This window comes from Osmerus eperlanus, chromosome 2 (assembly GCF_963692335.1).
Source record: "Osmerus eperlanus chromosome 2, fOsmEpe2.1, whole genome shotgun sequence".
Lineage (NCBI taxonomy): Eukaryota > Metazoa > Chordata > Actinopteri > Osmeriformes > Osmeridae > Osmerus > Osmerus eperlanus.
The window spans coordinates 15,214,245-15,325,942 of NC_085019.1; the positions used below are offsets into that span (position 1 = coordinate 15,214,245).

At 42.3% G+C, this 111,698-nt stretch overlaps 3 protein-coding genes across 5 annotated transcripts; 1 reads left to right on the forward strand and 2 right to left on the reverse strand.

Annotated features, from left to right (window-relative positions):
• Positions 1-42,618: 42,618 nt before the first annotated feature.
• mettl22 (methyltransferase 22, Kin17 lysine) lies at positions 42,619-89,499 on the forward strand. 2 transcript variants are annotated; one of them, XM_062453731.1, is made up of 12 exons: positions 42,619-42,692; positions 58,165-58,310; positions 59,184-59,418; positions 61,297-61,427; positions 61,650-61,690; positions 63,847-63,991; positions 80,239-80,310; positions 80,580-80,633; positions 80,816-80,896; positions 81,111-81,213; positions 81,615-81,783; positions 85,702-89,499. In XM_062453731.1, exons 2-12 carry the CDS (start codon positions 58,205-58,207, stop codon positions 85,816-85,818), a joined length of 1,254 nt encoding a protein of 417 aa, XP_062309715.1. In that variant the 5' UTR covers positions 42,619-42,692; positions 58,165-58,204; the 3' UTR covers positions 85,819-89,499. The 2 variants fall into 2 exon arrangements, with proteins under 2 accessions (XP_062309715.1, XP_062309707.1); XM_062453723.1 differs by lacking the exon at positions 42,619-42,692 and adding an exon at positions 42,758-42,780.
• Positions 48,099-51,955, reverse strand: LOC134037962 (zinc finger protein 862-like). Of its 2 annotated transcripts, XR_009932619.1 has the most exons (5): positions 51,762-51,955; positions 50,508-51,141; positions 49,667-50,031; positions 48,772-49,572; positions 48,099-48,529 (listed from the first exon to the last, which is right to left on the reverse strand). XR_009932619.1 is itself a non-coding variant. In XM_062483542.1 (4 exons), exons 2-4 carry the CDS (start codon positions 50,719-50,721, stop codon positions 49,435-49,437), a joined length of 717 nt encoding a protein of 238 aa, XP_062339526.1. In that variant the 5' UTR covers positions 50,722-51,141; positions 51,762-51,955; the 3' UTR covers positions 48,555-49,434. The 2 variants fall into 2 exon arrangements, 1 of the variants encoding a protein (XP_062339526.1); XM_062483542.1 differs by lacking the exon at positions 48,099-48,529 and having other exon boundaries at positions 48,555-49,572.
• Positions 89,500-109,233: 19,734 nt separating the features above from the next.
• LOC134013580 (4-aminobutyrate aminotransferase, mitochondrial-like) lies at positions 109,234-111,154 on the reverse strand. The gene is made up of 3 exons (XM_062453085.1): positions 110,957-111,154; positions 110,762-110,873; positions 109,234-110,492 (listed from the first exon to the last, which is right to left on the reverse strand). Exons 1-3 carry the CDS (start codon positions 111,077-111,079, stop codon positions 110,371-110,373), a joined length of 357 nt encoding a protein of 118 aa, XP_062309069.1. The 5' UTR covers positions 111,080-111,154; the 3' UTR covers positions 109,234-110,370.
• Positions 111,155-111,698: the final 544 nt, after the last annotated feature.

Sequence of the window (111,698 nt, forward strand, 5' to 3'; positions counted from 1 at the left end):
TACTTTTAAATTCAGTCTCGTCACATTACGTGACTGTTCTGTGCCACTGCTAGCCCAGCCTACAAACGACTGGTTGAGTGACCGGTGGCGTAACATGTATTCTACTGTAATCTTGCACTAGTAAAATCTTGCACTTACATAAATGTTGTGTAAAAGTGGTATTTTGATCGATATTGTGAGTACATGAACCCAAATCTGCACGCTTGGCCATGACTACAACAGTGACCTTAGAGAACTACAACTCTGTATTAACTTGTCTAACACGCCCCCGAGCGTGGTGTACTGTGGGAAGGCAAGCGATGCAGAGCGTTAAAAAACGCTGCAGTGTGAACGCACTGTAACAGTGCGTTCACACTGCAGCGGAGCGGGCGGCGCGTGGCGTCGGCTTCCAATTCATTTTCAATGAAACCAGGCGTTGACGCTCGCGTAGGGCATTGTGGGAAGGCGAGCGGAGCGGAGCGTTGCAAGTTGGATTTTCTCAACTTTATGTAAATGAGGAGCGTGAAAACGCTAGCGTTGGCCAATCGGATTGTTTTCTTGTTTCTTGTAACGTAGCAACCTTTGGTCATGATAAACATTTCTAGGTTTCACAATTTCAAGATGGAGGAGAAACTTTTCGTATGTGTCTGCACACCCAGTTCTGTTCAGAACAAAGTTACTAATGTGACGAGCCTATTTATAGCCTACTTTTAAATTCAGTCTTGTCACATTACGTGACTGTTCTGTGCCACTGCTAGCCCAGCCTACAAACGACTGGTTGAGTGACCGGTGGCGTAACATGTATTCTACTGTAATCTTGCACTAGTAAAATCTTGCACTTACATAAATGTTGTGTAAAAGTGGTATTTTGATCGATATTGTGAGTACATGAACCCAAATCTGCACGCTTGGCCATGACTACAACAGTGACCTTAGAGAACTACAACTCTGTATTAACTTGTCTAACACGCCCCCGAGCGTGGTGTACTGTGGGAAGGCAAGCGATGCAGAGCGTTAAAAAACGCTGCAGTGTGAACGCACTGTAACAGTGCGTTCACACTGCAGCGGAGCGGGCGGCGCGCGGCGTCGGCTTCCAATTCATTTTCAATGAAACCAGGCGTTGACGCTCGCGTAGGGCATTGTGGGAAGGCGAGTGGAGCGGAGCGGAGCGTTGCAAGTTGGATTTTCTCAACTTTATGTAAATGAGGAGCGTGAAAACGCTAGCGTTGGCCAATCGGATTGGTTTCTTGTTTCTTGTAATGTAGCAACTGTTCGTCATGGTAAACATTTCTAGGTTTGACAATTTCAAGATGGAGGAGAAACTTTTCGTATGTGTCTGCACACCCAGTTCTGTTCAGAACAAAGTTACTAATGTGACGAGCCTGAATTTAAAGATTACATTAAACTAATAATGCATGGTGCATGGTTGCCGATGTCGTCATTGTTCCTAGTGTGTTTTTATAGCCTACTTTTAAATGTAGTCGTCACATTCGCCCCCGAGCGTGGTGTACTGTGGGAAGGCAAGCGATGCAGAGCGTTAAAAAACGCAGCGGAGCGGGCGGCGCGCGGCGTCGGCTTCCAATACATGAACCCAAATCTGCACGCTTGGCCATGACTATGCAGAGCGTTAAAAAACGCTGCGTTCACACTGCAGCGTTTTTTAACGCTCTGCATCGCTTGCCTTCCCACAATACACCACGCTCGGGTGCGTGTTAGACAAGTTAATACAGAGTTGTAGTTCTCTAAGGTCACTGTTGTAGTCATGGCCAAGCGTGCAGTGGCACAGAACAGTCACGTAATGTGACGAGACTGAATTTAAAAGTAGGCTATAAAAACACACTAGGAACAATGACGACATCGGCAACCATGCATTATTAGTTTAATGTAATCTTTAAATTCAGGCTTGTCACATTAGTAACTTTGTTCTGAACAGAACTGGGTGTGCAGACACATACGAAAAGTTTCTCCATCTTGAAATTGTGAAACCTAGAAATGTTTATCATGACCAACGGTTGCTACGTTACAAGAAACAAGAAACCAATCTGATTGGCCAACGCTAGCGTTTTCACGTTCCTCATTTACATAAAGTTGAGAAAATCCAACTTGCAACGCTCCACGCTCCACGCAACTCAATGCTTTGAGTTGTCAGCACCTGCCTGGTCGTCGGTCAGCCAACGCTGGACCTGGTCGCGAGTCTCCCGGTCCTGTCCTACATCTATAAAGTTGAATAATGGATTTTGGTGTTTTAAAAACCCATCGACACTGTATGACTATGTTTAGCCTGTGTTCTGCTCCTCTCTCCCACCAACCGTCTCTGGAGGAGGGGATCCCTCTCTGAATTGCTCCTCCCAAGGTTTCTTCCATTTTTTTTTCTCCTGTTGAGTTTTTTGGGAGTTTTTCCTTGTCTTCCTTGAGGGTTTAGGTTGGTTGAGGGGCAGTTCTATGGGCATATGTGAAGCCCTCTGTGACATGCTTGCGTGTAAAAAGGGCTATACAAATACATTTGATTTGATTTGATCCACTCCGCTCCGCTCGCCTTCCCACAATGCCCTACGCGAGCGTCAACGCCTGGTTTCATTGAAAATAAATTGGAAGCCGACGCCGCGCGCCGCCCGCTCCGCTGCAGCTCTGCACCGCTCGCCTTCCCACAGTACACCACGCTCGGGGGCATTTTAGAAAAGTTAATACAGAGTTGTAGTTCTCTAAGGTCACTGTTGTAGTCATGACCAAGCGTGCAGACTTGGGTTTATGTACTCACAATATCGATCAAAATACCACTTTTACACAACATTTTTGTAAAAATACAGAATTTTTACAAGTGCAAGATTACAGTAGAATACATGTTACGCCACCGGTCACTCAACCAGTCGTTTGTAGGCTGGGCTAGCAAGCTAGCAGTGGCACACAACAGTCACGTAATGTGACCAGACTGAATTTAAAAGTATAAAAACACACCAGGGACACTGACAATGTCGGCAACCCTGCACCATGCATTATTAGTTTAATGTAATCTTTAAATTCAGGCTCGTCACATTAAGTAACTTTGTTCTGAACAGAACTGGGTGTGCAGACACATACGATAAGTTTCTCCTCCATCTTTAAATTGTAAAACCTAGAAATGTTTACCATGACCAACAGTTGCTACGTTACAAGAAACAAAAATACAATCTGATAGGCCAACGCTGGCGTTTTTCCATTTTAAATGTACATTTAGTCATTTAGCAGACGCTAAATCCAGAGCGACTTACAGTAAGTACAGGGACATTCCCCCCGAGGCAAGTAGGGTGAAGTGCCTTGCCCAAGGACACAACGTCATTTTCAAGTTGAGAAAATCCAACTTGCAACGCTCCGCTCCGTTCGCCTTCCCACTAATGCCCTACGCGCGCGTCAATGCCTGGTTTCATTGAAAATGAATTGGAAGCCGACGCCCCGTGCCACCCGCTCCGCTGCAGTGTGAACGCACCGTAAAAGTGCCACAATGAATAAAATAAATTCACCATTACATTATTACTTAAATGTGTCATTAATTAATTAAAATAGGAATTAAATACACAAATCTGTTCTTAACCTTTTCATGTTCCTGTTAAATTTGCCTGAAAACGCCTAAACAGCATACCCAAAGTAAATTGGAAGCTGTTCTTGAACCATTTGGAGTACATGCATGTAAATGATCTCTTTTGAAAGCTGACACTCTGAAGTTATGTCCCCTGTTGTCAGGACCCCTGTCAGTCCTTCTAGTGTTGAGTAATAGAAGCTTGAACACAAGGAAAGTGAAAATTTCTATTTCCGCCTAGATTTTGTTTTGAAAACAGAGGCCTGAAGAGGCCTAGAGGTGGTAGGTATTATCTGGAAGACTAAATTGGACCACAGGTTGAAGCCTTACCCAATTCAAATCAAAAGTCAAACATAATACCACAATATATTCATATTTGACACATGTTTTTATAAGAGTACATCCAGGAATTTTCTAAAAGGGTCTTTTGGAGACTCCAAAATGACCCTTTGTAACCAAGGTCAAGGTCAAATAAAAAGGTATTATTTTTCATAATTGTTATCTCTGGCCCATCTCTGGTACTTAGAAATATCATATATAATAGCTAAATCCCTAATTAGTAATACTGAAACACAAAAACTGAAGCATGAACACATTGGAGTGCTTTATCTGATTCCAAGGATTGGCGCACAAAGAACACTGATTCTGTCAACCATATTGCGCAATCGACTGTTATTTTGAAGGCTCCACAGACGCATACAAATGAGGTATTGGCATTTTCAGCTAGCTGTCAGCTACAAGGCTAACGAGCTAATTTCAGAGCCAGTCGAAGCCAGTTCGAGAAATTTGTTTAGAACGAGTGTGGGGGGGGGGGGCGGGGGGGGGCAGGACGCACAGACCTAGTTGGCTTTAGAGGGCTGTCAACGGGGCATGGAAGCTCCTATTGGGTCGAACAAGGTGTCAATCAAAAGGGGAGGGTTCAACGGACATTTTGAGACCTTCATTTTGTAAATACTCCGTTGATAAATCGGAGAAAATAACACTTTTATGTGAACAAGTTGTTTCTTCCGTCGGCTAACTTGCATAATGAAACAAAGGATAATGGCTATTCATGAACGTAAAACATTGTATTTGGACGAATTACTTTACATGGTTAGATACTTTGAACCCTTGGGACTTACGCAGATCAAGTTTTGATGGCATGATTTGCACACCTGGACCTATTTGAACAACTTAGGGTGAGTACAACTTTTTTCTTTGGCATTGTTGAAGGAATGTTCACCGGAAAAAGACGTTGACTTTGCTTGCTATTGCGACTTGATCTTGAATTGGTTTATTTCAATGGAAGCACAAGAATCGTAGCTTTCCAACGATGTATAACATGTGTAGCGTCTAAAAAATATATTTTTTAGAATTTAGTGCGTCGTAACTGAGGAAGGGGGAGGCAGCATTTTTGTCTCGCGGGCGAAACAGGAGCGTAAACAGGTTAAATGTGTCATGAATTCATTAAAATACCAATTCATTTGATGTAAAACACAATTATTTCACTATTTAAGTATTTCATGGTCCATTTACAAACGCTAAACAGCGCCCCCAGTCGATTGCATTTACATTTCACAACTTGTTGCATTTACATTTCACATTTACATTTCACAACGTGTCGTGTATGGAGGACTAAAAGTGCCACAATGAATTAAATAAATACACCATTAAATAAATAAATACACCATTAAATAATTACTTAAATGTGTCATCAATTAATTAAAATAGACATTAAATACATAAATGTGTTCTTAAATGTGTCATGAATTAATTAAAATACCAATTCATTTAATGTAAAATACATATATAATTATTTCATGCTACATTTCATGCTACATTTCATGCTACATTTCATGCTACATTTCATGCTACATTTCATGCTACATTTCACAACGAGTTGTGTTGCAGTGCTTCATTAATTGTGTTATCTGTCAAACTCGCCCATCAAAGTCAGTGGGTGGGGCTAGCGCGAACCTAGTCTGATCCATTCTCATTAGTCACGTCGCGGCCATATTGAAAACGAAAACGAGGCTTGGTCGAGCGGAAGTGATTCTCTACTATACGAAGAGTAATGATGGACGGAAAATGGACCACAAATCTTCTGCTCTTGCCCCCTATAACTGCAGCATTAATCGATAAATGGGCGGACGAGAAACACCGGATCCCCCAACTTGTCCAGACCAAAGGGTACAGCAACTGGATCGAGGGATATGTCCATGATGTTGAAGGTAAGTTAATCACTGTCTTACGTTAGCTAACGTTAGCTAACATTAGCTATTAAATAAATTGAAGAACATTTTGACCAACTCTGCTATTTATGTGTTTAGCTAGTTCATATACGTTAAGGTTAAACAGTTTTTTGCAACTCACCGTCAGCATCATGGTAATTTACTTTGCTTGCTTGCAATTGGCAGCTAAGTTATATTGTCAGAATTGCTAGCACGATAAGTCAAAAATGTGTACAATGACAGGTGATTCATAGCATCTTTTCTTCTCTAACCGGGATGATCTTGTGAATAACAATGCTTTTGCAGTCAGAAAGAGAGAGAGCGACAGGGCAAGTGTGAGAGCGAGGGCATTTCCCTCTATGAGAAAGAATGAGCCCCCCTTATGGTCCAGGTAGCTAAGTTAGATGTTAAGGCAAAATAGTTCCTCACGTTCAGAGGCTGTTCAAAGGTTGCTCACGTTCTGAGCTTTTAGAGTACTCTGGCACACACATTCCATGGTATGTATGGTGCATTTCATAATATTATGATCAATTATCATACTCACAGAACAGTATAGATAATCAGATTAAACACAAGGATTGTCACTTAACATTTATTTTTGTCATTTACACCTTTCAGGTGGACCTTTCACTGGAGTCCCTTTATTGAAAAGGCAGAATGCAACTGCAAAGCAGGCCAAGGACATTGTGCACATGTTATTGGGTTGCTCTACACTGTAGCACACTATATAAAATTAGGCTGCAAGTCTGTCCCTCCTGTGGAGAGCAAGACATCTTTACCACAAACCTGGCACATCCCCCGACGCTCAATGGGGTTAAGTCCAAAACCCATTACTGAGGTACAAATAAATTAAATAAAACCCCAGCAAAATGACTTTCCCCCTGCCAAACAGATGTGAAGTGAAGGAATAGTCAGTAATCTGTACTGTCCAGTGCCACTCCCACTCCCTTGTAAGGATTTTGCACAGAGGCTGAAGTCAAATCTTAATGACATAGGTAGTACATGTCAGTTGGCCACACTAATGAACTTGCCCTCATATCAGCCACAGTATGTGCCCTCACCGTATGGTGATGTTCCTCTGGGCTCCATCCTGAGTTATCAGACTCGCCCTGCAATTATCCAGTCTGATGACTACCCCCCCTTCCCTGTGCTCCCACAGCCAAGAGACTATGCCACTGTTCTTGGTGAAGAGGAGATGGACTACTACAGTGGTATATGTATGACTCAGACTGACTCTGAACTCCTGGAGAACGAGACAAGAGGCCAAAGCATGAACAAGGTCTGGCATCGCGTGCGGTCTCAGCGCATTACCTCGTCTAATTTTAAAAGGGTGTGCTCAAGACGAGCTGACTTTGACAGTCTGCAGAGCTCACGAGGGATAAAAAAACAGTGCATACCAAAGCTATGCGGAGGGGAATTGAAATGGAACCAGTGGCTGCAGCAAAGTACACTGCATTAACAGGAACCGTTGTTCTACCATGTGGTTTTGTGGTAAACCCGAACGCTCCCCACTTAGGAGCATCCCCAGACGGAAGAGTGATTGACCAATCCGAAGATTCTCCCTACGGCCTCTTAGAAATTAAGTTCTAAATATCTTTGCAATAAATGTATTTCATCATTCATAAGTCCAGGTATTCCTCAGTTTACATGTTTTTGATTGTTACTTCAAGTTCAGAACAATGGTCCTTGAAGATTTGTAAGGCTGGCACACACAGACCACAGTTGGTTGACAGACCCCATAACTGTCATGTGTAATGTTCTATCAAAAATGTGATATTCTTTTATTCTTCTTATGGCCCGTTCGACATTAATTCTAAGGCGGGCGATTTCCTGTGTCTGCCGCACCTCCTCCTCACTGAACTGTGCATTTGCACCCAGAAAGGGTGGAATAACTAAACTAGCATTGATGTCAGACAAAAGGTCTCCAATAAGGAACCCCTTATCTGCCATCACCTGATCCCCTTCCTCGAGCAAAGAGAGAATGCCTGACTTCCTGGTAATTTCCTTATCTGATATCGATCCTGTATATAGGTCACTAGCAAATGTAATTAAACCTGACGGACTTATACCAATTAGGGACTTTAAGGTTGTAGTTCCTTTATAATGGGAGTAAATTTCTGAATTCAGTACTTTTGAGCTTGGTTTTTGTACATGTATCTCTGTGCAATCTAAAATAACTCTGGTTTTTGGGAATGTACTTTTGAAGCATTGAGGCATAAGATAATTTACAGACTCTCTTGAAGGCCAAATAAGGAGCGATCCCAACATGAAGTAGAGGAAGTTTGTCCAGGTGATACATATTCTGCTGACGGTTGATTGTGATACGTTAAAGCGATTAGCGAGGTCCTGCTGTAGACAGCCCAGTCTCACACGGCAAAGATAAAGAAAAAATTGGTCAATTAAAGCTAGGCTTTGCACATTAAATCCCTGTCTAATGTGCTCACCGGCTTGCTTTACCTTCTGTGCTTGACTCCATCTCACCATGTGCTCAGCTGTAGGTTGTAAAGCTGTAAACACAGCTTTGAGTGTACTATAGTCTCTGAATCCTGTGTAGAACTGGATTTGTTTGTCATCACACTGAAAGCGTTTGAGGAGGAACTGGTTGCTACGAAGTGTCGATATTTCTTCTTCCTGGCGAGCGATGGTCTTGCAGGCCTCTTGAAGCTGCTCCTCCAAGGACAGGTGCTCTAGTGTGACAGTGCAACAAAATTACCATAGATAAGGCTCACCTTGATGTGCAGGCAATGTCCTCTTGCGGGTCTTGTCCCACTGAGTGACTGCAGATACGATCAAATATAACGTTATTTATGTATAAGGAACAAATGAAAGTGATAGCAGAAAATGTATGTAGATTAGATTTAACCAATTAGCTCATATAGGCTTTGGGTGTTTTTACCCTAACCCAGTGCATCCTCTCCACCTGTGGCAGTGGCAACATGACTGAAAAACAAACTGTCACATTAATTCAATTCAGTAGTATTTAGTTAAATCGATGGTCACTGATCAATACTGACTGTTGGACGAAGGTTGTTAAACATTGCCAAAAATAAATACCTTGCTGTTCTAACAATCTTCCGCCTGCCAGGCTTGTTCGAGGACCATGTAAAAACTGTTGGTACAACCCCCTCCTTCAGTTTCCTGATGCCACATAGCGTCTTTGTGAAGGACTCTTCGGGGAAGTGATCGGAACACACTCTCGTGTTATTTGCGATCTGTAAAAACAATGATCATAACTAGCATCAAAACAAATCAGTAATTGATAGCTACAAATCTAGCCAGCCCGACTTGCATTTGGCTGGTGTCTTCGTGCCATGCTTGCTAGCTGGGTTGTCTGGTGTCAATAACGTTACCTAACAATATCTAATAATAGTTTCCTTTATTGTGTTAATGTATTGTGTTGACTAGTTTTGCTTGAGTAACATTATTATTAATCCCGAAAGTTGTTTATGTACACCAAACATTCACGAGCTAGTACGTTAGCTCTGGGGTTGCTATTACAGTAGCTAGCCTTTGTACATTATTGGCTTACCTTAAAATGCGGCCCAATATCTCTCCTTATTTTAACAACCCATTCTTGACGAATTGCGGAATTGACAGGGAAGCGGTGAAATGTTTTCAGTTTTCAAGATTCCTTCTTTTTGTTGGAATTGCACTTGGGGACGCAGCAGTAGGACATCACTCTTGACTGGAGTCTGGTTTGTTGTCCTCCCAAGCCTCGTTTTCGTTCAGCTCGATATCAAAATGGCGACGCATGTGACTAAGGCGAATTGCGTTGGTCTGAAGTGCCTGGATAGAGACGATGGAGGATCTTCATGAACTTTCTAGGGAGTTGGTGAGAGACGTTTTAGACTTAGCTGAGGATGTGGAGGACCTTGTTAAACTATCATTATGGATGACGCTCTTATATTACGGTAATAGCATTGTGTGTTATATTTGAGGTGTTACGTTTCTCATACCTGCGTACATGACGCGTATGACATGTATGTCGTTGAGTTCTCTTGTATGATGCACAGAGACGGTTGGACATAGCCGGTGCACAAAATAAAGAATAAATAATTATAAAACAGACGCTCCGCTCATACTTCCACGCCAAGTTAAGCCTGCGCAAGTCAGTTAATTTAACAGGTTATGGGCCCAGAGTTGAAGATAAGCAAGCGTGAATAAGTTTAACGCGACGTATAACGCGATATACTAGCTAGCAGAAGAAGCTAGAAGAAATTGGTGGGATGGCTAACCGAGCAACAGGAGTTCCAGCATCCCAGCTTTTATTCGATGGGTCTGAGGAGAAATTTGACCTTTGGGAAACGCGGTTCCTTGAATATTTACACATTCTGAAGTTAAAGGAGACTGTCTTACGAGAACCAGGTGAAGCAAGTGATGAAGACAGTCGGAAGAATGCCGACTGCTATGCCAAGCTGGTAAGACTAATAGACAATAAAAGCCTATCGCTCATCAGACACAAGGCTGCTTATGATGGCAGGAAAGCCCTGCGTATACTCAAAGAACATTATTCAGGGAAGAGCAAGCCATGGATTATAAATATGTACACATCATTAACCAAACTTCGTATGGCAGACAGTGAGATTGTTACTGACTATTTAATACGAGCAGAGAACATCATTACAGCACTAAGAGAGGCAGGAGAGACCATGAGTGATGGACTGATCGTAGCCATGACGCTAGGCGGACTACCAGACTCGTTCAAGCCGCTAGCCGTCCATGTGACACAAAATGAAGATAGCGTTACATTTTCAGACTTCAAAAGAAGACTACGAGTCTATGAGGAATCAGAGAAAATGAAAACGACAGAACCAACTACAGATAATGTGATGAAAACATACACAAGACAGGGCAGAGGCTACAGCAAGCCACTCAGTAACAGAAAAGAAGATGCCAACATTACTTGCTACAAGTGTGGAATAAAGGGACACAGGGCGAGAACGTGTTACAGAAAAGTGTGGTGCAATTACTGTAAGAACAATACGCATGCAGAGTCACTTTGTAAGAAAAAGGGGGGACAAGATGGTGTCAGAAAAGTTGCAGAGGAGCAAGGTGGCGACCAAGACCACTTTTTCAAGGCCGAATATGTCAAGAGTGATAGACCACCAGGTAACATGAAAATGAAAGGCATCATGGTGGATGCGGGGGCGACTTCCCACATTGTGAATGACATCAACAAGTTCAAGAGCTTTGACAACTCATTCCAGTCAGAGACCCACTCAGTGGAGTTAGCAGACGGACGCAAATGCAGTGGAATAGCACAACAGAGAGGAACGGCGGTGATACATTTTCTAGACAACGCAGGACGACAACACACAGCGCAGCTACGAGATACGCTCTACATGCCATCGTTCCCACATGACATCTTCTCAGTGGCAAGTGGAACAAATGGAGGAGCGACAATCACTTTCAAAAAGGGGGACAGTCGCATGGTCACCAAGGGTGGTAGCAGGTTTGACATCCATGAGGATGGAAATTTGTACTACTTACCAACTGTTGAGAAGGATGTTGATCAATGTAAAGTATGTCATGATATGCAAACGTGGCATGAAATATTGGGTCATTGTAATTATGAAGATGTGAAAAGGTTGCAAGGTGCTGTGAAGGGCATGGAGATTAAGGGAGGTGCAGTAGGGTTTGATGAGTCATGTGATGTGTGTACACAGGGAAAGTTCACCCAGACAAGAAATAGGGAGCCAGATAGGAAGGACGAAGGATAGCATAGAAGGACACAGATATGCACAGTCCTTTACAGACGACTACTCAGGCACTATGCTTGTATACTTCCTTGTATACCAAGAGTGATACAGTGCAGGCTACAGAAAGATTCTTAGCAGACATAGCTCCTCATGGAGAAGTCAAGTGCATCCGTTCAGATAACGGCACTGAGTTTACAAGTCGAGACTTCCAGACACTGTTAACAAAAAATAGGATTAGACATGAGAGGTCTGCGCCTTACTCACCCCACCAAAATGGCACTGCAGAGAGAGGGTGGAGAACACTATGATATGAGCAGATGCCTACTGATAGGAAGCGGGTTACCAGATAAGCTATGGAACTACACTGTACAGACCTCCGCTTACGTGAGAAACAGATGCTACAGCAGGCGCACAAAGAAAACGCCATACGAGCTATTCACAGGCAAGGTACCAGACATATCCAAATTGCAAAAATTCGGATTGATGTGTTTTGCCTATAAGCAAGAGAAAAGCAAATTGGACTCCAGATGTGAGCAAGGTGTTTTCATAGGCTATGATAAAAACAGCCCAGCCTCTCTAGTATACTATCCAGAAACTGAAAGGGTCCAAAAGCACAGGTTGGTTAAATTCACCACTAAAACAACCAAAGAAAGGGAGACACAAACATCTGAGTCACACACAGAATACGGGGATGTACACTCTACTGTTGACAACAGTGGAGAGAATGTTGTTGATGAGAATGTGGAAAATTTACCAGTTCAGGGTGTTCAAAGTGGTGCTAGTGAGGCCACAGAGACTGTGATCAGAAGGTACCCACCAAGAACCAAAAAGAGACCAGCTCATCTACAGGATTTTGAGACAGATGACAAACTACACACATGCATGGACTCTTGTTACAGAGCAGTGTGTGACATACCTCAAACCTACCAGGACGCCATTGCATCAAGCAAAGCAAGGCAGTGGACGAATGCTATGAGAGAGGAGATGCAATCTCTGGAGGAGAATGAGACTTTCAGCCTTACTCAGCCACCAGGCAAACAGACAGTGGGGGGCAGATGGGTTTATGCACTTAAGACAGAAATTGATGGATCTGACAAATACAAAGCGAGATTCGTAGCAAAAGGCTACAGTCAGAAACCAGGCACTGACTACGAGGAGACCTTCTCACCCACAGCTGATATGACAAGTGTGAGAGTGGTCATGCAAAAGGCTGTACAAGATAACCTAGTCCTACACCAGATGGACGTTAAAACAGCTTATTTGCATGCCCCAATTGATCGTGAGATTTATATGGAGCAACCTGAGGGTTATGAGAAAGAGTCTGAAACAGACGAAAAACTAATGTGTAAATTACAAAAATCTCTATGGTCTAAAACAGTCAGGGAGGAATTGGAATGCTATGTTGCAAACATGTTTAATTGAGAATGATTTTGTACAGAACCCAGCTGATACCTGTGTGTATACGAAAGAAAAGCACAACGAGAAAGTAATCCTAATCATATGGGTTGATGATCTGATCATAGCAGCTAGCAATGAGAATGTTCTGAAACATGTAAAGGGAATGCTCACTGAAAGGTTCAAAATGAAAGACTTGGGAAAGCTGAGATATTTCTTGGGCATAGATTTCGAACAAACAGATGGTGCAGTCAAAATGTCACAGGAGAGATATGTGAGCAAAATTCTAGATCAGGGGTCACTAATTGGCGGACCGCGGTCCGGACCCAGGCAGTTCCCTATCCGGACCTATAACCGATATATTATTATGGAATTAATTCATTTTTACGGAACGTTTCCATTTTAACCGGCACATCTTTTTGTTCCAACTAAATGTGGTTTCTATCTTACTTGTCCAATACAAAGGTCCAATCAGGAGCTTTAATAACTGTAATCACCATGACAACTCACTGAAAGTTGGCCGCAACCTCTGTGGGTCAGGTTGTTTGTGTCATTCGCAACAACGCAGGCTAATCGATTTGCTAACAGTACCTGTTTCTTCCTTAGCGAAAAACATGGCGTGCTCTAAACCCGGCGAAAAGTTGATTCCAAAAAGACCTAATTTCAGACGAGTATGCATTTGTGCTGCCGGTGGGGAACACAAAACCAATGTGTTTAATGAGACGGTTGCCCTTGTCAATAGTGGTAGCTAATGTGAAACGTCACTATCATGGCCGTGGGAACTAGGAGTGCTGTAGCACCCCCTGACAGCACGAGAATTTCCAATGACTTTAAAATTCACCACCGCGGCACAGCCCAGCCCCGCATTAGCGGACTGGCCATCGGGAGCACCGGGAGAAGAATAACAATGGAAAACCAGGCTAAGAAACGTAAGGGTGGGGCTGAAAAATTAAGAGACAAAAAGACATCACCTTCACTAGACAAGGTTTTACCAATTGAAAAACGGCTATGTTCATTTTACATAAAGCTCAAAAAACTATTTTGTGCTCAAGTAAAAGCAAAAAAAATAGTCTTGCGCGCCACGTGCGCTCGCATTAAGTATCCTAGCGTTCTCACGAACTAGCATTACATTAAACATAGAATGTGCATGTCTTATTTTTACTCCCAGTCCGTCCCTACCGCCCCGCAACATTAAGCACCCCCCCCCCCCCCCCCAGCAGCACCCCCCTGATAAAATAGCTTATGTTCCCGCGGATATGGTCACTATGACACAAAGCATGGACACTTTGAACAAAATTACCCCCAGAACTCTGAGGTAAAGGCCAGAAAAATAAACCATAATTGTTCCGGACCCTGGACTGGATACAAATTTGGTTAGTGGACCTTTTGGGTTTCTAATTGAGTACCCCTGTTCTAGATTGATTCGGAATGCAGTATTGCAAACCTAGAGAAACTCCATGTGAACCAAAACTTGAATACACAGAAGCTGCAGAAAAAATGAAAGACCCAAGAAAGTACAGGGAGGCAGTAGGAAGTTTAATTTACTTGTCCACATATACCCGACCAGACATAACTTTTGTGGTCAGTAAACACTCCCAACACTTTGCTGAACCTACAGTAGAACACTGGAACACATTAAAACAGGTGTCCAGGTACCTCAAAGGTACAACAGAACAAGGATTATGTTTCAGGAGAAATGACACAGAAAAAGTCAGGTGGCTGAGCGGTTAGGGAAGCTGGCTAGTAATCAGAAGGTTGCCAGTTCGATTCCCGACCGTGCCAAATGACGATGTGTCCTTGGGCAAGGCACTTCACCCTACTTGCCTCAGGGGGGAATGTCCCTGTACTTACTGTAAGTCGCTCTGGATAAGAGCGTCTGCTAAATGACTAAATGCAAATGTAAAAACTAGGCCTAAGAGTCTACAGTGATGCTGACTGGGCAGCAGATCCAGCGGATAGGCGTAGTACATCAGGATATTGTGTCAGTCTAAATGAGGGAAGCTCTTTGATATCCTGGAAAACAAGAAAACAACCAACAGTAGCTTTATCCACCTGTGAGGCTGAGTACATGTCCTTAGCATCAGCCATACAGGAATGCATCTACTTAGAACAGCTACTCAGGGGTGTAGACACATACCAATATGCACAAACAAAGGTGTATGAAGACAACCAAGGTGCCATAGCACTAGCCAAAAATCCAGTCAATAGACAACGGTGCAAGCACATTGACATTAAATATCATTTTATTAGGGAAAATGTGAACAATGGAAAGTTTATTTTGGAATATTGTCCTACTGAGCAAATGATTGCTGATGTCCTGACAAAGCCACCTACAAAGCTAAAGTTACAAAGATTTACAAGAAACATGTTTGGTACTTAAGAGTGCAAAGAGTATTTTGTTTCTTTAAGATAACGAGGTTATCAAATTATGTTACTTTTGTTTTCATGCAACCTAATGAGATAAGAGCGAGTGGGGGTGTTAAACTATCATTATGGATGACGCTCTTATATTACGGTAATAGCATTGTCTGTTATATTTGAGGTGTTACGTTTCTCATACCTGCGTACATGACCCGTATGACGTGTATGTCGTTGAGTTCTCTTGTATGATGCACAGAGACGGTTGGACATAGCCGGTGCACAGAATAAAGAATAAATAATTATAAAACAGACGCTCCGCTCATACTTCCACGCCACGTTATGCCTGCGCAAGTCAGATAATTTAACAGACCTGGGGTCTCATTTATAAAACTGTGCGTAGGATTCTTACTAAAAGTGTACGTACGCCCAAAAGCCTAAAATGGCGTACGCTCACAAAAATTCAGATTTATAAAACCGTGCGTACGCACACCTGTACGCAATGTTCCCTTTATAAATCACAGATTACCCACAAGTGTGCGTACGTGAATCAGCATTGTACCCCTGGGGTCTCATTTATAAAGCTGGCGTACGCACAAAACACAAAACGGGGCTGAAAATGTGCGTACGACACTTTCCACGCAAAGGTTGTGATTTATAAAAAACAAACTTTACGGGAGAATGTGCGGTCCTCCACGCAAACTCTGACCCTCCCGTAGGCCTACGCACATTTTGGAAGCAGTTGGAATTGGCGACGCAGATGACCGTACTGTAGTCAGACTACAGAAAGTGAATGTGGGAAGAACATTACTCTTAATATTTATTTATATTTTGTTTTCCTTACACACGTTTTTTTCACTCGATTTCATAATTATCATGAAGATTAAATCCAGCAGTGTTATTTGCGCTTGTACTGACTGATAATTGTTCCATAAACACCTTGTACAATCTACTCAAATTTTAAATCAGAATTCAGCGCTGTATGTCTCACCATCAGATTGTCCACTACGGGATGTAGGAGGGGGAGATGCCCGAGCCTGACAGCATGGAATACAGGATAACATCACATATCCTACCTTTAGATAACTGCAGAACACATTGTATTACTAAATACATTTCTTTAATACTGTGCATATATCATCATATGTCAAAAACTGGAAATACAGTCGTTAATATCCCGCGCAATCGCTACACTCTACGTCCTCGTTATCAGTCCAGACTTCAATAGACTACTTGTTCATAACAAAACACTTTTGTTTTCAAATTGTATCTCGATTTGCGGTATCACTGGCACAGTTGACGCCACTCGCACAGTTTTTTTTTATTGGTGATCCAACGGCCACCAAATAATGTGGTTTTCGGGCCTCCACCAATAGGTTAACAGTGTCTGAGAAGTTGTCATGCGCCATGATTCACCGTGAAGAACAAACGCATGCCAGGGTCATTAATATACTGGATTAGCATTCATGAGGTGCTTTTCATTGACCATTTATGGTAAAAAAATGGGCGTGTTTAGGGCGGGGTAAAATGCAGATTCACGTACGCACACTTGTGGGTAGTCTGTGATTTATAAAGGGAACATTGCTTACAGGTGTGCGTACGCACGGTTTTATAAATCGGATTTATTTTGGGCGTACGCCATTTTAGGCTTTTGGGCGCACGTACACTTTTAGTAAGAATCCTACACACAGTTTTATAAATGAGACCCCTGGGCCCCGTTCGTCGTAAGGGTTGAAGCTAAGTTAAAGATCCTGTAAAGTGGAATTAAAAACAAGTTTCAAGTTCACCACACCACCGAATAATGTGTTAATAACTACCCATCCAAATTCGAATGAAAAAAAACACAGACCAGTATGTTAAATTAGGCTTTGAAATTGTAAGAAAATTTGCAGTCTTCTCTGTTCGAGACTGGGGGGGCGTGTCGCCTGAAGGAGCTGAAGCTCGGCCACCTCGCTGGAAGGCGCCGCCTCTCTCAAGTAAGCTACCTATGACTCATATAATGGACGCTACGTCAAGCCGAACAAAACAGTATATAATTAGAATGTAGCCTATTTGTTCAATGAGTGAAACAGACAGATGCATATAAATGAAATATTCCCCTGAGCTGTAACACAGGAGTAAACATTTACAGTAGAGACAGCAGACAGTGAGCTCTCCAACTACTTCTAGCACATTAGCTACCATTTCACCAAAATACCATCATTCTATACCGAGTAGTAGCGGTTTGCACTAATTATAGCAGAGATACCTCTGGAAAGGTTATCTAGTATAATTATAACAAGCACACAGAACTGAGTGATGATCTGCTGGCGGCGGTGGATGGTCCAGGTGCGACCGAAGGATGAACGGCCGGGGGGGGCGATGCTCGGTACGGCTCCGCGCTGCAAGAGAAGCCGTGTGTTGGTGAACCCCGTCTGTCTGGTCCATGTTAAAACTGTCCGCCGTGAAATGGTCAGTGGCGCAGAGGCGGCCGTTGGAGTTTATCCGAAGCTTTCCATGAGCGTGGCTCTTCACAACATCTATCCACCTATTTTTCCTTTCATTATCAACAGGGAACTTAAATGGCGTTGCAGCGCAGCTGGAGTTCTTGCATCCAGGGAAGAGGCAGTTGCGGGTGGGAGACATCCTGAAGCTACCTAGCTAGCTGATGTAAGCTACAATAACAGTACAGCAGGAGGAGCCATTCAGTGATCTGACGTAGATGGGGCTAGATGGGGCAAAATGACGTAGATAGGGCATTTTTGGGCTCCGCCCATTAAAACCTGATCTGAAAACGGAAGAGAAACTGTTCTTCGGTCTAACTCCACATTTCAGTGCGACAAAGTTTTAGCGCTTTGCACATGCTTTCGGGAACTAATTTCACACATATATAATGTACTTAGAAGCAAAACATGGAATTTACTTTACAGGATCTTTAATCAATTGTCCCTTTAGCCCGTTAACATTAGCGAGATGAGTGAGAACAGCAAATATCGGTTCGTCAACGGCTGATCCGCATCCAAATCATGTGGTTAATTTCAATCAGGCTAAACTTATCAGGGAAATTGCACGTGCACGTCCTACTTCAGAAGGCAGGAAAGGTCGATCACCAAAACCGTGATTTTGTAACGGTATGATGGCGGAAAAGACGAAAGAGAGAGCGGTGATAGGCTATTCTCGCCATCCGAGCAAACTATTATAATGAGTCTCTACGAAGACAATAAGCATATTATCATGGCTAAGTCAAACACCGCCACCGCTGCCAGAGCAAGACAAGCAGCTTGGCAAAAAATTGCCAATAAGCTAAATGCGAAAGTTTTGGGGAAATGTATAGGCTCATCTTAAGTGCCTCATTACCCCAATCAATCAGATCACATTTCTTTAAATGTGTCTGCTGGTATAGGCTTAATTAAGCAATAAGGTACTCGAGGCAGTACATTATCGTCATTAAGTACGTGTTCCAGGGTGTTGTTAGTACTGTACTATAATACAGTACGATAATGTAACAAACGTTGTGTATCCATTTCAGTAGCCGAGAGAAAATAGTCCAGTACGTGTGGCTGTTGCTATGCAACGGACAAACAGCATTGTGAACTTCACATTTGTTAGCCTAGCTAGATCTCGCACCATCTCATTCATTCTCAATGCTCATTTTATAAAAGTTGCCTTTAAAATAACAACAATGGGACACTTTCAATAAAATAATATTTAATTTAAACATTAGGCCTAAACATTCTAAATCATTCAAATGTAGGCACTATATAGGCTATACTATAGTTGCGAGTTACTCGATAGAATATGGTATGGAAAGCTAATCGAACTAAAATATAGCTCCTTGGTCAACTGGGTCTCTCAAAAAGGGAGCTGCCATGTTATTTTCCGGGGGTGTGGCAAGCTTATCCAGCTACACTTACGTTAGCCTGCTCTGGAGCAGGTTAGTGCTAATTGATATGTTACTATGGTGATTTATCGAAAGTTGCTTCCACGAACCAAAAAGAGGGGCGTTTTTTATCTTAAACTACTGACACACTGGCTGCGAAGCGCCTGGACGCACCGCGCAGCGCCACGATCGGCTACAACTGAGCAAAAGCTGTTCACACCAGACGCGCATTTCTCTGCGCCGGTCACCAAGCCTTTCAGCTACTCTGAGCTTTCCTTTACGCTGACGCCTGGGACACACTGGCTGCGAAGCGCCTGGACGCGCCGCGCAGTGCCACGATCGGCTACGATCGGCTACGGCCGAGCAAAAGCTGTTCACACCAGACACGCATTTCTCCGCGCCGGTCACCAAGCCTTTCTGCTACTCTGAGCTTTCCTTTACGCTGACATGGTACATAAACATGGCATTGGCTATATCCCAGCATTGATCCTTATCTACGTTGTCCTTGTAAAATTGTTGCTGACATACAACAACTCCCTGTGCTTTTCAACTTCGAGAATTCATTTGATTTCCAAGTCGATTTTAGAAATCGACTTGGGGGTTCTCTCTCGGTAGGCTATGTCTGCGTGTGTGTTATGTGCAACGCGTGACAACTCGTTTCTCTCAAACAAACAAAACAACTACGGGCATGCTAGCTCAACGGATCAATCCGTTTATTTTCATTAGTTTTCATCAGGGTAACCACAAAGGACGTTCGTTACCAACATTGTGTAATTATAAAGTATACAACTTTACAAATGTTCACCGTAGTCTACAATTAATGGAGTAAAATCTTAATAACATGTTTTTTATTCAAATATATCAACTAATATGGTGTATTTCATCATCCTGCAGCCGATTTCGCAAGCGTCTCGCGAAAAAATTCGACCAGCTGCCGAAACGATAGCTGCAGATCGCAGGCGATCGCAGGCAATCGCGGCGCTTCGCAGCCAGTGTGGTTGGTCCCATTTGATAACATGGGCGCCGAAAGAAAAAAGGAGGCGCTTCCAGGCGCGTCGCAGCCGATCGCAGGCAGTGTGTCCCAAGCCTGAAAATTAGCTCGCTAAACCGCTTAGCGAGCTACGACGAATACCCTGATAAGAGCGTCCGCAGGCAGTGTGTCCCAAGCCTGAAAATTAGCTCGCTAAACCGCTTAGCGAGCTACGACGAATACCCTGATAAGAGCGTCTGCTAAATGACTAAATGTAATAAGGTGACACGGTAACACTGTTTTTTTTTTTTTTTTGGAGCACCGAAGACCCATTTTGACCCAGGAAAAACCCTGCTGGTTTGCCTTAAAATATGTGCAAGTATTGCTTACTGCTACTTACCGGTTTGAATTATGTTCCATCCATCCATCATCTTCCGCTTGTCCGGGGGTCGGGTCGCGGGGGCAGCAACCTAAGCAGGGAGGCCCAGACTTTCCTCTCCCCGGCCACTTCCACCAGCTCTTCCTGGGGGACCCCGAGGCGTTCCCAGGCCAGCCGAGAGACATAGTCCCTCCAGCGTGTCCTGGGTCTTCCCCGGGGCCTCTTCCCAGTGGGACGTGCCCAGAACACCTCACCAGGGAGGCGTCCAGGAGGCATCCTTATCAGATGCCCGAGCCACCTCAACTGGCCCCTCTCGACGCGGAGGAGCAGCGGTTCTACTCTGAGCCCCTCCCGGATCACCGAGCTTCTCACCCTATCTCTAAGGGAGAGCCCGGACACCCTGCGGAGAAAACTCATTTCGGCCGCTTGTATTCGCGATCTCGTTCTTTCGGTCACTACCCACAGTTCGTGACCATAGGTGAGGGTAGGAACGTAGATCGACTGGTAAATAGAGAGCTTCGCCTTTCGACTCAGCTCCTTCTTCACCACAACGGACCGATGCAGAGCCCGCATCACTGCGGACGCCGCACCGATCCGCCTGTCGATCTCGCGCTCCATCCTTCCCTCACTCGTGAACAAGACCCCGAGATACTTGAACTTCTCCGCTTGGGACAAGATCTCCTCCCCGACCCGGAGATTGCACTCCACCTTTTTCCGGTCGATAACCATGGCCTCAGATTTGGAGGTGCTGATTCCCATCCCAGCCGCTTCGCATTCGGTTGCGAACCGCTCCAGTGAGAGCTGGAGGTCACGGCCCGATGAAGCCAACAGGACCACATCATCCGCAAAAAGCAGCGACCCGATCCTGAGGTCCCCAAACCGGACCCCCTCAACGCCCTGGCTGCGCCTAGAAATTCTGTCCATATAAGTTATGAACAGAATCGGTGACAAAGGGCAGCCCTGGCGGAGTCCAACCCTCACCGGGAACAAGTTCGACTTACTACCGACAATGCGGACCAAACTCTGGCACCGGTCGTACAGGGACCGAACAGCCCCGATCAGGGAGTCCGGTACCCCGTACTCCCGGAGCACCCCCCACATGAGCCCCCGAGGGACACGGTCGAACGCCTTTTCCAAATCCACAAAACATGTGTAGATTGGTTGGGCGAACTCCCATGCACCCTCCAGAACCCTGCCGAGGGTATAGAGCTGGTCCACAGTTCCACGGCCAGGACGAAAACCACATTGCTCCTCCTGAATCCAAGGTTCGACAATCCGACGGACCCTCCTCTCCAGCACCCCTGAATAGACTTTCCCAGGGAGGCTGAGGAGTGTGATCCCCCTAAAGTTGGAGCACACCCTCCGGTCCCCCTTTTTAAAGAGGGGAACCACCACCCCGGTCTGCCAGTCCAGAGGCACTGTCCCTGATGTCCACGCGATGTTGCAGAGTCGTGCCAACCAAGACAGCCCTACAACATCCAGAGCCTTAAGGAACTCCGGGCGGACCTCATCCACCCCAGGGGCCTTGCCACCGCGGAGCTTTTCAACCACCTCGGCGACCTCAGCCCCAGACATAGAAGGGCCCCCCCCAATGTCCCCAGACTCTGCCTCCACGTCGGAACACGTGTTGGTGGGATTAAGGAGGTCTTCAAAGTATTCCTTCCACCGATCCAGGACGTCCCCCATCGAGGTCAGCAGCGCACCATCCCCACCATATACAGCGTTGACAGTGCACTGCTTCCCCCTCCTGAGTCGCCGGATGGTGGTCCAGAACCTTTTCGAAGCCGTTCGGAAGTCATTCTCCATGGCCTCGCCGAACTCCTCCCACGCCCGGGTTTTTGCCTCCGCGACCGCCAAAGCCGCATTCCGCTTGGCCTGCCGGTACACATTAGCTGCCTCTGGAGTCCTACCAGCCAACAAAGTCCGTTAGGCCTCCTTCTTCAGCTTGACGGCTTCCCTCACCTCCGGCGTCCACCACCGAGTCCGAGGGTTACCGCCGCGACATGCACCGACCGCCTTGCGTCCGCAGCTCCGGTCAGCCGCCTCAACAATGGAGGCCCGGAACATGGCCCATTCGGACTCAATGTCCCCGGCCTCCCCCGAGACATGGTCGAAGCTCTCCCGGAGGTGGGAGTTGAAGCTCCTTCTGACAGGGGATTCTGCCAGCCGTTCCCAGCAGACCCTCACATTACGTTTGGGCCTGCCAGGCCTGACCGGCGTCTTCCCCCACCATCGTAGCCAACTCACCACCAGGTGGTGATCAGTTGAAAGCTCCGCCCCTCTCCTCACCCGAGTGTCCAAGACATTCGGCCTCAGATCCGACGACACGACTACAAAGTCTATCATCGAACTGAGACCTCGGGTGTCCTGGTGCCAAGTGCACATATGGACACCCTTATGCTTGAACATGGTGTTCGTTATGGACAAGCCGTGTCTAGCACAGAAGTCCAACAACAAAACACCGCTCGGGTTCAGATTGGGGGGGCCGTTCCTCCCAATCATGCCCCTCCAGGTCTCACTGTCATTGCCCACATGAGCATTGAAGTCCCCCAGGAGGACGAGGGAATCTCCGGGAGGAGCGCTTTCCAGCACCCCTCCCAGAGACTCCAAAAAGGGTGGGTACTCTGCACTGCCATTTGGTGCATAAGCACAAACAACAGTGAGGACCCGTCCCCCCACCCGAAGGCGGAGGGAGGCTACCCTCTCGTCCACCGGGGTGAACCCCAACGTACAGGCGCCGAACCGAGGGGAAACAAGTATTCCCACCCCAGCTCGACGCCTCTCACCGAGGGCAACTCCAGAGTGGAAGAGAGTCCAGCCCCTCTCAAGGAGACTGGTTCCGGAGCCGATGCTGTGCGTCGAGGCGAGGCCGACTATATCTAGCCGGAACTTCTCTACCTCGCGCACCAGCTCCGGCTCCTTTCCCGCCAGCGAGGTGACGTTCCACGTCCCTAGAGCTAGCTTCTGCAGCCGAGGATCGGACCGCCAAGGCCCCCGCCTTCGGCCGCCGCCCGTCTCGCACTGCACCCGACCCCCATGACCCCTCCTGCGGATGGTGAGCCCACTGGAAGAGGGTCCCACGTTGTCTCTTCGGGCTGTGCCCGACCAGGCCCCATGGGAAAAGGCCCGGCCACCAGGCGCTCGCCATCGAGCCCCACCCCCGGGCCTGGCTCCAGGGGGGGGCCCCGGTGACCCGCTTCCGGGCAGGGGCAACTGAGAACCATTGTTCGTTTTCTTCATGGTAGTTTTTGAGCCACGCTTTGTCTGATCTTTCGCCTGGAACCTGTTTGCCTTGGGTGACCCTACCAGGGGCATAAAGCCCCCGACAACATAGCTTCCAGGATCATTAGGACACGCAAACCCCTCCACCGCGGTAAGGTGGTGACTCAGGGAGGGAGTGTTGAATTATGTTTTTATATTTATTTTTTATTTGCTCCCACGATCGTTTGCCATTGGCAGGGTTGCAACAAAAAGAATACAGAAACAAAAGTTTGACGTTATGGAATGCACAAGTGTAATTATGGTCACATCTTGTGCCTGGGGCAGTGATATCAATAAGTCATGTAGCTTACGCATTTATAGCGTCTGCTATTTTCTGCCAGCTTCCCCTCCTTGATTTGGCAGCAGCGACTGTGTTGCTTTTTGCCTGTATTATATTTCTGTATTCCCTATATGTTTGTATTACAATATTTCACGCAGGAGGAGCAGACAACGTTTGTAAGAGTATTGTCTGCTCCTCCTGCGTGAAATATGTGGCTCTTGTTTTGTCCATGTTTGCGATTGGACATACGGTGCAAACACCGCCCCTTTTATGTGAACGCGGTTAACCGCCTCCTGTGCGGATTGAATATTATTTCTGCAAACGAGAACAGTCTCTCAACCGGAGCTGAAGAGGGGAGGGTTGTGTTAAATCGAACAAAAAGGAGCTTGAAAAGTGGGTACTGCTGAAGCGAAAGCAGGTCTTTTCTGGTGTCCTCCACAAAACGAAGGGTCTCTAACTCAGCTTTGATCTGAAGACTGAACTCGTGAACTGTTTTTTGATTCATCGAGAAAGTACTGCCTGCCCCCTGCCTGCCTCCCAGACGGGGAGGTGACCGAGCCAGACATGGCGGCCAGCTTCTGCCCGGACCACAAGGCCCCCATGGTGCTGTTCCTGGACCGTGTGTACGGCATTGAGGACCAGAGCTTCCTGCTGCACCTGCTGGAGGTGGGCTTCCTGCCCGACCTCAGGGCCTCCGCCTCCCTGGACACGGTAGGAGGGCCTGGACTGGGCTGGTCGGGGGGGTGGTGGGTGGGTCTGGTCTGCCTTAACCCTTGTGTTATCTTCGGGTCATTCTGACCCTCAGTCGTTGTGACCCACCGTCGTATTGCGACAACTTTACCGCATACAAAAACAAAGTAAAGCAATTTTGTATTTTTGTAAGCATGCGTCAGACCCCCCACATTGCGAAGGTTAAAATAAAATTATTTTTATTTGTTTTTGTATTGGGTAAAATTGGGTAAACACAACGATGGTTCGTTATGAACCTTTGGGTCATGTGACCCGAAGGCAGCACAAGGGTTAACGTACATGACCCACGACCTCTAGTGAGACTGTGTGACCTTTGTCTTCTCTCCTGCAGGAGGCACTGAGCACCACAGAGATGGCCCTGGCCATGAACCGTTACATCGGCTCAGCCATGCTGCCCCTGCTGACTCGCTGCGCCCCGCACTTCTCTGGCTCAGAGCACTACGCCTCGCTGGTGGACTCCACCCTGCACACCGTCTACCGGCTGTCCAAAGGCCGCTCGCTCACCAAGGCCCAGCGCGACGCCATCGAGGACTGTCTGCTGGCCGAGTGCAAGTGGGCAGCCCTCACCCCCTCACCCTAATCACCCTGACACTGACCTGCCTGGGTCATGCTGGATGTGAGCTGGTGGATGAATAGGGATGGAGCCTGGCTGTGACCTGTGTTCCCAGGTACCTGAGGCCCTCCATGCTTCAGCAGCTGCTGCGGAGGCTGGTGTTTGATGTTCCTCTGCTGACCGAGTACTGTAAGATGCCTCTCAGGGTGGGGAAGCATCGCCTGTCTCTCCTGATCTCTCTCTCTCTCTTCATGCTCTCTCTCTTCATGCTCTCTCTCTCTTCATGCTCTCTCTCTCTTCATGCTCTCTCTCTCTTCATGCTCTCTCTCTCTTCATGCTCTCTCTCTCTTCATGCTCTCTCTCTCTTCATGCTCTCTCTCTCTTCATGCTCTCTCTCTTCATGCTCTCTCTCTCTTCATGCTCTCTCTCTCTTCCTGCTCTCTCTCTCTTCATGCTCTCTCTCTCTTCATGCTCTCTCTCTCTCTTCATGCTCTCTCTCTCTTCATGCTCTCTCTCTCTTCCTGCTCTCTCTCTTTTCCTGTTTTCTATCCTGTCTCTCTCTCCCTGCTTCTCTCTGCCTTGTTCTGTTTCTCTGGGCTGTTGAGCAGCCTGGCTATGTAGTCTGTGGTACAGTATAGGAGAGGTTGATTAAAGCAATGTTGACCGCTTTGCCCCAAGGGATTGTGGGAAGTGTAGTAACAGGTGACTGGCTTATGTATGCCGGTACAACACATTTTCTGATGTTTATCTCGTTTGTTGTGTGCACACCAAGGGACGAGAGAATTAATTTCGAGTATTTTAACCCATTAAGGAGTAGCGTCGCACATGTGTGATTCTGAACATTCCAACCTACTATTTTCCGATAGACAAAAACTATGTGACAAACGCTATAGTATGGCTTCAAAATGTACAATTAGGAGGCTAACAAGTAACACTAGCAGGTAGTAGCATTGCTACGATTATTATGCTAGGTTGCTAGGTAACAGAAGCTAACTAAAGCTAGCTAGCTTCCGTTTTGGAAAAATAACTCACTCTGGTGGAAGCGTCGGAAATATTTAGAACTCACGCATCTAAAGGTTAAATACAAAATTACTCCACTCTAAAGTATTTTGTTACAAATTACATTAGATTTTTTATCGGCCCTATCAAATACAAATCACAAAATACTCAAAAGTCTTGAAATGTGTATTTCAAATACAAGTAATTGAAATACTGCCCATCTCTGGGTGTATTACTGTTCCTTCTGCCGCCCATTCAATACACCCCATCATTCAGTGAGCGTGCCTGACGTATGCGCATACATCGTTCACTGCTTCACCTCCCGGAAGCTTCAGCTGTCGACGATCAAGGCAGCTGTAGCCGGGATTCAGTTTAATCTCCGATGTCTGGACCCGTCTGTGCATAGCTTGTTGGGGAACCCTTCAATTTGGCTGCTATTCAACGGCCTGTGGAAAGAGCGGCCGTAAGGCAATGACAGTCGACTCCCCATTACCAGGGCCGCGTTTGTGCAATGGGCAGGATGGGCTGCTGCCCCGGGCCCCGGCCACTAGGGGGTCCCAGCACGGGAGATAAAATAAAAATAAATAATACATATTTCTGATGCATTTACCCACCCGTAGTGAAGTCCACGTTCTCTTAGCGTCACGTGTCGTTGCCGGTATCAAAGCATGCAAGACAACAATAGCTTTGCATGAAGGTGATGTCAAACGAGTTTGACCTGCTTCGCCAAATTGACTTCAACGATTTGATTTGTGACTTTGCCTTCAAAAAAGTAGACTAGTGGACTTAAACTAGTCCCACACTGATTATCTAGCCTATGTTCTTTTCAATCGAGTTGTTTCTATATATATATGTGTTCGCTGGGCTGTGTGTGTGCACGCTAGACTGCATGTTCCAATTTATTTGACATTGTGGCTGGCTAGGGGTGCGTGTTACAATGTGTTACAATTAGTGGCGATTTCAATAAGACTGCAAGGGAAGCTCAGCGTCCCCTAAAATTTCCCAAAATTAATCGTCAAATATTTACTATTGTGTTAACATTTTAAATGCGTTAGAACATGCATGATTTAAAGTCTATGTGTCTATTCCAATATGTAATGATGGTATTCAATGACACAAATCTGTATTCTAGAAAGAGTGGTCTGCAGTCGCAGAGGTCCGATAATATCAGCTTTAATGCAGAGTACAGAGCTCTGGGGTTGTCTACGTTTCCCTACCCGCAACAGAGTTTGGGCTGGTTCACGAAGTCCTACTGGCTATCTTTCCCTGCCCCAGCATATCATATACAATGCAATTGAAAACACAAGTATCAAAAAAGGGTTGAGCTTGTTCTCTCGTGCGTCAGGGAGTTGTTCTTGCCTACGCGCGTCCCACCTGCTCGGGTGCCGTCTCCACCCAGTTTCAAGGTTGTTTCTGAAAATGAAGAGATAGAGACACAAAGAACAGCCTGCTTCCCACACTCAGTGTGAGACCCAATGTTTAAGCCTGAGCACACTTCTAAGTTCATAACTTTAATAAGCACAATGCATAACTTTAATAAGCACAATATATTCTTTAAACACGTTCATATCGAAGACAAGTTATTTCAGAATCAGCTACATATATTAGCAGGTCGACTGACTGATTTCCTTCTCATACATTCCCGTAGCGTCACAGTGCATTTCCCTGTTGAAGCTCAGCTTTATGGAAGCAAATGCATTTGCATTTTAAGAATGTGGCTGCATTATTTGACTCATAAATGAAATTAGTAATCAATCATCCTATTTGCATTTTAATTTTCTTCTTCAAGAGTGCTCAATCTTTCACTTAATTAAAATGAAAAAGAAATAGACATTTGAGATTTAATTTTCAAAACATGCCCCAGCAAATAGATACCAAAATTCAATTTGAAATGTAAAATTTGAAAATTAAAATGCATTTCATGAAATGCATTTTCATTTTAAGAATGTGGCTGCAAAATCCTGACCACAATTCAAATTCAAATGCATTTCCAGAAATGCATTTTCATTTTCAAGAACGTGGCTGCAAAATCGTGACCACAATTCAAATTCAAATGCATTTCCAGAAATGCATTTTCATTTTAAGAACGTGGCTGCAAAATCGTGACCACAATTCAAATTCAAATGCATTTCCAGAAATGCATTTTCATTTTAAGAACGTGGCTGTAAAATCGTGACCACAATTCAAATTCAAATGCATTTGCAGAAATGCAAAATGAACGAAAAAGCATTCTGAGCGGCGCAGCAGAGTGACGTCAGTAGCCGCTCTTCTTCAGCTCCCTGCTGACCGAGCTACCCATCTTGTTCGGTAGGGAGCGGTGTGCACATCTGCATTGCATTACATTGCAAATGTGCCGGGAAATTGATTGAATTGCCGGGTCTTTAGAGGACGCATCACAGACTGAGCAACTTGATGTCAAACAATGACTAAAACAGTGGCAGAGCTACTATTAATGTGTAAATCTGTGACGGCAGAGTATGCAGCCAAGCTCTCTATGACTTGTTCTACTCGGTCACGGGCATCAGACTCAGATATATTATTAGATTCTACCTGTTCAGCTAATTCTAACAGTGTTTGCACAATTTGAGGGAGCGCCATGGTCTGTGATGCGTCCTCTAAAGCAGCGGTCCCCAACCTTTTTTGCGCCACGGACCGCTTTCATGTAAGACATATTTTCACGGACCGGCAGAACGGACTGGGAGGAAAGATAGGCCCTGGACAGCTGCGCTGCTAATGCATGTACATTCTGGGTTTGATGTGATCCTAGTTAGTGACTTCCACACCTAATGCGAGCGCGCGGAGCGCGCGAGAAAAATAGTTTAGCTGATTTGAGCGAAAAATCGTTTTTTGAGTTTTATGTCAAATAAACGGCCGTTTTTTCAATTGACCCATCTTTAAGTTTCTTAGCCTGGCTTTCCATCGTCATATTGTTACTAGCTAGCTTTCGATGTGTCAGTCCCACTGTTGTGTGTGACTATAAGCTACGACAGTGACACCCGAAGTGCGTTCCTTATATCCAGTTCAGGCCTATTCCAAAATTTTGTTTGATTGCTGTCACGGCAGAAAATCCCGCTTGATGTTGGAAATGGAAGCAGGGTTTTCAGTGCTTTAGTGGCGATCTCAGGATAGCCTTTATCCAAAACACCGATAGAGTTGTTGTCTCAAACAGGCTTCATTGAGTGGTAACTATCACTTGTCATGTGTCAAGAGTAAGGGACGCGCATGATACCGTTCAATAAAGCCCACACACTTGCTAAAAAATTAGTAAACACACTGTTGCTCTGTTAAATTGCTGCACCAGTCCACACTTGACCGGTGGGGATCTCATTCTATTATGACTGTAACTGTTAGCTGCTCCTGGCATTCTCTAATCCCTGCTCTCCTCTCTCTGTCCCCCCCCACACACATCCCTTGTGGTGTGGGGGGTTTGAGTTGTCAGCACCTGCCTGGTCGTCGGTCAGCCAACGCTGGACCTGGTCGCGAGTCTCCCGGTCCTGTCCTACATCTATAAAGTTGAATAATGGATTTTGGTGTTTTAAAAACCCATCGACACTGTATGACTATGTTTAGCCTGTGTTCTGCTCCTCTCTCCCACCAACCGTCTCTGGAGGAGGGGATCCCTCTCTGAATTGCTCCTCCCAAGGTTTCTTCCATTTTTTTTCTCCTGTTGAGAGTTTTTGACGTCATAGAGTGCCTTGGACTCGTCTTGATCCAGGTAATACAACGACGCCTCATTTTCGAAAATGAGACATGTGGTTCAAAAGTAAAGTGTGTAAACACACCTTCAACTTTGACCCATTAGTGGCGCTAGAGGGTTTGAAATGGAGACATGAAACTTGGTGAAATTGATGAGGGGACAGGTCCCAAAGAGTGTGCCAAATTTCATAACTTCTGACAATACGGTTCTAGGGGCTGCCATAGACTCCCATGGCAGAAGTATAATAATAATAATTATAAGAAAAGGTAGAAACACGAGGTGGCTGCGCCGCTTCGCGGCTTGGACACCAATTATAAGAAAAGGTAGAAACACTTGAGATGGCTGCGCCGCTTCGCGGCTTGGACACCAAATATAGCTGCAAGCAGCAATGGCGGATTCCTCCTAACATTGCGAACCATTGAAAAATGTATATTCTTCACAAATTGTCACTGTATAGAAACATCCATGCTGTAGACTTACCAATGGGATACCAAATCTGAAATGCAATACCATCAAGATCCAGAAGGGCTTTTATTTCAAGCCAAGGAGTGAAGGGAGGGGGCTTGGTGAGCCTACCCATTCCAGAAAGCCTTGTATCTTTGTGTATCAGGGCGTGGCCTGTAGCGTCACTTATAGGTGATATTGGGCCATTTGTGGTGTGGTAGTTACTCTTGGCCTATACTATCAATGTTTCAGGATTTTGAGAACTTTTTACCATTGCATACAAAATCGGAAATGCAATACCATCAAGATCCACATGGGCCTTTGCTAAAGACCAAGCAATGAGTGGGGGCTTGGTCAACCCACAATTGCCTGAAATGTTGTGTATGCGTCTCGCCAAGCTTGCGCGTGTGTCAAGGGAAAGGCTGAGTGTGTGAGAATGTGGAGCGCGCGCGCTGAGGAGCAGGGGAGACATTTCATTGGAAATTTCTATAACAATTAGCCAAGCATGCATTTTTCAAATATTCACCAAAATTCAACTTTTCATTTTACAGTCAACTTTTTCTGAGATTTGTGTACTAAACATTCTCAAGTCTTCATGAACTTGTGATTGAATCAGAGTTTTTTGACTGGCGGATGTGTAAAGCATTATTTTAGCGTTAGAAATCAATTAGATTTCCTTTATTTCAATCATTTTTTAAGATTTTAATTTGCCTTCTCACATGGGAACATGATGTAGTGTCTTTCACGTGACACACCAAGTTTGGTGTTGATATTTCAAAGATTTACTGAGATTTGATCCAACTTCCTGTTTGGTTGCTTTGTTGACGGTTGTGAAATTCAAAAATCTGTTGAATAATTCAGTGAGGGTTGCTCTGAAGATGATACCTGCCAATTCTGGGGAAGATTGGACAAAAATTGTAGGAGAAGTAGCGAAAAAACGTGTCTCCTAAATCTTTATTGTACAAAAAAATCCAATATGGCGGCCGTTATAGGTTATTGAGGCTTTTTTGTTCCTCATGAGAAATAAGGCATATCTAATGAATTTCAGAATTTTGGGACAAATGGGATGCGAATGGCATCACTTTGTAAATGGACAATTGGGGCTTGGCCGTAGCGCCACCTATGGATAATGGTGCGTCATTTGTGGTGTGGTAGTTACTCCTGGCCTATACTATCAATGTTTCAGGATTTTGAGAACTTTTTACCATTGCATACAAAATCGGATATGCAATACCATCAAGATCCACATGGGCCTTTGCTAAAGACCAAGCAATGAGTGGGGGCTTGGTCAGCCCACAATTGCCTGAAATGTTGTTTATGCGTCTCGCCAAGCTTGCGCGTGTGTCAAGGGAAAGGCTGAGTGTGTGAGAATGTGGAGCACGCGCGCGATGAAGAGCAGGGGAGACATTTCATTGGAAATTTCGTTAGCAATTAGCCAAGCATGCATGTTTCAAATATTCACCACAAATCGACTTTTCATCTCACAGTCAACTTTTTTCTCAGATTTGTGTACTAAACATTCTCAAGAGTCTTCATATGAACTTGTGATTGAATCAGAGTATCAGTTTTAGACTGGCGGATTTGTAAAGTATTATTTTAGCGTAAGCGATAAATTCGATTTTCTTTATATCAACCATTTTTTGAGATATGAAGTTGCCTTTGCACATGGTAACAGGATAAGATAAGAGGATAAGAGCGTCTGCTAAATGACTAAATGTAAATCATGTAGTGTATTCCTTGTGACATACCAAGTTTGGTGTTGATATCTCAAAGATTTGCTGAGATTTGACCCAACTTCCTGTTTGGTTGCTTTGTTGCTGATTTTGATGGGCTGTACCGGCCAAACGGTTTAGAAAGTCAAAACGCCATGGGATAACTTTTGTGAGGCTTGGTCTAAAGATCATCTCTGGTAATTTTGAAGAAGATATGACAAAAATTGTAGGAGGAGTAGAGAAAAAACGTTTTTCAATTAATTCAGAATGGCGGCCGCATCAATTCGGCTTTTATCACAAGTTATCATGTGTCACACACGGGATGTCCCAAGATATCATGAGACAAAGGAATCACTTAATAAAGGCAAACAAATCAATAGTTATTGGCCAAAACACATTTTTGCTTCCTGCGGCCACGCCCAGTTATCACATGACACCAAATTGTGTAGACATCCTCAGAAGAGGGTTCGAGTCATCATACCAAGTTTGGTGTTGATATCTCAAAGATTTGCTGAGATTTGACCCAACTTCCTGTTTGGTTGCTTTTTTGCTGATTTTGATGGGCTGTGCCGGACAAACGGTTGTGAGAATCAAAATTCTTTTCGATAACTTTTGTGAGGCTTGGTCTGAAGATCATCATTGGTAATTTTAAAGAAGATCTGACAAAAATTGTAGGAGGAGTAGGCTTTCAAAGGTTTTTGATAAAACCGGAAAAGGCGGAAAATCTGTATAACCGGAAATTGACGTCATAGGGTGCGTTGAACTCGTCTTGATCCAGGGAATCCAATGGTACCTGATTTTTGAAAATCAGTCATACGGTTCAAAAGTTGCGTGTGTAAACACAAGTCCAACTTTGACCCATTGGTGGCGCTAGAGTGGTCTAATAGGATACATGAAACTTGGTGTAGGTATAGAAGGAACTGTCCTTAATGAGTGTGACAAATTTCTCAAAAAGTTATCCAAGGGTTCTAGGGGCTGCCATTGACTCCCATGGAACTAGAGAAATAATAAATATAGCTGCAGGCAGCAATGGCGGGTTCCTCCTCAGCATTGCAAACCATTACAAAATTGACATGACACAGACATGTATTTCATACATGTACACAACATTTCAATACAATTGGATCAATGGCTGATTTGAAGTCATTTTTTGAAATTCTTCACAAATTGTCACTGTAGAGAAATATCCATGCTGCCGACATTATGGGTTCTTGAGACTTCTTTGTTCCCCATTGGCAATAAGGCATGCGTACCAACTTTTAGACATTTTGGACTGACAGGGTTAAAATGCCACCCTTTTGAAAGTGACAACTTTGAAGCGTGTTCTGTCAGGCCACCTGTGCTCTGGTCAGGCCCATCATGCAGAGATCCATTCTTTAAAAGCTTTGATTACAACAATAACTTTATGAAAGTCAGAATACACTTTAGTAAAGGACGTGTGTAGTTTATGTACTACTACTGCTTGCTCTGCCCACACACTTTCCCCATCCATGCTGTTTCCCTCTTTGCCAGTGCGGGTGGTGCGGTGGCCGCATGAGGTTTAGGTGTAGTCCAAAAGTTGCCTCCCACAATCAAAACATATTAACCGCAACATTGTTTTCAAACTTTCTCAAAGATGGCTTGAAAACCACAGATATTGACTCTCTTCTTGAGTAGATCTCTTTCCAGAATCTCAGTCAATCCAGAATCAAGATTAGCCTCATAGGCAATTGGTCTGGTCTAGGGCACAGCCCACGTTCAGCTCCTTGCAAGTATAGCCTGTGATAGTAAAATGGCCGACTCTCTGTTCCCATTAAACTACACAGCATGCACACTCAAGGTGACCAACAAGATTATATTAACTAACAAACAATGGCCGGGTTTCCCAGATTCGTTAAGAAGCTCTTAACGCTAAGAGCTTCTTAGGAGCGTTCTAAGAGCGTTCTAGAGCGTTCTTAGAACGCTCTTAAGAAGCTCTTAGCGTTAAGAGCTTCTTAACGAATCTGGGAAACCCGGCCAATAACATTACAAACATCTAACTGAACGAACACAACAACTGAAATCCCTTGCGTAGCTGTTGTTTTTTTAACATGCCGCACTGCATGCTGGGTACCCAAGAGCGCTGACGCTGATTATCTAGCTGTGCTCCGACTGCGTGATATGACGAGATGCTAGTGGTGCGCTGAGGTCTCAGAGTCTCCTGCCCGAGTTCAAGTTCTGCCCGATTAGCAAGCTATTTTTACTAATGTTTTGTTATCAATTGAATGGTAATGCAAGCTAGCTAAAAACAATGTTAGTTAGCTTGGCTAAACTGGTTTTCATAGCAACAGAAATCAACAAATCAGATCAGTCGAACTTTATTCAGAAATGGGGGGATGGCGGGAACATTAAAGGTGTAGGTACAGTAAAAGTGAAATAGAACGCGTCTTTCTGCCTTGAAGCTGCGTGCGCATCAACAAGACCCCATCTATATGTAAAGATAACATCCAAGCTAACAATTTCGCCAAATCTGACTGCAGCATTGTATACCATATGTACCGTGTTATGGTTGTTTGAGTTAAACAACTTGCTAAATGAATTAAATGTCAAATCCAACTATAAATGTATAAAAGAGAGTTCCAATCAAATCTGAATTTGTTTTAAACCTAGAGGTTTAAAAGGTTACCTTTGCCTAAACTGACATGCACCAACTCAGTTTCAACAGCCATTTACACATTTAGTCTCTATTTGTTACTCTATTCTTAAGGCATGTTTAACTTAATGTCTGCACCTCTCTGTCACCAACTGTCTCTGCAGTGGGGGCTTCACAGGGTGTCTACAGGTATAAACAAGTTAAATGTAAGACCTTTTAATACCACTTCCAAATGAAATTAAAGACCAAACTTACGATGGAAATACAAATCAAAAGTGGAAATATACAGTCATCTTTCCAAGTAAACACTGATGTCTGTTCAATATGAACAGTATGGTAAAATGACAATAATCGGTTGAGTTTAAGAACATTGACTAAATGTGTGTAATGCGGAAGGATAACACAAAAATGTAATTGCTGTCCTAAATTATACTTATTATTACACTAGGGTGGAAATGGTGGAGCAGAAACTAACAATTCAATGAATCCCATGGAAACAAAGGCAAATGTGTGAGATGTACTGATGTGGAGCACAAATGCTCCAAGAAGCAGTACTTTTCTTGAGTGGTTTTTATTCAGATGAATAATCATTGGATTCAGGTCAAAAGTCTATCACTTGAACTAGTTTCATCACTTAAGACACAAAGTCAGCAGCTTGGCATACTGGCACATGGAAAGGATTAAACATTTAGACTTTCATCAAAGTAATGCTGGCTTGTCCTTTTTCATCAATGTCCTCAAAAAAGCAGGCTGCAGAGCTACTGTGTCTGTGGGGTGACTGTCTCTGGAGGGCTGGCAGGCAGGGGCAAGCAGGGCCTGCAGGCAGGCAGGCAGGCAGGCCAGCTGGATCAAGCTGTTCTGGGGTCAGGGCTGAAGAGAAGCTGTCCAGCTAGAGAGGGGTAGTCCAGCAAGGGGTCTGTGTGGATCTCACCATCCTCGAGTCTGTTGCATCCTCTGTTGAACTCTGTTGAGCAGGCCTCTGCATGACCCTCCAGACCTGTCAAAGTGAAGAAAGGGTCCATGTCAGTTGTGAAAAATGAAGCTTTTCCCATCTACACTTGATACAGACTTCAGTTTTGACTGTGAAATGCAGTGTCATTACTTGAACTTGAATCCAAATGTGTTGACGTCATGGAGACCCATGCAGTCACTCAAAACACAGGTTCGATTCCAGGCTCTGGCAAGAGTATTTACCTCTAAACTGGTCAATATATACACATCTGACAAAAGACCAGCTCGACCTTTGCTTGTAAACAGTGATTCTGACTGTAAGAGACCTTTAAATAGCCTGACTTACCGAAATTGGCAAAACTAGCCTGGCTAACGTAGGTCGCTTTCTCAGGGCATATGACGAATGAAACAGGCTCGCCTTGAAAAAGTCTCCCTGCCGCATAGGCTTATTACAAAGACTTTCACGCCAAAAATCACCATTATGAGCCGACAGGTCTGTGGGGAATTGCTTTTTCTCCTAAAGGCTGCTCTCCTCGACCTTTTTGATGAACAATTCGCCGAGATGCAAAATGACTCACTAATTAAAAACACAGAGGAAAAAAGCTAGAGCTACAGTAGCTACTTTTCGAGTTTGGTTTTCCGTCACTTCAGAATCACGATCTATAAGGTCTAAAAGTGCTAAACCTTCACCATAATTCAAGAGTAGTGTACTTTCACAAACCCAATCATTAATTCTAGCTTAAAATGTGTAAAACCAGGACTTACCGAAAGTGGCTGCCTCCAACACGGCTTTCACGGGAGACGACTTTCACGGGACACGGGAAACAACAATGGCCGCCGAAAAATAATTTGTATTCGTAACAGCGAGCTGCGATTGGAAGCGAAATGAAACAGGGGCTAAAAAACGAGGGTGGGGGCTTGGTCAGCACACATTTTCAAGAAAGCATGCGTGTGTCAAGGGGCTCTGGCCCCTTGTGTGTGAGAGAATGTGGAGCACGCGCGCACAGGAGCAAAGGGAGAGAGGATTTGGGGAAACAGCCCTAGAAATTAGCCAAGCATGCATGTTTCAAATATTCACAAAAAATCGAGTTTTCATGTTACAGTCAACTTTTTCTCAGATTTGTGTACTCAACATTCTCAAGAGTCTTCATATGAACTAGTGATTGAATCAGAGTATCAGTTTTTGGCCGGCGGATGTGTAAAGCATTATTTTAGCATTAGCAATAAATTCAATTTGCTTTATATCAATCATTTTTAGAGGTATGAAGTTGCCTTTGCACATGGTAACATGTTGTAGTGTCTTCCACGTGACATACCAAGTTTGGTGTTGATATCTCAAAGATTTGCTGAGATTTGACCAAACGTCCTGTTTGGTTGCTTTGTTGCAGATTTTGATTGGCTCTACCGGACAAACTGTTTTGAAAATCAGAAATCCCTACGATAACTTTTGTGAGGCTCAGTCTGGATATCATCTATGGCAATTTTGAAGAAAATTCGACCAAAAATGTAGGAGGAGTAGGGAAAAAACGCGTTTCTTTAATCTTTATTGTACAGACAAATTCAATATGGCGGCCGTTATAGCTTCTTGAGGCTTTTTTATTCCTCATGAGAAATAAGGCATATGTAATGAATTTCAGAATTTTGGGACTTATGGCCTGCAAATGGCATCAATTTGAAAATTGACATATTGGGGCGTGGCCTGTAGCGCCACCTATTGTCTCACATGGCCCATGTTTGGTATGGTAGTTACTAATGGTCTGCAGTTTCAACATGCCAAATTTCACAACTTTTTACGGTACTGGTCTAGGGGCTGCCATTGACTCCCATGGGTAAAACATAATAATACCACCAATAACAATAGGGTTCTCCTACCGGAGGAACCCTAATAACAATAGGGTTCTCCTACCGGAGGAACCCTAATAATACCACCAATAACAATAGGGTTCTCCTACCGGAGGAACCCTAATAATACCACCAATAACAATAGGGTTCTCCTACCGGAGGAACCCTAATAATAAAACTAACAATAACAATAGGTTTCCTCCTTACGGAGGAATCCTAATAAAACTAACAATAACAATAGGTTTCCTCCTTACGGAGGAATCCTAATAATAATAATAAAACTAACAATAACAATAGGTTTCCTCCTTACGGAGGAATCCTAATAAAACTAACAATAACAATAGGTTTCCTCCTTACGGAGGAATCCTAATAATAATAATAAAACTAACAATAACAATAGGTTTCCTCCTACCGGAGGAACCCTAATAAATATAGCTGCAGGCAGCAATGGCGGGTTCCTCCTCAGCATTGCAAACCATTACAAAATTGACATGACACAGACATGTATTTCATACATGTATACAACATTTCAAGACAATTGGATCAATGGCTGATTTGAAGTCATTTTTTGAAATTCTTTACAAATTGTCACTGTAGAGAAATATCCATGCTGCCGACATTATGGGTTCTTGAGACTTCTTTGTTCCCCGTTGGCAATAAGGCATGCGTACCAACTTTTAGACATTTTGGACTGACAGGGTTAAAATGCCACCCTTTTGAAAGTGACAACTTTGAAGCGTGTTCTGTCAGGCCACCTGTGCTCTGGTCAGGCCCATCATGCAGAGATCCATTCTTTAAAAGCTTTGATTACAACAATAACTTTATGAAAGTCAGAATACACTTTAGTAAAGGACGTGTGTAGTTTATGTAATACTACTGCTTGCTCTGCCCACACACTTTCCCCATCCATGCTGTTTCCCTCGTTCCCAGTGCAGGTGGTGCGGTGGCCGCATGAGGTTTAGGTGTAGTCCAAAAGTTGCCTCTCACAATCAAAACATATTAACCGCAACATTGTTTTCAAACTTTCTCAAAGATGGCTTGAAAACCACAGATATTGACTCTCTTCTTGAGTAGATCTCTTTCCAGAATCTCAGTCAATCCAGAATCAAGATTAGCCTCATAGGCAATTGGTCTGGTCTAGGGCACAGCCCACGTTCAGCTCCTTGCAAGTATAGCCTGTGATAGTAAAATGGCCGACTCTCTGTTCCCATTAAACAGCATGCATGCCGCACTGCATGCTGGGAACCCAAGAGCGCTGACGCTGATTATCTAGCTGTGCTCCGACTGCGTGATATGACGAGATGCTAGTGGCGCGTTAAGGTCTCAGAGTCTCCTGCCCGAGTTCAAGTTCTGCCCGATTAGCAAGCTATTTTTACTAATTGTTAGCAATTGAATGGTAATGCAAGCTAGCTAAAAACAATGTTAGTTAGCTTGGCTAAACTGGTTTTCATAGCAACAGAAATCAACAAATCAGATCAGTCGAACTTTATTCAGAAATGGGGGGATGGCGGGAACATTAAAGGTGTAGGTACAGTAAAAGTGAAATAGAACGCGTCTTTCTGCCTTGAAGCTGCGTGCGCATCAACAAGACCCCATCTATATGTAAAGATAACATCCAAGCTAACAATTTCGCCAAATCTGACTGCAGCTTTGTATACCCTATGTACCATGTTATGGTTGTTTAAGTTAAACAACTTGCTAAATGAATTAAATGTCTGTTAAATGTCAAATCCAACTATAAATGTATAAAAGAGAGAGTTCCAATCAAATCTGAATTTGTTTTAAACCTAGAGGTTTAAAAGGCTACCTTTGCCTAAACTGACATGCACCAACTCAGAGAACTGAGTTTCAACAGCCATTTACACATTTAGTCTCTATTTGTTACTCTACTCTTAAGGCATGTTTAACTTAATGTCTGCACCTCTCTGTCACCAACTGTCTCTGGAGTGGGGGCTTCACAGGGTGTCTACAGGTATAAACAAGTTAAATGTAAGACCTTTTAATACCACTTCCAAATGAAATTAAAGACCAAACTTACAATGGAAATAAAAATCAAAAGTGGAAATATACAGTAATCTTTCCAAGTAAACACTGATGTCTGTTCAATATGAACAGTATGGTAAAATGACAATAATCGTTTGAGTTTAAGAACATTGACTAAATGTGTGTAATGCGAAAGGATAACACAAAAATGTAATTGCTGTCCTAAATTATACTTATTATTACACTAGGGTGGAAATGGTGGCGCAGAAACTAACAATTCCATGAATCCCATGGAAACATAGGCAAATGTGTGAGATGTACTGATGTGGAGCACAAATGATCCAAGAAGCAGTACTTCTCTTGAGTGGTTTTTATTCAGATGAATAATCATTGGATTCAGGTCAAGTCTATCACTCGAACTGGTTTCATCACTTAAGACACTCAAAGTCAGCAGCTTGGCATACTGGGACATGGAAAGGATTAAACATTTAGACTTTCATCAAAGTAAAAAATGCTGGCTTGTCCTTTTTCATCAATGGCAGGCAGGCAGGCAGGCAGGCAGGGCAGGGCAGGGCAGGGCAGGGCAGGGCAGGGCAGGGCAGGGCAGGCCAGCTGAATGAAGCTGTCCAGCTAGAGAGGGATAGTCCAGCAAGGGGTCTGTGATGCTCTCAGCATTGGGCGGAGCCAAAATGCTGCCCCATCTACGTCATTTTGACCCGTCTACGTTAGGAGATGGGTCACAGAATCAGGTCATTTTTCAGAATAAAACGTCTTTCAGACTGATAATCAATTAAAAGGAAATAATGTTATTAATCCTTTTTTGTGAGGCCCGGTACGAAATGACCCACGGACCGGTACCAGTCCGCGGACCGGTGGGCACCGGTTGGGGAACGCTGCTCTAAAGACTCAGCAATTCAATCAATTTCCCGGCACATTTGCAATGTAATGCAGATGTGCACACCGCCCCCTACCGTACAAGATGGGTAGCTCGGTCAGCAGGGAGCTGAAGAAGAGTGGCTACTGACGTCACTCTGGTCGCGTGAAGTATTTAAACAAATATGTAAAACAATCTGTATTCTTGATCTGAGGCAAAGGATCTGTTAACAGAGAATACGGCCCATACTCTTGACCTGGGGAAAGGATCTGTTAACAGAGTGTATGGTTTTATATATACAGACCAGGGGTGAACCAAATGTATATGTTACTTTTAAGATGCATGTTTAAAGTTGGTTTCTCTCTTGAACAGAGATCTTATTGGGATTTTTATTTTTGTTTGAATTGTTTATCACTTGTATTATTGTTTTTATTGATTTTATGTAAAGCACCTTGAGCTACAATTCTTGTATGAAATGTGCTATATAAATAAAGTCTTACTTACTTACTTACTCTGCGCCGCTCAGAATGCTTTTTCGTTCATTTTGCATTTCTGCAAATGCATTTGAATTTGAATTGTGGTCACGATTTTGCAGCCACGTTCTTAAAATGAAAATGCATTTCTGGAAATGCATTTGAATTTGAATTGTGGTCACGATTTTGCAGCCACATTCTTAAAATGAAAATGCATTTCTGAAAATGCATTTGAATTTGAATTGTGGTCACAATTTTGCAGCCACGTTCTTAAAATGAAAATGCATTTCTGGAAATGCATTTTAATTTTCAAATTTTACATTTCAAATTGAATTTTGGTATCTATTTGCTGGGGCATGTTTTGAAAATTAAATCTCAAATGTCTATTTCTTTTTCATTTTAATTAAGTGAAAGATTGAGCACTCTTGAAGAAGAAAATTAAAATGCAAATAGGATGATTGATTACTAATTTCATTTATGAGTCAAATAATGCAGCCACATTCTTAAAAATGAATGCAATCCAAATGCATTTTCATTTGAATTTTGGTGACGATTTGCTTCCATATCTTGAAGGCACAAAGGTTTGAAAAACCATCAGTCAAAATTATATTTGATTTATTAACACAAAGATATTGTGGCAATGTGGACATTTACATAAATACACTTCTTTCAGCCATTTTGTATTGCATTCCTTATTCAATTTAAGAACAGTTTCTTTCCATCTGCTACTGGCCTCTTCAACAAGGCCAAGGACTCCCATTGACATTCATTCACTTATTTAACTATTATAAGTCCATCTAATGGCAATTCAGTATGCATAAGCCACTTTATCTCAGTATCCGATTGCACTATGTTGACCATTCACGCTGCTCATTCTATTCTTATTTTTATATATATTTTATTTTATATTTAAATTGTTGTATTCTTAGATTGTTTAGTTCTTAGAAATAGTTAAACTTTTGTACTTTTACTTAATTTAAGATCTGTATATGTTTAGTGTTTTGCACCTCCCTTCCACAGTAAATTCCGTGTTTGTATAACATACATGGCGAATAAACCTGATTCTGATTCTGAAATTTGACCCTATAGAAAGACATGTATTCTACAATTCCGTAACAAATTTCAAGTCGATTGGATCTATGGTTCATGAGGAGAAGGGTTTTGAAGGTTGTACCAAATTTGGACAGTACAAGAAAATTCATAAGTCTGACAATATGGGCCCTTGAGGCTTTTTTGTTCCCCATGAGAAATAAGGCAAGTCTACCAATTTACAGGCATTTTGGGCTTATGGGGCGCTGGAGAAATCACGTAGACTTTGGGGGTGTTTTATAGCGCCACCTATGGGCGTACATGGGCCATTAGCGGTCTGGGAGTAGTGAGTGACCTGTTATATCATTGGGCCAAATTTGAAAAAATCGGGTCAACCCTCCTACCGGAGGAACCCTAATAAGTACACTGCTAGTATACTTTAAGTAACATGATAATAGTATACTTTTTATACTAAGTATACTTACAAAATAAATATACTTCTTTTTGCAAGGGATGTCAATGTGACACAATGTATTTAATTCAGAAAGTCATAAGCGACTATTTTCAATTAGAATAAACAACGACGATAATTTGCCTAATGTCGTGGTTTCACTAAATGTGTAAAACATGTGAATTGTAAATGATTTTCTCGCATTAAATATTTTGCATAGTTCATATCCACCTCATACTTCCAAACCCTAGCTTTGTGAAAAATACAAAATCTAGTCATTTTGGTTCCGGGATGTTGTCCGTTTCTGTTTGTTTGCATGGCGTATTACTATGTTGCACTCAACCCCAGGACTTCGACGGACGTGGTTGGTGACATTGGAAGTACGCACATCTATTTGTTTCTTTTTCGCAGTCTCAGATTTGTTTGCATAGCGCTTATCACACCTTAATGACACGATTGTATGCCAAGGTAGTATTCCTTGTAGTTTAATTATTCCTTTGCCCGCTTAGTTGTGACAAGAACGCTAGTGCTAATATAGCTAGCTACCTGTCCACGCCCCTTCATTCATTCACTAGCCTACATCTGCCCTGATGCTAGCTTGTCTGCTTGTGAATTGGATAGCTAACAAAGGTCCATTTAGAATAAAACATAAGCAAGTGCGCTTGTGTTCAGTTTAAAGGCAGTCCCTCCAGTCTCAGAAGAGAAGCCTCGAGGTAGCTGTATTGGCGAGTTCGCGAGATACAAATTTGTGTGGGCTTTAGTGGATTTCTTGTTTCATACAACTAGTGTTGCACAACTTCTAGTAAGAATCTCGTCCATAATTTAAAATCCTTCGACTTCTGGCCTTTCGCCGATGTAGTGAAGTGAATTACGATCGGGAATCTGCACACGGTGCTTGAATGCACACAGCGTTTGAATCCACTTTGAAGTGACCGGCGGCATGTTCCACAAAGATTCAAGAAATGTTAGAACATGTTATTGTGATTGAAGGCAGAGTGTGTGTGATGTGTCAGTAGCATGAGCTTTGTATATGTATTGCATTGGGAATGAAGGATTTTTTGTGTAATTACTTTTTAGCCAGAGGCACTTTGAACCTTCTTCCTGATGGTAATAGCTCAAAGCTTTGGTGGAGGGGGTGGGAGGCATCCTGGATGAGGAAGTTGGATTTTCTTTTCACTGCCTGTATAGGGCTCAACGGTAACATTTTTTGCCACTTGCCCCACCGGGCTGGTGGGTTTGAAACTTACTGGCCCCAAGACAATTTTTACTGGCCCCCCCTCCAAAAGCTGTAATTTATAATTGTTACAACAAAACCAAAGACTTATAAGTTATGTTATTCTGTTAACATGTTTAACCATTTATTAAACACATCCTGGATATAAAAAGAACAAAAATGAAATCACATTTCTAGTGATAAAAAGGTAATAGTCAGCAAAACAATTGACTTTTAACCTCAAACAGGACGTGCTCTCTCCCCTGCTGACAGCCATCTCTGCACAACTCTTGTCTGGCTGAAACTGTGAAATCTCTGGTCCCTCATATAATATATAATAAAAATCCCTAATATATAAAAGCGTCCATAGCATTTCATCAGTATGATACTGAGTACCCAAGTCGACACCATTCTTCTGCTGCAGTTCAATAGCCCGGAGGAACGAGGCGAACGGCTGGCCCGTCTTAATTACGTGATATGCCGTTGTTATAAGTCGTGCAATAACACGATGGGCATTGGCATTTAAATTCCTGACCAGCATGGTCAACGGCCTGGAAGATGGATTGTCCACCACCCGCTTAGCTGTCACGCAAACCAGGTGCTGTCTGCTATTAGCATGGCTGGTCAGGGATTGTTTTTGAAAATTGTCGGTGCCTGTGTAAAAAGATCCACTTTTGTATGCTTTAGACGGGAACATACGACAGACGACACAGTGCATCTTAGTTACATTCAAAAAGTCGCTTCCGTTTGAGCTTGTAGCTCTCCTTTGCTGCCATCTTCACTTCAGTGTCAGTTGTTAAAAATGTTATTGAGATTAGAGAATTACAATTTGACAACCACTCGTCACTCACTACTCAACTCTTGATTGGCCAACGTTGCGCCCCACGAGCTGCAAAGTTATTTATGAATTTAGCAGATAGCAAAACATGCAGGATGTTAAGTATTACAATGCGATTCTTTTTAAAATTAATGCTTTGAAGTAGCACAATTATACTCTGGATAGAATGACCTGTCTCACTTCAAATCCTTTAAGCCTTCTGAGGACACACATGCGCTGTTGGGCCTTTTTGTAAATTGTGTCAACATTCAGGGTGAAGGTGTGACGGTGGTCAAATCAAAGTACCAAGGTACTTGAAACTATCAACCTGTTCCACTACTTGCCCTTCCAGTCTCAATGGTGTGGATAGTGGATGGGGAGTATCAAGCAGTCGGCCCCTATGGCAACACAGTTCCTTGGTCTTGGTGATGTTGAGTTCCAGTGAGCTTCTCTTGAACCAAAGTGCCATTGTGTTGACAGGAGCTTAAAGCAAATTTAAGCCTGGCATGTCAGTTACTTTCCCGTTTATTTGGTTAAAAAACTTGCATTATGGAGATGGCCCCCGATTTTTAAAATTGTATTTGTATTTTACCGTATGGCTTGGAAGCATCCTCCGTCATAAATAGAAAAGCTACCTATCTCTGGCGGAGCTGTGCGGAGGGTCGCGTCTGGGACGCTTCTAAAACGTGCCGCGGGGCGTCTGGCACGAACTGCACCATTGAATAAAGTGGCTGCGATCAGCTCCGACAGTCGCGTCCTAGCTGTAACGCGCCGCAGACATGTCCTCTGTGAGGGGGTTAACATCTAGAAAAAATTCTGCACTTGAGTTTGAGACTATTCATTAACCTTTTCATGTTCCTGTTAAATTTGCCTGAAAACGCCTAAACAGCATACCCAAAGTAAATTGGAAGCTGTTCTTGAACCATTTGGAGTACATGCATGTAAATGATCTCTTTTGAAAGCTGACACTCTGAAGTTATGTCCCCTGTTGTCAGGACCCCTGTCAGTCCTTCTAGTGTTGAGTAATAGAAGCTTGAACACAAGGAAAGTGAAAATTTCTATTTCCGCCTAGATTTTGTTTTGAAAACAGAGGCCTGAATAGGCCTAGAGGTGGTAGGTATTATCTGGAAGACTAAATTGGACCACAGGTTGAAGCCTTACCCAATTAAAATCAAAAGTCAAACATAATACCACAATATATTCATATTTGACACATGTTTTTATAAGAGTACATCCAGGAATTTTCTAAAAGGGTCTTTTGGAGACTCCAAAATGACCCTTTGTAACCAAGGTCAAGGTCAAATAAAAAGGTATTATTTTTCATAATTGTTATCTCTAATGAAAGGTGGTACTTAGAACTATCATATATAATAGCTAAATCCCTAATTAGTAATACTGAAACACAAAAACTGAAGCATGAACACATTGGAGTGCTTTATCTGATTCCAAGGATTGGCGCACAAAGAACACTGATTCTGTCAACCATATTGCGCAATCGACTGTTATTTTGAAGGCTCCACAGACGCATACAAATGAGGTATTGGCATTTTCAGCTAGCTGTCAGCTACAAGGCTAACGAGCTAATTTCAGAGCCAGTCGAAGCCAGTTCGAGAAATTTGTTTAGAACGAGTGTGGGGGGGGGGGGCGGGGGGGGGGCAGGACGCACAGACCTAGTTGGCTTTAGAGGGCTGTCAACGGGGCATGGAAGCTCCTATTGGGTCGAACAAGGTGTCAATCAAAAGGGGAGGGTTCAACGGACATTTTGAGACCTTCATTTTGTAAATACTCCGTTGATAAATCTGAGAAAATAACACTTTTATGTGAACAAGTTGTTTCTTCCGTCGGCTAACTTGCATAATGAAACAAAGGATAATGGCTATTCATGAACGTAAAACATTGTATTTGGACGAATTACTTTACATGGTTAGATACTTTGAACCCTTGGGACTTACGCAGATCAAGTTTTGATGGCATGATTTGCACACCTGGACCTATTTGAACAACTTAGGGTGAGTACAACTTTTTTCTTTGGCATTGTTGAAGGAATGTTCACCGGAAAAAGACGTTGACTTTGCTTGCTATTGCGACTTGATCTTGAATTGGTTTATTTCAATGGAAGCACAAGAATCGTAGCTTTCCAACGATGTATAACATGTGTAGCGTCTAAAAAATATATTTTTTAGAATTTAGTGCGTCGTAACTGAGGAAGGGGGAGGCAGCATTTTTGTCTCGCGGGCGAAACAGGAGCGTAAACAGGTTAATCATGTAGTAGTATTCTGCACTCATTGTAGCGGTGGCTGCTGTGCTGAAATAATTAGCCCACCCTAACAGTGCATGTTCACTACAGCGGAGCGGGCAGCGCAGGCTTCCAATTCATTTTCAATGAAGCCGGGCGTTAACGCTTGCTTAGGGCATTGTGGGAAGGCGAGCGAAGCGTTGCGTTGAAGTATCTCAACTTTATGCAGGGCTTGACATTAACTTTTTGAGGCACTTGTCCTTCGGACAAGTACATTTACGTTTCACTTGTCCATGCACAAAAGTCACTTGTCCGGGTAAAAATGTATAATTTTTTGTGGTGGGCATAGATTATTTTTTTAATCTAGATTAATCTCACTGTAATCTTGGCGTTAATCTAGATTAAAATGGCTCATTTGAAATCCGCCTAAGGCATTCAGAATATGTGTGCTACCCAAATAATGACTAAAAGTAAGTCTTTGTGAATGGCTTTCTCAAGCCAGGTGGCGCATTAGACCAGGAGCTCATCTCCTGTTTCCAAAATGCATCACAAACTGCTTGAGAAAGCTGTTCTACTATGGTAATTGGTGATGAAAATAAATTATGTTCAATAAGATGTACTTGTGTTTATTAACTGTTTATTAGATTAGTTAGCTTGGCTGATAGGGCTGTGCTGACGGGCTTGCCTCGGTTGCACTCAAACATCGTAGTTTGACGACGACTCTTCCCCTGCGCTACATCAGTGCTTGGCCCGGGCATCTTCCGCATTAGCTTAGGGATGCTTTGCGTTTAGGTGGTATTTGAGACCGGAAAAACTCCTACAGTAAACTAATTCCGCATAGCACAAGGTGCAAAAAACCTTAGTCTTGTCGAGGTTTCCATTGGGAAGCTTCTTAACCTTTTAAAGGAGTGAGTTCTAAATATTACCGACGCTTCCACCAGAGTGAGTTATTTTTCCAAAACGGAAGCTAGCTAGCTTTAGTTAGCTTCCGTTACCTAGCAACCTAGCATAATACTCGTAGCAATGCTACTACCTGCTAGTGTTACTTGTTAGCCTCCTAATTGTAAATTTTGAAGCCATTCTATAGCGTTTGTCATATAGTTTTTGTCTATCGGAAAATAGTCGGTTGGAATGTTCAGAATCACACGTGTGACGGTACTCTGTGGGGCCCGCTTTCGAACGATCACATATGTGTGACGCTACTCCTTAACGGGATAAAAATACATTTTCCCTGAAGCAAACCAGGCGGCTTCATAGCTGCATCCATGTTAGCACGTCACATTTGATGTGATAATTTCATACACAAGGCATACACACAGGTTCAAAGACTCGTTCTCGCCCCCCTACAGTGCAATTCGGCTAGGTATACATCCGCGCTAAAATATCAAGGTGAAAGTCGTCATAGCTTGCGTAGTATAGACCCAGCTCCCAACCCAACTTTGAGAATAGATTAACGGCGATATTTTTTTTATCGCCGATAAAAAATAATAACGCCGATAGCGGCCCACCACTAATAATTTTTATTATCATTTATATACATGTTTTCATTCCCTTCTCCCTTTATAGGTACATTTAAGTTGAAATAACGAGGGTGTAGAACAAAATGGGGAGAAAGAAGAAATGGGTGATGTGACAGGGAAAGACAACATAACTGGAACACTATTCGTCTTCGGGCCGACGCCTTGATTCCCAGGGGTTAAATCCTGGGCGGCGCTGCCTTTGACTGCAGGTCCACCACCTCTCCACCACCAATCCAGCATCAAAGTCTTGCAACTTTGGGCCCTCTACTGACAGAAAAATCAGCCTCTAAAGCTGTACTGAGCTGAGGCTGGTCCTCCAGTCGGATTTTATCCGTTTCATGGTTGAGAACCCTCTTTCACACACAGCTGTGCTGACTGGCAGGATCAAGTAAACTTTCAGGAGTGTCACCAAACTCCTGAACCGTTCACATCTCTCATCTGAAAAGATAAGAAAAGATAAGGTTATATTTTATCGGTCTCATTCTGATGACAGCAACCGTCCTGAATGGCACCACGTTTTCCTTGTCTCACTTATCCTGTTTTAGGATACTTTAACTGTTAACACTACTCTGCCACCAGGAGGTGTTACATATAGAAAAGGCTATCGAGAATGAACTCCTACAGTAATCATTCAGAATTTGTGTCAATTTCTTACAGTAGTACACACACACACCTGACTTCAGAATATTTAAGAATGTGTCCCTCATTGGAACAGATGTTCTCTCCTGGGCAAACACCTTGTAGTCTTGAAAGTTGGACATTACATCTTCTGTGCTTATGCCCTCCCTACACAGGAGGACACTGAAGTGACTAGTCAGTGCCCTCAGATCTTCCTGACCACTCTCCCTGAATTGCGCACTGCCGTCTGACCTATCCCATTTGGGCCAGCAAGAGGGATCAAAGGCCTTAAATGTACTGACTGGACTGCCCCTTTGAAGGTCCCTCAGCTTCTCCTCTAAGTGAAAGATGATGGCATCTGTTTGGATCAAAACATAATCATTTGAGTTACACCATTGCCACTACATTAAATTAGAGTGCCAATCTACATAATGTAACTAACACTACATTTCTTCTTGCCAATCACGGCAGCTCGTTCTGCTTCCAAGCTCGGAACAGCATGTCGAACCTGGAACTGCACTCCTCTATATTCTCCATTTGTCTTCACTGCCTCGTAGACTTTGGCCATCTGTGGACCCATTTCTGTCTTGAGTGCTGTCAGGTTCCAGTAACATGTCTCCAGGCTTTCAACCGCTTGACACACCGTGTTGTTGTCTTTCTGGAACTCTTTGCTCAAAAGTGCGAGATGATCAAGTGCGTCACACATGAAGTGTAGGAATTAAATGGTGCAGGTTCTTGAGATACCCAGTGACTTGTTTCGCTCTTCCAACAACAGCTGATGATGGTTTGGGGCTCCTTTCCATGCTTGCCATGTCCTCAAAATGGGCCAGAGGACAGAGTAACTATCGCATACAATCTACAAAAAAAGAAAATCCTGATTACATAATACCCATTTAGCATTAATCGTGAATAATATCTACTGAAAAAGATGTAGTTAATTTAGTACTGACCTTTGTTGCACGATGCACATATGGTAGCCATCGGGCACCATGGAGGTTTGACGGCTTCAGTACCTTCTCCTCCAGGGCCTCAGCAACCTGGTGAAGCTCCCCGAGAGCCTTGGGGGAGTAGTGGTACTGGTCATATAGGTTCTTCAGTGTATTCTGAAGCTGGACCATGTTGGTATTTTCATTAATTGCTTTACTCACACCCAGCTCCAGGCGATGAGCTATGCAGTGTATGGAGATGAGGTATGGGATGTCCCTCAGAAGCTGCGCTGCCAACCCATTCCTGCATCCGACATTGACTGCTGCTCCATCGCTGCCAAATCCCACTAGCCGGTCTTTCCAGTCATCAATGCCAGCTTCTTCAAATGCTTTGAAGAAAAACAATAAAAGAGAAGTTGAGCACCATTCATTAAAATGTAAACATGAAAACATAGATATTGCATTGCAAAAACAAACCCCTCTGGATTAACCCTTGTGCTGCCTTCGGGTCACATGACCCAAAGGTTCATAACGAACCATCGTTGTGTTTACCCAATTTTACCCAATACAAAAACAAATAAAAATAATTTTCTTTTAACCTTCGCAATGTGGGGGGTCTGAGACAGCCCAACGGTTAAAAGAAAATGCTTCACTTTGTTTCTGTATGCGGTAAAGTTGTCGCAATACGACGGTGGGTCACAATGACTGATAGGTCAGAATGACCCGAAGATAACACAAGGGTTAAAGGAGTTGCAACCAAATCAGGTTCACTTGTCAATTGCGTTGTTTATTCCAATATCATAATGATATTTGAAGTGAAAACACTTGTGCACAGTTCATCTACCATACAACCATTCCACATTACCTGCATAGATGGCATCCAGGATCCCAGAAGCATTTCCTTGTTTAACAGCCTGAATAGAGAGGAAAGCATTTACTGGACCTTCGTCTGCCATGAAGTGGACATAGACAGCTTCATTTTCAACGGTGCCACCATCAGTTGCCCCAGCAATCATGATGGAGAAGTGTTTGGCTTTCCTCAACTTCTCCATGAGCTTTTCCCTCTCCACATCATACATGTTACAAATGAAGCTGCAAAGAACAACATTATTATGTTAACACTTTGGGTAATGCACATAAGAAAGCATTGTTCGGCTACTGGATTTGGTCTGTGTGTGACATACCGAGCACAAGCTTTGTCTGATTTGTAGCTGTCTGGGAGTGCCCCACCGGTCCTGTTAATGAGCCCATGAAGTTCAGGAAATTGAGTGAAGGGTTGCGCCTCCTTTGCAATGTAATAGGCTGTGTGCATAACATTCTTCATTTTATTAAACATTGCCGGGTCCATTTTTTGTACTCCTTGGACTACAGCTGGCACTTTTGCATGAGGATCTTTTGCCTTCTCAGCAACAGCACAGTGCTGGTGGCGTTTGCTGGTCCCGTGGGAGAGCAGTGTGTCATGTCTGAAGGCACTTGTCCCTTTGACCAACGAAGATGAGCTGTAATATTATACAAATAATATAGTTAACAATTTAGGTGTTATTTGTTACATACATGTACACAATTTCTGCAGAATGAAACATTTTCTGTTATGTACTGTATTGCAGCTTCGTCCCAAGACTCTAAAGACCTTGAAGCTAATTTAATGCTGAACACTTGAACGGGGGCTTATTAACTGTGTTGTCTCGGTTACACTATCAGGGCTTGGAAATACTGGGACTTTCTAAAGTAGGCAAATGGCTAGTAGAACATAACATTTCATAATAATTTCAGTAAATCAAACAGCTGTACGACCCAGTGAAATGTTCTATAGGCCTACAGCAAGCAAACTAACGTTAGCTAGCATCACTAACGACATTGGCTAACTCAACTTAGGCTATATATCCTCAGTATTTGCAAGCTAGCTAAACTTATACTATATCTAAAATAATTTTGTAGACATAACAATACATTTTGCCACTGTTTTCTACAATTTCACTTTCTACCCGGCAGAGATTGATTTACCACGGGATCCTTTAAAGGTGTAGCAACTTTACAGTTGAATATTAGCTGATAACTGTAGCTCTACATTTAACCGATACAAGGTACACAGCTGCCGACGCTAGCTAGCTAACGCCACTTGTCAGCCAAGTTGGGTTGTCCCCGGCAGACGCCGCAGAACATCACTCCTTCTTCACAACGCACCCAGTCGAATTCATCACTCCAGCTTTTTACAAATGTCCTTTCCCTTTTTGACTCATAAGGTGCTGTTGTTGTTTGTTTGTTCTTCTTGGTGTTTTCGCTGGCACTTGGCCGGGCTGCGGAGCTTGAAGAAACATAACTCTACACTCCTCCACCACTATTCTTCTGAGGCGGGTAAAAATGTAGCAGTATGTTTCGACTGCGGGCGGGCCAATCAAAGCATTCTGAGTTGGACGCTGGTGCGACGGATTGTGTGGAGAAATGTATATTTGTTTCAAATCGGTAAAATAAAATAGGTAAAATATACGTAATGAGTGGCACATAACGTGAAGTAACATGGCATTTTATTTTGTTTTAGTTTAACCTGTTTACGCTCCTGTTTCGCCCGCGAGACAAAAATGCTGCCTCCCCCTTCCTCAGTTACGACGCACTAAATTCTAAAAAATATATTTTTTAGACGCTACACATGTTATACATCGTTGGAAAGCTACGATTCTTGTGCTTCCATTGAAATAAACCAATTCAAGATCAAGTCGCAATAGCAAGCAAAGTCAACGTCTTTTTCCGGTGAACATTCCTTCAACAATGCCAAAGAAAAAAGTTGTACTCACCCTAAGTTGTTCAAATAGGTCCAGGTGTGCAAATCATGCCATCAAAACTTGATCTGCGTAAGTCCCAAGGGTTCAAAGTATCTAACCATGTAAAGTAATTCGTCCAAATACAATGTTTTACGTTCATGAATAGCCATTATCCTTTGTTTCATTATGCAAGTTAGCCGAAGGAAGAAACAACTTGTTCACATAAAAGTGTTATTTTCTCCGATTTATCAACGGAGTATTTACAAAATGAAGGTCTCAAAATGTCCGTTGAACCCTCCCCTTTTGATTGACACCTTGTTCGACCCAATAGGAGCTTCCATGCCCCGTTGACAGCCCTCTAAAGCCAACTAGGTCTGTGCGTCCTGCCCCCCCCCGCCCCCCCCCCCCCACACTCGTTCTAAACAAATTTCTCGAACTGGCTTCGACTGGCTCTGAAATTAGCTCGTTAGCCTTGTAGCTGACAGCTAGCTGAAAATGCCAATACCTCATTTGTATGCGTCTGTGGAGCCTTCAAAATAACAGTCGATTGCGCAATATGGTTGACAGAATCAGTGTTCTTTGTGCGCCAATCCTTGGAATCAGATAAAGCACTCCAATGTGTTCATGCTTCAGTTTTTGTGTTTCAGTATTACTAATTAGGGATTTAGCTATTATATATGATATTTCTAAGTACCAGAGATGGGCCAGAGATAACAATTATGAAAAATAATACCTTTTTATTTGACCTTGACCTTGGTTACAAAGGGTCATTTTGGAGTCTCCAAAAGACCCTTTTAGAAAATTCCTGGATGTACTCTTATAAAAACATGTGTCAAATATGAATATATTGTGGTATTATGTTTGACTTTTGATTTGAATTGGGTAAGGCTTCAACCTGTGGTCCAATTTAGTCTTCCAGATAATACCTACCACCTCTAGGCCTCTTCAGGCCTCTGTTTTCAAAACAAAATCTAGGCGGAAATAGAAATTTTCACTTTCCTTGTGTTCAAGCTTCTATTACTCAACACTAGAAGGACTGACAGGGGTCCTGACAACAGGGGACATAACTTCAGAGTGTCAGCTTTCAAAAGAGATCATTTACATGCATGTACTCCAAATGGTTCAAGAACAGCTTCCAATTTACTTTGGGTATGCTGTTTAGGCGTTTTCAGGCAAATTTAACAGGAACATGAAAAGGTTAACTTGTCCAGTGGGGCAAGTAAATTTCTATTCGACTTGCCCGACAAAAAATCCACTTGTCCCGGACAAGCGGACAAGCCTTAATGTCGAGCCCTGTTTATGTAAATGAGGAGTGTTATGGAAAAATTCTAGCGGCACTGCGTAGATTTGAATAGTCAAGAGATGGCGGTTTCAATAAATTTATTTAGCTTGTACAAATTAAGAATTAACAAAGTACTTTGTGATCAGTCATAACGAAGGGGGTGCTAGCCACAGATCGTTCGCAAGAGTGACGAAGAACAACCCTAAAACCCTGCCTTATATAAACTTTAGATCAAATGGTTCTTCTGATGGTCAATCCATCAATGTAGCAAACTCTGTGATTGGTCAGCACTGCTCAGTGACAGTTTGACTCCATACCAAGTGTCCCACAGTTCTTTGATGTGGCATCTCTCCCCAAACCAGTAGATACTAAAGCCACAGGAGTTCACCAGTCAAATGGTCAACTGTCCTTTGTGTGGACATCTTCAAACAAGTATTTAATTAACACCACCCATGCAACAGGAAGGGTCAGAGCAGCTTGATCAGTTCATATATCTTAAACTGCTCCCTCAGATCACAATAACAATACAATTGAATCCACATTGTCTCCAGACCAGCTGTCTCATCCTCCCCAGGTGTCATAAACTGCAAATGGCATCTCTACCAAATGGAGTTGATTCAACATTCATTGTATCAAGCTTCTTAACCAACTGTAAACGTCTGCTAAAACACATTCATCATATATAAAACACACACATTATAACTGTATTCCAAATTTCCACCACAGGAGCGTTAACCGCTAGCGTTGGCCAATCGGATTGGTTTCTTGTTTCTTGTGACGTAGCAACCGTTGGTCATGGTAAACCTTTCTCAGTTTCAAGATGGAGGAGAAACTTATTGTGTGTGGCTGCACACCCAGTCCTGTTCAGAACAAAGTTACGTAATGTGACGAGCCTGAATTTAAAGATTACATTCAAATAATAATGCATGGTGCAGGGTTGCCGATGTTGTCAGTGTACGTGAATGTTCTGTGCCATGCTAGCTCGCTAGTCCAGCCGACACGACTGGTTGAGTGACTGGTGGCGTAACATGTAGTCTACTGTGATCTTGCACACAAATGTTGTGTAAAAGTTATATTTTGATCGATATTGTGAGTACAAGAACCCAAGTCTGCACGCTTGGCCATGTCTACAACAGTAACCTTAGAGAACTACAACTCTGTCTTAAGTTGTCTAACATGCCCCCGAGCGTGGTGTACTGTGGGAAGGCAAGCGGTGCAGAGCGTTAAAAAAACGCTGTAGTGGACACGTACCGTAAGTCTTTGGTGCTACAAGCCACTTATGTATGTGAGATAAATTGTTTGAATGTTATAACGCTAGGACTATACTATTGAGCTATATGTTCATTAAACTAGCATTTTAGTATTTTGAGTGCTACATAGGTCCACTTTACTCTAAAATGGACCGTACGTGAGGCACCGAAGTCTATGTTATCGGCCAGGGCAGGGGCGGTGCTAGACATTAAGCTCTCTGGGCACAGGCCCCCCATTACTCATATTGCTGCTTTTCTTCAAAGCTTGCAGGAAGTGTGCAACACAATGCACAATACAAACTTCCCTTGTTTATCCTACTATTCCGACACTTCAAGGGCGTAAGTTTGATATTAGCTTTGGCAGGGGCATCAATAGTTAATGCGAGTACATGGTAACGAGACAATTTTTTTTCAGTATTCATTTCAGTGCAAATAGAGTTGTTTGTGCTTTATGTAGGCCTAATCTAAACATTACCTTGGACTCATGTTGTCATTCTGTGCAGTCAGACATCAATTTGTAAGTTTGGTACATTTGTGGTTTGTTTACTATGCAATTCAGAATCAGAATTCAGTTTATTCGCCATGTATGTTATACAAACACAGAATTTACTGTGGCAGGGAGGTGCAAAACACTAAACATATACAAATCTTAAATTAAGTAAAAGTACAAAAGTTTAACTATTTCTAAGAAGTAAACAATCTAAGAATAAAACAATTTAAATATAAAATAAAATATATATAAAAATAAGAATGAGCAGCGTGAGTGGTCAACATAGTGCAAATGGATACTGAGGTAAGGTGGCTTGTGCATACCGTAATTGCCATTAGATGGACTTGTAATAGTTATATAAGTGAATGAATGTCAATGGGAGTCCTTGGCCTTGTTGAAGAGGCCAGTAGCAGATGGAAAGAAACTGTTCTTATGGCGTGAGGTTTTGGTCCTGATGGACCGCAGCCTTCTGCCAGAGGGGAGTAGCTGGAACAGGGAGTGACCAGGGTGGGAGGGGTCGGCCACAATCTTCCTCGCACGCCTCAGGGTCCTCGGGGTGTGCAGGTCCTCGAGGGTAGGCAGATTGCAGCCGATCACCTTCTCAGCAGTGCGGATGGTACGCTGCAGTCTGCTCTTGTCCTTGGCAGTGGCAGCAGCGTACCAGATGGTGATGGAAGAGGTGAGGCTGGACTCAATGATGGCTGTGTAGAAGTGCACCATCATTGTCTTTGGCAGGTTGAATTTCTTCAGCTGCCGTAGGAAGTACATCCTCTGTTGTGCTTTTTTGGTGAGGGAGCTGATGTTCAGTTCCCACTTGAGGTCCTGGGAGAGGATGGTGCCCAGGAAGCGGAAGGACTCAACAGTGTTGACTGGGGAGTCGCACAGGGTGATGGGGGTGAGTGGGGCTGTATTCTTCCTGAAGTCCACAACCATCTCCACTGTCTTAATAGCATTGAGCTCTAAGTTGTTCTGGCTGCACCAGGTTGTCAGCTTCCCACCTATAGTCAGACTCATCCCCGTCAGAGATGAGCCCAATGAGGGTGGTGTCATCCGCAAACTTCAGAAGTTTGACAGACGGATGACTGGAGGTGCAGCTGTTGGTGTACAGGAAGAGCAGAGGGGAAAGGACGCAGCCCTGAGGAGATCCGGTGCTGATGGACCGGGAGTCAGAGACTTGTGTTCCCAGCTTAACGCACTGCTTCATGTCAGACAGGAAGTCTGTGATCCATCTGCAGGTGGAGTCAGGCACGTTCAGCTGGGAGAGCTTGTCCTGAAGCAGGGCGGGAATGATGGTGTTGAAGGCAGAGCTGAAGTCCACAAACAGGATCCTGGCATAGGATGCTGGGAAGTCCAGGTGCTGTAGGGTGAAGTGGAGGGCCATGTTAACGGCGTCATCCACAGATCTGTTGGCTCTGTAGGCAAACTGCAGTGGGTCCAGGAAAGGGTCCGTGATGGCTTTGAGGTGTGCCAGCACAAGGCGCTCAAAAGACTTCATTACCACAGAGGTCAGGGCGACGGGTCTGTAGTCATTATGTCCTGTTGGCCTTGGCTTTTGGGCACAGGGATGATGGTGGAGGACTTGAGACAGGCTGGCAAATGGCATGTCTCCAGGGAGGTGTTAAAGATGTAGGTGAACACCGGAGACAGCTGGTCAGCGCAGTGCTTGAGGGTGGCAGGAGAGACACAGTCTGGCCCAGCTGCTTTGCGGGGGTTCTGCCTCTTGAAAAGTCTGTTAACTTCACCCTCCTGAATGGAGAGAGTTGTCACTGTAGAGGGGGTGAGGGAGGAGGCCTCGTGGGTGGGAAGGGGTAGTTCAGGACTGTCCAATTGTCTTTCAAATCTACAGTAGAACTCATTCAGGTCATTGGCCAGGCGGGAGTCGTTAGTGGAGTGGGGGGCTCTGGGCTTGTAGTTGGTAATCTGCCTGAGCCCTCTCCAGACAGAAGCAGAGTCGTTAGCAGAGAACTGACGCTTCAGTCTCTTTGAGTACAGTCGTTTAGCCTCTCTCACCGCCTTGCTAAACCTGTTCTTCGACTCCTTGAATCTGTCTCTATCCCCACTCCGAAATGCTTCCTCCTTCTCTGACCTCAACCTTCTGAGCTCTGCTGAGAACCAGGGCTTGTCGATGTTGAAGTTCACCCTGGTGCGTGTTGGAATACAGCAGTCCTCACAGAAGCTGATGTATGATGTCACAGCCTCTGCGAGTTCATCCAGACTATTGGTAGCAGTCGTGAACATATCCCAGTCAGTACAGTCCAAGCACGCCCGCAGATCCTCCATAGCCTCACTGGTCCACTGTTTTGATGTCCTCACAACAGGTTTACAGAGCTTTAATTTTACCCAATACAAAAACAAATAAATAGCATTTTCTTTTAACCTTCGCAATGTGGGACAGCCCGACGGTTAAAAGAAAATGCTTCACTTTGTTTTTGTATGCGGTAAGTTGTCGCAATACGACGGTGGGTCACAATGATTGATAGGTCAGAATGACCCGAAGATAACACAAGGGTTAAATAAAGGTTTAAAAAAACAAACTAAAAAACAGCACGAATCTGTGGTCTCCTTTCACTGCATCCTCTAAATCAGAATCTAGAAAGCAGACAAAGATTCCAATGTGGGGTTTATTTTTGCAAAACAATGGTCCAAATCTCACCATACTGCACACACTTAGGTGGACCTCCAATCTGTTATGTAAAAATGACCTGTGTATGTGTTTGTATGTGTGTCATCCAATAATTTAGGAGCAGTATTCTGGAGTACCAGAGCCATGCTAGGGCAGCAATGGACCAGATCACATACCGCCATGACACAGTGCTGTCAGATGTACACATGCTTCTTCCAAACGCACGCCATCTTATGACACGCCTCAACCGTGGGGGACAGCCAGGTATTCGACATGCCCTCTGCACAGTGGTTTGTAGCCACACTCAATGACTCACAGCCCTAATGAGCCCAACAGATGATGGCAGGCATGATATAGTCCGAACAATGTTTAAAGAGTAGAAGAAACCTTGAGCTCATGGCTCTATACTAAATTGGAGCTTCTTAGATCAGACGGCGGCCTTTGTGCATATTTGCTATTTCTTTACGAGTTGCACATGTAAGAGACTGACGATTAGCTAAACATTTACTTTTTAAATTAGTGACACAACCTACAATTGAACATCTATTTGAATATGGAAACACTTTTTATTAAAAAAACTTTACATATCGCAAACATTATACCTCGTTCTACAATATTTCTATGATGAAATCATTGACAGAGAGCCATCCCCTATTAGCAAATCACTGTGGGCATAGTTAGAAAACTTGTTGACATCATCTATAGCAACAAGGTTAACCCTGGCCTTTGTCTTAGCTATATATTTCTCCCTATTCCTTTGTTGTGGTTCAAAAAACAGGGGATCTAAAGTGTTTGTTTTCCCCTTTTGTAGAATGGTTTGGTTGGGTTTGAATTTTAAAGGATGGACTTGCTGTATTGACCCTCTTGAAGTAATTTCAAATTTGTACATGCACTGTACGATTGCTTCTTTGATATTATGTTCACATTGTATGTATGGTTTTCCATTCATCCTACCTTCTTGTTTATCCAAACCCCCCAAAATACTGCAACTGTGTTCAAATTTCTGAAGTTTTTTACTTGATATCAGGTTTCTACCATGTAATTTTGCACTCTCCTTCATTCAATTCTATGTCTAAAATTCTGTTAACTGCTAGGGCACTTGTGTTTTTTTCCATTTTGTTTCGTCTCTGCCTCCAGTCTTCATTTCTTGGTTCAAGATCATCTGGGAAGATGGAGAGAAGCAGGAAGCGTGCAACCCTGCACCCCTTTCCAGCAGGGAAGATCTTGAGAAGGACACACAGGAGAGAGATGCCAGCGGCGGAGATACAAAGGGGCCCGACGGAGGCGGGAATGAGACAGAAGCCGAGGGAGGAGGAGCTGGGGAGCCGGTGCCGGTGCTGGATGATGATGGAGACCTGGAGGTGGCCCGCAGGTGGTGATCCTTGCCTCAGCCGTTAATCCATCCTTCCTCATCACCAGACATATCTTAACTAGTATTACTGTTATAAACTAGAGAGGGTACAATTTCTGGGGAAATTGTAGGGTGTGCTTGCTTGCGTCGGTTGCACAGGGGTCCGTTTTTTAATGACATTTTTACAACTGATATTTCTGTATATTTTATATAAAAATGCATACTTATTATTTATAAAGATGACATAGATTTAAAAGCACATTTTTTTTGCTGCTCATTTACAACTCAAAATACGAGTGAAGTGTAGAATGAAATAGATGTCTTCTCATTTCCCCTGCAAGAGGCAGCCTCATAGCTGAATCAAAACGAATACATTTGGCAGACCGGTGTAAAAAATTGACCTAATCTCTATGACTTAAACGTCCTTTTAAGTTTTTCCCTTCTCATGATATTTTCAGGCATTTAGCCTACTCATTGCATTCATTCATTAATAAAGAACCCCCTTTGAAGATTATTCTACGACGTTACCCGGCAGTAGAAGATGGAATCGCGATTCAAACAGTACCATCTGCTAACTGAAAATATGCCCCCCAAAACGTAAATAAGCTTGACATTTATTTAGTGGAAAATCGCTCATTCATAAAAAGCTCACTGGTAGCGATCATTGTCAGTAACAACGCAAAATGCGATATAGCCCTGTGTGGAGAAGCTGCCCCGGTAAATTGTACTACTACGGTACAGTACTAGACTACTGCTGTGTTCGTCTTGGTAGCGATTGCGTTGGTTGAATTGGATTTAACGTTCCGTTGTACGGTTTAAGCTGAAATTAATTATTTTCATGAACAGATTGACAACGTTTAGGCTGTGGCAATGAAGTTCAGGTTAGTAGTTAGATAGACTTTTGATTTAAGTAAGGGGAGTGCCGAACATGTTCTGTCGCCGTTTGATTTCCTAAACAGCTGTGTAGTGTAGATGTTTTTGTAGTGCGTCTCACGTAAGCTACAGCGTTGCAGTGAGCTACACTGGTTTGAAACCACAGGTAATGGTAATTTCACCAACAAATCGTTTACTAATGTCAGAATAAACCCTACAACGAAAATGTATATGTGAGGAATGTTTATTTTAACGATTGAAAACAGATAACGCTACATCATAGACCACTGTAGTATGTGTTGCCCGGGCAACACAGGCTAATGTCATGATGCTAATACTTCAGTGAAATAGTAGACTACTGTTTCCGAAAGTAGATGTACTTCCTTAATAATATCAGCTTATACTGTACATTACACTTCACAATTGTGTGTCATATCACAAAGTAAAATGAGTAAATAGTTATCACCCTGGCCTCTTTGCTTGTGGCGTTTCTGCAGCTGCCTTGCAGTAAAGCTATAGTTAGCCTAGCTATCCCCCAAGTTAACAGATGCGAAACGAATGTTCTGCCAAAGGTAGTCATGCGTGTTTTCGTGACGGTAGTGACGTTAGTAACGTCAGTGACTGTGGCTAGCCAATTAGCCACCGTTAGCTTTACTTTTCGTCACAAAAACTTAACTTCAGCCTAAACCATGCAACGGAACGTAAATTCCAATAGAAGCAACTCACTCGCCAAAGGCTTGAGCACACCCAACTAGATAAACTGTTATGGTGTTTGTATTAGTATCAATTAATGAGTTTTCTCCTATTTTACTGGCACTACCTCAACGTTCACACAGATAACATTTACATTTAGTCATTTAGCAGACGCTCTTATCCAGAGCGAACATTGAATAACGTGAACCTCTTAACACCCAACAACCTCTAGGTATAGAATACAGTAGGACTTGTGTGTGTGCACGACAAGCATGCTAGTTAGACCTCTACGCAGGGGCTACTAGCTAATGTTGGCCTCTGATCCTACTTAAGGCCCAGAGAGAGTGTACCCATGGAGGGAAGAGAGGGCAGAGTGTTCCCAATCATCCTCAGCCAAGCTTCAGCTGAGGATGAAGAGGAGGATGAGGATGAAGATCAGTGCCCCAGAGATGTCATCAGGATAGGTGATATGTCGGACTACATCTTCATCGATATGAGTAACTGTACTCCGTCACTACACTTACTACCATAGAACTAGTGTGTGTGTATTTAAATCATGTCATGGTGTGTCATGTGTCCAAGCCTCAACCGTCTGTGTGTACTCTTTTGAGTAAACCTGTGTTTGTGTGTGTTTGAGCGCTGTTTAGGGACATTGTGTTTAAACTGTGCGTCCCATATGTCCTCAGAACACACCATGGCCACGCCACTGGAAGATGTTGGAAAACAGGTCAGTCAAAGCTCTTTCAAAGTGACTTTTTTTTCCCCTGATTTATTTTTGGGGTACATTTCACACCACGAACAGGGATTACTGATGCAATTTTACACCAAACTGCCTAATTGGTGTATCGTCGTGTGTATGCGATATAGAGAAGGCTAATTGGTGCCCCAGCCAGTGTTCCGTGCTCAATGCTATATCATTTTACACTGTTGTTGAAAATCATGCCTGAAGAGTTGAAAAGTCGTTACTGTGGCTTTTGCTTTTCCCAGCTTACAACAAACTCTTTAACAGCGATTGGGATCTATTTGTATTCTGTCTCTTAAATTAAAATACCATTGTGTAGTGTGCAGGGCAACTTGAACGTGCAATTGGAAGAAGATTATAAGTTAGTTTTGTGTAAAGAGCAACTGTTGCCCTGGTCAAGAAGACAAATCAGTGTGAAACCTCTATATGTAATTGTAAGCAATGTCACGAGTGGGCAATGAAGACCAATTGCAAGCATTGTTATTGTATCATAGCTAGAGCCCGACCGATAAAGGATTTTTCCCCTAACAGTTATTTGTACTCATTTTTAGCAGACGTTCTTATCCAGAGCGACTTACAGACTTACAGTACATGTAAATCAGCATCTGAAAATGTGACGAGAAATGGGCAGTGTAGTTGCTGAAAATGTGCGTATTTTATTGATGAAACGGCAAATTCGTACATTTGCTCCGACTTCTCGATAACCTAGGTAAATAAACACTCGACGACGACTTACAAAAAAACGTTGCGCCACCTACTCTTCTGGCGGTGAATTGTTTTCAGCACCCACAGCCTTCGGAGTACTATAAATTCAACCAATCCGTCCGACTCCGTCCGTCTGTCCGTAACGGAGTCGGAGAAGTATAATTCGGCCTTTACAGGGTTAACCACTCAGCCATCTGACTCCTGTTATTATTTCCTCACTAAAATAATATTATAATGCAGTTTAAAAATAAACTTGTTTGTTTTATTGTCACACCAGAACAGAGGAACATCAAAATATATTAGTTCTGATAAATAAAATGTATAAAAATACAAACTTAAGATATGAAACTTAAAGTCCTTTGAACAAAAACACAATAATAAAAATAAATACAAAAATAATTATATATATATTTTTAAACATTAATATTCATTTATCGGCCATTATAAATACGATAGTTTGGAAAATGCCTAATATCGGCCGATAATATCGGCACGCCGATATATCGGTCGGGCTCTAATCATAGCCACATTTTATCTCAACATCATACATATTCTAAGCATTCTACCTTCCCCTATAAGCTAACATTTGTAGCTACACCCATCATGGTTTACATCCTCTGTCAATGTGAAAACGCTCAAATAAAGTGAAGGTTTTATTTGTATCTTCCTTCCGTCTCTTTCTTTCTTGTACTATCCTCTTTTATTTTATTTTCCAGTTTTCTATTGTCCCTCATAACCTTTAATGTTTACATTTGTTCATTTTGCAGACACATCTCAAAAGCAGCGTGCATACAGTAACTGCAGCAAACAAGGACTAGAAGTTCACAGTTCTAATTACAGTGGTTAGTGCCATGGAACAGTCTTTTTTACGGAAATGCGCCTTAGTATACTGGACATGATTTCCAGTTGTCTGGACAGGTTAATGATTATATAATATTGAATTATTATAATATTTAATTATTATATATTATACTATATTATATTGTTTCCACCATGCCTGGTAGCTGAGATGTGGTTATTGTGGATAGAAAATACAGACTGTTCCTTAACTGACCACTGAAATACTGTAGAGCGATTCACTTCTGATCCTTGATCTTCTGCTGTACTTTTTATAGTCAATATTTCTATGTTACTTTGGATAAAAGCCTCTACTAAATGAATACAATTTCTTAAAAATTGCATGTTTATCATGCCACACATCTGCTATACCTAAAACATTTTTTAAATGAAATGATGTCCCCCCCTACGATAGAAGAAAATGTACTGTAAAGTATTCCAGCTGCAGATTTCTATAATTTAACATAACTTATTGCTATAACAATAAATTATGCCATCATTCTGGATGATGGCATACAGTCATTTAAAAGATTCAGTATATTATTTTCATCATCACCCTACTATAAACAATGGTTATCCTCCATCCCCTTCTCTGCCAGGTTTGGAGAGCGGCATTCCTGTTGGCCGACTTCATTCTGTCTGAGCCTGCCACCTTCCGGGAAACTACCGTTCTCGAGCTGGGGTCAGGGACCGGGCTGACAAGCGTTGTCATGGCAATAATGGCTAAAACAGTTTACTGCACAGGTTGTCCCTTTTAACATTTATGGTCACCCTAACCTTGTCTTTGATGTCTGGTGTACACATGTTATCAGGGTTTTCATAGAAAAAGATATTTTAAGGCCAGTAAATGGGTGTAAATGCCTTCTTGAGAAAAATTGTATGTGTCTCGATAACAGAAGACTTTCTCTTAGACAACTGTTATGCTTAACACTATGCCTGCCCTAGTCAATGGGAATTTAAAGGGGTTTGTGAAAGATGATTTTGTTTGAGAGGAGTTAGTTGGCCTAGTGTAGCAAAAATGTGTCTGTTTGTAAATATGATGAAAATGATGCTCTACTCTATCTGTGCAATACTGGTTGTGGGGAAACTTTCAAGGAACTTTAGCGTGTGCTCTCAAAAGTGCATCCGCTCAGTCTGCCATCTTGCCCCGAAACCCTCAGCTGACAATGATCACGTTGTCCCCAGTTAAAAGTATAAACACACAGGGACATCATAGACATGCAAAGGTCTGACAGATCCAGTTGTCCTAGCAAAATATGTGTTGTTCTTTATTTATTGTCAGGGCACAGTCCAAGTATTGCAAATATGAGAGGCAAGTGTAACTACTTTGTAAATTCAAAAAGTTTCTACTGAAATCCCTTTATTTATTACTGTGACATTGGGACTCCAGTCCCCAGTGTGGATCTCAGGTAACTTCTTCCCAGTGGGACGTGCCCAGAACACCTCACCAGGGAGGCGTCCAGGAGGCATCCTGATCAGATGCCCGAGCCACCTCAACTGGCTCCTCTCGACGCGGAGGAGCAGCGGTTCTACTTTGAGCCCCTCCCGGATGACCGAGCTTCTCACCCTATCTCTAAGGGAGAGCCCGGTCACCCTGCGGAGAAAACTCATTTTGGCCGCTTGTATTTGCGATCTCGTTCTTTCGGTCACTACCCACAGTTCGTGACAATAGGTGAGGGTAGGAACGTAGATCGACTAGTAAATAGAGAGCTTCGCCTTTTGACTCAGCTCCTTCTTTACCACGACGGGCCGATGCAGAGCCCGCATCACTGCGGACGCCGCACCGATCCACCTGTCGATCTCACGCTCCATCCTTCCCTCATTCGTGAACAAGACCCCGAGATACTTGAACTCCTCCCCTTGGGACAAGATCTCCTCCCCGACCCGGAGATTGCACTCCACCCTTTTCCGGTCGATAACCATGGCCTCAGATTTGGAGGTGCTGGTTCCCATCCCAGCCGCTTCGCATTCGGTTGTGAACCGCTCCAGTGAGAGCTGAAGGTCACGGCCCGATAAAGCCAACAGGACCACATCATCTGCAAAAAGCAGCGGCCCGATCCTGAGGTCACTAAACCGGACCCCCTCAACGCCCTGGCTGCGCCTAGAAATTCTGTCCATATAAGTTATGAACAGAATTGGTGACAAAGGGCAGCCCTGGCGGAGTCCAACCCTCACCGGGAATAAGTTCGACTTACTACCGGCAATGCGGACCAAACTCTGGCACCGGTCGTACAGGGACCGAACAGCCCCGATCAGGGAGTCCGGTACCCCGTACTCCCGGAGCACCCCCCACGAGCCCCCGAGGGACATGGTCGAACGCCTTTTCCAAATCCACAAAACGTGTAGGCTGGTTGGGCGAACTCCCATGCACCCTCCAGAACCCTGCCGAGGGTATAGAGCTGGTCCACAGTTCCACGGCCAGGACGAAAACCACATTGCTCCTCCTGAATCCGAGGTTCGACAATCCGACGGACCCTCCTCTCCGGAACCTCTGAATAGACTTTCCCAGGGAGGCTGAGGAGTGTGATCCCCCTAAAGTTGGAGCACACCCTCCGGTCCCCCTTTTTAAAGAGGGGAACCACCACCCCGGTCTGCCAGTCCAGAGGCACTGTCCCCGATGTCCACGCGATGTTGCAGAGTCGTGTCAACCAAGACAGCCCTACAACATCCAGAGCCTTAAGGAACTCCGGGCGGACCTCATCCACCCCAGGGGGCTTGCCACCACGGAGCTTTTCAACCACCTCGGCGACCTCAGCCCCAGAGATAGAAAGGCCCCTCCCCGATGTCCCAGACTCTGCCTCCACTTCAGAAAGCGTGTTGGTGGAATTAAGGAGGTCTTCAAAGTATTCCTTCCACAGATCCAGGACGTCCCCCGTCGAGGTCAGCAGCGCACCATCCCCACCATATACAGCGTTGACAGTGCACTGCTTCCCCCTCCTGAGTCGCCGGATGGTCGTCCAGAACCTTTTCGAAGCCGTTCGGAAGTCGTTCTCCATGGCCTCGCCGAACTCCTCCCACGGCCGGGTTTTTGCCTCCGCATTCCGCTTGGCCTGCCGGTACACATCAGCTTCCTCTGGAGTCCTGCCAGCCAATAAAGTCCGATAGGCCTCCTTCTTCAGCTTGACGGCATCCCTCACCCCCCGGCGTCCACCACCGGGTTCGAGGGTTACCTCCGCGACATGCACCGACCACCTTGCGGCCGCAGCTACGGTCAGCCGCCTCAACAATGGAGGCCCGGAACATGGCCCATTCGGACTCAATGTCCCCGGCCCCCCCCGAGACATGATTGAAGCTCTCCCGGAGGTGGGAGTTGAAGATCCTTCTGACAGGGGCATCAGAATCAGCTATGTGTGTGTGTTAAGTGTACACAAACAAGGAATTTACTATGGCAGGCAGGTGCTTACAATAAACATAAGAATCTTAGATATAAATTTTAGAACATTTACAAATTCTAAATAATTCTAAACAATACTGTACAATATCAAATATAGCATATAGCTGCAAGCAGCAATGGCGGATTCCTCCCTAAAAAATTCAAAATGTTGTGAAATTGACATAATAGATAGTTACACTGGGATTAACCAGAAGACTTGAAACTCAAATTTCTGTCAGAATAAAAAAATATTTATACTACTGACTGGATTAACCACCCTTTGCACATCAGCACTGCGTCTCATCCTACTAAGCTATTCACAGACATTTGACTGTTCAGTTTTTGTTTCAGAAAATAAGACATTTCTCCAATGGCAAGCATTGTCAGATTTGGTTAAAGTTCAAACAGCTGTAATTTAGTCCTATTTATATATGGGACATAAAACTGGGACAACGGGATGACTGGGTTGCTGCTGTAAAGAATAGCTTATTCATAGTTTTTTTAAAAGGTTGTTTGGGATTTACATTTTAGTCATTTAGCAGACGCTCTTATCCAGAGCGACTTACAGTAAGTACAGGGACATTCCCCCTGAGGCAATTAGGGTGAAGTGCCTTGCCCAAGGACACAACGTCACTTGGCCTGGCGGAGAATCGAACCGGCAACCTTCTGATTACTAGCCCGATTCCCTAACAGCTCAGCCATCTGACTCCCTTGATGCCATAACTTGTCATGGAAGGGAAGGATCAAATCATGCATATCATCAGTGGCGATGTGTCCTGGCTTAGGTTACTGAAATGATTTTGCGCAACAGGAAAGGTATCCACCTGAACAATCAATATATTTCATTAGAGCTAACTCGGTTGTGAATCTGACACTACCATGCGTAAACTACTAGTAGCTAGTTACTGTGGTGAACCTGGCTTGTTTTGCAGTGGTTTACACAGTCTCGCTAAACAGATGATCGGAGTGTTGTGATGGGCTCAAATAAACACTCATTGCTATGTTTTACAACCGGAGGATTGACCGGAAGATTAGAAACCATTCTGTCAGACAAAAAAAATGCCTTTGACTGGTATTGAACCTACAACCCTTTGCATACCAGCACAATAAACAAGCTTCAATAAACAAGCTAAAAAAGCTTCCTCCTCTTTCAAACGTAACTACTTCAGCATACTTTCAGCTAGAGACACCATTCAACCTTTAAAATGTTCACAAGACATTCAGCTATTCCCAAATGATTCGGCTTTTCCAAATATTCAGCCAATGTTGAATTATGACAGTTTGAAATACATTAAAATGTTTGCTCCTTCTTGATTTTTATGAATGAGCAGCAAGCAGAGTGGCACACTGCTGCCTGCTCTTTTTATGATATTCAACTAAATTGTCAAACAAATTCCTCTAACGTTCATATAGTTTAACTTACAGAAACAAGTTATACCTTAAAATGTAGGAAAAAGTGTCCTCTTTCAGCCAATGTAACTATTAAAGAGCTCACATTTACAGATTTTCAGCTATGAGCCTTGAAGCGAGAGCAGCCTTTCAAATTCTCTCACTAACTTCAATGGAGAGGTGGGTAAAATCCGTCAGAGAAAGCAAGAAGGAAGACGATTTCGAAACTGCCGGTAGAGACATATTTCTGACCGCACAGACATATAAAGGACATCTCTAGTTTCGGCAGAGTCTTGGGTCTCGGAAAATATCCTCATTTTATTGATTGGACGTGTAGTTTTGCGTCTATGTCAACTTGTTTGAGGTGTGGATGCTAGGTAAATGTTCGTTTTTCTCTCTGCCTAGCTCGTTAGCTATCACAGCTGCGCCATCACCGTGGCAACCAAACAGACACGCCAGAGCCATAGAAAAAGAGAGTTGCGACACGCTTTGATCTCGCCGACACGTGATCACGTGGTTCATGTAGCTCGCTGTAGTTCCAAAAAACCCCACTGCTGTCAACCGGTTTGAATGGTTTTCAATGAAGCTGGCCAACGGAAGTCGCTTTCTCAGGCAAATGATGAATGAAACAGGCTCGGTTAAAGAAATCCGATATTCTGGCTATCTTCAGCAGACTCGTATCTACTAAAGTCAGTCCTCCCTGACTGTGTTTGGTGTAGAATGGAGTGAAATACAACATTGTGAACACTCACTGCCAGTGAAACACAGGAAAAAAGCTAGAGCTTTTTTGTCACGTGGTTCCGGTAGCTCCCTGAAGTTAAACAAAACCCCCACTGCTGTCAACCTGTTTGAATGGTTTTTGGCGGGACAGACAGCAGCACCATCTCGATTCACGGACATTTTCGGTATATTAACACATAGTCAATTGGTTACTGGTGTGTTGTATCATGTATGTCTGATACTTTATTAACATGTATGTATTACATGAACTTATACATAACGCAATATTGTGAAGCAGAGCTAGAAATGGCTATGCTAGCTACCATACTGTACAAACGGCACTGTACCATACTGTACATACCAAACAGTAACCTAATGAGGACTATATTGTTCCACTTAACGTTTAACCTTAGACGGTTGAAGTAAATGGGTCTTGTTAAACGTTTTTTTATTCATCAGCCCACTTACAATTTAGCCTACCACATTAACAACACTTATATGTGTAGTACTTGATGCAAGTTGAATCTAACCATTATCACCAGCAACTGCTCAATTTAAGACAAGAAAAGAGTTTGGTAAATAGAACAGAATAAACAAGGCAACCAACTGCATTCAATAAAACATTTTATTGTACAATATGTCCTGTGTTCTTCCACTCCTTTTGTTTGTAGTGATCCGGTGATCTTCTGGCTATGATACATGTACAGCTAGCTAGAGTAAAAGTGTTGCTTACGTAGACCTACAGTCTAGCTCCAACTGCATTTAGAATCTAACAAGCTTACGATAAACTTTAACTAAAGCTGGCTATATAAAATACTACTAATAACAATTGATATGTGGTGGTCGAAATATGAAAAAATGCAGGATTTTCGTGAATTTACCAGCTAACTTGCTTCGGACCACTTAATTTGCAATTCATTGTTGCTAGCTCTACTAACTAGGCTAATAAGAGCTATATATAGAAGACTTACTTTGTATGCCAACGAACACCAATAATTAGAACTAATTTGACAGACTATAAGCCAACTGACTTCTGGTTATGATACACGTGCTCTCTAGCTAGCTTCAGTAAAAGTGTTGCTTATGTTAGATACTAGCTAGACCGTCTAGCTCTAACTGCGTTTCGAATCAAACAAGCTATAATCTTACGATAAACTTTATCTAAAGCTAGCTATATGAAATACTACTAATAACAATTGATATGTGGTGGTAAAAATATGAAAAAATGAAGGATTTTCATCAATTTACCAGCTAACTTGCTTCGGAGACACTGAAAATGAATGGGGTTGAACGGTGGAAAATGCAATGTTTGGAACTACAGGTCGCATGTGACACGCTTTACTTTCGCATTCCTCGATAACAATGGGAGTCTATGGAAGTGTCGCAACTCTCTTTTTCTATGGCTCTGAGACACGCACCATGAAAGCAGAATTGGGTACACGTTTTCGAAACTGCCAAGAGTTGTATTTCTGACCGCACAGTCATATAAAGGATATCTATGGTTTCGGCAGAGTTTGGGTCTCGGAAAATATACGTATTTTTTGGATTGGACGTATAGTTTTGCGTCTAGGTTAACTTGTTTGAGGTGTGGATTAGGGATGGGCGAACGATGCCTTGTGAAGCTTTGGTGGTTTCTTCCGGATTGTGCCGGCCCAAAGAGCCGAACTATCGGTGCATTGAAAATGAACAGCGTCATATAGCAGCCGTTTAAACTGGCTGAATGAGGCGTAGTGGTTGTCTCCGACGGTAGACTACCCTACGTTATTTAATATTTTAATTAAGGCTACATGTGTTCATTTTTATCTGATATTAGTGCTCACACATTAAAATGTTGTGATACATCTGAAGGCCGTTAGAATTATATCATTTTCTCACAGTAAAAGTTAAAGAATATCTTCCGAAGTTCCCTGCACTGGGGCGCGAACTCGGGTAACCAGCCTCGCATTATCATAACGTTGTCGTAGAACGCTTTAACCAGCTACACCACCGAAAAAGCCGTTACCTGTTGATGGGGGTGGACGGACTTTATACGATACGGTTTTTATATCAATTAAACTAGATTACACAGATTTTTTCTTATTCTTAACATTTGTGATATGTAGGCCTATTGTGAACTGGAGGGACTTTATTTTTACTAATTATTATTACTGTTGACAATGTTGACGAATCATCAACATTTGTTTTCTGGGCACTGTATAGACCTACCTAGTCCCATCATGTTACGTTTCATTTCAATAAAATAACACAACACTCAAGTGCACGGATTTATAATTATTACAATACGGATTTGGCTAAATAATAATGACTGATGGAAGAAACTCGAGCGATGCCTGGTGCTGCTTCTCTGGCAATGTGAGATTTGTCTTGAACAAGAAGCGGTGGCTTCGTTCCTTCTATGGCTCTGGTTCAGAAGAGCGGCAAAACTTTGAACCAGTTTGTGACGTTTGAAGCATTGAACGTCATCTATCACGTGGTTTCGTAATTTGATACAAGCTCCAAAACACTTTTTCGAAACTGTGCGTATTGGTTTTGCGACACAAGCATCGATGCGTCAGTGCCATACGTCCCATCCCTAGTGTGGATTCTAGCTACATTTCTGTTATTCTCTCTTATAATTGAGCTAGCGCGATGGCTCTCCATAACTAAAAACGTTTCGACTTCTTTTCCACAATCGACCAAATTGGCCAAACAAGGTATGTACATTGACCTTAAAGTGTACCTAATCTAGCTACATCGTTTTTATTTTAGCAAGTTTCACAGAAATCTGCAAAAATCGAGGCTCAAGACTGTCATAGCTGACCGTCACGAACAGCCAAACCGGGGAGGGGGTAAGTGTTTGCTGCAGCTGGCGTTAATCCAAATAAATAGCATTTTCTTTTAACCTTCGAAATGTGGGGGGTCTGAGACAGCCCGACGGTTAAAAGAAAATGCTTCACTTTGTTTTTGTATGCGGTAAAGTTGTCGCAATACGACGGTGGGTCACAATGACTGATGGGTCAGAATGACCCGAAGATAACACAAGGGTTAATTGACGATATTTAACACAGATGTTAAGTAAATTGTCTTTACTCTAAATATCTTCTCCGTTTTCAATTTGAAGCAGTAAATCTAACACAGTAGGAATTCTCCCACGACATGCGCTCGCTCTGCTTTGACTAACAAATGTGTTTTCTCAGTCCACCATACATTAGGCGAGCTAATTTTCGAGCACTTTCGATACAAGATACAGGCCATGAGAATCGTGGGAGAATTCCTACTGTGTCTAACGGTGGCTAACTTGCTAGCCACAGTCACTGACGCTACTAACGCGCGTGACTATCTCTAGCAGAACATTAGTTTAGCAGCTTGTTAACTTCTGGGAGATGGCTAGGCTAACTGCTTTACTGCAAGGCAGCTGCAGAAACACCACAAGCAAAGAGGCCTGGGTGATAACTATTTGCTCATTTTACTTTGTGATATGACACACAATTGTGATGTGTAACGTACAATATAAGCTGATATTATTAAGTAGTCCAGTAGTCTACTATTTCACTGAAGCATTAGCATCATGACATTAGCCTCTGTTGCCCGGGCAACACATACTGCAGTGGTCTATGATGCATCTGTTTTCAATCGTTAAAATAAACATTCCTCACAAATACATTTTCGTTGTAGGATTTATTATGACATTAGATTACAAGTAAACGATTTGTGGGTGAAATTATCATTACCTGTGGTTTCAAACCAGTGTAGCTCACTGCAACGCTGTAGCCTACCCGAGACACTAGTGAGTAGCTAACATCTCCACAGCTGTTTAGGAAGTCAAACGGCGACAGAACATGTTCGGCACTCCCCTTACTTAAATCAAAAGTCTAACTACTAACCTGAACTTCATTGCCACAGCCTACACTTTGTCAATCTGTCATGAAAATAATTCATTTCAGCCTAAACCGTACAACGGAAGGTTAAATCCAATTCAACCAACGCAATCGCTACCAAGACGAACACAGCAGTAGTCTAGTACTGTACCGTAGTAGTACAATTTACCGGGGCAGCTTCTCCACACAGGGCTATATCGCATTTAGCGTTGTTACTGACAATGATCGCTACCAGTGAGCTTTTTATGAATGAGGGATTTTCCCCTTAATAAATGTCAACCTTATTTACGTTTTTGGGGGCATATTTTCAGTTAGCAGATGGTACTGTTTGAATCACGATTCAATCTTCTACTGCCGGTAACGTCGTAGAATAATCTTCAAAGGGGGTTCTTTATTAATGAATGAATGCAATATGAGTAGGCTAAATGCCTGAAAATATCACGAGAAGGGAAAAACTTAAAAGGATGTTTAAGTCATAGAGATTAGGTCAATTTTTACACCGGTCTGCCAAATGTATTCGTTTTGATTCAACTATGAGGCTGCCTCTTGCAGGGGAAATGAGAAGACATCTATTTCATTGTACACCTCACTCGTATTTTGAGTTGTAAATGAGCAGCAAAAAAAATATGCTTTTAAATCTATGTAATCTTTATAAATAATAAGTATGCATTTTTATATAAAATATACAGAAATATCAGTTGTAAAAATGTCATTAAAAAACGGACCCCTGTGCAACCGACGCAAGCAAGCACACCCTACAATTTCCCCAGAAATTGTACCCTATCAAGTTCAGTCATATTTTCACATATCAAGGTGAAACTTTGCATGGTACTTCAGTGGGGTGTCACCTTAAAGCCTAGGTTTGAAGAAACATCATTCAAAATTGCATTTGATTTATGACACAAACGTATTGAGGCAATGTGGAAATTTACATAAATACACCCCTTTCAGCAATGTCAAGTCAATTAGATTTTTGGATCAAGAGAAGAGGAACTTTGAAGGTTCTCCCAAATTATCACTGTACAAGAAAATCCATCACGGCGGACCTTATGGGTCCTTAAGGCTTTTTTTGTTCCTCATGAGAAGTGAGGCATGTACACCAAATTTCAGAAGAATTTGAGCGATGGGGTTGCAATGCCATCACTTTGAAAAGTGGACATTTGGGCGTGGCCTGTGGCACCCCCTATGGTCTGATGTGGGCCATTCTTGGTGTGGGCGTTAGTTGTGGCATGTTGTATCAATGTGCCAAATTTCAAAACGTTTTACCCATGAGTTCATGAGATAAATTACAAGAATAAATATAGCTGCAAGCAGCGATGCGGGTTCCTCCTCAAAATGACAAAATATTATAAAAATGTACATTGTAGAAGGTCAAGAGTTGGTCAACAAGAGAGCAAAATCGATTGGCAAACAACAACAGGCTAAATGGGGATTCGAACTCAAGAGCATGTGGTTGCAAGTCAGCCTCTCTATCCTCTCTGCAACACGTCAACTGTTGAATCTTTATGAATAGAAAGGGCAGGGTAATAGCTTTACGGTGCGTGTCCACCAGTGTTGTGCATGAACGAGTTCAAAAGAACGCGTTCATTGAACACGTTTATTTTTATGAGAACGATGAACTGAATGCAACTTAATGACAAATAATGAATTTGAACGGTGAACACGTTCATATTATTTGAGGTCTAGCTAAAACGTTACGGAATGTTTTCCTTCTCCTGAGGAGAAACGCTGTCTAAATCAAATGCTTGCACCATGTCGTTGCTCAGTGCCCGTAACATTTTCAGTATGTAGCCTAACCTAAACCAACTAACTTGACTTTGCACTACGTTACCCATGTTTCATCGCACACACCTAGACCAAACAAGCAACGTATTCCAAGACAACAGCTCTCCGTCTCATAAAAATGGCAAGTGAAAAAAAAGAGAGCAGAAAGCAGAGACCCAACGACTACATCTGATCTGATGCACCTTATTATTTTTTGCAGGATTTTTACACACAGTAAACACACCTTAAAACTATGAAATAAACTGAACTATGAATTAGTTCAGAAATTAAATGGTGAACTATGAACCGTGAACGATTCATATTTACTTGTATGAACTAAACTTTGAACTAGATCATGAGAGGTATGAATGTGCACAACACTGGTGTCCACTACAGCGTTGTTTTAACGCTCTGCACCGCTTGCCTTCCCACAGTACACCACACTCGGGGGCGTGTCCAACAGTTAATACAGAGTTGTAGTTCTCTAAGGTCACTGTTGTGGTTTGTGTAAATGTGTTTGTGTCATGGCAATGTGTGCAGACTTGGGTTCATGTACTCAATATCGACAATATTGATGCTTATTGATATAAATATAGGTATATAGCTAGCACAAAAGAAAGTTAAATAATGTGACAACTGAATTTTGAAGTACAAAAAACACACAAGACAACCTCGGCAACCCTGCGCCAGGCATAATTTTAACAAGGCTGGGTGTGCAGACACACATACGATAAGTTTCTCCTCCATCTTGAAACTGAGAAACCTAAAAAATGTTTACCATGACCAACGGTTGCTACGTTACAAGAAACAAATCCGATTGGCCAACGCCAGCGTTTAACGCTCCTCATTTACATAAAGTTGAGAAAAAATCCATCTTGCAACGCTCCGCTCGCCTTCCCACAATGCCCTACGCGAGCGTTGACGCGTGTCAACGCCCGGTTTCATTGACAATGAATTGGAAGCCGACGCTCCGCGACGCACGCTCCACTGTAGTGGACACGCACCGTTAGTCTGCTTTGGGACAACGTTTGAGCAGCTGTAATTGTCATGTTTTGACATATCACGGTGAAACTGTTAATGTCATTACATAAGAATTGCGCTTATGTAATGGAATAATTCTGAAGACACTGTATGCTCAAATAGTTATGATGCCGTATTACCTCTACAAATACAAATTATTTATTCAATACTGAAAAGTGCTTTAACCCTTGTGTTATCTTCGGGTCATTCTGACCCATCAGTCATTATGACCCACCGTCGTATTGCGACAAATTTACCGCATACAAAGACAAAGTGAAGCATTTTCTTTTAACCCTTGTGTTATCTTCGGGTCATTCTGACCCATCAGTCATTGTGACCCACCGTCGTATTGCGACAACTTTACCGCCTACAAAAACAAAGTGAAGCATTTTCTTTTAACCGTTGGGCTGTCTCAGACCCCCCACATTGCGAAGGTTAAAAGAAAATTATTTTTATTTGTTTTTGTATTGGGTAAAATTGGGTAAACACAACGATGGTTCGTTATGAACCTTTGGGTCATGTGACCCGAAAGCAGCACAAGGGTTAACAGCTAGGCTGTCTCAGACCCCCCACATTGCAAAGGTTAAAAGAAAATTATTTTAATTTGTTTTTGTATTGGGTAAAATTGGGTAAACACAACGATGGTTCGTTATGAACCTTTGGGTCATGTGACCCGAAGGCAGCACGAGGGTTAAATGGAAGGATTTAGAAAATGCCCACCCCCAAGGGTAAGATGCCCCATAGGGTGGTCAGAACATCAGGACAAAAACATATTCCCTCTTCATCCTCCTCCATCTCCTTTTCTGCAAGCTGTACAGTCACAGGATGTTCCTTAACAATGAACAAAGGAGCTCACAATTCAACCACAATTAAAACACATTCACATACAACCTCAAATTCTATTGCACTTACCCGCCTACAAATTGTTGTCATAAGTATGCATAGGCTATACATATTGTGTTATACATATACATTTTATTTAGGTTATAACTGTCTGAATTACATACTTGTGCGAAGAAACCCTTGCAACATCTGTTGGCAGGAAAGCGAATTGCAGCCTTTGGCTTTAAACTTACTTTTCCCTGTGTGATTTTGAAAATAAAAAAATACTTGGTGATAAAACACATATCTAAGTCAAGAAAGCAGCATCCTGGAATTTGATAGAGTGCAAATTTATATATATTTTCTCTTCACTGCGGTGAAATGACCGGCACTCTGCGCTTCTAATGATTAACATGAAAACAATCACACCCTGTGTGAAGGCGTGAAAAGGTCTAGAATCTTAGAGCATTCCAGGTTTAACATTCAGAAATTCAACTATTTTCAGGTTTCAATGTATGACACATCATTTGAAAGCTTACAATCTGCACTTTCACAATCTGTAAAAACTGAGAAATTACCATAGCCAACTCACTGACACAAGTTACGTTTTTTTTGGGCTGTTTACTAGGGTTGGGTATCGAGAACCGGTTTCATTTTAGAACCGGTTTCAAATTTCCCAGAACCATGGATCCGATACTAAGGGTATTACAATCCCTTGGTGGTAAAATTGCTAATTTGCAAGAGATTTTCTTCTTACGCACTGTTGCTTGTACTCCCCCGGTTGAGCCTTACACATAGCTACAGGCTGATTGGTTGACTTTATAGCTCGGTCTAAACCCAAAACGTTTATTGCTTAGTGCCTCTCCATTAAGGCGTTGTTTTAACGTTGTCTTCCGACGTCAAAATGGACGGACACTACGCGCAAAAGGGGCGACCCGCAAATAACTTAATAATTTTCCCAGAAATAGAAATTGTAGGTTAGGCAAACCTCTCCCTCGTATTTATTTCCATCTCATAGTTTGACATCAATTTCTGATACTTTTTGCAGTTTGCATCAGGGATGGAAATTAATTTTTTTGTCCACCGGCCACTGTGGCTGGTGGATTTCAAAATCTACCGGCCACTCAATGTTTTTACCAGCCACTTTCTTGTTTTTAACCGACAATGTGTAACTGCATGTGAAAATTAATACTACAATACTTAGGCAGTTTATTTAATCTCAAGTCTCAATGAAACACTGACACTTTCTCTTTCTCTCTTATACATACACAAACCACGAACTGATATACATTTCATTAAATGAGTGATGAATGAAACTATTAGTTTTGGCATCTTCTGAAGCGTGTTGACGACATACAGAGCAGTACATTATCAGATTTGTCTCGTCATAAACTAACCAATTCATAGTTTTCAGTCACGTGACATGCTCTGTGACCTGGAGGGCAGAAAGCTGCTGGCGATAGCGGCTCACACCTTTGAGACGCAGCAAAAGCCGGCAAATTTACCTTCCCACGTTTCTTTGATCACCTCTCAGCTAAAAAAAAGGAAAGATATAGACACAAACTGCAAGTGTTGGCGTCTAACACAACAACCCAACTATTTAGCTAACTAGCTAACTTTATCTCACTACGACCAATGCAGTTGGTCGCCTCGAAACACAACATACTATCTCAAACCGATTACATAAAGATGTGTTTTATGTCTAAAAATACGATCATTAATATACTTGCGTTTAACTTTACTTGTGCTTGGCTTTGATGAAGTGTTCGCTGCAAATACGTGTATATTTGGACGGCTGCCATTGTATGCCCTCACCGGAGACAGAGGTAGTGTTGTTTAATGCCACAAATCCACAATGTTCTCCTCTCTATATTTTCTTTATCGGACGGAATTCTGTAGAAACCCAGCCCAGGCTTGTCTCCTCTGCAATTAGTGCATCCGATAGCACAACAACTATCCGGCATTATGCCTAAACAAAAACAGCAGACTCAACGTAAATGTATGACTTTATAATGGGTGGCGGGCAGCGGAAAGTCTTTTTTGCCCTCCAGGGGGGCGTGTCCCTTGGAACGTGACGTCACGTGAAAACTATGAATTGCGGGACTCCCCATTGTCTGCTTTTCTCCATCGTTCTTTAAAAAAACTTTTTTTGACTTTCGCCTCTTTGTCCACTGGCTCCTCCTGAGATGTTTTCTCAGCGGACCTCTTAACACCTGCGATGTAACGCATTTTTGAAGGTGCGCCGCCTCTAAAGTGTCCGGGTGAAACAGTATGCTATTTTTATTTACCCGCCACGGTGGCCGGTAGGTGAAGCGAGTTTACCCGCCACAACACAAAATCACCCGCATTTGGCTGGTGGCGGGTGCTAATTTCCATCCCTGGTTTGCATATATAGTGTTATAGTACTGGATAAGATAATAGGCCTACAAATGTTGTTGAATAAATACAGAAAGTGGGACATGTTTTGTTTTTCATTGGATATTGATGATATGGATATATCAGAATCAGAAAAACAGAACATTATAGTCTTAAATTTCTTCTCTACAAAAATTATTGGAATCGGAATCAAGATTCAAGTTACAGTTTAACAATGCATATGGACGTGCAGTCTCTCAGCTTTGATTTGAGGGTATCCACATCAAAATTGGAGGAATGGTTTAGCAATTACAGAACTTTAGTATGTAGACTTTTTCAAATGACCAAAAGTAATTGTACAATAGACTCAAAAGCTGTTTCATGGACTGGTTTGGGTTATTCCTTTGTTAAAGGGTCTCTCAAAGCAAGTGAAACAGGCCATCCTTAGGCTGCAAAAAACAAACAACCAAATAAAACCCATTAGATAGATAGCAGGAATATGAGGAGTAGCCAAACAGTTTGGTACATTGAGGAAAAAAATAATGCACTGATGAGCTCGGCAACACAAAAAGGCTTGCACGTCCACAGAAGACAACAGTGGTGGATGATCACAGGATCCTGTCCATTGGGAAGAAAAGAAAAAATCACATCACCCAACCAAGTGAAGAACACTCTCCCGGAGGTGGTCATTATCCAAGTCTACCATAAAGAGAAGACTTCACGAGAGCAAATACAGAGGGCTCACCTCAAGGTGCAAACAATTCATAAGCCTCAAGAATGGAAAGGCCAGAATTGTGTCTTTGCCCCCAATTATTTTTTAAAGGCAGCCCAGTACTGGGACAGCATTCTTTGGACAGATTAAACTAATCACCTGTACGAGAATGATGAGAAGAAAGAAGTACATAGGAGGCTTGGAACTTGTATCCATTATTATGTAAATTTGTCAAATTATATTTGATCCCCTGAAATAAGGGGGACTGTGTACCGCTCCAAAACTTGCACTGCTTGTTAGAGGGTGAGATGTTGGCATTTTAACATCTTGCATAACGTTCTCACCTCAGCGCACAACTGTGGCAAAAGAGGCAAGTGTTGGCTGAGCGGTCGAATGTGGTGATCTGAATAATAAGACGCTTTTCAGTCACGTAAAGACATTTTCCCAAAATATCAATCTAGATGGTCTTTTTAAGAGGAAAATAAAAAGCAATGACCAGGGCTGCGTTTCCCGATAACGATGGATCGTAGCAACAATCGAGCAAAAAACGAAACCATTGATATTTCTTACGTGCGTTTCCCAAACATGCTCGTAAGAAGTAGGCTAATCTATGCGCTTTTAAAAGCTACGAATATTCAAGAGACACTTTAGCTACGATGGCTTTGGGAACGGCCCGTAAAACTAAGATTTGTCGTACGATGGATTCTATGATCAACTTAGGCTTACGACGCTTTCGGGAAACGCAGCCCTGTTAACTATCTCCAGGCAATGTAGCCCTGAAAGCGGTTCCTCCAACCTCTCGTCATTTTTAATAACATTTCACAAGACTTTACAATTTTTTTTATTTTATATTGACCTAGAATAAACATCACTGTAAACTGTCGAACAAAATACCATTTTAAACTAACTAAACAACTAACTATTTTAGTTGTATAGCCCTTGTTTGGCCAAATGTCTCACATCTAACCTTGTGCGGCAGATATCGGGGATGACCTGCTGAGCATGTGTCAGAGGAATATGACATTGAACCAACACCTTTTAGAGCCAACAGGTAAGTGAATGTCAAAGGACAGTTCATGCAATGTTCAGCAGTGATTAGGAGTGTTGGAGATTTTTTACTGAACTTTTTGTACCGCAATATCGGGAAGAGGTAACACAGTGATGCAAAGAAGTATAATAGTGAATATATGCATAATGTACAGGATATAGCCTACTTTATGAGTCTGTGGGTTTAAAACTGAAATAATCATTACTGTTGCTGATGATGTGATGTTTTTTCCCCATGAGACAGTGTTTTTCTCTTTCTTGACTCTGGAACAGGTGGAGATATGAGAGTGAGGGAGCTGGACTGGCTCCGGCACGATCTGTGCACAGGTGGGCAGGAGTCTCCATTACACACACATACGCAGGCACACCACGCACACACACAGAGACATGTCTCGCTGTCTCTTGCACACTGTCATTTTCTCTTTTACTTCATTTCTCCCTTACTTCGGAAACACACACATTTCATCCTCTCTTGTCCTTAACACCTCTTTCCATCCCTTATTTCTCAGATGGCGACACCGAATTCGGATGGACAGAGGAGGAAGTAGCTGATCTCTATGACAATACTACCTTCATAATTGCTGCCGATGGTGAGATGGAGTCTGGGCCCAACAAAAGTTGACACACCAGTCTTCCGGCCTCCAGAACAAGGAGATCCTAAAGAGATCCTGGTTTTTAGCTAGATGAGTATCTTTTAGTGGTATCAGGGAGACTGGATGTCCAGATTGCCTTTGCCGAAAGCGTGGACGCAATTGCATTGTATTGTGGGATCCTTGATTAGTTTTTTTACTTGCCTGTCCTCAGTGTGTTACGATGATGACCTGACCGATGGGTTTTTCAAGACTGTTTACAGACTCTGTGATAACTTCCACCAAGCCTGCACAGTCTACGTGGCTATAGAGAAAAGGTCAGTAGGACTGTAAAAAGGTAGTTGACTTCTTTACCATTCCTTGTCTTTTGTTGACTACTCTTTCATAAAGCGAGAGACTGAATGGATAGTACTTATCTAAACCTTTTAGATACATCAGACGGCAGTAGACAGTGAAATACTAACCTCAGGCAAAACTAGTTCCTAACAGTGGGAAGACGTTCTTGTCCAGTCACTGTAGCCACAATAGTCCAGAGAGAATGTGAAAGCAACTGATTTTACAATTCACAGATTTCAGATAATTCTTTTGGATTTACAGATACAAGGTACAAAGATTAATGAGTTATGTCCCCTGTGGTAATGTCTACATCTTTTTATAAACTGTGTGGGTGTACAATTGTGTGTGTGTGCGTGTGCATGTCTGTGTATGCTTTACCCAGGCTGAATTTCACACTGAGGCACATGGACGTGTCATGCGAGGCCTACGACCACTTCCGTCACTGTCTGTCAGAGATGCAGGAAATGATGGGTGGACGGACGAGTTTCAAAGTGCAGCAGGTTGCTCCCGCCTTTCCACAGCACCTGCAGTATGAACGCATAGAGCAGCTGGTGAGGGAAACAAAACACACACACAGAGCATACTTACTTACATACTTACTTACACTACAGCTAGCCCCAAACCCAAGGAATGCATGGACACACACACCCTAACACTTGGCTTTATTCATCACATAAAAAGACAGAGCTGTTATAAGGAGTCATTCCTCAACCTGATTGATAGGGGGCCCATTGCATTCCTTTTGAAATGCATGTCTTCCCTGAAAGTCTGTGTAAAGTATAAAATACATACACTACCGGTCAAACGTTTTAGGCCAACCCAATTCTTCCAGTTTTTATTGAGATTTAAGCAGTTCAAGTCCAGTGAATAACCTGAAATGGTGGAAAAGTACATGGTAAACTGACAGAAAAAAGACGTTTAGGTCACCAGAAACTGAAAAATTATGTTCATTATAGTCATGCGAAAAAGAAAAAGGGGAACAAGTAATGGAGTTAACAACTTGCAGCTCTTCTGCAGAAGTGGAAGTAAATTAAAGCCTTGAAAGTTGATGCTAACAATTCCTAAAGGTGTTCCAATTTTTGTTGATTACTTACAAACTCTTTGTCTGTATAAAAGCAGTGTTGGAACAGACTGTGACTCTAAAGAATTGATTGGACAGTATTGTACTGCAGAAGTAGTATATTGCTTTATCGTAATGGCAAAAAAGGCAATTATCAAAGGAAGACAGACGGACCATTATAACCCTTAAAAGTGTAGGTCTTTCCTTTTGAGAAATTGCAGGGTGTTGGTGAGTACAGTCTCCTCCATCATCAAAAGGCACTTGGAAACTAGAGGATACTGAGAGGAAGATGTTTGGCAGACCTCTGGCAGACCCAAAGCCACAACAGCTTTAAGCACAGCTTAACACTGGTCAAAGTAAGCAAGTCTCAGTTTCAACTGTGAAGAGAAGACTTTGAGCTGCAGGTTTGACAGGTTGAATGGTAGTAAGAAAGCCATTGCTACAGTGGCAAAATGAGACAAAGAGGCTTGCCTGGGCCATGAAGCACCACCAGTGGACTCCTGAAGACTGGAAGAAGATCTTATGGATCTATGAATCCATTTGAAATCTTCAGTTCATCACGCAGACACATTTAAATTTAGTCATTTAGCAGACGCTCTTATCCAGAGCGACTTACAGTAAGTACAGGGACATTCCCCCGAGGCAAGTAGGGTGAAGTGCCTTGCCCAAGGACACAATGCCATTTTTGCACGGCTGGGAATCAAACCGGCAACCTTCTGATTAATAGCCTGCTTCTCTAACCGCTCAGCCATTTGATCCCCCCCAACACCACCACCACCAGGCACCACCTTGATATTTGGTTTAGCAACCAAGGAAATCTTACGGTTATTATGTAATAATCAGTATTCTGAAGGAATTCATTCGTTCTGAGAGTAGAGTAGATTAGATATCATGAAGGAACAAATTATACACAATGATTTATTGAAGTGAATGGAAATATTATGAACAGTACTAAATATCGTTATTGTTAGTTTTAGAGTTGGATAACAAAATGAACAATTTGAACAATGGAAAGGTGAAAAGAGCGGGAATAGGGAAGACGAATCAGGCCTGCCAGTGTAGACTAATAATAGGAATACTAATAACTGGAAGAGTCTAGTGGTAAAAATAGTCAGTTGTACGTGTGGTCTAGTCAAACACACACAAATCACTTCATGCCAATGTCACAAGTAAGAAATATGGCTAGTCGCAATTACTTTTGTCGGTGTGTTGAAGCTGTGGGTCCAAAGCGGAGTCCGTATTTAAACGTGTCCGTGTAATTTGATCAAAAGTCCTTTCCTCAAAGAATTCCTTTGAATTCAGTGAGACTGAGTTGGTTATTCAGTCGGTCTTGAAGTACTTCCTTTTGTTAAAATCTATTTGGCAGTGTTGTACGTACTGAAGTATTTGAATTATTTTGTGTCTATTCCAATATGTAATGATAGTATTCAATGACACAAATCTGTGTTCTAGAAAGAGTGGTTGGAGTCGCAGAGGTCCGATAATATCAGCTTTAATGCAGCAGTTGAAATCAACAAGTACAGAGCTCTGGGGTTGTCTACGTTTCCCTACCCGCAACGTTTTGAGTTTGGGTTGGTTCACAAAGTCCAACTAGCTATCTGTCCCTCCCCAGCATATATTTATACAGTGCAATTAAAACAGAAAGATGAAAAGAGGGTTGAGCTTGTTCTCTCGTGCATCAGGGAGTTGTTCTTGCCTATGCGTCCCACCTGCTCGGGTGCCGTCTCCACCCGGTTTCAAGGTTGTTTCTGAAAATGAAGAGATAGAGACACAAAGAACAGCCTGCTTCCCACACCCTGTGTGAGACACCATGTTTAAGCCTGAGCACACTTCTCAGATCATAAGACAGAACTTTAATAAGCACAATATATTCTTTAATACACCAGCCAAGTTAATTCATAGGAGAAGTGTCTGCGACCGTTTGTCGCTAGTTTTTATAATCTAAAGAAAGGGGACTGCTAGTGTTGGTAAGGCAGTTCATTGGTCAGTTCATTGGCTTGGGAGTTGATTTTGCCATATCATGGATATCACAATATATTAATACATGTATTAAGTGTTTCTGTTTGGTATAAAATATAAGTCAAGTGATACAGCCTAGTGGACTAGTTCAAATTTGTATCTTTTACTAAAAAAACATTTAAGCATGGACGCTGCACGCACTGTGCCAGCTAATGAAAGTCAACAAACAAGCTAGCGCAACTCCAGAGGAACATTCATTGGAGTAAACTGCTATTGTTGGCATGTGTAAGCAAGCGTTAACAATTTTTGAAAATAAAGCCAGTGGGGTTGATTTGCCGGATGAAAAATTGGTATAAAAAGGGGGCCTCTTCTGTCGTTTGGAAATTATTTGGTTTTAAGTTATCCGACATCGACCAACAGTAGCCTACTCTGTAAGTTGTGTCGTTGAATTGTGCTAGCCAAAGGTGGGAACACTAGCAATCTTTTTCACCACCCGAAAGACATGCATGTGCGCGAATATATTTAACAGAGTTTTCTTGCGATCCCATAAACGTAGGCTACTGTTGAACGCTAAAGTCGCTCTTCCGTGGCAAAGCACTGCAAAAGTTGGAAAATTAAACTCATGCCTTACGGAGTTACCCAATTCAAATCCGTCCGAGTGCGGTAGATTAGCCACTGCGGTGCAGATTGCATTGTCATGACATTTTAAGAATAACTAATATATCATGATATATACCGTTACCGTCAGTGCTTACGAATTATACCGGGATAAACATTTTAGGCCGTACCGCCCAGCCCTAGTCCTGGGTTCCTTTCTAGCAAAGGCTGAGGAAGATTTGTCATTTGGCTGCCCCTTCTGGGGGCGTTATAAACCTTTTGACCGGTAGTTAATGTGTTAAGAGTTAGTCACACCACAGAAAAATTTGTTACTAACCACCCAGCCAAATTTGAAGGATCGCCAAGTAAATAAAATAAGTTATCAAAATCTTGAAAAATAAGCAGTATTCTCTGCTATCTAACACTGGTCCGCTGAGAGCACTGAAACCATGGCCACTCGTAGGAAAGCTACACCTCTCTCATCTGTCAAATACCGCTACAATAAAAATGGATGAAGGTTTGTAATCTACCCAGTGTAAAATGTTCATTGCAGAGTCGTGGTGATTGTGAGCTGGCTCTTCAAAAAATCAGCATAATGTTGTATTGTAATGTGTTGAAGCAATACATTTCTAACATTTCTAATGTGTTTAGAAACAAATCTCGGAATTAGCTTGACACAGAATTGTTATGATTACTTTTCTTTAGTCCTTCTGTGATCTCATATCTCTATCAAATGTGTCCATAAGCCATATTTGTAAAGTGCTTCTGTTGAGAGTTTATCCCTATGCATCTCACGAAAGCTTGTAAGACGCATAACCTTCCAACTAATTGCTGCGGCTGCTGTTTTTTGCAGGAATTGTGGAAAGTTATCGCCACACCCGTTCGGGCCATCTCAACAGGTTCTGGATCCTTCGTTCCTACTGATTCAGAACTAGCTGGAATTGGATCCAACCCTCTTGGTACACTGTAGGGGGGGGGGGGGGTAATTGAGATGGGTTATCGAGTCATTAAATCACATATCATCCTCAGCAACCATTTTGTTCCTGGTACATATTATCAGTCTAATGGCTTTTCATTGAACCTGGTAAAAAAAGCCAAAGCCTTTTATTTATTTTTATTACCCATAAAGACAATTAGACCTTTATTCCTCCTTTCTCTGTCTAAGAGTACTTCATGACAAACACCATGGTTCAGATTGTGTACATGTAGGGGGAACTTTATATAATTTTGATTTTGCAGTGTTAAATTAATTAGTGTTGCCAGTCGAATCTTGTAAATAAGACTGTCGTTATAAACCTGAGGCCTGTTCCATAAAGCGAGTTTACTGAATAAGCCAGACTTATGTCAGTTAGTCGGACTCATTTCTAGTTCATTCGGTTCCATAAAGCTAGCTCAACCTAGTTCGAACTCAGTTACTATGGTAACTTATGCTTCGAAACTAGCCTGGTCCGGGGCAGGCTAATTGTCAGGCTTAGACCGTATTGTTGCTTAATCAGACGTTCCTGTAACACTGACCCAACGGGAAAACGATGATTTACCACGGACATTCTCATTTTCTTATTCTCATCAGTTCAATATGTAGGCTACACTCAGCGCTTGACATTAACATTTTTGCTCACCAGCCACTAGGTGGCTAGTGGTTTTCCAAAGTTATTAGCCACTGAGCAATTTCATTAGCCAAAAATGAGCTATATTAACCAATGTTCTAGCCTCTCTGGAGTAAATATAAAAAATGTTAGACAAGCTTTCTTTCAACTTACCTTCTCCATCACGTGTGTTCGCGCGTCTATGTTGCTTACCTAGTAACGAACGTATGGTGGCTGAGACTGTTCCGTGTGTTCGCGCATCTGTTGCCTAGTAACGAACGCACGGTGGCCGAGACAGTTTAACACGGGAAAGCGATACGTGGTTGGCGTTGCCTTCTCAGCCTGAGAAATACAAGGTGTGGCGTGTGAGTGTATGAACTGGTTGAAATGCGTGTGTCTCACGGTCAATGCATGAGGCTTGAGAGCCCTGTTTTAGATGTGTTTTGAGAAGACTACAATCAAAAAAATATAGAGAGAGATATATAGAATTCCACCCGCCAAAGTGGCTAGTAAGAGTGACTGCTTTACCCGCCACAGCCAAATTCTACCCGCATTTGGCGGGGTGGGCAGGTGCTGATGTCAAGCCCTGGCTACATTTATAGAAAATCAACTTAAATAGCCTACATAGGCTACACAACACTTAGCCTAATGCATTAAACAATGATGAACAATGATTTGATACACACCATAGCCACAGTAAACATATGGCTATATGGTAGTTTGTGATTCCAAATGTTTAGGCATCAGGCATAGGCCTATATCTAAATCTAAATTATCCAAGTATAATTATCATATCAATATAATTGTTAACTGTAGCCTACAATTGCAAAACGAACCTAAATCCATACATCTATCCTCCCTATTTTCCCGACACAAAAACCATATTAAAAAGTTAGGCTACTGGATAATGTATTCATTAATAGTAGGCTATTTATTTAAAACAATGCAAAAAACGTCAATTTAGATGTGTTTATAGGGTGTCTGTTTATTAATCAATGATGTCAAGGTCTAAAAAAGGACCTTGACCTACGTAGCCTATCGTTCAGGTCAATCATGGCGTGTCATTTTAATTTGATGAAGCGGTGGATGAGGGAGCTGTCATAGTACCCGGCTTAAAGGGAACGTTCTTTCTGGAAGAAGTCACGTTAAGAATACTTAAGAATAGGGTGCACACGCAATTAGCTTGACATTTTACGTGCGGGTGGGCAGGGATACTTATGTCTAATAAGCAAATGACTACATAGACAATACTTAAATTTAGCAAAATTGCAGATAGGATAGGCTAACTATGTACAAAAGAAATGTAGTTGTAATTGTGTCATTATTATTATTAGCATAATAACATTATGCTATAGGCCTAGGCCTTAATTGTCCACGTAGTTTGCTGCTAAAACGCAAATCGTTAGACTACAAGACAATATGGACGACGAGCTTGTTAGATAAAGTGTTTTACGATGAAGGCAGGAATCTGTTTGTCTATCAGCAACGTGCACGTTGATGGTCTTAATGGTGATAAATAAATGCGTTTGCTTCCTCGTCAATGGCAAACGCATTTATTTTCATGTCGATTTTCGATGCCCAGTCTATAGACTGGGCATCGAGAAGGCAACACGGGGCAAAGAGATCAAGGGTAAGCTGTCGAGGAGACCGTCGAGAGGGTCGAAAGTGTGGGTTAACTTTAATCCATCATCACCGCACAGTGCGGGTAACGTAGCGAGCCACCCACATAGGCTACGAACTCGTTATGCTAGCCAGCTCACTTTAGCCAACTGACAAGGTTATATTTGGCAGAGTTCATTATCTTTTCAAGGGAAATGTAGCCTCTAGAGAACGCACATTGTCTTTTTAAATAGGAACCGGTGTCACAGTCTAAAATACTCACGGGCACTGCATGAATATATCCCAAACTAAGGACTTTAAAATCGGCAACACATTGGCAAAGAAAAAGGCTACACAACGGACCAATAGGGTCCAACTCATAGACCTATATAACTAGGCCAAGCTACGGAGGTTTTTAAAGATGGCGTCCGCGAAACGGACTGCGCCATCTTTCCATTTGCGGCTTGTCTGGTCTTGCGCAGAACAGTTGCTCCCCATGCTCCTAGCTAATGCACGATTGATGGACACGTCATACTTTGCGACAACCAGTCGCGAGCGTGTGAGCTAAGGGATTGCAGTAGTCAGAAAACTTGCAGAATAGGGTAGCCTGCAAGTCTGATCAAGAAGCAGCATCATGAGAACTTTACGAAAATCAATGATATAAGTACTGTATAGTTTTCCTTTCACTTAACTAAAAAAAATGCTGGGTTATTTTTTCTACCCAAATGCTGGGTTGAGCCTGTTGGGTCATTTTGTTGGGTTATTTACATGGTGTTGGGTAGTTTTTGTGCAGCCCAGCCGCTGGGTTAGTGGCTGGGTCATTGCTCAGTTTTAACAATGCAGATTGTCCCCTCCTCTCTTCCACCACCACGTCACCTGGTACCTTACCCAGCGGCTGGCACACTTCAACCCAACTGCTGGTTTATCTGCGCCATATAAACATGGACTAACTGTCAACAGTCTTTTCAACTCCAGGACACATTTTGTTCATTTATTAACCCTCGTGCTGCCTTCGGGTCACATGACCCAAAGGTTCATAACGAACCATCGTTGTGTTTACCCAATTTTACCCAATACAAAAACAAATTAAAATAATTTTCTTTTAACCTTTGCAATGTGGGGGGTCTGAGACAGCCTAGGTGTTAAAAGAAAATGCTTCACTTTGTCTTTGTATGCGGTAAATTTGTCGCAATACGACGGTGGGTCACAATGACTGATGGGTCAGAATGACCCGAAGATAACACAAGGGTTAAAAGGTTTCTATCCAACCAAGTTAGGAATTAGCGACAGCAGAAATAGCGTAACTTCTTGCAGCAACTGTGAATGGTGAGATTATCCTAGGTTGAGGCTAGCTTTTAGCTGTCAACTCACTTTGGCCTGTATGTCAATTTAGTTGCTAGGCAGCTAGCCACATTTCTACAGTAAAATCCCACGTTTGTGTAAGAAATAAATGTACTGCTGAAAACAATTTGCGTTTATTTGGTGTTTATTTGTCAAACTGATGCAGATTGTCGTCCTATGTTACACACATCCACGCCACCAAGTACGAACCCAGCCGCTGGGTTAAATGGTTCACTTTAACCCAGCCGCTGGGTTGTTTAATACATATACTTTGTTTTGTAAAAGAGCGGTCTTTTCTACTACTCTTTGTACAGCAGCATCCACGTGCACCAGCAAAGACAAATAAAAATGGTTAGTATCCACTTTTGTACCTACAAATTCACTGTTGTAGACAGCTGTAAATAGCCTACCAGACGGGTGCCATTTTCACCTTCAAATTTTCATTAAGAACAATTATTATTTTATTTTTTTTACTTACAACTTTAAAGATATGTTAATCCTCAAATAAAACATATTTTCCCACTTCAGGCACAAGCCTTAATAATAATATCCTTTTTATTCAGGCAAGGGAGTCTTTCTTGTACCACCCCGTCACAGACAATATGTATGCCAGTAGAGTAGTAAATCAAGAAATGTATTTTTTTAAATGTAATGTTTTCCTTATAGTAAAATGGCCCTTTTTTGGAAACCATCAATGGAAAGTCTGTTATTTCATCAACATTAATTTCAGTAAAATTTCATTTATGTTACATACATTTTTAACAAGATGACCCCATGATGTGATGGAGTGGTTCACTGTGACAGGTTGGTATGGACAAAGTGTTTATCTATATGATATGCTTGTTTTAAACTTCATAAAACTGGGGATGAAAACATTAACATTGGATATTTCATGGAAAACATTGGTCATGGAAAACATTGGTCTGAAAAACTAAAAAAAGAGCATCATATCAGTGACAGGGAGAGTCGCATCCACACATCCCTCTGGATTTCCATGTGGCGGGATGTCACAGGCTGTGGTGCTTGAATGATTTTGAGCACATCATCAAAGAGATACCACAGGAAGTTGTCTTCTGGAGGCCAGAACACGGGCAGGTGTTTCATCTGTATCCATGATGATCCAAGGATAAAGGTCATTGTCATATTTAAGCACACACCCCTTCCCAATGAGATCTCCACTTTCCCAAGCAATTGCTTCTGTTGGCACCTTTTGGGCTTGCTTGTTAAAAGTGAAATGCTGTGTGGTGAAGCACTGACATCTCAGCTGCTTTTGCGTGGGGCACATGCAACTTATTTCCCAGTAAAGGATTTCTCCTGGAGTGAATGTGACCACTTGGTGGGTTTTCATTGTGGATGGCACTGGTAGAATCTGGTCTGGCATCTTTTACATTGCCTGCTCCACTGCTTCAGATGCTACATAAAACAACTTAACAGTTGTAGATGTGAGGGCCTTATAGAGCTCATGGGCATCAGGTATGTCGCGGCCGTTGGTCACCAGCTTGTCCGCTGTTCTTTTCAAGGTTCTCCCAACACCGTCAGGGGCCCCCTTGCCATGGCTTGCCTCAAAAAAAGTTCCATGTTCCACCTTTCAGACCTCGTCTTGCATGCTGAATGAAGAAATTCAATTTCTGTTTGTATTGGGTACAAGGTCCATCACAAAGTGTAGAACAGATACATCTGGGTATGTGGCTTGTAGATAATTCAGCACCGGATTCATGTGTTCCCATATAGCTGGTGGGCTTTTGTGTCTGGAGGGTGACACTGCTAAAACAGACGGGCTCTTTTTCACCATCTATGTAGAAAACACCAGTGTGCAGAGTAGCGTGTTGGTGCGAGGAGCCAAAGTGGAGCGCTTGGATTTCTGAGCTGTATTTGCATGTGTAGTTTTCAGAGAAGTCAATGTGGATCACTGCCTTCTCTTTTGACAAGTTCTTCTTCAACTCTCTGCAGTAGGAATACTGTTGATTTATGTTGAATGTGTGTCTAGAATTTATGGAGAAGAGTGTGGAATAACTCCCAAGATTGTCTTGTGTGTCCTCCATTGTTTTCTTCACTGTGATCTTGACAGTGGTTGGACCCTCCCTCGCATCTTCCCTTGCTTTCTCTGCTGTGGCCCATTGAGTGAATGCAACCTTTGCTGAGCCATCAAATCTGGAGAGCTTAACAGTCTTGTCTTTGCATTCCTCGCACTCATCATACATGCACATTTTCCTGGAGGTGTCACAGGTTATAATTTTTGTCAAACTCTCGAGATCTGAAGTATCAATGAGCCTCAAATTACATTTAGTCATTTAGCAGACGCTCTTATCCAGAGCGACTTACAGTAAGTACAGGGACATTCTCCCCGAGGCAAGTAGGGTGAAGTGCCTTGCCCAAGGACACAATGTCATTTGGCACGGCCAAGAATCAAACCAACAACCTTCTGATTAATAGCCCAACTCCGCTCAGCCATCTGACCCCCCAAATTATGCAACTTCTCAATGACAAATCTGAGATTTTCATGGATCTTGCACAGACACGTGTTCCGTTCAGAGAGAGTGGGATGTACAACACAGAATGGGCGAAGCTTACAGAAAAGGGAGTATGATATGGTGTTTGTGTTTTCAGTAAGAATTTTTTTGTGAAGATTTTTCCTTGTCAGCCAGAAACCTTTTCTGCTTCTTCACCTTGTTTTTGGTAATTGCTTGTTTTCGTCCAGTCGTTATCCAACTGTTGTCATCTTGAGTGAAGAAGGTTTTGTCTTTGGACTTGAAAGCAGCAGTGAACCTGTTTGTGGGATTTCTGTTGGTGGAACAGAGGTCTTCACTCTGAACATGGCGACGCTTCTTTGAAAATCCAAGGACATTTTCGGCAAAACCTTGTAGCCTGTACTTCTTCACTATCCTCCCCGTTGTAACCTTTGCTATTAGTTGTTTTAGTTTTTCTTGCTTTACAGTACTTATTCTTTGTGTCTTCAATCAAGGCTTCATGAAAGAGTAGTGGTTTTCTGATTTTGGAGCTTACTCTGCCCGTCTTAGTTAATTAATTTATTAAATTATTATTTATTTATTCCTAACTGCGCACAACCCTGACCTTGAAAATCCTAACTGTTGCTTTGACTGTTGGACAGGATCTGGACTCAAAGGAAAGGTGTCCAGACTGTGCTTTCTAGCCTCTGCTTTCTCTTTTCTCTTCTTGTTCTGCTTCCTCCACTTTTTACGCAGATGACGTTTCCCTCACTCACTTAGATTACTAATCTTATTCTTTTTTTCCTTGCTCTACATCCCGTTTCAATCTCTGACGCTCACTGTCACATTATGCATCTCCAATCCAAAATTAAATCTCGAATCGGCTTCTTATATCGCAACAAAGCATCCTTCACTCATGCTGCCAAACATACCCTTGTTAAACTGACCATCCTACCGATCCTAGACTTTGGCGATGTCATCTATAAAATAGCCTCCAACAGTCTACTCAACAAATTGGATGCAGTCTATCACAGTGCCATCCGTTTTGTCACCAAAGCTCCATACACTACCTACCACTGCGACCTGTACACTCTCATTGGTTGGCCCTCGCTTCATACTCGACGCTTAACCCACTGGCTACAGGTTATCTATAAATCCCTGTTAGGTAAAACCCCGCCTTATCTCAGCTCACTGGTCACCATAGCAGCACCCACCCGTAGCACGCGCTCCAGCAGGTATATCTCACTGGTCACCCCCAATGCCAATTCCACATTTGGTCGACTTTCCTTCCAATTCTCTGCTGCCAATGACTGGAACGAACTACAAAAGTCTCTGAAGCTGGAGACTCTTACCTCCCTCACCAGCTTTAAGCACCAGCTGTCAGAGCAGCTCTCAGATCACTGCACCTGTACATAGCCCACCCGTTAACAGCCCATCTATCTACCCCATCCCAATATTGTATTTATTTATTGGGTGTGCTCACGCCTTTGGCGAGCACAACCATTGTTCTCTCACATATATATATTTATTATTGTTTATTTTCGCCCCCCTAAAGATCAGTCAATATTTGGACTACATAGACAACGCCTGTGTCAAAATGTTCGTCTTGGTCTCCATTGCGTTGCTTGTATTTTTATTTACGCTCCGTTGCACGGTTTAGGAGGTTACAACGTTTTTGTGGCAAAAAGTGCCTTTAGACAACGAAGGGTACTCAGTGCTAGCTACGTCACCACGTCAGCACACGTTAGCAACGACGCATGGATTGATGTGCTGTTGCACAGCGAGTATCGTGCCGTGGTGTACTACTACTAGCAGCATCATTCATGTACATTTAAGCAAATCGAGACTTGCATGTACAGTAAGTAATGTCACATTAAAGAATGTATGTAAAGTTTAAACTCAAGCTTGTGTGGTGCGTCGCTGGCTTCAGTGCCACAGTCTAAACTTTATGTCAAAACAAACGTTCTCATTTCCGGCGCTTTCAAACAATCCCCTCACTCAGTGAAGTTTGGCTAGCCACCGCAACTAGCTTGCTCGTAGCAAACTTCTTTTGAATTAGCCATTTCTCCCTAAATAGATGTAAATCTTATTTACGTTGTTGGGGGAGTATTTTCAGTTAGCAGATGGTACTGTTTGAATCGCGATTCCATCTGAAATACTGCCGGTGACAACGTTGTTACGTTAGCAACAACGCATGGATACAACGTGCATAGATGTGCTGTTGCACAGCGAGTATCGTATCGTGCCGTGGGGTAATAGTAGCATCATACATGTACATTTAAGCAAATCAAGACTTGCATGTACAGTAAGTAATGTCACATTAAAGAATGTATTTAAACTCAAGCTTGTGTGGTGCGTCGCTGGCTTCAGTGCCACAGCCTAAACTTTGTCAAAAGAAACATTCTCATTTCCGGCGCTTAAAAACAATCCCCTCACTCAGTGAAGTTTGGCTAGCCTTCTTCTGAATTAGCCATTTCTCCCTAAATAGATGTAAAGCTTATTTACATTTTTGGGGGCATATTTTCAGTTAGCAGATGTTACAGTTTGAATTGCGATTCCATCTGAAATACTGCCGGTGACAACGTTGTTACAGTAGCTTGTTTCAAAGGGGGTTCTTGAGTAGGCTAAATGCTTGAAAATATCACTAGATGGGAAAAAACTAAAAAAAGTAAATTCCATGTTTTGCTTCTAAGTACATTATATACGTGTGAAATGAGTTCCTGAAAGCATGTGCAAAGCGCTAAAACTTTGTTGCACTGAAATGTGGAGTTAAACCGAAGAACAGTTTCTCTTCCGTTTTCAGATCAAGTTTTAATGGGCGGAGCCCAAAAATGCCCTATCTACGTAATTTCGCCCCATCTATGTCAGATCACTGAATGGCTCTCCTGCTGTACTGTTATTGTAGCTTACATCAGCTAGCTAGCTTCAGGATGTCTCCCACCACCCGCAACTGCATCTTGCCTGGATGAAAGAACTCCAGCTGCGCTGCAACGCCATTTAAGTTCCCTATTGATAATGAAAGGAAAAATAGGTGGATAGATTTTGTGAAGATCCACGCTCATGGAAAGCTTCGGATAAACTCCAACAGCCGCCTCTGCGCCACTGACCATTTCACGGCGGACAGTTTTAACATGGACCAGAGACAGACGGGGTTCACCAACACACGGCTTCTCTTGCAGCGCGGAGCAGTACCGAGCATTGCCCCCCCGGCCGGTCATCCTCCGGTCGCACCTGGACCATCCACCGCCGCCAGCAGTTTATCACTCAGTTCTGTGTGCTTGTTATAATTATACTAGATAACTTTTCCAGAGGTATCTCTGCTATAATTAGTGCAAACCGCTAACTTGATATTAGGCTACTCGGTGTAGAATGATGGTATTTTGGTGAAATGGTAGCTAATGTGTTTGTGTGAAGTAGCCTAGTTGGAGAGCTCACTGTCTGCTGTCTCTGGTGTCCAATTTTACTGTACAGCTCAGGGGAACATTTCATTTATATGCATCTGTATGTTTCACTCATTGAACAAATAAATTCAAATTCTATACGGTTTTGTTCGGCTTGACATAGCGTCCATTATCTGGGTCGGAGGTAGGCACTGGGCAGCGAGGGGCGGAGCTTCAGCTCCTTCAGGCGACACGCCCCCCCAGTCTCAAGCAGAGAAGACTGCTGATTTTTTCACGATTTCAAAGCCTAATTTAACATACTTGTCGGTGTTATTTTTTCATTTGGATGGGTATTTAATAACACATTCTGTGGTGTGGCGAACTTAAAACTCGTTTCCAGGTCCACTTTACAGGATCTTTAAGGGGACGGACCCATCTGCAACCGACGCAAGCGAGCACACCCTACAATTTCCCCAGAAATTGTACCCTCTCTAGTTGGGTGTGCTCAAGCCTTCGGCGAGAGCACAACCTTTGTTTTCTCACATATATATTATTATTGGGTGTGCTCAAGCCTTTGGCGAGAGCACAACCTTTGTTCTCTCACATATATATTATTATTTATTATTATTGTTTATTTTCGCCCCCCTAAAACTCAGTCAATATTTGGCCTACATACACAACGGCGGTGTCAAAAGGTTCGTCTTGGTAGCGATTGCGTTGCTTCTATTGGAATTTACGTTCCGTTGCATGGTTTGGGCTTAAGTTAAGTTTTTGTGGCGAAAAGTGAAGCTAACGGTGGCTAATTTGCTAGCCACAGTCACTGACGTTACTAACGTCACTACGTCACTAACGTCACGAAAACACGCGTGACTACCTGTAGCAGAACATTCGTTTCGCGTCTGTTAACTTGAGGGATAGCTAGGATAACTATAGCTTTACTGCAAGGCAGCTGCAGGAACGCCACAAGCAAAGAGGCCAGGGTGATAACTATTTACTCATTTTACTTTGTGATAAACAGCCTAAACTTTGTCAATCTGTTCATGAAAATAATTCATTTCAGCCTAAACCGTACAACGGAACGTTAAATCCAATTCAACCAACGCAATCGCTACCAAGACGAACACAGCAGTAGTCTAGTCTGTACTACTACTGTACCGTAGTAGTACAATTTACCGGGGCAGCTTCTCCACACAGGGCTATATCGCATTTTGCGTTGTTACTGACAATGATCGCTACCAGTGATCTTTTTATGAATGAGCGATTTTCCACTAAATAAATGTCAAGCTTATTTACGTTTTGGGGGGCATATTTTCAGTTAGCAGATGGTACTGTTTGAATCGCGATTCCATCTTCTACTGCCGGGTAACGTCGTAGAATAATCTTCAAAGGGGGTTCTTTATTAATGAATGAATGCAATGAGTAGGCTAAATGCATGAAAATATCACGAGAAGGTAAAACCTTAAAAGGACGTTTAAGTCATAGAGATTAGGTCAATTTGTACACCGGTCTGCCAAATGTATTCGTTTTGATTCAACGATGAGGCTGCCTCTTGCCTCTTGGGGAAATGAGAAGACATCCATTTCATTCTACACTTCACTCGTATTTTCAGTTGTAAAAGCAGCAAAAAAAAATGCTTTTAAATCTATGTCATCTTTATAAATAATAAGTATGCATTTTTATATAAAATACAGAAATATCAGTTGTAAAAATGTCATTAAAAAACGGACCCCTGTCCAACCGACGCAAGCAAGCACACCCTACAATTTCCCCAGAAATTGTACCCTCTCTAGTTGTGAGAATGCTGTTAAAAGCATTCTCACTATTGCTTTTCAACTTCTCAGTTCTTCCGCTGTTTTTTGGCCTTTAACTCGTTCTGCATACTTTAACCGATTCCTACAACTTTTGTATCAAAACGTTCAGCTCCTTCAGGAGATGATGGCTATGACTTTTGGTATTTCTCACTTTTATAATTTTTAAGACATTAAGGTTTTTGTGCAAATTATTCTCCCATTAAAAGTAATGGTAAATCCTTTCAAATCATTAAAAAGCTTCCTCCTCTTTCAAACGTAACTACTTCAGCTTACTTTCAGCTAGAGACACCATTCAACCTTTAAAATGTTCACAAGACATTCAGCTATTCCCAAATGATTCAGCTTTTTCAAATGTTCAGCCAATTTTGAATTATGACAGTTTGAAATACATTAAAATGTTTGCTCCTTCTTGATTTTTATGAATGAGCAGCAAGCAGAGTGGCACACTCTGCTTGCTGCTCTTTTTCTGATATTCAACTAATTTGTCAAACAAATTCCTCTAACGTTCATATAGTTTAACTTACAGAAACAAGTTATACCTTAAAATGTAGGAAAAATTGTCCTCTTTCAGCCAATGTAACTACTAAAGAGCTCACATTTACAGATTTTCAGCTATGAGCCTTGAAGCGAGAGCAGCCTTTCAAATTCTCTCACTAACTTCAATGGAGAGGTGAGTAAAATCAGTCATAGAAAGCAAGATTTTGAAACTGCCGATAGAGTCGTATTTCTGACCGCACAGACATATAAAGGACATCTCTGGTTTCGGCAGAGTCTTGGGTCTCGGAAAATATCCTTATATTTTGGATTGGACGTATAGTTTTGCGTCTAGGTCAACTTGTTTGAGGTGTGGATGCTAGGTAAATGTTCGTTTTTCTCTCTGCCTAGCTCGTTAGCTATCACAGCTGCGCCATCACCGTGGCAACCAAACAAACAAGCACCAGGAAAGCAAAAGGAACACGTTTTTGAAACTGCAGGTAGAGTCGTATTTCTGACTGCACAGACATATAAAGAATATCTCTGGTTTCGGCAGAGTCTTGGGTCTCGGAAAATATCCTTATATTTTGGATTGGACGTACAGTTTTGCGTCTAGGTTAACTTGTTTGAGGTGTGGATTCTAGCTACATTAGTTATTCTCTCTGCCCAGCTCGTTAGCGATCACAGCTGCTCCATCGCCGTGGCAACCAAACTAACACGCACCAGGAAAGCAGAAGGAACACGTTTTTGAAACTGCAGGTAGAGTCGTATTTCTGACTACACATACATATAAAGAATATCTCTGGTTTCGGCAGAGTCTTGGGTCTCGGAAAATATCCTTATATTTTGGATTGGACGTACAGTTGTGCGTCTAGGTTATCTTGTTTGAGGTGTGGATTCTAGCTACATTTCTCTTATTCTATGCCCTCAGCGCGTTAGCAATCATAGCTGCACCATCACCGTAACGACAGACACGCACCACTCAGTCTCTCACACAGGTGATTGGTACGTTTACTTGACCATGAGAAACACGATTATTAGCAATTGTCGGTATATACCAATAATACGATTACTCCGTTTACATGTGTAATTAGTTATGCGATTACTCAATAAATGCGTCTTCTTTTTTATTAATCGTTGTATGCTCCACGGCCAAAACTTGCACCATCATCCTTCTGCAACAAAGTGTCGCCGTCTCTTCCTGTATCGGCTCTACTGCTGTATGTTCCATTCCATCAACACATTGAATCCTACTAAGAAAGCCGAGTAAACACACTCAATGGTAGGCTACATCTGCTACTGCTATTACTATCCCAACTATAATTTCATCTGTTAAAACGATAATATTCTTGTTACGACTAGCTAGCCTACTTCTTCTTCTGTTTAACAGTTCAGCTTTCAGCTTCTCCCACATTGTAGGCTATTTTAGCTCTTAGCTTTGTTAAGATGATGCAGTTCAGCTTCCACACTGCCTCTTTTGTGTGACTCACACATTTTTGAAATTCATTTCAGCTTGCGGGTATTTTCTCATTTCTCACTTTTATACTTTTTAAAATATTAAGGTTTTTGCTCAAATTATTCTCCCTTTAAAAGTAATGGTAAATCCTTTCAAATCATTGTTGGAATGCTGCTCCAGCCCCTTTCAAAAATACCTTTCGGTTGCTTTGAAGCTTCAGCTTATAACTTTCTACTAAATTTTCACTATTTTCAGCTTTTTTAGCATGGTCAGCTATCCCCATTCAGGTTTTCAGCATTCTCACTGCTGTTTCGCAGGAACAGCCGTTTCTAGTTATTATTATTATTTTTATTTCTTTTTGCCCCCCTAAAACTCAGTCAATATTTGGCCTACATAGACAACGTCACAGTCACTGACGTCACTACGTCACGAAAACACGCGTGAATACCTTTGGCAGAACATTTGTTTCGCATCTGTTAACTTGGGGGATAGCTAGGCTAACTATAGCTTTACTGCAAGGCAGCTGCAGAAACGCCACAAGCAAAGAGGCCAGGGTGATAACTATTTACTCATTTTACTTTGTGATATGACACACAATTGTGATGTGTAATGTACAGTATAAGCTGATATTATTAAGGAAGTACATTTACTTTCGGAAACAGTAGTCTACTATTTCACTGAAGTATTAGCATCATGACATTAGCCTGTGTTGCCCGGGCAACACATACTACAGTGGTCTATGATGTAGCGTTATCTGTTTTCAATCGTTAAAATAAACATTCCTCACATATACATTTTCGTTGTAGGATTTATTCTGACATTAGTAAACGATTTGTTGGTGAAATTACCATTACCTGTGGTTTCAAACCAGTGTAGCTCACTGCAACGCTGTAGCTTACGCGAGACACATGACAAAAACATCTAACTTGCACAGCTGTTTAGGAAGTCAAACGGCGACAGAACATGTTCGGCACTCCCCTTACTTAAATCAAAAGTCTATCTAACTACTAACCTGAACTTCATTGCCACAGCCTAAACGTTGTCAATCTGTTCATGAAAATAATTAATTTCAGCTTAAACCGTACAACGGAACGTTAAATCCAATTCAACCAACGCAATCGCTACCAAGACGAACACAGCAGTAGTCTAGTACTGTACCGTAGTAGTACAATTTACCAGGGCAGCTTCTCCACACAGGGCTATATCGCATTTTGCGTTGTTACTGACAATGATCGCTACCAGTGAGCTTTTTATGAATGAGCGATTTTCCACTAAATGAATGTCAAGCTTATTTACGTTTTAGGGGGCATATTTTCAGTTAGAAGATGGTACTGTTTGAATCGCGATTCCATCTTCTACTGCCGGGTAACGTCGTAGAATAATCTTCAAAGGGGGTTCTTTATTAATGAATGAATGCAATGAGTAGGCTAAATGCCTGAAAATATCATGAGAAGGGAAAAACTTAAAATGACGTTTAACCCTTGTGTTATCTTCGGGTCATTCTGACCCATCAGTCATTGTGACCCACCTTCGTATTGCGACAGATTTACCGCATACAAAGACAAAGTGAAGCATATTCTTTTAACCGTTGGGCTGTCTCAGACCCCCCACATTGCAAAGGTTAAAAGAAAATTATTTTAATTTGTTTTTGTATTGGGTAAAATTGGGTAAACACAACGATGGTTCGTTATGAACCTTTGGGTCATGTGACCCGAAGGCAGCACGAGGGTTAAGTCATAGAGATTAGGTCAATTTTTACACCGGTCTGCCAAATGTATTCGTTTTGATTCAACGTTGAGGCTGCCTCTTGCAGGGGAAATGAGAAGACATCTATTTCATTCTACACTTCACTCGTATTTTCAGTTGTAAATGAGCAGCAAAAAAAAATGCTTTTAAATCTATGTAATCTTTATAAATAATAAGTATGCATTTTTATATAAAATATACAGAAATATCAGTTGTAAAAATGTCATTCAAAAACGGACCCCTGTGCAACCGACGCAAACAAGCACACCCTACAATTTCCCCAGAAATTGTACCCTCTCTAGTTTATCTTGCTCCTTTGCACCCCAGTATCTGTACCTGCACTTTTATTTTCTGTGTTTAATTGTTATATTGTAATTAATGTATTATGTTTTGCTTTTTCCATTTGTAACTTTGTGTTGTATGTGTCAAATTGCTATGCTGTATCTTGGCCAGGTCGCAGTTGCAAATGAGAATTGTTCTCAACTAGCTTACCTGGCTAAATAAAGGTTAAATAAAATAAAATACATATTTTTGCTTCCTCTCAGTATCAGCATCACGACGTGCCCGGCATCGCCATTGTCTCTCAGCAGCGCTTAATGGAGCCATGATAGAGACATATCTATCTGCAAATGTTATAAAATGTAACATTCTTCATTAAACACTGATAGTGAGTGAGTGAATATTAAAATCCTTGATTTCAAACATCTTCACATTAAAATGGGAAGCAGAACCACCCCGTCACATCCTTTACCACCACGTCACAATAAAACATGTGACGGGGTGGTAAATTTCAGCCCAAAATGACCGCAGATCTCCCATGTGGTCAAGTTTCTCAACTAGCATACATGCATTCTATCTGATTTTTTTTTTTTTTTTGCATTCATAATGTAAAAAAATAATAAAAATCAGTTTTCCCTCCCTATATTGCATGACGGGGTGGTTGGTTTGAGCTTTACGGAACCTGCCTAACATGAAAAATCAACAAATAAAGAATGTAGAGGAATGTCAGTACTTGCCTGCTTTTGTTTTTGGCGGCAACAAGGCTCCAATGATGTCACTTAGGCTTTGTTTTGTCATTTAAGCAACAGTACATTATTTATAGATAAAACAAGTTAGTGTGACGGGGTGGTAAGTCAAACTGAGGGACACACAAATAAAATATTTACAAAAAATAAGGTTTATTTGGAATAAAATATATATGTGAAAAGGGACAATCCTGAAAATAATAAATGTTAAAGGGGTGATTAACTGGGTCTTTTGGGTATTTCACACTGTTCCTTAACCCTCGTGCTGCCTTCGGGTCACATGACCCAAAGGTTCATAACGAACCATCGTTGTGTTTACCCAATTTTACCCAATACAAAAACAAATTAAAATAATTTTCTTTTAACCTTTGCAATGTGGGGGGTCTGAGACAGCCCAACGGTCAAAAGAAAATGCTTCACTTTGTCTTTGTATGCGGTAAATCTGTCGCAATACGACGGTGGGTCACAATGACTGATGGGTCAGAATGACCCGAAGATAACACAAGGGTTAAGGTCTCCAAATAGTGTATGTAACATTGGTTGGGCTTGTAATGGCAGAATTCTAGTGGCACTGTGTAGATTTGAATAGTCAAGAGATGGCGGTTTCAATAAATGTATTTTGCTTGTACAAATTAAGAATTAACAAAGTACTTTGTGATCAGTCATAACGAAGGAGGTGCTAGCCACAGGTCGTTCGCAAGAGTGATGAAGAACAACCCTAAAACCCTGCCTTATATAAACTTTAGATCAAATGGTTCTTCTGATGGTCAATCCATCAATGTAACAAACTCTGTGATTGGTCAGCACTGCTCAGTGACAGTTTGACTCCATACCAAGTGTCCCACAGTTCTTTGATGTGGCATCTCTCCCCAAAACAGTAGATAGTAAAGCCACAGGAGTTCACCAGTCAAATGGTCAACTGTCCTTTGTGTGGGCAACTTCAAACAAGTATTTAATTAACCCCACCCATGCAACAGGAAGGGTCAGAGCAGCTTGATCAGTTCATCCATCTTAAACTGCTCCCTCAGATCACAATAACAATACAATTGAATCCACATTGCCTCCAGACCAGCTGTCTCATCCTCCCCAGGTGTCATAAACTGCAAATGGCATCTCTGCCAAATGGAGTTGATTCTTCTTAACCAACTTTAGACTTCCATTAAAACACATTCCTCATATATAAAACACACATTATAACTGTATTCCAAAATTTCCACTACAGGCTGAAAATGGCCCGGGTGCTGTTCTATGCCCCCTTATACATCCAGTGAAATTTTTCCGGGAAAAAAAGCTAGGTTTTCTCCTTTTATGGTATGCTCATGAATACATAGAAGAGCTGCGCACTGGTTGGTCTACAACGAGTGAAGCTGCGGCGCAAAGACGCAACACGGCCAACACTCACTGAAACATGAAGGTGGAGACTTGAAATAAAAACTTACAAATAAATCTATTGTGTCTACACAACACTGTTTTCAACAGATTGACTAGATATCATTTGAAATGATTAGGTTAGTTGTTTCCACTTCTGTTGTCGAAGCAAACAAGATCGACTTAAGTGGGTAACGTTAGCACTACAGCTTAGCAAACAAACTATCGTGATTCAACTCAGCTTCAGTTAGCTCTAGCTATCTTGCTGAAAAATAGATCTGGACAAACAGTGTCTTGTTCTTTGGGAAGATGGTGAAAAGTGTCAGGATTTCCGGTACAGCCTGGAATACTGCATTTACGGCGCTCCATTTTCAATATCTTGAAAACGTATTAACTTTCTTATTTGTAATTCCTGAGGAAGTACAGAGCAGCGTGCAGCTAGCTAAAAAAGTGTTGGAGATCTACGCGACCTCCGTTTATGTTCCTGGACCAGAAAACCAGAGGGCGGGTAAATGTAAATTTTGGGGCGTGACAAAGTTGATGCTGCAACTTGTGACGTCACAAGTTGCACTGTTTCAAAAGCTAACGTTTGCAAGTTGCAGTTTCAAAATAGTAGTGAGAAGTGAAATTTTGATAGGAAAGAGGTTTCAATGGACTTTGAGGTTCATTGTATGTCTATTTAACACACCAAACTGTCATTTTTCGACTATGACAAGGTAAAACCGGTTTTGCAATCAATCGCCCCTTTAACCCTTGTGTTATCTTCGGGTCATTCTGACCCATCAGTCATTGTGACCCACCGTCGTATTGCGACATCTTTACCGCATACAAAAACAAAGTGAAGCATTTTCTTTTAACCGTTGGGCTGTCTCAGACCCCCCACATTGCAAATGTTAAAAGAAAATTATTTTTATTTGTTTTTGTATTGGGTAAAATTGGGTAAACACAACGATGGTTCATTATGAACCTTTGGGTCATGTGACCCGAAGGCAGCACGAGGGTTAAAAAAAAAAACATAACTTATTTGGTGATATTTTAGATGCAAATGTCATGTTGGTCAACACGGACATGTGAAATTGGCTATGTACTAATGAAAAATTATTAAAATGGTATGTTATTCTTTAAAAACAGTATTTGATCATATATCATGTTAACAAGAACACTTGAATAAATAACTTTAAGTTTTGTAAACACATTTTGGGACATTTTTGTGCCTTTTGCATCTCACCAAATGTTGCGGACCCAAATGTCACCCGTTTCGTAGAATGACTCAGTTACCGACAGAATGATACAACGCTCCTTTAGTTTAGGCAAGCTTGTCTAGCTGTCACCTCACTGAGCCACCTGAGTAAACTAGCTAGAACTCGTGTAAATAAATTTAGCTAAATTCATACTGCATATTGAGCCATAATTGTGTGTTTAAGAAATACATTTACTGCAAACAACTTATTTTAAGAAATGTTTATTTGCATCTGACTGAGAAAAACCACACAACGGCTATTTGGCAATTTACCCGTCCCCCAGGCCCTCTTGAGATGAGTGGAGAGCTAACCTCAATGGCATTGAAGCTGAAGGCGGCAACCGCCGCGGGATACAGTAGTGTCTAGTGATACAATTAGCCTATACAAATACGACTTAAGAGATCAACTAGGCTACTTTTAACAGAAATATACAATTTCCAATAACGTTTTGTTCTGTATTTGTATCATTCAAACTGAAATAGTCACATGTGCTTGGTTAGATATGCACAGCTAGTTCAGCTATGCTAGTTAGCCAAGTTGTCCGCTAGCTACCCAGCTTAATTTAGCAGTAAGCATCACTAGCTAACCAGCAATGATAAAATGCATTCAGTGATTTGGCTAGAGCTAATGAAGGACTGAAATATTGTTTGTCTATTCCAATATGTAATGATAGTATTCACACAAATCTGTGTTCTAGAAAGAGTGGTCTGGAGTCGCAGAGGTCCGATAATATCAGCTTTAATGCAGCAGTTGGAAATCAACAAGTACAGAGCTCTGGGGTTGTCTAAGTTTCCCTACCCGCAACAGAGTTTGGGCTGGTTCACGAAGTCCAACTGGCTATCTGTCCCTCCCCAGCATATATTTATACAGTGCAATTAAAACAGAAAGATGAAAAGAGGGTTGTGCTTGTTCTCTCGTGCATCAGGGAGTTGTTCTTGCCTACGCGTCCCACCTGCTCGGGTGCCGTCTCCACCCGGCTTCAAGGTTGTTTCTGAAAATGAAGAGCTAGAGACACAAAGAACAGCCTGCTTCCCACACCCTGTGTAAGACACCATGTTTAACCCTCGTGCTGCCTTCGGGTCACATGACCCAAAGGTTCATAACGAACCATCGTTGTGTTTACCCAATTTTACCCAATACAAAAACAAATACAAATAATTTTCTTTTAACCATTCCAATGTGGGGGGTCTGAGACAGCCCGACAGTTAAAAGAAAATGCTTCACTTTGTTTTTGTATGAGGTAAATTTGTCGCAATACGACGGTGGGTCACAATGACTGATGGGTCAGAATGACCCGAAGATAACACAAGGGTTAAGCCTGAGCGCACTTCTCAAATCATAAGACAGAACTTTAATAAGCACAATGCATAACTTTACTAAGCACAATATATTCTTTAATCCCTCTTTTGATCTCTGAAAACACCAGAGATCAATCAACATAGCCCGGACCAACCACCACCTCCTCATCCTGGTCAGCCAGCCCCAGCAACAGCATTTGGAAATGCCGAGACAATGATCCAGTTGCACAGGGACATGATACACGGGATACAGCAACAATCATGTTGATATTGATATAGCACACTCTTAAGTAAAATAGCGGAAACCTTCTTAGTCCAGTACTATTCTAGTGTGGTCAAGCAGTATCACTCTTGACCTAGTCGTAACCCTCTTTTCCGGACTCTCACATTCGTAGCAATAGCAAAAGGTTCACTGGCCCTTCTCCACCAACTCCTGCAACGTACGACTGGATTCTGGAGCAGCACAACACATGCTCCAGTGGTACCACTTCCTTTCCCCAGCACCCTTAGGGCGTGCAAGGTTCTCTCGATGACCTTGAATGGTCCTGTCCATAAATGTACAACAGGCTTCCCCGAACATCTGATGATGTATTGGGGCAGGTGGGGCAGGGTCTCCAAGGGGAAGGGGTAGATCATCCAGAGAGAAAGGGGGGGGACAGGGTCTCCAGGGGAATGGGGCCTTAGAACAGGGGTTGTATATCCAAAGGTAGTCAGACCCGCCGGTCTGTCTCGTCCTGAAGCAGAAAAGAGTTACAGTCCCAGCATAACCTTATCTCCCATGATCAAGCAGTAACTGAGTCAAATGAGATGCGAACAGTCGAACACCAATGATTAAACACAGATATTGAAATCAAGAACCCGTTTGAGGATTTAAAGTGGATATTTTTAAAGTTCAAATAAATCCCTCCTTTCACACCCTTATAGGGTGTGACAACAAACCCAAATAAAAAAAAATCCCATTACTGATTACACAATGTTGGCATACAAATCAACAATGGGAGTCAGGTGGCTGAGCGGTTAGAGAATCGAGCTGGTAATCAGAAGGTCGCTGGTTCGATTCCCGGCCATGTCAAATGACGTTGTGTCCTTGGGCAAGGCACTTCACCCTACCCTTCATAATGATAACTATGAGTCTAATTTCTTTCACTCCAAAAAACCTTTTCTTTCTTTTAAAACAGTTAAGTTTAAGACCAATATTGTTTTAGATTCTCTATTTTACCAAATCACACCTCTTTTTATCAAAGATATGATAAAAGCAATTTTCATTATGCCAAACCAGAATCCGTATGCTTCTTAAATGAAATAGAGACCAAATAATGTTCTTAATGTAGCTATTAACCAAACATTTTTCCCAACTATATTTTCTATAAAGGTCAGATAGGTAGAACTTCATAACTCGTTTTGCTGCAGTTCAAAACGAGCCAATTAGCTCAAACCATCATAACCACAATTTATCAGACTTGATGAGTCTTCCCAAATTATTTTCAAAACTGAATGTTATAATAACCCTCTTCATGCACTAATACCATTTATTAATACAACATTATCACAGCCTAACTGTTTATTCCAAACAGTATGCCAGGCTCTAATAAAACTCTCAAATAAAACTTAAATCCAAATTACAATTAAACTCCAACTAAAAATACATTTAGTTTTTTCTCTTGCTCATTTTTAACCAAATTACATCTAATACCCCCCTCCCTGAGTCACCACCTTATCCGCGGTGGAGGGGTTTGCGTGTCCTAGTGCTGGCCTCGTCCTGGCCGTGGAACTGTGGACCAGCTCTATACCCTCGGCAGGGTTCTGGAGGGTGCATGGGAGTTCGCCCAACCAGTCTACACATGTTTTGTGGATTTGGAAAAGGCGTTCGACCGTGTCCCTCGGGGGCTCATGTGGGGGGTGCTCCGGGAGTACGGGGTACCGGACTCCCTGATCGGGGCTGTTCGGTCCCTGTACGACCGGTGCCAGAGATTGGTCCGCATTGCCGGTAGTAAGTCTAACTTATTCCCGGTGAGGCTTGGACTCCGCCAGGGCTGCCCTTTGTCACCGATTCTGTTCATAAACTTATATGGACAACTGATAACATTCATTTGAATCAGGTGTGTTGGAGCAGGGAAACATCTAAAACATGCAGGGCAGGGGGTCCCGAGGACCAGGATTGAGAACCACTGGCATAGAGGATAGAGAGACTGACTTGTTACCTTATGCTGACAAGTTCAAATCCCCATTCAGCCTATTGTTGTTGGCCAAACATGAAGTAGTTTTGCTCTCTTGTTGTCCCAACTCTTGATCTTCTACAATGTACATTTTTATTATATTTTGCGGAGGAACCCGCATCGCTGCTTGCAGCTATATTTTTCTATTGTGATTCCGTTATAAAACTTTCATAACTTTTTTCACCTACATAATTTCACACTGTTTACATACTTTCACACTGTTTATGCTAAAAACACTTTTTTCACCTTCATACTGCTGACATACTTCTGTCTGCTATGATATTGATAACTGTTATACAATATACTCCACTATATTTGCTAATTTTTTTAACTTCAAACTTTTTTCTGTTTCTTTCAATTTGTAATACTTTAACGCTTAAAAATGCATGAAAGTCAATAAGATACTGTTTTCATCACGCTTGTTTTCTCCTTTTTCAACAGTAAGAAAATATTGCAATGCATAACAATTACAAATATAATTTTAACACTCACCATTTTGTTTTTAAAGCAACACTTTTTCACCTTACTTTCACACTTTACATATTCTCACACTGTTTAAGCTAAAAACACATTTCCAACGTTATTGCCGACATACTTTAGTTAATGTCATTAATAACTTTCAACACTTTCTCACCTGCATACTTTCACAACATACTCTCACATACTATTCAAGCCATCAAAACAAAATCGTTTCAACTGCTTTCAGCAAACACACATTTTCTTCAGGAAATGTACCTTTTCTAGTTGTCTTTGAATGAAATAAGGACATTTGTTCATAATTTACATTTAAAATATAATGTTATACTGTTTTATGGAACCATTTGATTTACGCTGGAAATATGTTGGATGACACAATAGCAATGAGTGCAACTGAGTGCAACTGAGTCCATAACAACATTTTGTTAAATGTAATATTTGTAGATAGAATATTTGAATCTAACCATATAACCTAACCCATATAACCTAACTGTGTATTGTCATGCATCATGTATTGAAACAGATTAAATACAGAGGTTTAATACAGATTTGCGTTCTGTGTACTTGACTTTAAGAGGGTAGGACTTGGGAGTTGAGCTGCAGGACTTTTGAGTTCAACTGTTGGACTCTAGAATAGACACTAATTAGTCTTCTATAATGAAAAGATAGATCATGTTCATGTGTTGGTTGTTGATTACAAATAAAAATCCAAGCACCTGAAATAACTTTACTTGACTAACAATGACCTAAGAGATGGGGAAGGAGGTTATCACCAGCCTACTGTCTTCCAATTATATCAGGGACATGGTATAATACTAGTTTGTCACCACAAGGGCACAATCAAATAGATCACTGACACCTGCCATCCTTTTCTTCCTGTCTCAGTATGGTAAAAAGAGTAAGAAATGTACTTTTTAATCAACATTTCATTATGGTTTATTATTTTAGAATACATAGTGGATGCTTCATAGACAATAGCCATTTGAAATAATGACATCAATAATATTCTAACTCACAAAACACTGTAAACCAACATAGTAATACTCTTTATATATTGTTAATGATTAACAAGTAATCAATAAAACACAGCTCTCTATACAATACTGACTTGGCCAAATAAGACTGGCACCATCGTCATCATTATGAAGGCTTAATGACAATTTAGCAGAAGCCTCAGACTAGAGCTCTCCACAACATTTCAACCTGCCCACAATATTCAAAAATATTAGAGGCATTCAAGACTATGGAAATACCTTGTACTGTACATCAACTATGGGTTCTGTTGTTTTAAAAAAGGATACCGAAAAAACATACTAAGATGCCCTGCCCACATGGGCGTGGCTTTACGTAGACATTGCGCCAAAAATACATACTATTGCTACTATTTGGGGAGGAATGATATCTTGAAAAGTACATGTTGTACTACATGTTATATAGTACCACTGTTGTACATCTTGATAGCCTGTTAGTGAAGATATTGTTAATGAGTATTTTTCAATAGATTCTAGTTTTATAGTATGAAACCTGCAATACTTGAGTAAAAAGTTGGGAAATTACACAACATGCGGGCACATTAATAACCTTTACATTATTATCCCATTGTCCTTCACAAAATCACATTGGTTAGGGTTAAAACATTTCAGGCAAAGCTGAAAAACTGTTTTGTAAAAACACACTTTTTTAAGGATGGGTAATTATTAGATGTGTACATCCTATTTCTGCACTTAAAGGAATTGATAAGCTTAATTTCAAATACAATTTGCTTTCTATTAATGAAATACCCATGGAGGGAACTGCTTCGAAAAATTGGTATTTGAAAAGCTTGAATCACAATAAGAGCAATTGATATTACTATTATGTGCTTTCAAATGGGGTTTCCAAATAAATGGCTAAGACACTATGGATGAACTGCCATGCGAGGAACAAGTATGAGAAGAAAGAAAAGTGTTCCGTGAGAAAATCTGTGTGCTTCATGAACCTCCTTATTGTGCTCTCCCTCCCCAGTTGGGCTGACCATATTTAAGTTGGGTTGGGACAGGGTTGTGTTTAGTTGGCTTCTAGTTGTGTTCTGCCAGAACATCATTGAAGATGTTGAGCAAAAGGTGAACGTGGTACTCCTTAAAGACCAGAGATGGACGGAACCGAATCGAGCAGTCGCCACAACCCCCCAGGAGAACCCCTGTGTCAAAAAAGAGAAACATACATCAGCAAGTCCCTGAATTTGTTTATATGTGAGAGGAGAGAGAACAACATTACTGCATCCCTTCTATGGTGTACCTCAGGGGTACCTCCTTGGACCAGTTTCTTATTCTCCATCATCCATCATCATCCTCCCTATGGTATTCAATAACCTACTTCTTATGAGGATTCCATGTGGATTTAAACATACTTTTACAGTATACATACAGCTTCTAAATCAAAAACAAATGGTTGATAATGAAGTTTTACCTTTGTCCCTGGCCTTAAGGAGGATACTGTTACGTGTTGCATCATTGCAAATGTCAATGGCACAGAATGTCCCCTGTCCTCGAGCGCGGCTCAACAGGTTAGGGTACTGTGCCTGGGAGGGAAAAGAGAAGGCAGTATATGCACACAGAGATCCAGAGAGTGTGTGCAGATCCATAACTTGTTTTACAAACTAACCTGTAGTGCATAAAGCCCCTGCAGCAAGGCTTTCCCAGAGCGCGTGACCTCTTCCAGAAGATTCTCTCTACGGATTACATTCAGGACCTCTGCCAGGAACAAGTTCTTAGAGGGGTCTCCCATCCACGTATTAAAGATGCGGTAAGCCTGGGAGAGAACACATGCAAAAACAATGTAAACTAGAGAGAGTACAATTTCTGGGGAAATTGTAGGGTGTGCTTGCTTGCATCGGTTGCACAGGGGTCCGTTTTTTAATGACATTTTTACAACTGATATTTCTGTATATTTTATATAAAAATGCATAGGACCTACTTATTATTTATAAAGATTACATAGATTTAAAAGCATCTTTTTTTTGCTGCTCATTTACAACTCAAAATACGAGTGAAGTGTAAAATGAAATGTCTTCTCATTTCCCCTGCAAGAGGCAGCCTCATAGCTGAATCAAAACGAATAAATTTGGCAGACTGGTGTAAAAATTGACCTAATCTCTATGACTTAAACGTCCTTTTAAGTTTTTCCCTTCTCATGATATTTTCAGGCATTTAGCCTACTCATATTGCATTCATTCATTAATAAAGAACCCCCTTTGAAGATTATTCTACGACGTTACCGGCAGTAGAAGATGGAATCGTGATTCAAACAGTACCATCTGCTAACTGAAAATATGCCCACCAAAAACGCAAATAAGCTTGACATTTATTTAGTGGAAAATCGCTCATTCATAAAAAGCTCACTGGTA

Coding starts and splice junctions, on each gene's coding strand:
- mettl22 (XM_062453723.1), top strand. Junction 61,691..63,846: donor TGGAAGATGTTGGAAAACAG/GTCAGTCAAAGC, acceptor CTTCTCTGCCAG/GTTTGGAGAGCGGCATTCCT. Junction 80,634..80,815: donor CCGGCACGATCTGTGCACAG/GTGGGCAGGAGT, acceptor CTTATTTCTCAG/ATGGCGACACCGAATTCGGA.
- LOC134037962 (XM_062483542.1), bottom strand. CDS start 50,721: ATGTATGATGTGGAGAGGGAAAAGCTCATGGAGAAGTTGAGGAAAGCC. Junction 50,032..50,507: donor CCTGGATGCCATCTATGCAG/GTAATGTGGAAT, acceptor TTTTCTTCAAAG/CATTTGAAGAAGCTGGCATT. Junction 49,573..49,666: donor ATGTGCATCGTGCAACAAAG/GTCAGTACTAAA, acceptor CTTTTTTTGTAG/ATTGTATGCGATAGTTACTC.
- LOC134013580 (XM_062453085.1), bottom strand. CDS start 111,079: ATGGGAGACCCCTCTAAGAACTTGTTCCTGGCAGAGGTCCTGAATGTA. Junction 110,874..110,956: donor AGGGGCTTTATGCACTACAG/GTTAGTTTGTAA, acceptor TTTCCCTCCCAG/GCACAGTACCCTAACCTGTT. Junction 110,493..110,761: donor CCTTAAGGCCAGGGACAAAG/GTAAAACTTCAT, acceptor TTTTTGACACAG/GGGTTCTCCTGGGGGGTTGT.